The 123,683-nt window shown below is 41.7% G+C and overlaps 2 protein-coding genes and 1 long non-coding RNA gene across 5 annotated transcripts; 2 read left to right on the top strand and 1 right to left on the bottom strand.

Moving 5' to 3' along the window:
• The first annotated feature begins 24,777 nt into the window (after positions 1–24,777).
• LOC147237955 (uncharacterized) lies at positions 24,778–77,752 on the top strand. Its single transcript, XR_015106913.1, has 3 exons — positions 24,778–25,295; positions 67,690–67,784; positions 77,622–77,752. It is a non-coding gene; the product is annotated as an uncharacterized LOC147237955 (long non-coding RNA).
• A 7,442-nt stretch (positions 77,753–85,194) lies between these two features.
• Positions 85,195–89,744, top strand: cldn11a (claudin 11a). The gene is made up of 3 exons (XM_086156352.1): positions 85,195–85,706; positions 86,043–86,207; positions 88,256–89,744. The coding sequence occupies exons 1-3, from the start codon at positions 85,481–85,483 to the stop codon at positions 88,519–88,521; spliced, it is 657 nt and encodes a 218-aa protein (XP_086012478.1). The 5' UTR covers positions 85,195–85,480; the 3' UTR covers positions 88,522–89,744.
• A 3,552-nt stretch (positions 89,745–93,296) lies between these two features.
• Positions 93,297–121,059, bottom strand: slc7a14a (solute carrier family 7 member 14a). 3 transcript variants are annotated; one of them, XM_086156537.1, is made up of 11 exons: positions 120,971–121,041; positions 119,939–120,190; positions 109,467–109,987; positions 108,106–108,342; positions 104,683–104,900; positions 104,406–104,552; positions 102,747–102,955; positions 102,491–102,638; positions 99,763–100,255; positions 99,428–99,664; positions 93,297–98,627 (listed from the first exon to the last, which is right to left on the bottom strand). In XM_086156537.1, the coding sequence occupies exons 3-11, from the start codon at positions 109,771–109,773 to the stop codon at positions 98,329–98,331; spliced, it is 2,295 nt and encodes a 764-aa protein (XP_086012663.1). In that variant the 5' UTR covers positions 109,774–109,987; positions 119,939–120,190; positions 120,971–121,041; the 3' UTR covers positions 93,297–98,328. The 3 variants fall into 3 exon arrangements, with proteins under 3 accessions (XP_086012663.1, XP_086012670.1, XP_086012654.1); XM_086156544.1 differs by lacking the exon at positions 119,939–120,190 and having other exon boundaries at positions 120,971–121,059; XM_086156528.1 differs by lacking the exons at positions 119,939–120,190; positions 120,971–121,041 and adding an exon at positions 120,458–120,625.
• Positions 121,060–123,683: the final 2,624 nt, after the last annotated feature.

Genomic DNA, 123,683 nt, shown 5'->3' with positions numbered 1-123,683 from the left:
GTGTGTGTGTGTTCATTTGTTCAACGCGTTACTTCTTTGTTTTGAGCGTAGCTCGCAGGTACAATCCGATGCAGTCCATTAAATGGCAGCATTTATGTTTAAAATGTGCGTCGTCCCTCATGAATGTGTAAAAGAATGAACTAATGAGCAAATGAATAAATAAACACCCGCGTCTCCCGTTCCGAAAAAGGGTTTTCAAAAATGACCGATTGCACGTGCCAGAGAGAGAGAGAGAGGTGTTTTTAAATGCCATAATACCTCCGCATGTAACTATCTCATTCATCAAAGTTGCGATCATGACATGAGAATTTATGCCCGAGTGAAATTCTGGAGGTGAGGATTTACAAGCCTGTTAGAAGGTGGCGGGCAAATAAAAATAGTCCTGCATCTCATAAACGGGACCGAAGAACACAAAGGGGAAATTAAAAGGAAAACGCACACACAACCGAGCGGTGATTTCATTTCCCTACCTGCCAAAGTGTAGCTAAATAACTCTGGTCAGGGTATTACAAGCGCCGGGGTTCGGGCGGCAATCTCATACAGGTGTGAAATGAGCAAGAGGGAAGTGATAAGCGGGGAGGGGAAAAAAGGAGAGGGAGGTAAAACAAAAACTAAATAACAGCGGAGATGGATGGACCGGGACGGGAACGGCAACAAGAGATGTGAGGAAAACAAAACGGTAGAGACACAGTGGTAAGTGAGGAGAAACGGACACGGAGAAATGGGAGATGGGACGATAGATGGGACGGGGCAAGAGAGCCGAATGGCCGGGTGAGGAACGGCTGGGAAAGTAAATCGAAAAGTATAACTTTTTTTTTTTTTTTTCTCCCCCAGAAAAGTCAGGAAAACCTTTTTTCATTTGTGAATTCATTACCTGCGCTGCATATTACGCACAGTGGCTTTTTGGGGGAGCCAATATCTCTGCTGTCATTGGCCGAGAGGTGGGGTACATCCCGCTCTCCCCGGTCGATCAAACGGCTGAACTTATTCACGATTGTTCACACACACACACACACACACATTCGCTCGGTTCGGTCTTCGGCACGCAGGCCGCACACGGAAAGACCCGCAAACTACAACGCACTTCCATTTTCTCATCCGGTCGGAATCCCTGTCTCGGAAAGCCTCGGGTCGTGAAGTCGACATCGTTCACACTTTCCCTTTGACTGTCATAACAGCAAGACTGTGAACTTTATCTAATCCTCAAAAACCTGCAGCGGCCATCTTGGCCTTTACAAATTTTAATCAAAGAACTTCAGTCACCTTTTATTAAAACGTCGCCGCGGTTAAAGATCACGTGGAGCGATGACCGCTCGCCACCGGCACGTTCTACACGCTTACATGTAACTATTGCGCCTGCCTTATAATAGCACACACTCACACACACACGCACTCACGCAGAGATCTGATGCAAAGATAGACAAAAATCTAAATACAGTACTGTCTCAGAAAATTAGTATATTGTGAAAAAGTTCTTTATCTTACATATATATATATATAGAGTTGCTAAAAAAATTTGTAAACTGAGAGCATAATGTATCAAGAGAAATGGAAAACGTCAATTGTCTCTATGGAAATATAGGACTGTCTCAGAAAATTTGAATATTGTGATGAAGTTCTTTATCTTCTGTAATGCAATTAAAAAAAAAAAAAAAAGACTTTTTCATGATATTCGAATATTTTGAGATAGGATTTTTGAGTTTTCTTAAGGTGTAAGCCATAATCAGCAATATTAAAATAGTAAAAGGCTTGCAATATTTCAATTTATTCTTAATGAATCCGGAATGTATGACATTTTTGTTTTTGTAATTGCATTACAGAGGATAAAGAACTTTATCATGATATTCTAATTTTCTGAGACAGTCCTGCATTATTTTAGCGGTTCCAAACGACCATATTGCACAGCTTGTGACAAACTGCTGTGGTGTCCTGCCAAAGGACTCGCACAGGGAGAGAGAGGGAGAGGAAGTGAGTGACACAGCGAGAAGGAATGACCAAGCGAAAGAAAATGAAGGGGAAATGTTAAGGGTTTTTTGTATTTGTGCCAAAGGAGAGCTAATAGACAAGAGCAATAATGTGACAGTCATTATATGTGTGAACACAGAGGATTCAGAGGCGCGCGCAGGTATTACACTTAAATGTGTCGCAGCTTCCAGCCGGGATAAGTGTGGATGATCTGAGTAAATTTAGGCTTCAAGGACACTTGATGGAAGTCATAAAAATGAAAAATGACTTATTGGAACAGAGTCACTGCGGAATCTCTTTCTCAACTTCTCATCCCTTCCTCTCTTCCCTCCTCTTCCTCTCTCCTTTTCCCTCTCCCTCTCTCCTCTGCGGACTGTTTATCCTGCCAAAACTGTGCCTTCATCCCTAACCCTCAGAGGTGGAGGCAGGGATAATTGAAAAAGTTCTCCCACCGAGAGTTAAGTAAGGAGATAAGGGAGGGAGGGAGGAAGGGGGGGGTTGTGAGTGAGTGAGTGTGTTTTTCTGCACAGGAAATGTACAGAATGAATTTTTGTTTGGCTGGTCAGAGTGTTTTCAGCCTCGGAAGTCTAAAACAGAGGAAGGGGCGGTGGGGTTCCGAGTGATCGAGAGAACAAAAGAGAGAAAGCCATAAATACAGCCAGCTTCTGTGTGGTAAGGGTAGAGGAGAGAGGGAAAGAATGAGGGCTTTATCCTATCTACTTCAGCCATCGCCGCTGACCAACGGCTCAGAGTATAATATCCACTTATGCAAATGCATCCTCTCTGTTCCCTCGATACAGTGCAAATCAAAACAGCCCTCTAACAAAGTGTGTTATTCTGGCTTGTGTGCACACATGTAAGTGTTTTGTTTATGTACTAAGCCTGAGTCGTCTCTCGGGTCAGTGAGTGTGTGTGTGTGTGTGTTGAAAAGTGCAGTGCCAGGGAAGAAACTACCCGCCAGTTCATTGCTCTCCCCATCCTTGCAGCTGTCAACCCGCGGCCTGCCGCTCTTCATCCTTTGTTTTCCCTCACCTTCCCTTTCTTTTTTTTTTTTTTTAAAGGCAGTAAAGCCAAAAGGAATTATTGATTGATGATTTTAATCATCCATTATCAGCTTCCACCCATTCATTATTATCGTAAATAAATGTTGGCTGATCTGAAAATTCATTTCTTTTTATGGATGTTAAATTTCTGCCCTGGCCGCTCAGCCGGGCAAGATGATTGGACGTTGGTATTTGCGGTCACCTAATGCCATATTCTGGATTTTGAAAAGTGATCACGACTGACATTTGTATCGTGTGGTTTGCTTATAAAAAGTTTTACCAGCTTGGATTTTGACAGATTGTTCGTTCCCGTACGATTTTTAATAAGAACCAGATTAACATTCCTGACTTTTGTACATGTGATATTAATATATAGAGTGCCTGTTAATTTTGATCATACGGCTGTGGAGGGAGAGCAGATTTTAAGGTGTGTCTCCAGACCATATATTAACTGTATATGGCATTTTGCGCACTAACATTATGCAACGGTTTGCCTGTTAACATCAGGCAGACTCGCTCCGTTGACGTCTTCAAAGCAAAGCTGGAAACCCTCTTGTTTGCCTCTGCATATAATCCCTGAGTGGTGTTTTGTAAAATTTTTATTGCGTTATGTCATCCATTCATTCATTCATTCTTAGCGGTGCTTAGTGTTCCACTCCCACCGGTCAAAAATGCGCAGCCCCTCCAACATCCCTGGTTGCAGGATAGTCGGAATAAATGAATTAAACGTGTGACGTTTATGTCACCTGTCTCTTCTCATTTGCACAGCCCTTTGATTAAAAAATGCTTTGCAAATATATCTATTATAATGATATTATTATTACCAAATGCCGTTTTCAGTGAAATTATAGCTGTGTTTATCATAGCCGCGTTAAGCGTTTGAATATTCATTTTCCTGAGTATGTAACAGTTATACTGTATATTAGCCAATAATCTAATCTCTTGCATGCTACGGAATATATGATACATGGTGGCTGTTGATCTTTGAATATGTAAAATTTTGACAGGCCACGTATTTTAAGATTATGGATACGCTTCCACGCCGGTCAGGATATACGACCCGCCGCAGACAGATTTACTGCAGCTCCGCCGTTCATTGTTAACCCGAAAAACTTGCGTCGTCTCGACGGGGAACCGGCGTGAGGTTTGATCGCAGCTTCCTCACATCTGTACTGATAAACCTCCAACGTTGCCAACGCCACATTTTTGCAGCTCCCCCCGAAGTCTACTCCTGTCTCAGGCTCCTCTCGGTTTTTTCCTACCGTCGTCACTCCTCCCAATTTTTCTCTCCCGTTAAATCCCCAACCGTCCTTTCGGCGCCACCTTTGTCTTTTCTCTGCCTCTTCAAATAGATCTGCAGATCAATCAGGCGCACTCAACGGACTTTGTTAGTTAGCTACTGTTGTCGGAGATGGAAGCCCCGCACTCAGGGGTCTGCCGCTCTCATAATTAAATAGCCCGAGAACTGAATGCTTTCCTTCCCGGGATCTCCTGCACTCTCCACCGACAATCTAGCTCAGAGCTGTATGTGTCACCGTGAAACTAATCACTTAGGCTTCTGCAATCTCAGGTATACTATTGAGAGAAAACCAACGGCATTATTAGCTTTTGGAAAATATCCACTGTTAATAAATGCTTTCGAAGAAGAAGTAGCCGCCGCTGATTTGAAAGCATCCCTTCCTTCCCCCCCCTCGGAAAGGAGGTATGTATCGTTGTATGCTGATGAAATCAACAGTCAATGGAATAGACAGCTCCAGGTCCGGGACCTGTCAATCCCAAACTGATTTACGTAAAGCGGGAAAATAAGTTGTGCGTACGGGGATCAATATCTCATCCTTTAAGTGGCAGCAAAGGAATTACAATTGGGCGGCACGGTAGCATGTGGAACCACGTTTAAGGATCCTTCCCGTTAACAGCTGTAATAAGGAGAAGAAAAACGAAAAAAAAACGTATCAATTTAATGATCATTAAATACCTAAAGAACTCCTGACATAGTTTCAATCACTTTAAGAAGTTTCACTGTTTTTACTGTTTCTTTTTTCTACCGGTGAATGTGAAAGACATCCATCACGGTGACAAGCCTACCGATCATTATCATCTATCTTATCAATTCCCCACAGCTCTGCTGATCTTTTTCGAGCTTTTCCCTACCCTATAGGTTTGATCCTACAGGCAAAAAAAAAAAAAACAACCCAATCCCATTGACCTTGGACTCAGAAGTAGCTGGCAGCTGTTTTCAGCAATGAATGTCAGTTTAAAAACCCTTTTTAAACAAGTCTGGTACCATATGGTGGACAGGATCCAGTTAGTAAACTTAATCGGTTGTATCGCAAACCAACGAGCCAAACATTTTCCGAAGGAGCTGATGATGGGGAGAAAAACTGAAATCGCATCAACCAGTTGGCGGGGCAACTGGTATTTATTCTGATTATCCCAAAAATGTATACTGTAAGCAAGAGTGAGCAGATCTGGCACAAGTAATTGTAGTGGAAACGCCACCGAGGCATTTTTAAAAATACACAACAGTCACCTTTGTTGAAGTGGAAACGCCGGTATATCGAATTTCACAACCCAAAATTTTATATGTTTTGGGGCAATAAGAATAATTCCAACCTCGCTGTAATAGAGGGGGGAAAAGATATTTGTGTTGGATGTCTGACAGACTTTGGTCAGGGACGTACAGTCTTTGACACTTTTACGAGTCTCAGCACTAAGTCACGGTTGCCATTACACTCGGTTTATCGTGTCCAGAGGAGAGCCTGTGGCTGAAGCTTCCGCCCCTCGGAAATCCGAAATCACCCGACGGAAGCAGCAGCAGCAGCAGCAGCAGGAGGAGGCTCGTAAATGACTAGCAAGTCAGAGGCATGACATGATGCCGGACGCCTGATATCATCATTTAATCAAGTAGCCGTCCTCTATGATGTGTTAAAAGTATCATATTTCAACTTAACAATTTATTTTTATTTTTTTTTTTAGTAGAATGATCAGATCATTTTCAAGATCAAACAAACAAACACAGATTTGCATTAAATCACTGGAATGAATTCAGTGAAAAAGATTCTAAGTAGATATCAAATCAGATGTGTTCAGGACTGTCTCAGAAAATTAGAATATTGTGATAAAGTTAATTATCTTCTGTAATGCAATCACAAAAACAAAAATGTCATACATTCTGGATTCATTACAAATCAACTGAAATATTGCAAGCCTTTTATTATTTTAATATTGCTGATTATGGCTTACAACTTAAGAAAACTCAAAAATCCTATCTCAAAATAGTAGAATATCATGAAAAAGTATTTTTTGTTTTTTAAATTGCATTACAGAAGATAAAGAACTTTATCACGATATTCTAATTTTCTGAGACAGTCCTGTATTTCTATAGAGACAATTGACATTTTCCATTTCTCTTGGTACATTATGCTCTCAGTTTACGAATTTTTTTAGCAACTCTCTATATATATACATACACACACACACACACACACACACACACACACACATATATATATATATATATATATATATATATCCTTTAGCAAGTCACTCTAATTCTTAATTTGATTTAATCAGTTTTATTTTGATTTGTTTGCGCATTTGTGTATCCTCCCTCTGTTTTTCTTCTAGTGATAAGTTTCCCTAAGTCCCTGTTCTCCGTCCCTTCTGACAATCTTCACCAATATATTGACTGTAAGCATAGCACGGTCTGCGGTGGTATCGGAGGATTTTATTCTTGAACCGATGTTTTTTCTTGGATTCCAAGCAAAGCACCACGAGTTAAGTTCTCCATGGCTTAAACCTCGGGTCGCCCCTTGCTCTTTAATATTGCACACTACAGAACGCACAAGATGTATTACTAGCAGTAATGCATTCGGCGCACATACATTGTTTGCTATACGGTTCATGCATTCATACGTATCAATAATTTCTCATTTGCAGTCTTGTTTTTCAGTACCTCCCCATCTTGAAGTGTCTAAAACCAATTAACATGGAAGTCAAGAACTCAGAAAGATATTTTTGAGCCTTTGTAATTTTGTATCAACTAGAGAATTCGCGAAGCGTTGCGCTGCATCGCTGAACACCGAATCACTCTCCCCCACATGTACACAACACATGGAATATATTTTTTCCCACCATGCATTATGATAATAGCACACATGCACACAAACAGCAACATTGGCAAGGCGTCACGCTCTCTGCTGGGAAAGCCTTGGCAGTCAACCAGCGGGGCAGAACTGCTCCAGTCGGAGCGGTCTGATTGAGACTGACAAAGAATGGATGGAGAATTGAAATGGGCAGACTGGGATCTTCCCGGTCCGTTGGGCGTCCTCTAACCAGAGCCGACAAGGCTGACAACCAATCCCGCAGCTGTAATACATTGCCTTTTTAAGAATTAGCACCGTCAAACAAAGTGCGGGGATGACTGCTACAACAATGCCCCAATATAATGATTGCTTAGCTGAGTCATAAGCTTTTCTTTCTTTCTTCTGCCAAAACCAACAAACAAACAAGAAATATCTTTCCATTACGGAATCACCATGTACAACTGTGGCCAAACGAGAGGACGCCATGACTCCCCCGCTAACTCGTAGCGCATTTAGAGCCTGACGCTACTGCAGACTTCTGTGTCATTCTGCACATTTATACTGGATCGTACGGGCCTATCGTGTTGCATTATGTTTTAAGTATTTCTGCAAATTCAAGGCTGAGGTATTCATCAAGTAAAAAAATGTAAACACTCTATAATAATAGACAACAATGGTGGCGTTCATTCATCTTCTGAGGGAATTTCATGCCATCCCCAACAGCAGAAACTCTAAGTCAGGGACTTAAAGTGCATGTATTTATTGATTTTGATTTTAATCAACTATAAGAATGAAACAGATCTGCTGTTTTTTTTCATTTTTTATTCATAGTTTTTTTATGAATGATCTTTCTTGAATTTCCCTGAAGGCGTTAAAGTGGTTTCCTTCAAACCTGCACAAGAGGGAGACTTAATAAAGCATCCAGTCCTGCATCCTAACTCTTAACTCTGTGTTAAGCAGTAAAGTTTATTTGTATTTATTTGCCTCAGTAATTTTTAAAGCTCCGATACTTTTATTTATATATTGACTTAATTGGAAGGTAAATAAGAAATATACTGCCTTAAATGTGCTAACATTTTTTTCCCCTTTTTCACGCTTTAATTTGGAAAAAAAAAAGTAAATGTTTTTTTGTCGTTTGTATAATAATATGATTGCGTACGTCAGACTTGTTTTGCATCCAGAGATTCGCCTGACACTATAAGCTTTGACAGCATAACATAATGTTTTAAACCCATCTCTCCATTTTATAATTTGTGGCCACTTTGTAATCACCATGATTGTATATTCCCAGATTTTGATAGTGTTTTGTGGATTCACAACCAGAATAGAGATGCTTCTTCCCTCGACCTTATCTTTACCTGACAAATCTCCGCAGCGGTCTTCGCTGGTGAGCCACCTGGAAAAAAATATCTCTATCCAGCCAGCTGGCCCAGCTGACTCTATCTCGGTATTTCCATCAGACCTTTCCATGTGAATGCCCGGGTGTCGGCTCACATTTGGGTGATCCCTGTCACAAGTGACTCTTTTCAGCATCAAACATACTGTTTCTGTTTTGCATCCAATATAAACAGACAAGAGAGGAGAAAAGAAAAAAAAAAAAAAAAAAAAAAAAAATCAGTTACAGTATGTCGTGAAATAACCGTAAACCGATGAGATTAGCTTTTTTGAAATGACATGGCATCGCGCCACGGAACGGTCGCGGTAATTCAATTTGTTTTTGTTTTTGCGGCGTCGTGTCATTTATTGGAGCCGAGTGTTTAATTTCAAATCTCTCGAAAATGTGTCCTACATAAAATAAAAGTGGGGGTGGGAGTTGTGGAGTTTCCTCTGAAAATAATGGATAGATGGTAAATTGATGAGATATAAACATGCTACTGACTTGAATTACAGTGAAATATGACTCTGCTCTGGAGCATGACTTGGCATGAGGCAAGTGCAATAGGGATGCTGTCTGGAAGACGGCCTGTCCTCTGTTATGAAGGGCAATGAGGAAGGAAAATTGATCCCATCCTTTTTCTCCTCTCTCTCTCGCTCTCTCTCTCTCTCAATGCTTTACAGGCGTAACTTCGCTTGTATCTTCTTTTCCTTTTTTTTATCTTCATCCCCTCTTATGCTGTCATTTAATATCGCCATGCCTCATTCACCAGTGCATTGCCTTCGATACTCTTCCTTCTGAATATACATTTTTTGCCCGGCACTCGGTGTCTTGTAGTGACTTTCTTTTTATCTGCCGTACCGTGTCTCCACTCGGCCCATAAATACCGTGTTAGATGTTACGCGTATGAATATCAGATCGTCTTGACTGCACCAGCAGATTTATCTGTCGTTCCGCTCTGCTCTGCTTTATGGGGGCGGCTTAAACGCAGAGGTCAAACAGAAAGACGGTGGCAACGAGAGGGGACGTAAACCAGGCTTCCCAACATATGACAACTGCTTGCTTGCATGATGAATGCTACGCAGGCAATACGTCCTTTTAAGCGTGTGTGTGTGTGTGTGTGTGTGTGTGGAGGGCAGGACGGTGCCCGCCACGTTGGCTACACTTGTGTATTTTACCTGGTCTTATTTAAAGACACCAGTGCGTGTGTTTAAACTAACGGATCGCCGGTCGTAGGTCTTTGTGTCAAAGGATATTTTACTTAACCGCGGTGTTGTGGCTGACAGATGGGAAACGGGAAGAATGTGTTCCTCCCCTTCACCTTGCCTTTTTTTTAAAAGCAAGTTATGGGACTTAAATTCAAATAAAAGTGCTTCTTGAATTTTATGAAATTTGAGCAGACGAGATGAGTTTTTGCACGCTATTTTCCTTAATATTTGGAGCTTTCGATCATGTTGAAGGTTGGCACTGTATCATTTAAACTGGGATGTTTAGATCTTGGATTCTTCTTTGACATTGGCTGCTTTCACTCTGTGGGAACGTTTTGCAGAACCTTTTTTCAGGAAGCCATTTTTTTTTTACACATTCTGACAGCACAGGAACCAGGAACCAGGAACCATGGTCGTCAGCTTCTAGGACAGACTTGGGCATTTTACAGCCCGCGGGCCACATCCTGCCCATTTGCTTTTTTTATCAGGCCCGCTAAACTATTTTCTTTGAATATTTTCAATTCAATCAATATTGAATTTAGAAACTTATTTTTTCCTTGTGTTTCATCATCAATAATGTCGATCGGTACACACACACACACACACATATATATATATATATATATATATATTTATATATACACACTGCTCAAAAAAATAAAGGGAACACTTAAAAAACACATCCCAGATCTAAATGAACAAAATATTCTTAAGAAATACTTTGCTCTTTACACAGTTGAATGTGCTGACAACAAAATCACACAAAAATGATCAATGGAAATCAAATGTATTAACCCATGGAGGTCTGGATTAGGAATCACACTCAAAATTAAAGTGTAAAAACACACTCCAGGCTGATCCAACTTTGATGTAATGTCCTTAAAACAAGTCAAAATGAATCTGTGTCGCTTCCTCAGTGGACACTATGATTTCACAGAAGTGTGATTGACTTGGAGTTACATTGTGTTGTTCAAGTGTTCCCTTTATTTTTTTGAGCAGTATATCATTAATGATTGTAAAATTGAAATAGAATGCCAAAAAAATTAAATATTTAAATTAGAATTTTTATTTTGTTCACCTCGTTGGCTCGCGCCGAAAAATTAAGTAAGAAATGTGGCCCGGCAGCCAAAATAATCGCCCACCCCTGTTCCAGGACCATCTGAGTTCTTCCTCCCAGGCAGGGTCATTGTACGGTTCCATAGGAAATACGCCACGTACAGTAGGTGCTTGGTGATTAGTAGACCTCATAAGCCGTGCCCAGATAGTTTTTGCGGACCAGTGAGCCTCATTTAGATTTAATTTTACATGTAACATCATTTATAATTTAAAATTATCATGGCCAGCTGTTTTTCTTGTGACTTGCAAGAAAAAAAAAAAAAAAGCTCCTCTTGCTTATTTTTGCCAAAATAAGGATGGCAAAAAACAAACAAACAGTGCGGTTTTTCACAGTGTCACAGACACTTGCGTCACACCGGTTCCTACCGCGGTCCCTTGCCGCCAGTGCGAATGCAAAACAAAGTAATTCCCCTGGAGGAGGCCAGAAGAAAATTAGATACTGGATAGTTCTTGAACTGTTCTGTTCTATAGCATCTATATTTGGACGGGTGGACGCCGCTGTTGGGTCCGTCCGAGACTTTGTGAAAGGTCCGCGTTGCCGCACAGACACCGGCGTTTTTTGGAAGGTCAAGCTTCCTAGAAGGTAATGGTGTCTCTTTAATGCGATAAAGTATAACTAAGTCTTTCGAATGGATCTTCATTATGTTCACCCTAAAAGCAAGAGCCTGGTGTAACAGTAAAATGTCTCTATACGTGCAGGCTATACAGCCATAATTGTCGACTTGACTTCAGTGTCAGTTTTTATGCTGCCATTTTGCGGCGTCCCTAAGTGTTCCAAAAAAAAAAAAAAAAAAAAGATTCATACCTCCAGCTCTTTCATCTTCACGCTCTGGAGGTGGTGGAATAAGTGCTCAGCATTTCTGGCATATCTTCCGCACACTATTTTAGCAATTCCTTCCACATCGATGCAGCTTCCACTGCAGCCAGACCGGGGCGTCTCAGAACAAACTCTTCAAGTGCTTCGTCGCCGGCGACCTTGAACATAGAGCTTTTGAAATTAAAACGCCCTTAATGATCTTCTCGGCACACTTGTGCACATTTTTGCTCGGTTTAAATATGACTGAGCCCATGTATTGGTTGAGTGATGCAACGCTTGACACAGAGCCCCCTCGCTGTGTCTCCATCGCCGGGGTCTTTTTATTCTTTTTCCCAATTTTGACATCCATTCCCACCCCAGTCACAACTTCTTCTTCTTCTTCTCGACCGTCTCTCCCCACTTTCACCCATTTAATTTCGCTGCATGGTCCTCGAGGCTGAGCGACACGGTAAAAGAAAAAGAATGCTGGGATTTTTCTTTTAGAATCCTTGTCTTCTATATGGGTATATATCACAGCGAGTGTTTTCACAGAATCACATATCAGGCACACTTCACCGGGAAATAGTGTCCCTTCCCAGCGTAATGAGTCGTCGTTTTGTATTTGAAAACTGCTTTCACAAGCCTTCCATAAGCACGTAAGTCATATCATCTGACACACAAGTCACTGAGCTCGACTTTAAATGTACAATTTGGCTCATTAGACGTTTTCTAACATTGCTTTCCTTCTAATTTTCTTCTAATTCCAGTCATGTTCTTCACACTGCTTACTAACTTCAAGACACATTCTCAAAGTCATTTGTGTCTGGGTTCAGGTTTTATTGGCTCATTTTAATGTTTCTTTTCCTTTTCTTTCTCTCCGAGACGAGCTTTGAAAGACATGATTAAAATGGTTACTTAAGAACTTTCCCGGTAAGAACTTGATTATTTTTTCAAGTGATCGATGCCCATTTTAAAAATGAAAACGTCAAAGTTTTTATTTCATTTTCATTAAATCATCCTGATTTAAAAAAGAAAAAGAAAATAAAGATATATATAGATATATATCTATATTTTTTTTCAAGCGATCGATGCCCATTTTTAAAAATGAAAATATCATTTTCATTCAATTTTCCTGATTTAAAAAAAGAAAAAATTATAAATATATATGTATGTATATATATATATATATATATATATATATATATATATATATATATATATAGATATTTCCTGATTTAAAAAAAGAAAAAAAAATATTTTTTTTTTTTTCAAGTGATCGATGCGCATTTTTAAAATGAATTCGTCTGAGTTTTTTTTTCATTTTCATTCATCCTGATTTAAAAAAGAAAAAATAAAATAAAAAGAAAAAAGAAATATATAGAGATATATAAACACAAAATGTTAGTTGATTATCAGAGAACTGTCAAAAACAGAATGTCTAAAAAAAAAAAAAGAAATCCCAATAATGATCTCTATTCGGAAGTTAATTAGAGGAATTGATAAATTTATGGATCAACGCTGCCGCGTTCTCGCTTAATGTTCAGATGCAAATAATGAGCAGCCAGTGAGTGCAGTCAGGAACCCGCAGACATCTGATGTCACATCTGCTCCCACTGTGCCGCAGCCATCATTCTGCACATTTCACGGTCCCATCCTTTTTCTGCGGCGAGTTAAACACACGCTGATTTGGATTCGGGGCAGCGGACTCACTCGGGTGGGGGTGGTGATGGTGGACGGGGGGGGTTCGAGCAAAAACCGATGTTTTAAAGCCGGCCAAAGTTGGCTTTTCGGTTTGTTTCGAACGACCTCACCGCTGCATTTGATAGGGAAAAACAGACCTTGTTAGAGATTGTTCAACCTTAGATCCAACAAGCTGGAGGAGAGCCAACGCGGGGAAATGGCTGCGGGTGTAATTGATGTAACAATAAGTGTTTATGTGTCGATGCGAGTGCCATTGGTGCACTGCGCCGCTACAGTATGTCTCCTCGCAGACAGGTTCCCCTCTGTGGGAGGGTGGGCTCCAGATGGGCTTTAAATCATCCCAGTTGTCTTGCCAACTTCCCCCTACATAAATATCCCAGAAGGAACACAGACGTTGCTTTGGGTTCCGCCGTCTTTCAATCTCCCGACTGCATCTCGGCCGCTTTTGAAATAACCTCCAGTCTGGTATACTTTGCCCCGCGTTTCTTTTCCCTCCTGTTTTTATGTCGTTGCTATTTCGCCCATCACAACCCGGAATAGTCGACGTCGGTGCTCGTTCTTTCCTCTTTCTCGTGCTCATTCCTTCATCCTTCCGGAAATTTGTCCTCCCACTTTCTGGATGTTTACCCCGATTTCTTGTTCAACACCCTCGGGTGGTTGGCTAACCTGTCGCTTTGGCACTCGCTCAACCGTGTCCCATAGCCATCTGTCAGCATCTGTTTAATCTCACATCGGCGTACGTCCCCTACCTTCTCTCGCTTCTTTTAGCCTCCCGTCTGCCTCTCGCGTCCACGCGTCTTTCACCTGTGAACCGGGGATGTGTCGGCAGGAGGACCTCGTGTGTGTCCTCTTCTCCAAGGCTACCCTTATCATAGAAGCCCACCTGGCTTAGATTTCTGGTACCGTGCCTTTATGTCCACCTGCTGTAACTCAATGGTGCATGTGTATGTGTGTGTGTGTGTGTGTGTTTGCAGGGCAAAGATGACTGTGACAAAGGTTGTCTTCTCATTTTCTGCTTTTTTTTATTTTTTCTCCCCGCCAATATTTGCATATTCTCTGTATGTATGTGCATGTGTGTGTGTGTGCACGTGTTTTGCACCGAGATACTTCACCAGAAGTTATCACTCACTAATCCTTTAATGAACAGGCATGGTTTAAGATAAAACAGCCTCCATCAAACTTCTCAGCGGAAGAGAAAACACAAAGCCCAGACCTCCTGTCATCCTCCCCTGCTTCCCATCTCCTCCCACCCCATCATGCCTTCAGTAAGCCCTCCGCTCCCCCCCCCCCCCCCCCCCCCATGCCTCCTTCTCCCAACTGTCCTCCACCCTGCGTCCCCTTTCAATTCTTCAACCGCTCTCTCTGATTTACACGCCTCTTTCAAAATTGAGACCGTCGGTTATCATCCAAACAATCTGTCCCCTTTCACCTGCCATTGTTTGAAGTGCAGAAAGAAGCTCAACGGCGTGGCGCAAGAGCGCCGTCACCCCACGCGGCGTAATAAGCGCAGGCTCAACACAAGTGCTTAAAATGTCACAGGCTCTGATGAACTGACGCTGGAAGTCCGTATACAGCAATATTTTATGCAGACTCTATTTGCAAGATAATCCAATAAAAACAAAAATCAATGCTGAGACGCCTATTAGCAATAATTTTATTTGGGAAAACTGCTTTTATGTACAAAATTCCCTTTTGAAATTTTGATGAGTTGTTTATTGCGCCTGTTTGTGTTGGAGACGAGCATTATCGCACATTATTAGACCTCGACCCAGTATTTGTGATGTGACCTTGCAATGAACAAAGACACCAACTCTTTTATTTACAACACAAGTACACAAGTAATCCCGACTGTCTGATGCATGCATTCAGATATTGCTCGCAAAGTAGTGTGTAAAACAAGGGAAAGCCAGTAGTTTTACAGTCTAACTAGGCTTCTATTTAATTAAAGTAGCTCTTTGTGTCTCCCAGAGTTGTAGCATTACCATAGGCGGGTTTGCTACCGCTGGAACGGAGGCGCTCTTTTTGTTTTCCTTGCGTCACGCTCGCCGGATGAACCAGGTTTGGATAGTTTTATAAAATATGGTCCTTGGGGCTCTGAGCAGCTGAGGTACTGTAAAACAGTGCGCATGAACTTTATAAAGCGGCCTGTGTGGGTTTGGCCCTCTGGTTTATTACGTGGTTGGGCTGCTTGAGAATGCTGACCGACATTAGCTTGCAGCGTTACGGATTACGGGCGCAATCGGGACAGAGTCGGAGGACTCGGGCTACTCAGGTATGCGTCAACATTTTTTTTTTTGTGTGTATTTACTTGTTTATCTAAAGTGAATTAGCTTACTCCAAGGCAGCAGGTAATTTTGCAATTCAAGTGTTGTAGTGGAATGGATCGTTTCTTTTCTGTCTCATTTCACTCCCCCTGATTCCTCCAGTATCATGCAGTATCATGCCTCCCCCATGCCTGTTTTCTCATTTTCTTAAATCGCCATGTCTTTAGTCATTTCCTATCTAATCCATGCATGCCATTCACTCATTCTTATCATCCCTTCTATACCCGATTCCCCTTTTCTTTCCTTTATCATTATTTTACCTGATGTGCACTCTACTGCATGGTTTACCTGATCCTTCCTTTTCATGCTGCCTACAACCCAAATCGTTTTCTCTCCATGACACCTCGTTTCCTTTCCTCAATTTCCGAGTTGATCCTTTCCTCCCCTCGCCGTGCGGCGTTCCCCGTGGCCAGATTTTGCTTTTCATTTTAGATTCCTCCGTCCCTCATCCTCTAAATTCCCCTCATCTGCCACGACCCTTCCTTCTCTAATTTGCTCATCCGTAATTCCACCCTTTCGTCATTGATCCCTCCTTTCCGGTTCACCTGGTTCCCTGTTTTCTCCTTGATCTCTCCTTCCAAGTGACTCCGTAACTCTGTCTGCAAATCTCCATCATCCCTCAATTAAATCATTTTAATGAGATTCTTCTACCCTCTCAAAACCATGTATCCTTCTTGTTCCCTATCCAACACTGCTCCACTTAATATGTGTTTGTCTCGTATCTTTACTACTGGCGTGGAGTAACTGGTGACATTTTGGTGTTTTTTTTCCTGCGGCAAAAGCGCAAAACAGGAGAAAAACATGAAAACGCTATCTCGACTGGCGCGTGGAGCTACTCGAACAGTCCGACGGTCCCGTTAGTCATATATGGTCGGCCGTTTCTGCTCCGCTCAATTAATCTGGCTCAGTCAAGACGAAGCAGATCTGTCATCATAACAATAATAAAGAAAAAGCTTTGAGCTGTTTGCATTAAGTGGCCTGCTTGTCTCAGACTGTCAGTTAGCCTGCGGCTCTGGCTCAGCGCAAGTTTTGTCCCTCTCTTTGCACTCATTTATTCCACAGTGGTCGGGGCACAAATCCCCTCATCATCTCAAAGGAAATACTAAAGACAGCATAGCCTTGTAAAGCCTCATTAGGCTTAATAACCTTTAGTGAGCACAGAGCGCATTCACTGTATGCATGTGTGCGCGTGACTCATATATGCAGGTATGTATTCCTCGTGGCTCTGTGCGTGTGTGTGTGTGTGTGGTGCTCTGTGCATGCATGCGTGGATTTGTGTGTGTGTTTTGCGTGCGTGAAAGAACGCATTGTGCGAGTCCTGGGAGAGCGGGGCTAGCTCCGAGCGACAATGCGTTGTATTCAGCAGGGTCTCTGGATTAAAATGTAATTTCATTCAATGTCGCAAATTGGTTTTTTTTTTTTTTTTTACTGTACTAATCTTCATTTTACTTTGCTGAATGAGGTACGTCATTAAAGAGAAGTAACTTAATGAAAGTACTGCGGATGGATAGATTGCAGGGAGAAAGTAGTTCCCCAACAGAATGAAAAAGGTCATTCTGAATGTACAGTGAAATGTGTGAATAATATACGACATCGCCGTTTTTGTAATGTTCCGTGGCGTTATCAGTGATAATGATACCGCCGAGGTGAACGATCACATTTTCGACGCTGAACCGTTCTGTGGGATTTCGATTAAAGATACAAAACAAATGAAAATTCCTAATTAGGGACAAATGACGGCAGCGACATATACCCACAGTGCCAAAATCACTTGCTGTTAAAGACTTAATGACAAACATGAATCGCCAATTATGTTTTTGGGATTAGGGTGAGATTCCTCTTCTGTTCCAGCAGTGCACTTAAAAAATAAGTCCTTCTGGATGAAGAACCGCGCTGCACTAGAATTTCAGCTAACACTGCACATTTTAATGAAGACCCTAAACTTGAAGCCACAATGTTGGTTAAAAGTGTGTTGGATATTTGTGTAAAAAAAATCTCTTTTTTTTGTGACTCGGTGGTGTGGATCTGCTTCTCGGAGTAATCCTAGCACTGATTATATACCGTTATAGTTTGGGAAATCCAGATCTGGATAATATCTTTTGCACAAATAAACTTGGGCGCCTCGATATGATCCACCTCACCTCCAATCTTGCCAGTGTTTGTTAATATTCATCCAATCTCCTCTTTGTCATCTTCTCCTTCATGGCTTAAGTTAAAGGAGTTTATATATGCTAGGAGAGGGAATTAATTGTCGGGGATGGTTCGTTTGACTGCGCTCTATACATATCTAAGTAAAATGTTTTGCAGAGTTGATCAATTTTATATGTAATGCCAACGTCGTCACCTTGGGATGCCGGTAGGAGATTACCGGTCGTCTTTTGCTGAATTGTCGTTTGGACTGGGACTCTTACTTTTTCATGTCCGAATGAATGAATCGTCTTTGAAAAGCTCACGGACGACACGTGTAGACTGCGCGCTATTATTGAAAAATATGTGCATTTAATATGGGAATAATGGAGGTAGCAAAGAGAGAGACACAAATATGAATGGGATTAAGAATTAGTCTGTGAAATAAAGTCCTGTAAATTGCACTTTACGGATGACTTTCAAGATGTATTTCAAAAGCATTAGATGCTGCGGGGGAGTAGAGTGACAGTAACAGAGCGGCAAAAACATGGCTTCCACTGGGAAGACTGACAATAATGAATTCCCACCCTGCTACCCCTCTCCCCTAATCACATTCAGAAATCAGCAAAACCATTTCCTCTTGCTTTCCCCGACTAATACATTTCTGGAATAGAAGCCATGATCCACAAAATAATTTCAGCAATGTTATCAGTGGATCTAGAACTGTTGGGTAAGACAACCCTTTAAAACGGCCGGCTGCATTAGAAATGAACTCAGATGGCAGAGATATTCTTTTTCAATTAAAGCTGTTGGCAATTGCCTCCATTCCTCCAGTATTTACCAACACACACTAGTTTGATTCTGAAAATACCAATTTTTAAGCCAGTTTAATTCGTTTTGGCGGGTTAATTAGGGTTACGTTCGGATTTCTCAGCTTCGGCATCAACACACCCCGCTATTTCATACTCTCATTTCATGAAAGGCTACCACAGAACAAATCACCTGCCCGAATGCCCATAATGGCACTGATGGGGATTAGAGGACCATTTTCTTTCTCTTTTCTCCCCCCCAGCCGGCCTCCTCCTCATCCACAGCGTCCCTTCTCCTCTCCCCCACCAATCCTCGGTCACAGATGGACAGGGAGATTTACAGTCAGGGGTCACACAGTGATTCTAATTAGCTTAAGTAGGTTTTGGAGGAAGAGGCACTTCCTTGCTTGAGACACATCATCGGGTCCCACGGCTCCGTCCGACGAAGCGACCGACCTCCGCGGCGACCCGGACATCCGGCGATTCCGTCTGTGTCCTTTTCTGACTCCGTCCTAGCCGGCGCCGCCATGTTTTTAAATATTAATTTATTTATTCCATCAATATTTCAGCAATGGAATACTTTTGGGGAAAAAAATGAAATTAAAAACAAAAACAAAAAAAAAAAATCCAGGGAAATGCAAAAGTAGTTACTTGCGCTTGGTAAGGAGCGGTTAATTTATCGTCGTATTCTCGGTTAAACTTCAAACGCGTTGTTTTTACAGTCCGGTCATGACAGCGATTGCTCCCTCTCATGACGATGAGGATTAATAATAAAAGAAATAATACACTACAAAATACTAATTCATTTTGCAAAAGCACCCTGTTTCTTTTATCTTTGGCTCCCTTTGCCTCAGAGGAAGTTAGTCGGGATCAGTCAACCAACGGTGAAGCAGCGCGAGCGGACTCATTTTGCAAATTTCAAAAATGTACTTATTCGCTAATGATTTTCCTTTTTTAATTAAATTTCCTTACAGTTCAAAACAATTACGCCTGTCTTGAGTTTTTGTCCATCTTCCTCTTTATAATATTCAGCAGGGGGATCTGTTTAACGAAAAAAAAAATTGGACCGAATTCCCAACAATCTGCTGCGAAATCTCAGCAATTTCAAAAATAGCGTGGGAGAAAAGACACCCCTCCTAGGGATAGCCAAAAAAATAAAATAAAAATAAAAACACCCTCCTTGTTATGGATGAGTCTGTGACAGGCAGGGTTTCTTTTTGTGTGCTACTCAAACCCTCCCATGAGCACCTCTCCTCCTTCTTCTTGCTAAAATGTAAATATCATTTCAATCAGGCGCGCATCCGCGTGTGTGTGTGTGTGTGTGTAATGCTATCTGCATAGAAACCAGTCCACGATTCCCTGTTTGTCGAGGATAACGATCAGACTCCCGGTTGACTCCCGAGCTGCTCATCACCGCCCGATGTTTCGGTCCTAGAACCCGACTCACCTCCGACCGGCCTTCCTTCGCCCTCGTTTCTCAAGTTGTTATATCCTGCGCGGGAATTCTCAGGAGCGCCAGACAATGGACCGTCACAATCCCGCTCTCGCAGCTCACCATCCCAACCATTTTCAAGACAGTAGGTAGTGTTTTTGGAGTCTTCCAAGAGCAAAATGACATACGACGTAATGGGAAATTCATAATGTAAGTAAGAGGAAAACGAGAATGTTTGTAATTTTTCATGATAAATGACGGGAAAAGCAAAGTGACGTTTTTCATCAATTGCCGGATTGATTGATAATAATGCGTACGGCAGCAAGAACCGAGGTGCGACAACAGGAAACTAAGTACTGATGTTTTTGTTTTTGTGATTGACTGTGATTTTTCTTCATTTGGGAATCTCAGCGATCCATTCATGCATTTGACTAAGTGATTAATTTGGGGGATTTGTGTTTCTGGCTTGACCTGTTTATCAGGCTTCTGAAAAGACACCAAAAAAAAAAAAAAAAAATACAGATAATTGAGACTTTGAACAAAAATGATGAATCATTTCATATTCTTGATATATGAAGCTAGACAGTACACTGCAAATTGTGTGATAGAAACTACTTTTCTGGAAGATATCAAGTGCTATACAGGACTGTCTCAGAAAATGAGAATATTGTGATAAAGTTCTTTATCTTCTGTAATGCAATTACAAAAACAAAAATTTCATACATTCTGGATTCATTACAAATCAACTGAAATACTGCAAGCCTGATTATGGCTTACATCTTAAGAAAACGCAAAAATTCTATCACAAAATTTTAGAATATCATGGGAAAAGTAATTTTTGTTTTTTTTAATTGCATTACAGAAGATAAAGAACTTTATCACAATATTCTAATTCTGAGACAGTCCCTTACATCCTCGTCCAGATAGGCAAGTCAACCCATCATCTAATACCATAAAACAGCCAACAAATATATAAAATACATGTTGACGAACACTGCAAACATCACATTAATCATTTTAACAATAGTGACAGAGCAGCCATGTCGTAATTTCGTGACAATACGACATTTATCCACACCATCTCAAGACTGTTTGTTCAACGCTTTACGCAGAATTTGCAAAAACAAATGTCAATATATTAACCGAATGGCAGTCGAAAGTGTGTTGGCGTTAGATGGGTTGGGGGGGGGGCAAACTGTAAATTTTATTAAATTAGCTTGTACGATTTCTCGGACGCGTATGGAGTCTTTGGTTGTGATAGACGATGTTGTGTTTGAGGAGCCTTCTGGAAGATGTAGGGTCTGCCTGTCTCACCCGCACCGAGTCTTAACTCCATGCATTTACAAGATTAATCTCTCTGCACTTCTCTGGATTTCCACCAACTTTTCGGTAAACACAGGCTGTAGCCCTCTAAATCTTCTCTCGAAAGCTGAACTTTAATTCATGCGCCGTGTAACCTTCACCGTTGGTCAACTTTTGAGTTAATGACAATTTGAGAAAAAGGCAGCCAAAGGTGGAATTCTTAAGTTTGTGCGAGGTAGTCATCCGTCTCAAAGGGAGCGAGCGGTGTTGGCAAAGAAAAAGAAGGACATTGTCTATTTGATAATAAAGAATAAAAAGAACGCGATTCATATCGAGAGTTGCCGGGATTCTAAGGGCGCCATCGATTTGTCCTTGATTCACTTTCAGCCTTGTACCAGTAAAGGTATGAATCGATTAAAAGACACTTGTTCGTGTTGAAAAGTTGGTTACGGCCTTCTTTGGTCACAAACAGCCGCGCTCTGAGTCAATTTAATGTCCGCAAGGCGTCAATTTAACGTCCGAAATTAGTCAATTCAACATTCGGGAGACTGATTTAACGACAGAAAAGCGGTAATTTAACATCGGATCGGTGCCGAACTTTACATCTTAAACGAGAATGAAAAAACCAGGGTGATGTTGGAAGAGCACGTCCGGTCGAACAAAGTCCCAATGTCAGCAGACGATAAAATGCCATGTTGGATGGCCACTTCCATTTGGATGATTAGAAATCTTTGGATATTGATTAGCTTGCGACACAATTAAAAAAGCGTTACCTGCAGCCGCTGCCGTCCGTCAATGAATTCAGTGGATGCTATTAAAAAGCTCGGACACCGACGTAACAACCTGCGTTTAATTGAATACCAAGAAACTTTCTGGGCCCTGCTGGGACTATTTTCTAATCATACATTGCATGTGTAAAATATTGATACAGAGATTTTCCACATCATTTCCACATCAAACGCCTTACTTAGAAATCACAGCACATCAACATGGAGCTTTGAAATGGTTTGTTTTAATTAAACAGTCATAAACTCTTCCTCTTTGCCGGTTCTAAGCTAACGGCTAGGCGATAACCGGGTCAACCCAAGAGTGGCTGTCCAGTAATTGGAAGGTTTGATCCCGAGATCCTCGCGAGACTCTTCGCAAATGTCCTTGAGCAAGATACTAAAACCCGAACTGTTGAAGATGCCATCACCTTCACACGAGCGTGCGCGAATGTGTCGCGCAGCTCTCCCTGTCGCCATCACGTTAATGTGTGCGGGAATGTGTGAAAGTGACAGTGCTATAAAAGGGTATTAGAGGTCGGTAGACTAGAAAAGGGTTACATAAATGCAGCCCATTTAACATTTGCCATTCATTTTCCGATAAATCACCGCAGACCTTCTAACTCTTCTATCAGGGATTCGCCAATGTCAATTAAATTAGAGTTTTTGGCACCTGCCATTTCATTTTCTGGTGGCTCGCATTATAATAACTCTGCTTATTCAACAAATCCTGAGGCACAGTCCCATGTCGCCGCTGCCAGATTTTTATCCATGCACCTCCACAAAAAAAAAAAAAAAAAGACTACCCTGGCTCGAGGACACCGACTCATTTGTTTTTGATATAACGGGTTGTGTTGCCTTAACATAAAGCTCAACACAACTGCAACCCCTTTATTTGAAAATGGTGCTTGACACAGACACAGGAAAGAGTGATGGTTGTTTTTCTTGCCCAGTGACTGCTTGGAACAGAAGTGAAAGGCGTCCCACAGCTCCAAAACCCTCTCTCACAGTCCTGGCCCACCCCTCTCTCCCTTATTCCTTCCCTCATCCCTTCTCTCTCTCTCTCTCTCACAGTCTCCTTCTGCTCTCCACTGCTTATCGCCTTGCATTGCCAACAAATCCGTCAAGAAGTCTTCTCATTCAAGCATTGTTTATTGAAATCGAATAAGCCACTCCTCGTTGACAAAAAGATGCGTCAGGACAAAGGTTTCAGGCTTCAACCCCCGTATCTCCCCCAATGATGTCTTTCGTCTCTTTCCTCTCACCATCTTGCTCGTGCTCTATCCCTCGCTCACTCAGTGCATGTGTGTGTGTGTGTGTGTGTGTGTGTGTTCAAAGGAGTACTGAACCCATACATAAGTTGAAAGTCTCCGTTTGTTCACATTATCATTTGTTTGTGGTGTTTTGGTTGCTCCCCCGAACATACAAGTGTCTCTGTGTATATACTGGTTCTCCATTTCGTGCACGTGCGTGTGTGCATGTGTGCATGCATGACACGGAGCTGCAGTTCACGGCTCAGTTGGAACGGGGTGAATCTGAGCAGAGCAGACAAGCAGCTCCACCGGGAATATTAACATGATGACACAGGTTTGTTTCCAACCTACAAATTTGTATTAGTATACACGCGTATGTGTACAAACACACACACACACGAACAAACACACACAGACAAAAAATATTTTTGAGCCATTACCGCGTGCGAGTGTGTGCGTGCACGCCAACTGGCACCACACCTCTCTCTACCATCAATACCTCAACAGTTTGAATGATTCACTCTGAAAGGTGCCAAAGCACAACCGTCATCAATCATACATACACACACTTTCAGGCACACACGTACATCAGACTCCGTTAGCACCCCCCCCCCCCCCCACACACACACACACACACTCTGGCGAGAACAGAGCTTAAAGAAAAAAAAAAAAGAAATCTTAGGCATCACTTTAAACCTACTGCTGGAGGGCTTGAGGCTTCAGTCCAATACGGAGGCAGAGCTACCAGATATTAAACATGCATGCGAAGGGCCTGCAGGCTCCCCAGTAAAGCTGTGAGCTGTGATCAGCCTGAACCTCAGTCTTGACCGCCGAACCCGACTTTAAGTTCAACCTAAGGCTGTTAAATGCCTTCGCCGACACCGGATATCAATACCGTTAATTGAGGTTTTTATTATTTATTTTTCTATATTTTATTCGACGGACGATTTGTTCATACCACCCATGCAACAGTTACATGCTCTTGCACGAACCCTTCGCCCCCCCAAGGCGACACTTAACAGCTGCACTTGCACCGGGTCAAACGCCGAAAATCCTTGTTAAAGCCCGACGTTTCAATCAACGCATGCAAACACTCATTAGATATCGTAAATTAAATTTTTGGCTGACGGTTGATGTTTTGCGAAGAAAAAGTTACCCCCCCCACCCCCATCACACACACATATGCGATATATCCAGATCATCCTCAATAATGAATGGTTTATCACAATCCTTACTACAGGTAAACGGGGAGCCCGCAAACACACACACACACGCACACACACACTCACTCACACACCACCCTTGCATACCTTGGTCACAAGAGGTTCAGTGTCCTCTAGGATGGAGATGAAGGGGATCTCCATGAAAGAGGAGAGGAACTCCACCTGGATCAGTTCCTCCCTGGAGCGAGGGAAGGCCAGCATCGCGGAAACCCCCCTGACCACCAGGTCCTGACAGGCGCTACGGGACAAAGACTCCGGGTCCCATCCTGCCGGCGACCGAGCCACCATCTCCAGGCTCAGGTTGTAGGGCAGCAGGGGGGTCGTCTGGGACGGAGTCGTGGCGGAATCCCCCCCTCCGCTGAGGTGCCGGAGGCTGGCCAGGGCGCGGTTGAGCGCGTTTTGTATCCGTGCCGGCTGGCGGGTCGGCAAGAGCGCGCCGAGGCGCACGGTGTGTCCGATCCGGGAGAGGATGTGGCAAGGCTGCGGGTGAAGGAAGCAGGGCTCCGGGGACGAGAGGACGGCGGAGAGGAGAAGCAGAAGCAGCGGTCGGGCGGAGAGGAAGGGGAGACGAGGTCTCCCGGGGGCGAAGCGGTGGGTCCAGAGTCCGGAGAGAGACACCATGCTGCAGCTCCGACACGCAACAGAGGAGGACTGGGCTCTGCTCGGCGGGAGATGGCATAGCTCCCTCTTTTCTCCCGGCTCCGCTGCTTCCACCTCGGACTTGATGCTCCTTCTTTCCTCCCGCTTCTGAGGACGCGCACCGTGCACGTAGGTTTGTGCGTTCCTCAAAGTTTTTTTTTTTTTTTTTTTCTCCTGTCAACAGTGAAAGACGCGCATCGGAGGGGAGGAGGAGAGATGAGCGCTCGGAGCGGGTCGCACCGCGTCTGGCGCTCTTTGCTGGGGGAAAGGCGCACCAGCTGTGTGTGTGTGTGTGTGTGTGTGTGTGTGTGTGTGTGTGTGTGCAACCGCCCGCCAATAATCCAACCTCTCACGGAGACTGCCTCCTGTTGAATTTTAATGAAAAACTCGTCGGGTAACATTTTCCTTCCCGCCTCTCCGGGGTCCCGGGGACTCTTCGCACGTAAATGTTTTCATTTCTTAGATGAGACCGGAAGCAATCACAGGATGTTTTCTTGTCCTCATAAAACGAAAGATTGACTATGCAAAACCCCGAAATGAGTTCTAAGCAGCGTTGAATGTCTTCATTTTTGTCGGAATATAGAGTTACCGTGCTCTGAATGAAATGCCAAGAAGTTTAAAAAAAAAAAAAAAAAAAAAAAAAAAAAAGACAATTGAATGCGTCACCCAAAATCGAATCATCTTATTCATAATACTCATTTTGAGAGAGAGTGCCCAGCTTTTAAACCGCCTTTCTGATGCCCCTCCTAGGTTGGCCGGCGTGAAGCCTAATGGCTCGCTGAAATCTCAATTTTCTGCCGAGATTTATCCCCACTTTTCTTCCTGGCGTCCAAGTAGAACATTATCCTTTGTGTAACCACATCTTTTCAGCACCACGGACAGAGCCAATGCAATAAAAAGAGATCTACTGTGCATACTAATTTGGTTTGATGCAAACGACAGGACTCAGTTCTCCCCTTCATTCGTTTTGCAGTCACTTCTCTGATGTAATTTCTTAACATTAGACCAGAATCTTCCGTAAATCTCTGTCCACCTTCTGAAGTGAGTCGTTGTTCCTCGCACCCCCCACCCAAAAATACTCTTATCCCCTGCTAATTTATTATAAGTCCAACTCCGGCATTGGTTGAAATGTGTACCCTTCTTCTGTTTCTCCCTCTCTCGGCTGTTTTAATACCAAAAAAAAAAAAAAAAAACAGTAGGCCATATCTGGCTTGACATGAAAAGGTTTAACAGGCGACACACACACACTCTCACACACACAGTTGTCACCACCCCCAACACACACACATTCTAGGGAACGTGTCATTTCACAGCCTGCTGAGTGACCTGGTGTGATACTGGTATGGTTTACTGAAAAAAACGGAGTCAGTCAGACCTAACATGTTTTCTTGCCTTTCCTCCTTCTCCACATGCTCCACTTGCTCGATATAGTGAGCAGATAAAGGGGGTGGAGGGAAGAACGCCAGGACAAAATGATAGAATAACAACGGCAGAGTTCTGAGTGTGTCCACGCGTGCGTGTTTGGCTTGTTCTGCTACAAATCCAGCAATATTAATCTTGCATAGCTCACAAGGCACATCTACTGTTAGAAGCTGGAGACGGATAAACTGTTTTTGAAAATATTCTACATGATGTTGAAGTGGGGGAAGCAAAGCGGCGCAGCGGTTAGCGCGTCCCACTCGCCGCAGGAGGCTCCACGTTCACCCCCGTGTCCGCGTGGGTTAAGTCCAGGTTGTTCGGATTCCTCCCATTGTCTGAAAACATGGCGCGGGATAAGCGGAGACGTCCGCGGAGGTTCTCAGTCATTCAGCTCGTGGTGATTTCCGGTCGAAATCTTCTCGTCTCGGCAGAAGGACTGGAGTTTCTTCACTTGAAGGCGTTTCACCCGTCGTCCGAGAGGCCGATTCGGATGAGGAACCGAAGAAGCCTCTCAGATGAGGGGTGAAATGTCTTCAAGTCCGGCTGCCGAGAAAAGAAGATTTCGACGATAACTGAGGACCCTAAAGTGTCAACGCGTGTGAGTGAACGTTTGCGTTTTTCTGTATGTAGCCAAGTGATCAACTGGTGACTGGTCCGAGAAGCTACATCCTGCATGTTACCCTGAGTGCAGAACAAGCGGTATAGATAATGAATACACAAATGAATGAATGCATTTTTTTTTTATTCCCTTTTTCGGTCATAGAAGCGACACCGTGTTTTGTAAAATCCACATTTGGGGTCATACCAGAATGCAGCGCCACGGGTGTATTTACTCCGTCACACATTTTATCCACGGAGAACAGGAATCCCATAATTCCTACATTATCCTCCCTTGAGTTGTATTTCAACACAAAAATTACCGGCAAAAAGGGTTTGTTGATGATGTTTAGTTACTGCCACGATAATGGTGGTTGCTGTTGTTGACTAGTGTGTATCTCACCATGTAGCAAGATTAGATGGTAAGTATAATTTCTGCAGTGAGTCTGCGTTGTATGATATCGAAGCACATCAGTGAGGTAGCTCAAAGTGCTGGAAACCAAATAACACAGCATTAGAGAGCAATCAGAATAAAACAATCGAAAGGCTGCAGGGTAAAAACAGTCAGAGCGGCACAGTTAAATAGGTTTGTTGTCGGCTTTCTTTGAATAAGACTGTTTTGAGTCTCGACCCCTCTGATAGCGTCTCCCACGAGTTTTGCAGGAGCAATTCCGTTTCATCATATTCAATTTTGATTTAACAAACTGCCAGAAGTCCAGTGGCGCCTGGAGTTGGACCTCTACAAGATTTCCGGTAGAAAATCGAACAGGTATCTCTGTTGACCGATGTGACTGAATTCTGAAGTTGATTTAGAGAGACCCCGTGACTAACGTTCTTATCCCCAAACTGGACGTGATGTACTTTTTCACACCCAGTCAAAATCCTGGCAAGAGATTTCTGGTTCCGGCGATTGCTATCTCAGACCTTTGAACTCGCGACAACCCCGCCGACATGAAATAAAAGCATTATTCTGTTTTTCCAGTTCTGACATTAATCTGGCCGAGGTGATATTTTCTTTGTGGCTCGTCCGATGCAGCCGCTGATATGTGGATCTGACTCCCGGATTACTCTTGTCATTTGATCTTTGATTGTAAAACCATAAAGTCTATTCACCGGCACCGCAAATGAGAAACTCGAAAAAAATAAAATAACCAACTCGTACAATATTTTGTCACCTAAATGATATTATCATCCGTTCCATACGAAGAGCCGGCGGAAGTAGTGATATTACCTGAATGTCAGAGGAAGCGCGGTGTGAAGAAACATACATGAGTCTACCTTTCATGCTTGAAGCTGCAGGTGAGCAAGTTTGCTCCGACTCTGCAGCCCCAGCATATGGATTCTGCAGATGAAATTCTCTATTTCACTGATTTTCTCCATATTTTGTATTAACGGTCCACAACAGCAGCGGCAGCATTTTATGTGCTTTTTTTAAAAAAAAAAGAAAAAAACCACCCTTAAGTTATTTGACAACTGTATTTAAAAGGTTATAATTCAATTTAAAACAGTGGATAGAAATCACAGCCTAAACATCCTCTGTATTGTGTAAGTCCTCAATCAAAGTAAAATACACCATCTGAGTTGAAAAAGCATGGTGTTCGTTTAGAATTACAAACTCAAGCCCACTTGGCAACCCATATTAGCTATTAGCAACGGGTCTAATGTCAGCCCGGTTTAGTTAATGACTCCTTAAATGCAATGAAAGGCTCAGCCCACTCTCTTTGCCAAGACATTCACGCTCCTCATTTAAATTGCTTTACAACACTCTTCTTCCTCAAGCATAATGCATATTTTTTGGGATAAAGCTGCCATTCGCCTGCTATTTCAGACCCACCCCAAACCCTCCCACGACACCCACCTCTGCGTATTGTAGTTTTCAAGGTCTGCATCAATACAGAAGAGGAAAACAAAAAGCTCTGTGGCATAATTAACTTTGTTTAATCAGCAGTTAAAGGACTTTCTAACTGACTTCACTACAGTTGAAGGACCACAACAATTTGCAAACCTATCTCTAAAGAAGCCCAGAGTTTCTCTCCAGGGATTTGAATGCCCAGAGTTGATCTGCATACTTGCGTAGGCATTGCTGTTGAAATGTATATGTGTATATATATAATATATATAAATGTATGTGTATAATGTATATATATATATATATATATATATATATATATATATATATATATATATATATATATATGGTTCGGTAGCGGTATGAATGGTACAGAAGTAATGCCATGGACTTAATCAAGTCACAGGTCTGCTGTACTTTGAACCAGCTCTTGGGACATGAGTTTAATAGCTTTCCAACAGAGCTGCTTGCATTAAATTGTTTATTGTTTTGAGAATTCGGGTTCCCCCCGCTGCAACTTTCCAAGGTCAACAGCATTAGCTTACTAGCCTGAAGTGTGACTGTGGACAGTGGTGATTTCTTAAAATGAAATCCCAGAAATGACAACGGTTGAATGACAATGCCAATGGCATATTAATATGGCTTAGCCGTGGGACGCTAACCGCCTTACATCCAGCCAGCCCCCCTGCTTCTACTCTACATGCTGCGTTTGACTTCATCAATGTCACTTTTGCTGTCATTGTTGCCAATTCTATTCAGTACCCTATGGGGGAGGCTTCCCTTTATGCCGCTCCTGCTTTTAGCTTTCCATATGCTTTCATGAAAGGGCAGAAAAGTTCTTGAATGCAACCTCGCCGCCAAGTTCATCTCTATCACTATAGCGGCGATGAAGTTTTTTTTATTTTTAACTTAAATAATTGGTGGGGCTGGGATACATCTTCATGCATATATGAAGGCTTGATGAATCAGACGATTTGGGAATTGACAGAAACCGGTGATGACAGAACTGACAGAAGACGTGTGGAAATGTAATTCATTTTTAGCACCATATCAAGCCACATTTTAATGGTACAATTACACCTAACAGCAGTATTTTCTGCACTATTTCAGCAGTTTGGAGCTCACTCAGGTTTGCATATGTTTGCAGACCCCCCAAATAACACGGGACATGTCCTTAGTTTGTCCCCAAAGGTTGTGTACAGGTGTCCCACATGCACACTTGATCAGTATTACCGTTTCCTATTAACAGTTTCTCCCCCATGGCCGTATTTGTTTTGATTATGTACATTGTAGGGGATTAATATGGAGAATAGGATTAAGCAGGCATCAGAAACCCAATTACAGTAGCCCTTCATCTGTGCTAGTGGGCCGTGTCTCTCTTCCGCTGTATGAGATCCCTTCTCTTGTTCGCTCATCACCTCCCGCCCTCTGTTCGTTCAACCCCTTCTTCTACCTGACCCCTATCTTTGCATTACAAACGTCCACGCTCCTACTCTTCCCCCTCCATCCTCTCCACTCCACTTGCTTTGTTTTGGTTCCTCCTGTTCCCGTTTTTGCAGATATTTTTTATTTTCTTTTCCCCAAATCCTACTCTCGCGCTCTTCTCGTATTTTCTGCCGCTCTTCGAGGTAAACAGCAAATTTGCTACGAGCCCCAAAATTCTGTATCCCATTAAAACCACATCAGTGATTCATCCCTGAACCAAAAATGCAATTACACTGCTAAAAGACCGCTGTAGAACACGGTGGTTCGGCCGCTGGGTGAGCCAACAACAACTGCCAGTTTTAGCGGGGGTGAACGCTCTGCTGTAGGGTTGGGGGTTGGATGCTCCAAGTCAGCGTCTACGCAGGTGTGCATCTCATTGTGAATCTGTATCCGTATGTGCGCAAATGTAATCCAAAATAATCTGGCAGTGCACACCATAGTAGCAGACAGAGGCTGCTCAAATGCCAGGGATCTGTGCGTTAGTATTCCTGGCACAGCTCAAAAAGGCACTAATATCACCTTTTAGCACAATGCTCAATAACAAGGAACAAGACAGCTGGGGAAAGACGGGGGGGATGAGAGGAGAAAAGAGAAAAAAAAGCAAGGAAAGGCAACTTGTCAAGTGTAGCATTGCTGGAAAGGCTTGTGAGGAACAAGAGGTGGTGGAGGAGTGCGGAGAAGTCGGACTGTTTATTGGAGATTTGGTGTCGGCATGGGCTGTGTCTTTAGCGTTAGAACAAATTAACAACATGAGTTCATTCCTCTCAATTCCTTTCACCCTCTGATGTACAAACACACTGGCCTGGAGAAAGAGAGGGACAGAGAGAGAGAGGAGAGAGAGAGAGACAACAAGGGAGACTTATCTGGGAGCAGCAGCAGCGCTAGCCGACGCGTGTGTCTTTGTGTCTTATAAGTGGGTATGTGTGTTTAAGTGTGCTATAGTGAGTGTGCGTGTGTGTCCAAATCACACGCTTCCACGAGTGTGTGTCTGTGTCACATCGTGCCGAGGCTTCCTTTTAGTGGATTGCAGCCACAGCGCTGGGAGACTTTATTGTTATCGGTATTCAAACATTAAAAAGATAAGTCAGTAAATAAATTGTTGGCTAAATGTGCACTTGATGAGCACATCACTCCGAGGTTGACAGTTCAGGTCTTAAAAAATGGAAGATGCGGCGCCGCTTTACGACTTTAATAAATTCAACTAATCCCCCATTTAATTTTTTGCCTGGTGGCATCATCACTTCATGATTTTAATTGTTGCTTTAGTGGTTCAGTTACGGCAATGCAAAAATATCCCTTCAGCCGGACTTCTATTTTTTTCATTTTGATTTTTTTTTTTTATTTGGCTTTTCATTTAGTTCATTTACTTATTCATCATCTCTTCAGCTTATCCTGGAGCCTATCCCATCTGTTATTGGGTGGGAGGCCAGTTCATCACGGGATATAGAAGCAAACTTTTTGCTCAATTCTTTCTATTAGCCTAGCCATTAGCCAAGCTATTAATCTGTGTGCAAAGATTTGGCAGAGGCACCTGTAGATTTTATCAGTCTTTTTTTTGATTCACATAAGAGAGTTTTCTTTTTAGCCCTAATTAACAGACTTTCTCAATGATACTGCTCAGCGGATCAGGAGCCGTGCTGTTTTTATACATTCGGCGTTGATGCTTAGCAGCCTAACCACCCTCTCTTGCCGCATGATGTAACTGTCTTGTTTTCTGCACGAAACTGCAGAGCTTGCTTTATTTTTTCAGTTACTTTGAGCAAAACGTGCTAACTTGTGCATCACGATATCGCAGTATCTGTATGATCGATTTATATATTTTTATGAACTGTTCTACGATCATATAAATAAACGGCAGGGCCAAAGCTAAAGAGACTTTCAGCACTCTTTTCACCGATCAAACTGCGGAGGGTTGAATTATTGTGTGTTTGAAACTTGGAAGCGTTCTCGAGATGGAGGTTTTTGTATTTGGAGATTATGAAAAATCGCCTTTGAGAAGTTTATGGGTAACGACTGCTCTATTAACTATGTCTCATTTTATAATGGTTATTTTTCTGTACAAAACAATAAAAAACAATAAAAAACAGTAGGCTTAATTGCAGACCTTAGAAATTAAATTCTAATTAAAATTGCTGCATTTTATTGGAAGAAGGAAAAAAAAACCCAACACCAATGGATTGTAGGATGATAACAAGCTCTAGTCACAAAAACAACTCGGGCAATGCTTTTCAGAATTCAAAAAAGTCACGAGGAAGGGTTTTTAACTATTGATTGTACAAATGAAATATTTTAAGTTAAGGAGACTAAAGTTTGGCGTCATGATTTCTTACCGATTTGTTTTTCAAATTAGGGTAAATGTTTCATGTTAATTGAGAACACATATACTGTCTTTCTGTTGACCTGACTGACCCATTGTGGTTTTTCCGGTGTTTCCGGAGAGAACCGCAGCAGATAAAGGAAATTAAGTTACATCGGTGTCCTTAGAAGACCTTGGGCACTCTAGAAAAAAAAAAAAAAAAGGACCAGAAAAACCCCACTCTGCTCTGCACAGACAGCTGTTGGCCGGAAAAAAAAAAAAAAGTCATTAAATACCTGAAACTAATCAAATTTTATTGATTTTATTCAACACCCATAAAGCTTAAGCTGTCAACTGCGCACCGTTAATTCTTCAAAACAAAAGTATCACTGCTAGCACGTCTCATTAGCGTCGTACCTGAGTGGAACAAAAAACCAACAACTTTCCCTCGGCAGTCCTGCGAACACGCAAGTGATATTTTTCATGATTGAATTCACAATCCCATTAAAATCCAAACTGCCAAGGTAGGTTTCGGGTAGAATATGAATTTGCGTTGCATGAATAGATATCAGCAGCAGAGAAGATGAATGGCGAGGTAGTAGTAGATTCAGTCGAGGACCATCTGTGTTGAGGGTCCGACCAAATACCGAGAGAGAGGAAAAAGAAAGAACCTTTCTCGCGGCATGGAGATTAAAACAACAGCGATCCGGTATGTGTGTGTTTCCATGCAACGCAGTGGGGGTCTCTATGCATATGGCAAAATTTTTTGCATGCGCATAAAAAACATGTTTGTGTATGTGTATCCGCTCCATCACCTCCCAATGAGACACTGAGGGGTTGCGCGGGTGACCGAGGTGAAGTGTTAATAATGACCTCCAGCGATCGTTCTGTTCAGCACGTCGGTGTGAAAACGAGGGGATGTACAGTCAAAACCCGAGCGAATAGCTATTTGCGTGGTTGCATGTTTGCACATGACTAATTAATATGCGCATTGACTGTACATAGCATGCATATTTGTATGGATTTCTTTCCATAACAACCTCATTTCTGGTTAAAAAAAAAGAAAAGTCGGCCCGGTAATGGTCTTTACTGTAAATCACACTGATCTTGTTAAAAACAACAGTCTCCTTTCAGAGGATTAGAAGGGCCTAATTTGCCTGCACTTTTTTACTCAAAGGGTCTCAATTGACATTCAGAGAGAAGGGACTCTGCTCTAATTAGGTTGGCTCACACATTCCAAGATCCAACCAATCAATGGTCCACTAATGGGCTGTCAGTCAAACGACAAGTCCTGGGACAGGTCAGGGTCACTGGAGGAATGCCTTAATTTCTCAACAGAATGGGACAAAATAGGCCAGATAGGAGTCTGGCCAATGGGGGTAATTATAGAAAATGATTATGTCCAATAGTTGGACACAATGCATAATGAGAACGATAGTGGGGAGGTCAAGCTGTGAGCTTTTTAATCATTTAAACTTTCCCAAGGTGGAAGTTAGAGTCTGCCCGCCGGCTCTATTTCTGTGTCTCATGCTTCTCGTAGTCCCTCTTGTTCTTCGGTTGTGACAGGATGTCCAAACAAAGGCTTGACACACTCGGCCAGCTTGTTCTCATCATAGGAAACGCTCAATATTAAGCGAATTTGAAGTCCTCTTTAAAGATTTTTAGCGTCTTGGAAAGTATGTCAGGGCATAGTAGCTGTCGCACACGGCAGAACAGGCAAATGCAGTTCTGTGAGAGCTTAATACATTAACGTCTTGAGGTTTGGCTCTGAAGACATTGCCAAATATATATTGCAAATTGATTAGAATGTCATGTTCCATTGCTATGTAAGAAGTTTTGCTCACTCAGCCTCATGTTTTGGTTCGTCAGTAATTCAACGCAGAGGTATGGGTACAAAAGTGACCTCGGGGCTGTTGACATTTCTCCCCACTTACTCAGTCACATGTTTACATCTCGAAATTCTCCTGATGATTCCGGTCATTGACGATCACGTGCTGTTCTGTTCAGAAAAAAAAATGGCTCATTACAAATCAAATATAAGATTCAATCGTGACATCTACGATGGAGATTGAATTACAATATCGATTAGCGCACAAATGTCAGAACTCCAGGTATTTGACTTTTCACGATTGCGTTTTTTTTTCGTCTGATGCGCCTTTGTAACGAATGACTTGTTCGGCGCGTCTCTTGACCCTAATCCTGACGTCAGGGCTTTCATTCCCCCGGTGAATAAACAGGGCGGTATGAGGAAACATAGGGCAGGCAAAACTATCAACAACTTTGTGCGATGCATCAATCCAGCACGAAAAATCAAATAAAGTCTGCATCAGGCCAGTAGAGGATTTAGAGAATCAAAGCAGCGGGGACTTTTTAATGGATTCTGACAGAGGGGCAATATAATTCTGATGCCACTTAATGACCTACATAAGCTAATGAAATCATCAACCAGCATGTTTGCCATTTCTGTGTCGTACATTTAAAACCGTGTGCTCGTGCCGGCTTCCTTGGAGTATCAGATAATATGAAATTATGCTCAGGCGGAGACCAGGGCTCAACTAATAGCCTTGTGTATAAAACAACATTTGCTATTTATACCACTGCATGTTTCATACGGCCATAAGTTATCAACCGACAGCCGCAGACACAACTGCTTCGATTGGTGCGCAAACGCAGCGGTTGGATTTATCAGAGAACAGCGTGCACAAAAGCGTGGATAGAGTCAATACCAAATGAAACTGAGTGCACAAGCTGATCTTCCAACAGTTTACCCTGAGGATTGTCTTTCAAATGAGCACAAAAACATGCCTGGACCGTTAAGTACATTTGCCTCAATGAACACGCAATACAGGGCGTTTCTATTCTCATGTGCATGATCCTTAACAGGGAAAATGCAAATCCGTTCATTTAGCGCACATATCGGGAGCCACGAAAACCTTTAAGAAATTACGATGCTTGTGACCGCGTGTGTTTGGAACACAACATTTAAAATGAAACACGGTAGCGGTGCAGATGGCGCATCTTGGTAAGGAGATATTAACATGGCGCGAGAACAAACACAGTAAAAAGAAAAAAAAATGTTTTACTCAATAATAAACCTGTCATTTTTGACCATATCTTAGCATGTCTTTCCTCATCATATAAATAGCATCAGTACGTGTGGCTCCCCCATAACATTGACATCAATTTGCATATTTCCATATTCCATTAACTCTTCAAGTGCCATAGGATTGAATTTCATTTGCTGCTGTTGGTCAAATTAGAGTTGGGACCTCACCGTCCATGGCTGACAACAACCGTGCAAAACACAACTCACATTTGAATACTGCAGGCTTAACCATGTTTGCACCTGTTGGCACTTCCATAATTTGAAGTGAGCATGCAATTTTCTATTTTTCTATATTGGATCTGAGTAAATCAGACCTTATAATGAACTGTAGCCAGCAGCTAAAGCGCTGTGCTGTGGGTAAACCTCATTCCCTGAGATGTGCCGGTGACAGATGTTTGCGCTCGTGATTTTTTTTTTTTTTTTTTTTTGCTTCCGTGCCAGCACATCAGCCTCACATCATCTGGACCCCGCAGTGTTTATATCGCAGGTTAGGTAGATACGTCACCTCTGTCTCTCTCTCTCGCCCTCACCTCCCGATACGAATGTGACGCTGAGATCCTTGAGGTGTAAGGTGATGCTTTTCACTTCAAATCGTAGTCGTCCTCCTGGTTTCCAGCGAGACTGGGTAAGCCAAAACACAAACATTTGTAATTTATTTGAAAAATTGCGTATTTCAGTTCAGGGGGATGTTGGAGCCAAAATGTAGAAATAAATGTAGAAAAAATAAAAATGACTGCTGCACTCAAAGCATTTCATTTCCATTTATCTGTTTCTCCCTGCATAGCAGTGAGGAGAAACAAATGCATGACTTTAGGGGGAAAAGTAAGTGACAAGTTGGTTGTTTAGCCAAAATGCTCATTGTTACAAATGCAAAGACACTATTTGAGAAAACTGTGATCCCTTATCTCCTCTTTTTAACTCAATTGAAACTTTTGGAGTCACATGTTGCGGCAGATGATATATAAAGCTTACATTTCACTACTGTGCATTTATCCTCTTAAGCGCAAAATGTGAGAACAAGATACAGACAGAGCAGCCACGGGAAAGAGGAGTGACAAGCCACTTTACCCCGGTACTTGCATAATGAGGTTCATGAGAAATGCGATCTTAATTCAGAGTAGCTCAAAAGCTGCAGGACTATCAGCATGACGTGGAAATGGCCGATTCACTTAGCCAGGTTTAATTTACGTCTGATAATTACAGCGGGGTTTTAAAAAATGAAATGCTATGATGGATGCTTCTCAGCTATCATGCAGAATTGATGAAATAAACAGAGAAAACTTACGGGATATCAATTTCCACTTGCTCCGCTTGAATACTTTGGGTCTAAAGTTCCAAGCATATTAAAAAAAAAGATTAAAAAAAAAAAGTTTGAATTTTTCGCATTATGTGTCTTAATGTGAGGCTAATTCGTCTGTTATCGCCATGTTACTGGTTGCATCATCACGCTCAAGTCTTTGATCCGCGATATTTGCCCATTTCAAAACAATCTGCACTGATTGATCGAACTAATAGTTAAGCTTTGACCGTGGAGGATTCGGCTATTTGGATCCTTGGGATTAAAATGAAGACAAAAATCAGGCAAATTCTTGATCACTGAGGTAATCTTTGTGCGAGTGTGTTCGTGATGTTTTTTTTTTTAGTGCATTTTAGCATTGAAAAACAAGAGTTAAACTGTGGGGTGAGTTGTTCTTTGCTCACAGGCTGAGTTTTAGAACTTTGCTTGTTATGACGCAGGTCGGAGTCAAATCCTGACTAGGCATTCGGTCGTAATTCCCGGGGTCGGGAGCTACAATGCAAATAAATACAAGTCTTTGGCGGGTCGCCGCAAGTGTAGCGACATCCTGTCTGTTTATATATACAGTATGTGTGCGTGTTGACTCGTTTACATTTCATGCTCAAGGGGTGTGTGGGTTAATGACATTTATTGTTAATTTCCATGGGTAAAAGATTAACAGTACAACCCATCTGCTTTTTCTTCCTCTGCAGTTTTCATAGCCGCAGAGAAATTATCGTTTCCAATACCTTCCCTCCGAGATAGAAAATCGGGCAGAGCGGCGCTACGGATGCAGCCGGCGTCGAACGACGCCAGATCGGTTTCTCCACGCTCTCCTCGGAAGGGAGGAGGTGCAGGATCTGGTTACAGTAGACTGTCATGGTGAAGAAGATGTACATGTTGAGTTCCACAGGTTAATGTCCCCCTGGCTAACGGTGAGCTGTGATAATAGGAAGGAGCAGTAGCCATTACTCCCATTGTCATAGGGAAGGCTGCCCCGTGCTGAGCTTGCAGGGGCTATATGCAAGGGATTACATTAATATATATAGGCCACTATGCCTTTGCCAAGTGCTCTCAGCGTGTCTGGAGTGGGAGAGAGGAAGAGGAGAAAAGGGCAAAGCAGGAGCACCGGGCCAGCTGGGTAATAATGAGACAACCACTATGAGGCTAATATAAGCTAATCTGTGTCTTCTATGATCTATTCCAATCTAATCAGCCTCTTTCCCATGTAGGCCATTTATCACTGTATTAACATGGGACCGGCTAATGAAGTTGGTGACAGAAAGGCTACCGTTCTAACTAAGACTGGTCGAATGTAATTATGTGTTCAGAAACACCCGCTCCGTCCACCTCTACCTTTCCATTACCTCATTTAACCTCCTTCTCCTCCTTTGTCCCCTCCTCGACGTTCGACATTCATCCGTACCTGCGATTCCTTCTGGTCCACGTTCATATTTTATTGTTATTTTATTGTACAGCTATACATGCTATAGAGAATTGTCTCACACTGTTGCCCCCAATCACAGTTTCTCATGTTTTAATTGAGATGAATTGATTTTTTGGGACGCTTGTGAGCCATACCGCGCTGGCGTATTATTACAAAGGGATGCATCAAGCATGTTGTTAAAGAGCGGGGTAAATTAGCGCAAATCTTTTTTTCTGTCGTGCGCATCTAAAACCAGATCGCGGCTCCCTGCTGAGCTGTTTGAATGCAAGCCTATGAATAAATGGCAGGTTGTGTTTATTCATATAAAAATAAAGAAAAATATTAGAGTGTCAGCACACAGAGGGACGTGTGCATACGCAGCGTTAGCACCAGTGATATGAATGGACGGGATGAGATACATTGTTCAAATACAAAAACAGTCTTTTCCACTTACATGGACATGGCGACTTACAATGCAATGCTCGTTTTAAAAAAAACTTTTTATCTCAGATTTCATGAATTCAAAGTGTTTTAGCAAAGTTATGCCCACGGTTGTGATATAAAAGGTGTAGCTTTGTTATTGCTCACTCTCATCGCTGCCTAAATAACAATCTTGCCTTTATGAGTTTCCAGACGGTGGGTTGTGTGATTTCAGATTCGAGACCGCGAGTAGAGCGATGATGACGATTGTTGCGGGGACTCGGAGCAGAGCGGCGTTTAGTGCTTCTGCCTCGCAGCAAGAAGGTCTCTGGTTTGATCACGACTGCGTGGAGTCTCCATGTTCTCCTCACCGCAGTCCAAAAACAAGCAGTGGGTACACTGGGGACCCTTTATTGCCCAAACCTGTGAGTGATGAAGCGAATGTTTCATGTCTACTTGACGTGTGAATGAAAGAGTGAACGGATGTATGTCTCTATATCAGGGTCGGGCAAACTTTTTGACTTGTGTGCTGAAATGGTTTCTAGAATTTGAGAAACAGATGGATGGGGTTTTTGTGTGAACTAATATAAGTGATATAGATAGAATGGAAGTACATGTAAAATCCAACGAGTGGAAGGATTTGGATGTTTTTCCATAGTTTTGTTGTGGCTATTTTCAGGATGGATCCAAGGATATTGATCAGTTAAACTGGATCTGCGACCACCTTTGCTGGTGTTTGTTGGTTGAACCAAACACGGTTATGTGCCATCCTGTGGAAGCTTACAAACATGGCTAATCACTAATTTGACGGTCAGCATAAAACTTGTTTCAATACTCGACTCTTTAATCGTGGTTTGTTGTGAAAAAATTTTGCAGCCTGCAAACTAGTTCTGGTGTTGACCGCGCACTAGCATGGTTTGCGTGCTTTGTGGCAAAGTGACGGCTGACATTGTATTCTTTGAAAATATCAGTTTCTTGCCTTATCAGATATACACCCGTTGATCAAACTTCAATTAAAAAAAATAAATAAATTGTCTAGTCCTCATTAAACACTCGGCACCCACTGTCCTCTCTCTGCTTCCTTGATCCGCTCATTTTTACAGAAGGATTAAAAGAGCAAAGCTAAAACAAATATCAGTGTGTGTGAGGAATGCGAGCATCCTGTAAAATGTCAAGTTTGTTGGGCCGGGTTAAAAAGCCTAACGGGCCATATATGGCCCACGGGCCATAGTTTGCCCATTCCTGCCCTATATGATGTGTAAATGAGGAGGTGAATAGCTGGCTGTCTATATTATGTGTGATTCTTTCCATTTGTGGCTCTGTGATCAACTGGAAACCAGTAAAGGATGAACCCCTATTATTGCTCGGTGAAAGCTGGGATTGGCTTCAGGCTCCGTGCAACCCTGAGAGCAGGACGTGCATTAAGGATATTGAAAGAACTTAATGTAAACTGTTGTTTATATAAAAACCGTGGGGTGGTGCATACTTAAATCTCTCCTTCCACAAATCCCAATGGGATACAAGAAAGAATACTTCAAGTCAGGGGTGTCAAACTCATTTTCAGGGAGGGCCACATCAGCATAATAGTTGCTCTCAAAGGGCTACATGTAACAGTAATATTATAAATGTAACCAAATGTAATGTAAAATAACTACTCTTAAAAGTTACATAACTGAATGTATTACTCATTCAAATCCAAAAGTGTTACGTGTGCTTTTGTATAGATGTAAAAAAAAAAAAAAAACGTTTAGTCCATCACTCAATGATCAAACTATCCGAGTGAATGAAGAAAAATATCATTTTATATGAATATCATTGTGTTGTTTTTTCTGGAAGGCTAACTTTAGGATATTTAGTTCTGTGTTTGGGGTGAAAAATGCCAACATAGATTGTACTCTTTGACAACTGACGCTGCCTCATAACACAAAAGACATACCGTTTTTTTTTCTCCTTGAAGCACAAACACATATACGCCTTCCCATCTTTCTTGAATCCGCCCTCCATCTGCATCAACTTTTCTCTTCCTGGTCATTTAGGGATCATTTGTATTTGCAACCATAAAAACCTATCTTTAACCTAAAAAAAAAAAACCAAAAACTGTGCAATATTTCATTTCACTGTGCAATATTCAGAAACTGCAATATTTCATCTCATAACAGCTACACTGTGCAATATTTCATCTCATCTCATAAGAGCTACACTACAATTTTCACTACAATTTTTCCCTTCTATCATACTATTGTGCATTCCTTACCTCACTTGTTACTAAGACACTTATAGTTTTATCACTGTTTACTAAGACACTTTATAGTTTCACTGAGACAGTTTATAGTTTATTTTTATTTCTAATTCTGCCTTTTCTTTTATTATTTATTACTGTTATATTTTCTGTAACTCTGGCACAGCAATTCCCTTCGGGATTAATAAAGTTGTTCTTATTCTTATTCTTATTTCTCAATTCCACATGTTGAGAATCAAATTGATGCGAATACACTGCAATCTGATGGCGGGGTGCCGCAACTTTACGGGTAATGTGATTGGTATAAGTTGTGGGAAATGTAGTGTATGTAGTGTATGTAATGCACACGTTTGACTTTTATTTTAAGACAATCAGACGTTTTAAGATGTTCTCACGGGCCACATTAAATAAATGTGGCGGGCCACATTTGGCCCGCGGGCCTTGAGTTTGACACTTGCTCTAAGTTAAGTTGTTGCGGTTGCTTTTCCTGAATCGCCTCTATCCCGTTTGTGAATGCGGGTTGAAGAGTCCATCAAAAGTCAGAAACACGGGTTGTCCTTTGTTAATTTTTAATCAGCTGCCAATGAAAAAAAAAAAAGAAAAGAACCTAGCAGGCCTCACCTGAAAGGAGTCTCTGAGACGGGGGCTGGTAGAGAGTTTCACAGTGCGTGAGCAAGCACTTATTTTTTAACCGTGATGGACAAGGAGCAGGCTGGAGCACATGGTCGGCGCTCGCCGCGCTGCAGGGGACGACCGAGGCAACGAAGTGTGTCAAGGTCAACGATCTTCGGAGTTTAACCTTTCTTGTCAGTGAAATCTTAGCAAGTGCTGTGACCAAGAGGCAGTCGGTTAACCCTCCGAGCTAATCCAACCAAATCCCCTTCATAACATCGATAAACCTTTTTTTTCCACGGCGATTCTTTGGACAATTCATTTTGCCGTCACCCGCAGGAGGAATTTGTAGTTGTTTTACTTTGGATATTATCGCGTGACATTTTCCTGTCGCTTTAGCCGAAGTCCTCGCTCGCTTCAGCCGCGCTGACACGGGCAATTACGCCGTAAAGCTTGATTGCCGGGTCACTCTTTGTCTCGTTTAATCACCCACTCGCTCAAACGCTTACTCTCTATCTTTGTCACTTCTTTTCCTCATCCTCTCCCACCTCGTTCCTTCTTTCAACGGCTCACATGGCCATTCTAACCTTTTTCCCTCAGTTTCTTTGCTTAACTTTCTTCATTTGTAATCCCCCTGGCCAATCCTCTTTTAGCGCATGGCCCCCCCCACACACACACTCCTTTTCTTTTTTAATAGAATCGCACAATTGACTGGACTTTGCGTCTCCTCTCTCCTCACCTTGCCTCCTCTTCCCTATTCTCCACCAATTTCCTCTATATTCATCCTCCATCTGCGCTTTTTTTTTTTTTTTTTTCCCGCCTCGCCTTCACCCGGGACCGTCTCTGGCTTCTGTTTGAACTTCTTTCTTTGCCTCAAACGCTCTCTCCAGCTCTTCCCTCCACACTTCCTTTTGTCCCTCTGTGATGCTGTTACGACTCACTTCCTCTAATGATACACTATTTCGTTCACTTCGCCATCTTTTATTTTTTTTTCTTTCCTTTCCCGTCTTTTCCACCGGCTCGCTCCCCCTACAGCCTCCCTTCGCCTCGCATCCATTATTTTCCCCTCTACCACCATCTCTCTGTACGTCCCCCTCTCTCTCCTCCTTTTATATTTCTCAATGTCTCTCGTCTTCAGCCGTTCAATCTGAGCGAGGGCTCTATTGATTCCTTCAGTGATGATATTACCCAAGGACAACCACAGGGCAGAAAAATCTCTTTAACTTACCTATGTGCATGCGTGTGTGTGTTTGCATACGCGTGCTTGTGTGAAATCTCAAAGTCTTTGCTTTAATTCTCTCCTCGTGTGAAAAATTTAATTCATCCAATTAAAATCCTTGTTTTATCCGCCTTAAAAATCCCATCATGTGTGTATCGTTTCATCCCGAGTGCACCGCGGGCTTGCGCTGTGCGGGTTATATGTTTTCGTTTTCACCGGCCGCCCGGAACGAGTGCACGGAGAGAAAAAACATTGTCGGCGGGTTTTGTGAGATGTGGCCATATTCGGCCCTCGCCGGCTTCATGGAGAGACATCAGAAGCAGCCGGTATGGGTTTGTGATAATTCCATGTTTTTCTCCAGGAGCCTGGAAAGCCTTCCAAACCGCAGGTTTCCACAACAGGTGGTCCACTGTTGTCAGATATGCAGATGCTTCTTAAGTTGCCAGATTTCAAGCGTGAGCTTCCTACCACCAGGCAACTTGCAAAATTTGAAATGACACAACTATAGCAACACACAACCATTCACTCACACCATCAGCACACTTGTTTTTTCTGTGTGTGTGTGTGTGTGTGTGTGTGTGTGTGTACATTTATTTCACTTCCTTGACATTTTGAGCCGCATAGCAGATCATTTAATTTACTGAAAATGTACCTTCGCCCGTGGAAACGCCGTGCCTGCAGCTATCTCACACTGGATAGCTACGAGGAAGTAATTTGTTTTGGTTACAGTATTTCCTGTAAGTACAGCGGTGGTGCAGAGAGCATCATAAATATGTCTCCCCCCATTCATCTGTATCCATTCCCATGGGCTGTGTCAGTTATTCTCAGTCAGTTATTCAAGGGGGAGCTGGAGAATATCTCTCCGTAAACCTCCGAACACTCCGATAACACTCGGCTAATACGCCGCACGAGCCCGAATGAATTCATTTAAAATCTAAACACAACAAACCGAACAACGTAGAACATAAAGTACTGTGATTTGTGATACAAAGTGGGAATAATTATTCGCATGAGCGGCCCGGTGATCGGTGCTAGCTACCAAATATCTCACGTTACCTTTCAAAACGCCACCCTGCACCGCGATCATTTCATTTTCTGACCCAAATCGACCGCCTCAAATGATAACAATTGTATCCATAGTCGATCAGCCGGGAACGACCACACACACCCACACACACACATGCACGCGCGGTTTCCTCCATGACACGGGGTGTGCTTTTCATTTGTTTTTCAAAGCAGCTGGGTGAAAGTGAAGTCAGGATCACTGCGAGGATCACCAAGCAGTTCATTCGATACGGCTGCCTCACTTGTGCGGTCATGTAGTGACGGGAAACAAGACAGGCCCTACATCACAATTAAGTCAGTTCCTCTCCCTGCTAAGAAAGCCAGACAGTTTCAAGCAGAAATGCTATATTTCATTCTTATTGTGGGGATTGCTTAAAAAAAAAACACTTCTGAAGTTTCGATCTTTCTTTCTTTTCAACCAACTTGAGATGTACTTATTGTTGATCGTCTTTAAAATCCTTTCATTTGTGCTGTTGCATCTCTACATGATGAGGTGCAATTGTTTCTAATTGAAAATGTCTGATTAGCATAGTCAGCTAACGGATTCAAATGCTTTTCACTTGGACTGGTAATAGAGCAGCATTAAAAAAAAAGCAAATGTTACTGACCGAGTTAGTTAGTGCGCTCAAGTACCGACAGCGGTGCTGAAATGGTAATGACTCCGCTAGCAACGATTTCACTGGATTATTATCTGACAGTCTTCCTGCTCGGCCGCGGCTGTGGAGTCCCCATCAATAAAAGAAGTCAGCGGTGCGCCCCAGATCCTGCAGTCGCAGACGGATCCTGCTGCTCTGCAGCTTCTCTCTTTCCGTCAGCTGGCAGGAGAAACCGAGGAACAGCGGCAGAGGCTGGTGCAGCAATGAAGCAAAATTCTCCTCGTTGCCTGCCAATGAGCCGCTGGTCCTGAGCAGACTGCAACATTGGACAGCTAGCGAGCCACAAAAAAACACGACTGCCCCAATCACCTCTGTGCTTCTGCAGAAAGCCGCCTTCTGCCAGCATGTCGCTGTTTGACACAGTGGGAGTAGCCTGTTTTTTGGGTTGGTTGTTTTTTTTTTTTTTGCAAGGTTGACACAGCACCCTGACCACCTGGTGCATAATTTTAAGGCTTACATGGAGGTTCACGCTCTTGTTGTCATGTCTTGTTGATTTAATGAATTGCGTCTTACACACAAGTTTCATAACCATCCACCCCTCATCAGTGTGCATTCTTGAATACATAACAAACAAGAAACACAGTGCTACCAACACCCAGGATCGCCTCCCACAGGTAAACAAGCACAGAGCGCTTCACTGCCAGCCAGCCAAACATAAATCATTCACCAAAAAATAATTATGACTTAATTAAAATGTAATAGTATCAAGCTGGTGGCTGTGCAAGGTTGATTCTGCAGACATCGGCTTTTCAACATTGTCACAATAGGTGGTATGTAATATCAAAATATAAACATGCTGACTGTTATATCATGATATATCTATTATATAAATGCAGAGCGATTTTGTACCAACAATTTGCAAAATGTTGTAAATTGATTTTATATATATATATATATGTAAACTTAAAAAAAATCAAATAAACTTCAAATAAAATTCAAAAACTTAGAGAAAAATTAGAAAAATTAAATAAAACAGAGAATTACATATATAATATATGTAAAATTCTCTCTCTCTCTCTGTCTCTCTCTCTCTCTCTCTCTCTCTCTCTCTATATATATATATATATATATATATATATGTGTGTAATTCTCTTTTTTTCTTTAATTTTTCTGATTTTTCTTTTTAAGTTTTTGAATTTTTTGTTTATTTATTTATTTTTTTTCAATTTTACTCCTGATATTCACACGTTCACACGTTCACAACTTTGACACTCCCACCCCATGTGCCCCACAATTGCTCGGGGGACAAATAAAGTTTTTCTGATCGTGATTTGGTTTTTAAATGGACTTTTCATTCCCTGTCATTCCTCACAAAACCATAAGAACATCTGTTTGTATACCGTTAAGTCAAATGGACACGACCCGAGCCATGTTCAATTTGTAACCCCTCCCAGGAGCTGGGATGTGTGGTAATTGCACTCCTCCACAGGTTGCTCGGTTATTTCTACCAGATAAGATAACATAGTACAGGTTCTAATGGAGTTCTGTTGGAGATCATAGGGGACGACTCTGAAAAGTGAGAGAGGGGGAAAAAGGAAGGGAGCCACTAAGATTGTGTGTGATGAACGGAAAAACCCCTACTATCTCGACCGCGTTCACGCTGTGCCTGGCACGCCTCCGCACATATGCCCGAATGTTCATTCATACACACAGTTATCCTCGGGTGCACGCGTCACCGTGCGCACTCACACACACACACACACACACACACACACGGCCTCACCGAACTAAGCCAATAATACAAAGTGAGAGCATGCATAAATTCTTGTCAGTTGTAGCAGCTTGCGCTGTGAAGGTCAGAGCACTGTTTCTCAGCGTGCCTGCCGTTTGACAGATCCGTGCTTCTTGCATTTACATCTGCACGCAGCCTTTGTCTTTCTCCTCCCGTTCTCCAAAATTTGTATTTCTCATTCTACTTTTTCAATGCCACTTTTCTTTCAGTCATTCATCTTCATCCTCTCGCTTGTCCTCTTTTGTTCCCGGCCCGTGTTACAACTGCTTTGAACTAAAGCTTTGACTTTTTTCTCTCCTCTCTTGGCTCCGCGTTCCCTCCTCGTGTCACTTTGCTACTGTCTTTACAGCTTTTCTTTCATCCGGCCCGACATTTACTCGTGCTTTTGTTTTGTCGTCGTGTGTCGATAGACTCCTCGTTAGATCCTCCATCTCTTTTTTTTTTGGCCGACAGACGGCGAGGCCGGGGAAGCCCTCTGTTGACAGAGAAAATGAGAAATTGCGCTCCAACCTCCAATCCCGTCTTCGCCGTTTATTTGTACACGCATCTGTGCGCGTGATCTGCCGATTTGCCGTTTGTCTCTATTAGACACAGAACTAATTGAGGTCACTGGTTGTGCACATGCTGAAGGAGACAGCGTGAAGGAAGGAAAAAAAAAAAAAAAAAAAAAAAAAAAAAAAAAAATCCCATCGCTTTGAACCTTCTTGCTGCTCAGCATACTGCCAAAAATCCCTCTCTCATCACACTCTAATAACACACACTCTCGCAGGCACACGGAATGGCACACACATTTAATTTGTGACCAAACAGAAGCTTTTAATCCTCGGATTTCAGCGAGGCTCTGCATATGTGTTTACGGTGTGTGTGTGTGTGTGTGTGTGTGTGTGTAAGAGAGGCTGTCTTTGTATATAAGTGTCGAGAGAATATTCCTATGAGGTATCTTCCTGAAAGAAGAATGCTTCATCCCCCTTTTTTTAACCTGGGGCTGTTTCTAACTCGCTCTCATCGGTAACCACACACATGCACACACACAAAGATATCAACGCGTAGACTCTCCTCGCCCACCCCAACCCCCACCCCCGTGCCGGAGGGGCTACTAATACTATCTAATATTCCGTCTCAAGCAGGAGGGTTTGGAACGATTCCCCGTCGCCCAAATTTCAGAATTCATTCATTCATCCATTCATCCGGGTAACAGTCCCTCATCCCTCATCCGTTCACGAGGCACGAATAGACGTACAAGGTTTCGCTCTTTTCATTCACGCCTCACAAAGGCATACAAATATTCATCCTCTCGTTCGTAGGTCATATAGAGCAGGGGTCAGGAACTATTTTCACCGGGAGAGCCATAAAAGCCAAATATTTCTAAATATAATTCATTGAGAGCCATATCGTATTTTAACGGAGAACAAATTAAATATGTCTTGCTTTTAACACGACCTCGGGTACAGCGTGGTTTTCTTCGTCGTGCCGCTTTATATTTATCAATGCAATTTTATCATTGCATATTAGACGTACCGCAGATCCTGCTTTCTTCACAAATGCAAATTCCTCCGCAGCCAGAGATGCACGGTAATCATCGCTTTTTTTTTTTTTTTTCTTTTCTCGCCATCTTTTTCGTTACAGGGGTTTAAGCGGATAAACTAGTTGGCTGTTCGATAAAATTGATTTCTTCACCTTTACAATGACCCGGAACCGGTCGTGAGCCACTGGTTCTCAACCCCGACCAACGGGTGACCCGTGAAATTTATCTTCAAAACTAATTTCTGTTTACTTTAAAATGACACAGTGTTATGAAGAAATATCACAAGTATTTTAAAATCAGTTCCAAACTGATTTTTTTTTTTCCTCTCCAAACTCAAAATTGTCTGAAAGCCATACGCCGTCACATTAAAAAATACAGCTTTTTTTTTTATATGCGCGCATACAAGGGGAGAATTTGAAAACTCCACATAAAAAGGATGTCCTGTTGGAATTGAATCAGGGACTTTTTTTTTTCCCTCTAAGCAGAAGCACTAACCACTGGGCCTCTGTGCGGTCTGAAATTTTTCATAATAATAAATTTTACTCACAAAAATTACAATGATAAACTTGATTTATTATAAATGCAGAGTTCACAGAGCTGCAAACCAAAGAAAATCATCAAATTAATTATACAGAAAACAAAAGCCATGTCAATTTAGAAGGACAGACCTCTCATACTCCTGGTAAAATGGAGGTAAAAAGAAAGTAATAAAACTTATTCAATATTAAAAACAAAAATAATAAGAAAAAAATCAATTATCTAGAGGTAGTGTGTTCCAAAGTTTTGGGGGTAATTGGCAAAAACTGCCAATGTTTTGCTCTTTCCGTGCACGTCTTGGCTTCCTCCCAAACCTTATGTCAAACTAAGTAAGAAAAGCAAACAATCGTGGGTCTCCTTGGCGGCGGCGACAGCGGATATTTCATCGTTTACTGACTTACATCCAAGCGTGCACACAAAGCCGTCGAGGTTTCCCCACAGCGGGAAACATTTTCCGGGGGATTTCCATTCACGTTCCAATTATTTCCATATCTTGAAAAGGAAATTTGATCGTGACAACCTGACGGTTATCAAAGCGAAATCTCAGGCGTCTGCCCAGCGGTTGGTTTCCTCCTCTTCCCTTCAGGGATTCAAACCATTAAATGTTCACTTCAGTTATTCATTGATTTACTATCTGTAGGTGTTCATTCACAAAACACCTTTTCATATTATCATTACAACCCCCAAAGTAGTTTTGAATTCCTGACTGGCATTTTTGTATTTTTTTTTTTTTTTTTTTTTTCCACCAACGTCTTGGTCATGTGATCAGTGAAATCAGAGAAGTCTCTTTACCATTTCTTCCCTGGAAAATTCTTTGCACGATCTCGTTTCTATCATTACAGAGCATCGTCGCCTTCCCCTCTGCAAATTGAATCCGAATCTTCACCCATAACCCGGGGTCGTATTTTTTAAAATATCCATCGGAAATGCAACGTTTGACCGTTAGCGCCGGAAACATTTCAACAGATGCAGACGCCTGTTTTGACAAGAAAAAAAAAAAACACACATTGTACCGATGATTTAACAAGGAGGCTTTCATGTGCAACCAAGCTTTGAAAGTCCTCCAAAAGCCAGCAGAACCCCTCCTTCTCCTTAATAAGGCGCCGAACAAAATCGGGGGGATGTTTGAAATAGGTTCTAAGCTTTTCGGTGCAAAACGCATTGCCTGCGGGTGCTGCCCGGTCATTCCTTATGTATAAGACAATTTAGGCCATTGATTAACAGCCAGTACTCAATGGCAGAAAATGCATGGGGAGCCCAGGATCTCGGGGTATGTTTGCAGCAAAGGCCTCGGAGGACAAAAGGGATTGTGAGCTGCGGTCGCCGCTGGCAACCGGCGCCACCCATCCCAACAATGATGACCATTCATCACAGCAGCGGGGCATTAATTACAACCATTCATAATTCACCCCTTAAACTGACAAGGAATTAAAATTGATCCGACCGGAGGAATAATAGTAAACACTTTCCATCCGTGACCAACGTATAAACTCCTGTTTTTTTTTTTTCCGAGATCAATGACTTGTGTCATCATTAAACCAAGATCCAGTGTCTTCTGATGCACAAGTCAAGGTCAACCTTTGGAAATCACAGGTAAAGATTATGTTGTCAGAGGTCCTTCACGCTTGTGCATCATTGCCGACGTTATGACATGCAACAGCGAGTCTCATTAAAGTCATAATCAATTTCCAGGAATAAGGCCAGTCGCACGACATTTTGCAAAGTATTTTAACCATCAGGCTGAGGGACAGAATCGTTGTCATCTGGGTGTGTTTGTCTCACCAAGGCCTACAGTAAACAAAACTGTTTATCGATCCGTTGATGAGAACTCACTCCGTCAGAATGAGGTGAGGAATTCACGTCGCCTGGAGACTAAAAAAAAAAAAAGAAGATGATATCGAATGAGAAACGTGATTCAAACTCTGCATATCCAATTTCGGAATCCCTCTCCACATTGATAACAGTTGTTTCCTCAGTTGCAGGTCTCAGTGGGGTTCGTGAGGAATTGGATATTTTCACAAATTACATCGTGTGTCACTAAAATATTGGAATAACTGGGGAAGGTTTGCCTTTTTTGACAGAAAGCTCTTTTGGTGAACCGGTCCCGATGGCAGCCACGTGCGCACGAATCACCGTTTCACAGCGTTTCGGCCAGATGAGGTTTGGACCCTCAGGGCGGGAGGTTACGCCTCGTATCCTACTTTTCTCTTCCCGTGAATTCCGTGCGAGTTCAGCTGGGTTCCTTATCACAAAGAGTGCTTTGCCCTGGAGGTGGAGAGGTTTTTCCATAAATGTTCCGTCATTTCCGGACTACAAGCCGCTACTTTTTTCACACGCTTTGAACAGCGCTGCTTGAAAAAAAATGATGCGGCTAATTCACGGAGTTTTAGGGGGCTAACGAGCTTCACGCCAACAAAATATTTAGCCTCATCACATCGGACCGATGAAATTACTGTGAAATTCTGAGGCTTTTCAATTCCGATCCTGAAGAAGATGAATTTATGGTTTTTGTGGGAAGGAGTAAAACAAAGATAGCGATCAGCTGGAGTGGGACAAAGCGGGGATAGAAAATGGATGGATGGATGGACTTCCTTTTCTCTTTCCTGTTATTTATTATTATTCTTTTTCATCAGCCTTGTTACGGGCACGTCTTCTCCTTTCGACTTTTTCCCTTCAGGGGTCACCACAGCGAATCAACCTTCTCCATCCAACCCCATTCTCTGGATCCTCCTCTGTCACGTCAACTACCATCATATCTTCTCTCACTATGTCCATAAATCTTCTCCTTGGTCTTCCTCTAGACCGCCAATTCCAGCATCCGTCCACCAATATATTCACTTTCCCTCCTCTGCACATGACCCAACCATCTCAGTCTGGCTTCTCTGACTTTCTCTCCAAAACATCTAACATGTGCTGTTCCTCTGATAGCCTCATTCTTGATCCCATCCATCCTGGTCACTCCCAAAGAGAACCTCAACATCTTCATCTCTGCCTGCTGTCTTTTGGTCATTGTAACAGTTTCTAGGTCATGCAGCATCGCCGGTCTTACCACTGTCTTGTATATCTTTCCTTTCAGCCTTGTTACAGGCAGTGTTTGGAAAAAAAAAGCATTTCCAGTACATATTTGTGGATGCTACTGCTACTTAATGTATATAATGAATAGCAAAAAGAAAAATATTTGTGTAAATATCTCATATTACAATGTGGACACCTGCTACTTATTTTTAGCCGGTGCGGTTTACTGTATATTCAGGTGCGCTTATTAGTACGGAAATTATAATATTCACCGAGTCCAATGTGACTTTCCTGCTCTTGAACCGAAAGGCTGGTTTATGTTGTGTACGTAAATAGGCACGTCCATTTCAAACGTCGTCAAACATCACTGCCCAAATACTTCCAACGCATACTTTATCCCTACGTGGTTCGAAGGCGATATCTCCACTAGAGCGAGCGCGGGGTTCACTTCCAAGTTCCACGTTTCGTTTTTGTCCGAGTACGAAGAGACACAAAAAGAAGCGACACGGTCGACGGTGGCGGTCTGTGCGGCCATTAAAATACACAGCTGCAGAATTCTTCTCCCTGGTTACCACTGCCATGTTGGCATCTGGTCTTCTTTTGATCCTGTGGTTGATTGGTCCAAATTTTTGTGGCGCTGTTTAGCAAACAAGAAGGACTACTCCCTGGCTTTCGGCGTACGACAAATCCCTAATTAACCTATTTTCATGTTTTCTTCCGACGGTTCCATTTTTGTTTTTATCAACCCCACAAACCTCAGGGGTTAAAGTTCAAGTACAAATTTTACATTGGAACCGTCCCTTTTTTTAATAGAAAAGGCCACAGCTGGCCGTGAGAGTGCTTGTCTGTCAATTGTCCAATTACTCATGAGCCTCCAGGAGAGATAGACTACTTGTAAACCCTCCCACTAATATTAAAAGCAGAATATTCAATCTGAAACATCTTGAATGTTTATCTATAATCCATTCTGACGGTGTGTGGAGGGGAAATCACTAAAGATTGGTACTAATAGAACAGACTGTAAACGCGTAGAAGCGCGTGATGTAACCGAGTGCTGGATTGAGATGTTTGAATCTCGGAGCCCTTCGTGTTTCATTCACAGCGGTTCCTCGGCTCGGACGAAAAATCTCAGCATGACTTAAAGGGAATCGGCGATCCTGCAGTGGAAAATCTGACATCAAAGAGACGGATGGCTCCAACTGTAAAGAATATCAAGTAGATTCATGGCTGGCGTGCACAGCCGCAGCGGTCAAATTCAAGTTTTCAGTTCAGACATCATCATCATCATCACCAGGCTTTGATTTATCAAACACAGGCGTACATTTACAAATATCAAACTTTCATATCTGATCCGCATCAATCTCAGAGGTTTTGTTCAGTCCTCTTTGAGTCTTAGTTTTATTTGAATGGTAGAGAGACCAGAAAATACAAGATTTACTCACGTCGTGTAAACCGTTTTTTACGCAAGGATCCATTTGTGCTGAAATATCATAAAAGCGAAACTCTAAATCAACTAAAAGCCATATAATTTCCTTACTGTCTGCCGCTTCTCTTGGCAGTGCTTGGCAGCCTCTGCTCTCCATTACATTATGAATACCTGACCTCCTCTCCTCTCTTCCACCGCCCACGCTTCTGTTCTGTTCCATTCACCCGCTCTTAGTATGTGAGAAAGTGTTGCATTTCCATGTATCTAATAATAATTGGGCGATATTTATTCATTCATTCATTCATTCATTCATTCATTCACTATCACTTATTCTGTTGTTGGGCCAGAGGTTGTGTTCACATAACTCTCTCCTTCACACATCCAGGCTATTTCACACCCTCATTCGCACGTCATACGCAGGCACAAAATCATTCACTAGCTCATCATGCACACGCTTGTGCAATTTCCTATTTACATGTCCTAATGAGCAAAAACATCCACTACTTCATTCACACATCATAAGATAAGATAAACTTTATTGATCCCCATAGGAGAAATTCTTTTGTCACAGCAGCTTTAATAGATATTAGAGGGATATTTAGAGAGACAATTAGAAGACAATTAGAAAATAGCAAAATACATCCACAAATAAATAGACAGCGGAGAGATCAATAACATCATCAAGGACAGGTATGGACAACAGAATGGGGGAGGGGGAGGCAGTAAGGCTGAAAAGAGACAACCAAAACGACAACATAAGCAGAGTGACAATAGCATCGACAAAAATGAAATAAATAAAAACAAAAACATGCAGGATGCGAATGGGCTGAGACCAACGAGGATAAAATAAATAACAGAGTAAGGGCATGACATGTGGGAACTGGTGAGGTAGTGGAAATGTGGAAACATGCAACCATTCACTCTCCTATTCACACATTCAGGACCCTAAAAAGAACCAACTGCATGATTTGGACTGTGGGAGGAAACCGGAGAATAAATTCCACAAAGAGGCCCCCCTGTCAGAATTGAACCAGGGACCTCCTTGCTGTGAGGCTGAAGCGCTAGCTAGCCACTGCACCGAAAAAGCGGAATTTTATTCAGTGGATTCAATGTCAGCTTAGCAGATAAGCTCACAGCTTTGTGTCTTTTTACTCTTTTAAAGCAACATCAACTGTGCTTAAGGGCCCTGTGGTGGAGCTCAGCATCTTTTAAGGCTCTCTGGAACAAAACTCACTATTCCTATTCCTTTTCACGGTATATACTGTATGCATTTCCGGTTGAAATGCAAAAACTGCAATGAGGCTTGTTGCAGACCAATAACCTATGCTGCACCGGTAATTGGCAGAACTAGTCAAAATCAGAAAAGACACTCAAGCTTGATTATGGAAAAAAAAAAAGGAAAATTAAAAAACAAAAGAAAAACAGTTATCCTGGATTAAAATTTATCAATTTGTCTGAGTACAGGCAGAGCAATCGAAGCCTTTAGACATATATATGTGTATATATATATCTACAGAGAGAGAGAGAGATAAATACAAGAGAAAAGATGGATTTTGCTTTGGAAGTACTCAAAATCCAGACAGATAAAGAGGACAGATAAATTACAATTTAATACAAGGGCACAGAAGTGAAGCCAGGAATTTTTTTTTCTTTATTTCTCGGGGCCCCAAAAATATGGTCTCAAGTTCAAAGTGTTGCTTTCATTTCACACGTGTTAAAGACAAAAGATATATCATCTTTAATTTTCGGGACTGTGAAGACGGATTGTCTAAAAACTTTGAAAGCTCGAAGAAAACAATCATGGCAAAGCAATTTTATACAGTTTATACAGTTCAAAGTTATATGACTTGGAAAAATGTATGAGGCTAAGATTTGCATTAGACCTGATGAAAACACATCTAATAAACAGCCATCTGTTACACAGCTATAACAAATCAGTCATAGTCATAAGACGCACACAAACATAAACATCTAATATTATCTTGAAAGACACAACAGGCCATTTCAAATATATGTAGTTGATAAATAGTGACTTTTGTTCTGGGCACATGCTTTTGAATATATTTACATTTTGATAAATCAGACCAAACAAAACGAATTTGAGCAAAGTTAAAAGGTTATCCGATTGCTTTTTATTTGCTCCCCCGGAATACAAATTTTAATTTACTCGTGAATGGCCGTGAACTATGAGGTTGTTGCAAGGAAGTTTTGATTGAGGAAACTAAAACAGCAGAAATTACTTACTGTGATGAGTTTATAAAATGAAGCATTTTACCTCCGTTTATTTTTGTTTTCTTTGGCTGCTTATTTTCACTTTTTTTTCTTTTTACACATAACTAATCAGGCTTTGTTAAAAAGCAAATCTTTGCAGTTGGAATGTGCTTTGCTGCATCCAAAGAGGAAAAGGAGGCTACTGATTTGTGCAAAGTCATGGCGTTGACATGGTAACACACAAAGGTTTGCTCACATTTCTCTTGGGTCTGCGATGGAGAACGGTTGCTGGTTTCACCCCGACGCCGTGACTTAACGTGGAACATGTCCAGATTTATAATTCTGATTTTGAATCAGGAAACGGTAGCACTTGCATTTTGCCCCTGAGCTCCAAAGACCTTGTCTTACATCGTTTGCCTGCACATATTTCTCCTGCGTTTCCAGAACTGTAAGTTAGCTTGTGATTCTCTCGCCGCTTTAAGAACTCCAATGGCAAACGTAGGTAGAAAGACGAATAACATGGGCCACTGCGGGACGAACTGATCAATATCAAGGACAGTCTAATTACTATATACAATTTTAATCATAGGGATTTTTTTTTTTCTTGTAAATATGGTTTTACAGCAAATCATAGATACCTTTCTCGTTACTATGTAATATTCGGTCAATATCTTTGTCGCCTTTCCTGCACTCAGGGTCGCCTACCCGAGCTGTCATTGGGTGAGACGGAGGAGACCCTGGACCGGTTGCCAATATATCACAAGGCCGCATACGGAGGCATACAAGCAGTCACTCTCGTTCACATGTCAGATGAGGACAAACAAACACTCACTCTGGCATTCATACGTCTGGACAGAGCATCCTCCGTTCAAAAAAGAAAAAGGAAAGACAAGCCAACATGTGTCCAAGTGTAAAAAATAAGTGGTATGGATGGAGAGTGAACGAATGCAGATTTTTAATTTTTTTTTTTGCAAATTTTTAAGCAATGTTGCCCATCCCCCCCCAGGTCGTGATGGTTATAGTGATTTTGTGAGGATTTTTTTGTCCAGATTTATTAATTCTGATTTTGGATTAGGAAACAATAACACTTGCATTTTGCCCCTGAGCTCGAAAAACCTTGTCTTACATCGTTTGCCTGCACATATTTCTCCTGCATTTCCAAAACTGTAAATTAAGGCAAGCCAACATGTGACCAAGTGTAAGGAATGAGCGATATGGAGAGTGAATGAATGCAGATTTTTTTTTTTTTTTTGCAATTTTTCAAGCAATGTATGCCTTCTTCCCCCGAGGTCATAATTGTTATAGTGATTTTGTGAGGATTTTTTTTTAAGCAATGTCGGCCTTCTCCCCCCGCCCCCCAGGTTGTAATGATTATAGTGATTTTGTGAGCATTTTTGGATCAACGTTGACATGCATTGTTATTGAAAAAGCAGCTTTTTCCTGATATTCAACTCCCTCTACGTCAGGGGCGCCCAAAACGTCGATCCCTTCTGGTCGATCAAAAAGGCGACACGGGTCGATAGCGGAGCCCTGCCTTTCAAAATAAACTCTACTGCACAACGTAAAAAACGACTCAACCGCGAGTCACGGAAAATGCGACAGTGTGGATAGATCGCATGTCATTAAAAATAGCTGTTAGGCCATCATCCATCCCCATTGCTGCATTGACGCTCTTGATTGACATACAGTACAGCCAATCCGAGGTCTCGATACGAAAACCGTTCCACCATGACTGAGTCCATTCTGTGCAGGACGTCATCAGAGTAAGGTCAAAAAATTGGGGTCATGTAAGGTAAGGTAATGGCCAAAAATGTACAAAATTATATTGTAACATATATGTTTATGCTGTTATGGAAGAGAAATAATACACACACACACACACACACACATATATATGTTGCTGGTAGATCATTTGGGCTTTTTATATGTCATTTTCAGACTAGCTTGCAAGCCAAAAAAGTATGGGCACCCGTGCTCTACGTGGAAACACATTTGAATACACTTGCGTTTTCCATTTTCCTATAAGGCCCTTCTATTAATAGGTCCATTAATAAATGTCTGAGTTAGTACTAGCCATTGCTAAGCAGTCATATAATGTACCTGTGAGTATACGCCATTCCGCTTGCAGATATAAAAATTGGCCCCAAATTGGACATGAAAGAATATTCACTGAAAGCGAATTTAAATAGAACTGCTATCAAACCTTACAGATCACATCAGCTCAGGTGGAACCAGCAGCTCAGCTGGAAACAGCAACAATACTGCTGATATATATATATATATATGGTAATGCACTCAGCCAAACAAGCACCTTCCATAGCATATTAGAATGCAGAGATGCACACATCCATATATCACATATATCACCACACATACACACACACACATGGGCTAAGCAGCTGATGACCCTTGGCTAGCTCCTCTTATCAGTGGAAGCTGGACCTGGCTTATGGATAAGCAAAGGAAAACCACTGGAACTGACACTTCTGATTTGTAAAGGAAACTTAGATCTTCACCCATAAATGATTAACTCTGCTATTTTCACAAAGGCAAAGGTGTTTCACAATGAACTGCGAAATCCCCTACAGAGTGTTAAAATTTGTGATCCAGAACCTCAGGTGGGCTGTGTGGTTGATGACCCACAAATATATTGTAAATTGTATCTGCTGGGCTATGCAGAGTGTTTTTCTTAACAATGATTTTTTTTATTGCATCCCTCTGACAGAGAAGTGGTCCGCTCTCACCCCTGAGGTTTTATAAACTCAGATTTGTCTAATAAATTTGCAGAAGACAGTGGCTTGAATGAGGGGAATGAAAACTGCCCTCGCATTTCTCAGCCACTTAAATCCCACATGAGCGCAACTCACCAACGCATCCCAGTCATTTCAGCAGCCTGTGGTGAACTCGCACAAATCCCCCTTTCTCCTGCATCTTGCGGCTTAGGGCTGCGGAGCGAACGGGGTGGCAGGCTACAGAATGAGTCTTTTAGGTTTTCGCACACACACACACACACACACACACATGACTGAACAGATGGGAAAAAAAAAAAAATCTTTGGAGGTGTCCACGAGCAGGTAGGGCCATACCAATGTGAGCGATGGGTGGTGCGTACGCAATCGTGTTCATGTGTGTGAACATACGTGTGTGTGTGTGTGTGTGTGCGCCTGTGATTGCAAGTGACTATGTATATGTGCTTTTGTGAGCGAATCCGTCCTCGCGCCTGGCTCGGAGCTGATAAGGCTGCGATTCTCTCAAGACTTAAAGCACTGCAAATTGAAGAAAATTGAAGAGACAATTAGTGTTCTGTTGTTTAAGCTGTGCTGCAACACCATTATTGATTGTAAAACAGAGACTATTGAATTAGTATGATGTTAGGTCACTCGTCGTCGCTCTGACCACGCATTGAAAGGCCTTCCGAAACAGATGTGCGAAGCGACAACTGACTTGTTTATAATAGTGTATTTCACACTATTGTGGAACACATAGACACCTAGTTATTCAGAGCAGTTAATTTTCTTGTTAGACCGTCCCCAAATCATCAATAATCAATGAGAATATTTATGAAACTCCATTTTAAAATAAAATTATACTTACATAATATAATAATAATGATAATAATAATAATAATAATATAGTAAAGATTGCATTATTATTTTTAATCCGCAATTTTATTATCATTTGTGATAATAACAACAGCAGCACAAATACTTTTGATTAGTATATGAATAAAAAAATAAAAAGGTGTTATTATTACTATTATTATTGCCATTATTTTTGTTTTCATTGTCATTTATCCTTTTTTTTAAGACAAATACCAATACTTATTAACAGTATTGAGAGCGGTAGTTTAGATTTTCGTTTCATATTATATTTCAAAATATCACAATCTTACTTAGCAGGACATATGATATATAATAATTATATCAAATCACATAAGAATCATATGAGTAATACTGCGCAGAAATGAGTCCATATTAAAAAATAGAGCATTGTTAAATGGGCATGTTGCGTTTTTAAAAAGACTTATTACGGAGAATTTTTAAACTAGGACTCTGCTGATACCTGGCCTGATTCTGTTTTTGCCCATTTCTGTTACATTTCAAACTGGATCCTGGCATCTCGTGAGGCGACCCATCGGGGGCCCTCACAGCTTTAAAAACTATCACCATAATCTAAAAATCCATCATGAAACACACCCGTAGCTGGTGGAGTGAATACATTTATGTCGCGTGTACAGAATCCTAAAGAGACCGGCAGAGATGTTTTGAATCACCCTGAAGCCTGGAAAGGTCGCGTTTGCAAATGCAGGAGTAAAGTTAATTACAGTCATCTAAACAGGATGTGCTGAATACTTGAATAACAATTTCCAGATTTGTGGACGAGAGAACCAAACGAGCGTCGCCGGAACTTTGCAGATGCGTATGACGAGGAATAACCCGTAATATGCCCGTTTTGAAGAAGATTGAGAGCAATTTCGGGGACTGGTTTAGTTTCTGGTGAGATATGATTACGTTGCCTATGATACCAACTTTGCTCTGTATTTAGGTGAAAGTAATTTAAGCAGATTGTAGTTAAGTGAGTGTTAATGATGGGTTCAAAAGAAGTGAGGAGCTGTGGGGGGGGGGACAAATATTGTATCTGTGGATGATGCGTCCTTGCGGTAACATAATTGGCACCACTAGTCTTTCATCAGATACCTCTTTTGTATAGTAGAGGAGCACAAAGTATTACAAAAGCTGCTTTATTCGTTTCTAAAAAACAACAGGGCCCATTTGTCATCTTTGCTGCCCTGCATCAGATCCCAATCCATCATCTCTCATCATCTCTCACTAAAATGCCAGATTGTTCCCAATTTTTCGCACCTCGCAGGAATGTCCTTGCTTCGCGTCTTTCCCTCCTTCCGTCCTTCCTTCCTTGCTTCCGTCCTTCCTCCGACAGCCCCCGCTTTTTTCCCCCCGACTCATCCATCCACGATCCTTTAGTCCAAAATCACACAGCAAATCAGGAGTCCTTGAGAAACCCTGACTCGGGCAATTCTGTATCAGCTCTCCAGCCCTCTGCGACCCTTCATGATCCCTGTCTGTCTATCTAATAGTCCCCGTGAGACAGATCGGACTCTATTTCCCCCCACCCGCTGATCTGATCATAAATGGCGTACATTCATTCATTCATTCATTCATTCATTCATTATCTACCGCTTATCCTGCACTTAGAGTAGCTGGGATGTCGGGGCCGATCCCTGCTGTCATTGGGCGAGAGGCGAGATGCGCCCTGGGCGGTTCCCCGTTCAATTTCAGGCTCGGACATCCCATCCAACTTAAGCCGACCAATGGGAGGAGAGGAACGGAGAAACAAAAAAGAAACAATGTCATTCAAGGTTCACCCAGTGAAAAGGACCGCTCGTGTCAAACTCTCCTGGCTTTTGACATTTTCGCTCAGTTTGGTAAACACCGATCTGTGAACGCATGACGTTTTTGATCACATCATAAAAGATAAACACAGACGCCCGAAATTTACATAAAGCGTGAAGGATTAGCACATTTGGATCTTTATCATTTGAAGCCATTGCAGATGTTATCAGTCCATCCGATGGAGGAGTTTACAATAGCGTTCACCAAATTAGAATAATTCAGGCAGGGTGAACTCCACCTACCAGTGTGTAGCTTCCATCTAAATTTTCTTTTAATTGCCCCCCTGCCGACACACGATAACAGCCTAAAATATATTATATTCCGACACTAAATGAGCTTTCCAAATCATTTCCCGTTCTCGGTTAAGGTCCGGGTATATTCCCATGACTATTTTATTAAAGCGACCTCGTGCGACCTTATTTGGCGTGCAATAATAATGACACCGTTTTGGGACGGATTCCAAATCTCTTGACTTTGCAATGAAAACAATCAGGAGTAGTCAATGCCTAAAGGGTCCTTGGGATAATCGCGAGTGAAATACACGACGGTCGTTGCGCTCCCATCTAGCTCAAATATCTGTGGGATATCGGATGAGGACGATATGAGAATAACGTCGGTATTGCCCCAACGGTGAAAGGCGTTGAAAACCAAACAAAACGAGACATACATGGAAACCCTATTGCCTATGGCCCTTCAGAAATTTCATTAGGGGGAGAAGTGACTTTATAGGGTGTAGGGCAAAGGGATTAGCCCTATGGAATGAAATACAGCCTTGGAATTTGTTTGCAAAAGTGAAAGTGACGGTTGAAAACGCAGGAGCAAATAGGGGTCGAACACCAATCTCTTACAAATTCCACTTTTTTGTATGACCGAGTCCAACCTGCTTCCCAGCGTGGATTTATAATCCCTCGAAGGCATCTCTCGCCAAGAACTACGGCGGGTTCTGACCCCCGTGTCAGATATATGCTCCCACTTACACTTGATAATGGCTATTTAATGAGCTGATAAATTAATTTGTTTTTCGCATGAGTAAAAATGCATGTATAAGCTACGGGAGTGAATCGCATTTGGACAATTATGGCCTGAAACTCGTAAATTCCCCCTATACCGTACGGACATGTATACAAATTGATTGAGTTGTCGGTTTAATTATCTGTTGTTAATACCCCGGCCTGTTCCTTTTTTTTTTTTTTTTTGTGAAATTATTGCGTGACGCACACATTTTAATGTGACAGTTGAGTTATAGAAAAGAAGATAATAAAGAATCCGGTCCTTACCCTTAACCCATCGGGCTTTCACTTATTCTACTTCTCTTTACTTCTCTGCAGTCATGCCCTCTAGAATGGTCTAAAGGTGTCTCGAGATGTGTCATCTGTCATTCCCAGCGGTACCAAACACTCCCTCTCATATTAGATGTTGCTGTGACAAACAGCCCTGGGCGTGCCAGGCAGAGTGGATGAGGGGCTGAGGGAGGGAGGCAGCCCGTTCTAATATTAGTATGATGGACACACTGTGCTGGTTCTCTGCTGAAGTGCCCACAGCCACACTGATTCTTTAAAGAGATGAAGCCCAATGTCCCCCCACAGGAGACAGGAAGTTTACAGAACTAAACAGAATCAGACAGATGCAGGTGGTACCGCTCATACAGAAATGACTGATGAGATGCAAGAACAGGATTTTCCTCTGGCAAATTTATTCAGGCCTGTCCTGAAATTACAGTAGCACATCCCCTCGCCGGATTGTCTGATATTTGCTCGGGGCCCGGTTTGTTTCACAGCAGACCAGTCTGGCAGTCGTGGGTCGGCGTGCGTGTCGAGAGGGGGGAGGGTGTTCGCACCTGTCTTCCAGGTGGCGCGCGTGTTACGACGACACAAATCTGTTTACGCGGAGAGGACGCGGTTCCCCCCGCGGGGTGAGAAAAACAGGTCCACGTGATGTGAATCATCACTTTTCACATTCAAAGCTTGTCTGATCAAACCAATTTGGAATTGGAACAGTGATAAGTTCAGGAATATAATCCCCGGTTCGTCTCGTCCGTCTCCTCCCTTTCGAGCCGACATCCGAATCCAGTGGCTGAACCTTCTTTGCGTGACAGTTTTTTTTTTTTTTGTTTGTTTTTTTCAGATTTCAATCATTGGTGCCTGTTTGCAAATTAGTAACGTGCAGCTCCGACACCATCCAAATCCGCTTGCATCCATTACTCATCCACCCACCGCAATTGAATTCATTTCCCTAATTTATATATATGCACATATTTTGCACCCACATAGACATTTCACTCCAACTCTGTATTGTCTCAGTCATTTTAAATTATTTGAAGCAGCTCAAAAGTTCCATCCGTGTGACTGCTCAATTGTTTTTTGTTTGTTTTTTTCACATCGCAATAGTGAATAATATATATATATTTTCTTTTTTTTTTTGGGGTGGACTTGATTTGAAGGTGCTGTTGTAATTAAACATTTCTCTGGGGTACAGTTTCTTATTTATGTGCGTATGCTGAAGTCCATAATCTTGAATATGCTACAAGTAATTGGGTTTCATTGCTACGGTGGAAACACTGCAGGACAGGCATTTAATGAATTCTAAAATATGTTTACATGAAGAAGTTGCCCGTAACACACCCGTGGATTCGACAGCAACATGCGGCATGTGTCACCACCGCACACATTAATGGTGGCCACAGACCGTGCTAACGTGTAATGGCAGGCAACATTAAGCTGCTAGCAGGATAATTCCAGTCAGCGGGTGCATATCTGGTTGATTACACTTCTATTACTAACATTACAATCATACTTCAAGCACAATATGATCTTTTATAAACCCTATTTTGAAACCTTGGTTTAGGTTTAGTGACGGGGAAAATCTGGAGGAAATAAATGAATGTTATTGGAAAGTAATTTTAAATGATGTGAAATCGGGTTTTACGTTTCGGGGACAATTTCTGGAAGAAATACTTGTTGGGCTCCGGCGTTCCAGCGGGGACATTTTACTGGTCCGAATTCGCCGTAATGTTATTTCTGACGTCTTATTTTAGGTTATGACTGTGAATTCAGATCAGGATAAATTTGGGGTGGAAAAATAAATTGTTTCATTTTTGTTATTGGCTTTCCAAAATGAAGTGCAATGCAATGTTCTGACAAGAATAACTGTGCTATGTCTGCGTTTGTGTGTGTGTTTAGTTATAAAACGTTATCGTTTACATGGTCTGTGAGTTAAATTAGGAGTTGGAAGCTGATAAACAGTGCAAGATTATTTTATGCGGGATGTTTTGCAAAAGCCAAGTATTCACTTTTTCCTTTTTTTGGTCTTTGCTTGTTTACTTCCACTGTTTTGTGTCAGGGTATAAAAATCACGTTTTTTTTTTTTGTGTGTGTGTGTGTGTGTCTTTTGTTTGTTTCTTTTTTTTTTTATTCAACGAGATTCAGAAATTCACACTTTGCAGTCACTTCAGGCCAGGCCTGAAGGGAGCATGCTTCATTGGCTGGAACTCAGTGACAAAGCCAGTCTGATCTTAAAGCTGTGGTGGAAAAAGTCATTAGGATTAGAACCCCAATCAGATGATTGTCACTTGATCTTAGGAGAACAAAACGGTTTGTCGAAAACTTCGTTAATGCATCGGGACGGACTTTGCGGCGTGATTTGCACATATTGTATGCAAACGGAGACACACACATACAAAAAGCATAAGGGGGCAGGTGTACGAGCTGCTCCGCCATGCCTGACTGACTGGCTGACTGGCAAGGTCACAAAGATTTCGGATGAGTATGCTGGGCATCGCTGAACCCAGCAGTGAAAGGGGAAAAGGAAGATGCACTAGCACACTCACGAACACACACACACATATGCCTGTGGGGATCTCGCCCTCCCTATCGCTCCACACATTCACACACAGACACACATAAATACACAGTCACTTCTAGGAACCAACAAGCAGACACGTGCACACGCTGATGCACGGGGGCAAAAAGCATCCATGATTAAATTGGTTTATTTGAGAAGGATAAAGCCAGCTTGGCAGCGAGGCAGATAGGGGTAAATACATTTAAATGCATTTCTTTGGTTAAACATATGGAAGCGGGGTGAGACAACTTCGAGAAATGAAGACATGCAGGTTTGTAAGAGTGGATAACAGAAGCAGGCTAACAGATTACAAAGCGGCATTCGAAAGCACAGATAAGAAGACAGCTAATGAAATAAATATTTGAAAGTAAGTCAACCTAAATAGCTGAGCACATGCACAGGCTAAAATGCTCACGCTTAACGTATGTGAGCCCGCATCCGCACTCAAGTGCGGTAAATCCTTCACCCGATAAGACGCCCGTCGACGTGCACGCACACAAACAAGCATGTATCCGCAGCCGCGGCAGTGAGAGACGAGCCGTTGGTTAAGACTGACGCAGCTCCCCAACTGCCTATTTGACAGGCAGCTAAACCGCATTAGCAGAAACAATGAAGCACTCAATCTCTTCCGAGTTCCCTGGAGAGTTCCAGGGCGGGGTAGCGTGGAGATCCAGCCTTAATATACATGGGGAGGCTGAGGCAGTGCCATGACCCTGTTTCCATGCGCCTGTCTGTCAGCAAGTAATTGAGGAATGGCAAGGTAAAGGCTGAAGCCTGAGTCAGTTGGATAAGTAATGATCTTCTTGGATCATTGACCCCTGTCCATTACAGTTAATCTAATCTAAAAAAAAAAATAAAAAAAAATTAAAGTGATAATGAAATAAATAATTGAACACACCAAAGAGTTGATCCCGGAATGGATCAACACTCGCGTTAAAATGTCAGCAATCATTACAAGACGAGTCGATTACCTCCTTAAAGTGGTTGCAAAGCCAGTTAATTCCCAAGGACCGGCCACAGCTGTTTTTAAAAGCCTGAGCAGGAGATCGCGGCAACGTCCGCACTCATGCATGCCACACTCCCCAATCCCCATCCCCCTGTCCTTTTTTTTTTTTTTTTTTTTTTTTTGATGATTCAGCTTTTACATTTTGAGCTTTAGATATTGACGTGTTATTATACTGTAAAGTGGACGCGGTGCTCTTGTTAGCAAATAGAGTGGCCGCTGCAATATTAATAAGCATTTAGAGCCAAGTGTTTGTGAACACGAGCAAAATAAAGTCCAATTTTAAGCCTCCTGTTGACACAGGCGGCGGTTGCCGGCTAGTTAGGAAAATATGTGACTTTTCAGCTGCTGAATTTATTTGTTTCCTTTGGACAAGGGAGGGTGCCTGAATGTTCTGGAGTATTTGGACTTTTTTTTTTTTTCCCAGAGTGATTCATTGAAAAGGTTTTATTTTCTTTTTTTGATTTCCACAATCAACATAAATGAAGGACCCAAAATTGATTTTAGGTTGAGTCCTGGATGAGCGACCCCCCCCCCAAACCCCATCTCAACCTCCCCTGTGTGTTCGCTGTTTTCGCTTTGAGAGATGCCAACCTGACAAGCAGACACTGATTAAGTCAAGATGAAGGTCAAACAAAATACATAAATAAATGAATGAATTCCCGCTGACAAAATTTAGAGACAAAATAAAACATAAAGAGGACAAAGTAGTTTTGTCATATAAAACAAAATAAATATAACAAAAACCAACCAATGCTCCATATAAACAAAATACAAATAAAAACACTTTATCCCTTCACCGGGAGAGGGACGGCCGCATCCGGCCAGTTTAGCTTTTTTACCCGGCCCGCCAAACTACTTTCTTTGAATATTTTAATAAGCATTTTCAATCAATGTTGAATTTAGAAACTCCTTATTTTCTACTTCTGTTTAATTTTTTATGTATGATTACATACAAAATAATGATATATAAAGTGATCATTCATTATTTTAAAGGTGAAAATAAAATACCAAAAAATAAAATATTTAAATTGCGATTTTCATTTTGTTTACAGTTTACGTGATACCTAGTTGGCCCACACAAAAAATTAAATAAGACATGTGGCCCGCCGGCCAAAATAATCGCCCACCCCTGGTCTCGACGAACTATGTAAGCGAATTGAGCAACGGTGTCCCAAATGTACCTCTTATTTACCTTTCAAAAGTTTTCAAAGACACTTAAAACAGCTCAGACATGCAGAGCAAGGGCAGAAAAAAGCCGAGGAACAACCCGTCTGGTGCGCCTCCTTTGCTGACTGATGATCGGATGGGCTCCCAGTCTTGGGGGAGCAAAACAAGGCCGCGCAGGTGGGCAGCAATCAGTTTGTGAACATCTGGAGAGAACACAGGGGAGGAGGGGGAAGTTAGGCGTAAGAGAAGGAAAACAAAACAAACTTCACCCGACCTGACGTGTAACAACCCTTTGATAGTGACGGGGGCGCCGTGCAAACAAGAGCGCCTGATGGCGAGGGAAAAGGACGAGGTTTTTGCACACTTTGAAAACATTTCTTTAATCAACCATTTCAGAAGAAACCCTTGAGCGTCTCTGATACTTTGCAATCATACATTTTCTCTTAGAAATCCGTTAACTTGAGCTGCCTGTAATTTGCATGTTGATGCAACTGTGTGCCAGCACTTGGTGCTATTAAATTAAGATCTAACAGCAAGGCCACAATGAATATTCAGCTCTTTTTGAGAGCAGATGTGGCGGCAAATCAGATAAGTCGGGTACATCCATTCAGACGGATCTGCGACCGGCGAGACGACGCGGACCGGCCTCCCGATGAAGCCGCGGGAACGGGTCGGATCTCAAATAAAGTGAGCACAAAACTCAGCACCAAATTGCTTTAGCTGGGATTTATTTGATTTACGCTTTGAGTGCTTTAAATGTCACACTGTGCAAATGACTTAAATAAAAAAAGTATATTTCAGAAAATGGCTCAATGGAGAGCCAACATTTATTCTCCTCATGAGCATCAATCAACTAATGAGTGTTTTTTATAATATTATCTCCGAAGCCATTGACACTCGCGGCCAACGCATTTACCAAATCTGACAGACTCGAGTGCGCGGTCTATGCTTCACCGTTACTTTTTGTAAATTTATCAAACATTCTTTTGCAGAACTGCGTGCCCTGACTGATGGATTCTTCTTGTTTGTTTTCGCTGACCATGGGGATGAGCTTAACGGACTGAAGTGCTCGAGACTTACCGGCACAGTAAGTGTTGTGATTTCAAAGCGGGAAGGATCTATAAACCATGACGTTATTTTCACTGAGCTGCAAGATAACCAGAAGAGGATATCTAATCTGAGAGGGTTTTTTTTTTTGTGTGTGTGTGTGTGTGTGTGTGTGTGTGTGTGGGTGTGTGTGTTTTTCCTCAAGACATACAATTTTGTTGTTTTTTTTCTGCACTTTTTTTAAAAGAGGAGAATTTGAAAACAAACAGAAAAATCACTTTTGTTATTCTACATTGGTGCTTTGTCATATGCGTAATATATTCTGGTGCGGTGCACGCTAGGATTCCATTGTATATGTTTGTTTACAAGATGTATGACACTATTTTATTGCAACTTGTTCTGCCCCGAAGCAAAAAACAAACTGGCTTAAAGTATTACTATGTAGTTTATGATTTTTTTTCGGTGTATTCTGAAAACATATGTATTTCTGCCTACTTTATTGATACACACTGCAATTCTTTTCAAGAGTTTTGCAAAAATTGTTTCTTTTTAAAAGTACTGTGCAATCCTTCGCAACAGAAAATAAACAATAACTTTAGTTTCAAATAAAGGGCCTTAGTATTCACAAAAGAAAAACATGCTCTGAAGGTAAACACAAATAGATTATTATTCATACCCCCAAATATATCCACATATTGTAATACAGTCCCCTTTTGTGTCGTTACAAAAACAGATGAATTTCACTGAGCATGTGCAAAGCACATGCCAGAAAAATTTGGGTTCAGCTAAATTCGACTCTGCAATGACTTTTAAACAAAGCTGTTGCAATCTCGGCATCTGAATTCTTGGCGTGCCATCGAGATCAATAGGACAAAAAGTTCACAATATCTGCAAGAGTATTATAAAAGCATTTAAAAGGGAAGTACCTTGAAGGGACAGGGGATTTTCATTTGTACAAACTCAATATAACCTCATAGTGTGGTATTATGAAGGCACAAGATGTAAAAATGAAAAATTCAGAGTCTGACCCCATTGCCTTGACAATCCAGTTGGGATCTCAAACATAGACAGGAGCTACTGTGTGTGTGGAAATAGTAATGGGTCTGGTCTTTGGACAAATATCCACAGCAGTCATCTGAAGTCCCTATCCACATCTGACGGCTCTCTGCTGTGTTTTGGGGTTTCAAAAATTGAAAAGTTTGCCATCCCCGGCACTTCCATTTGCACACCGGTTTCACATTTTCACTTCTTCTGAACGACAGACAGATTTCACCGCGGTAGCTGATATAGGACTGGACTAGGGGATGCTTAAAAGTGTGTACGCTCAGTAAAAATCCACACGGCAGTGCTTCAAACCGCGCTTCCATGACTCACCACTCGAGGCCGGCTTCAGAAGCGAGTCGGTCCCCACAGATTCTCATGTTCATTCAATCATTATCTGCGCCGCTTATCCTGCGCTCGTGGGGCTGGAGCCCAGCTGTTGCTGGGCGAAAGCTGGGGTATCGCCCTGGACTGCTCGCCGGTTGATTACAAGGCCACATATAGGGACATACAACCATTCACTCTTTCATTCAAACAACAAAATAGCATTTCTTTCAGAAAACCTTTTCAGAATGGCTCTTGCTGAGTTTTTGTAGCCGTTAAATTGTCGGGAGTATGACCCTCGCTTTTACAACCATTGGAACATTCTTTTTTGTCGTAACTGCCGCGTGATAGACCGCTAGATAAACAACTGTATGGGTAGCTGATGGTAATTTATGGTACTTCATAGAGGGATAGCATTTTCTTTTAGAGCCCCCCAACCCCCACCAGATGTGGAGAGGAGGGTGGCGGTATGACAACTATAAATGCAATCAGCTCCAAATAAAGTGATATTATCGGATTCTCTGAATACTGAAGCGTTTTAGTCAGGGTTGACACCTGGTTGACGGTAAAACTTACAATAGCTGTTATCGGCCTGCAATAAAACTAACTGTTCCCGCTCAATTCCAGGTAAAAAAAAAAAAAAAAAAATCCTTGCACTTCAAACCACAGCCACAAAATTCCCAGCAACCCAAAAATCACACAGAAAACAAGCATCAACATAAACCCCAATGTTCATGACTCGCTAGAATACTATATATATGTGTTTTTAGAAGTACCTGATGTAATGCACTCAAGCTCGTAACAGTGCATGTACAGTATATTCAACTCCCACTCTTCTTCGTCTCTTCATTGACAGATGAAACCACTGTCAGAAATGCGGATCAACAGTTCTGAAGCCTGCTGGGGTGTTTCTCGAGGTTCTGACATCCTTGTCGGACTCAGGTTAACCGCTAGAGCTTTACTCGCTACAACATTCATTTACAAAGTAAAGGTAATCCTGAACATTTTCAAAGGTAATTTTCCAATAACTATTCTCACCGTGACACGTCCAGCGTGCCATATTTTTAACCGTTTTGTGGACAGCTGTAGTTTAGCAAATTCATGCCAAGATGGCGACAGTCAATAGGTCTATATCCGTGGTTCTTAACCTTGGTGGAGGTACTGAACCCCATGCGCATTCACCAAACCCTTCTTTACTGGAAATAAAATGTGATTATTTCAAATTCAGGACATAGGTATATGTTCACGGAATAAGAACTTCTTCTTCTTCTTTCGGCTTTTCCCGTCAGGGGTCGCCACAGCGAGTCAACTTTCTCCATCTAACCCTATTCTCTGTATCCTCCTCTCTCACACCAACTACCTTCATATCCTCTCTCACTACGTCCATAAATCTTCTCTTTGGTCTTCCTCGAGACCTCTTGCCTGGCAGCTCCAATTCCAGAATCCGTCTACCAATATATTCTCTATCCCTCCTCTGCACATGACACAACCATCTCAGTCTGGCTTCTCTGACCTTCTCTCCAAAACATCGAACATGTGCTGTTCCTCTGATAGCCTCATTCCTGTTCCTATCCATCCTGGTCACTCCCAAAGAGAACCTCAACATCTTCATCTCTGCAACCTCTAGTTCTGCCTGCTGTCTTTTGGTCATTGGAACAGTTTCTAGTCCATACATCATCGTTTACAGTAAAAGAACAAAACCAGCAAAACATGATTTTGACACTAAAACAAAAATAGTTAGGGTGCTCCCTCCCATCATGTTCTGTTATACATGTGAATCCATATTGTACATATTGCTTGACATAATTAGTATGAAGGGATTCATATATTAAGAAAGAAATCACACAACGCCATCATGACAGTCACAAGTTAGCTTCACAGATAAGTCAAGCTATGCAGCGTGATCACCTGCGGCCAGTGATGGCCCGGCGTGGCACGTCATCACGAATTATTTGCGTCGGGTGTGTGTTTCGACCTCCGCCGAACCCCTGAGACCGACTCGCCAAACCCCCTGGGTTCGATGGAACCCGGGTTAAGAACGGCTGGTCTATGTGATATTTGTCACGGTTCCTGTCCCCGTTACCTGGATCTGCTCCACTGATGATAAAACAAAATAGTTGTGCGTTTCTGTAAATGTACATATTCCATAGATATAAAGTCAGGTCAAACATATCTTCGAATCGAATCAACATATTCAAGGGTGGCATAGATAAATTGACTTTGACCTGAGAGGAAATAGAGACATATATTTATCGAACTACTTCTTTCAATAATGCATGGTCCTTCCGTGGTCCACATACACCCCAACTTAAATTCAGCCCAGGATGACATCAAGGTTATATCAAGGTGATATGAATCATAAGGTCTCTCTCTCTCTCTCTCTCTCCCTCTCTTGCTCTCTCTGTGTCTCCAAGCCACATACATTCCCATCTCCTATATTAGATAAAGCACGCCCCGCCATGTAAAGAGCACTACATTATTCTATTCCTGGTGACAACAGGAGAAAGTGGGGGAGGGGAGAAAGATTATGAGAAGCAGAATGATGAGAAAGCTAATTCGAGCGGTTCTAAAATGCCGGGGACAGAGGGGACTGAAGCGAAGAGGGAGTTCGGGCTTAATGGAAAGTAAGTTTATGTGGTAAGGGGCCAGCTGTCAAGGAGGTTTAAAATATGTTTATATATGAGTTTCAGATCATGTAGTTTGGAAAACAAAATGTCCATTTGTTAATCCACTTTCCTCTATCCTGCAGCCTGCGTAAATCTCCTCTCAGCATTAATGAACTATTATGGTATATATCAAAGCGTACCTCTGTCGACAGAGATTGTGCACCGCGGTCCCCCGAGGCCAGAAAGAGTTACACCAACCGCTCGTCATATTTTTTTTTTTTTGTCGGCCCCGCTTTTATGTTTCCTGATAGTTCCAACACTCTCGCCAATATCATGTGCGGATTGACAAATGGGTGTCCTGCGCTTTCCTACCGGGCGTAGCGGCTGTGCGGCAGCGCTTGGTCGTGTGCGGTACATAGTTAGCAGAGCCTCTCGTGATGTATTGAGTGTAATGGCTGACAGAGTTTGATGCGATTAATTGATACTAATGGCTAACACAGTTTGGGGTGAGTGATGGTTGCCGCACCGCACACACACATCGGAGGATTAGACACAAATCAAGTTGCATCTTGGCTCCCGCCGCAGCAATATGCTCCGTCTGCTCCATCATCTACACCGAAGTCCGGAACAAAAGAGGTCTGCGCGGGACCATAAAGTAGCACTTCAGCCGCGTGCCGGGTACAGCTTTTACTGGAGGGTTTTCTCAGATTTACAGATGTCAGCAAAAGCTATGCCAGAAATCGAACTATGATGAAAAGATTGAGAGTGCGTGCTCTTCGCTTTCTTGACAACCGTTCATTCATGTGCTTCAGATTTGGCAGAAAAAAAAAAAAAAAGGCTCGACTTAGAAATTCTTCGGATGACTTTGGATCGTCTTTACGGGTCGGCTTTCGCAACGCTACCGTTTGAATGACACCCTCAGCGGGTCCCGGTTGTTTCACAACAGTTTTCAATTACGCCGTGCGCGGGCCTTTACAGCCCGCAGCTCATTGACTGCAGCTCATTCAATCATGTGCCCATAAATTGTGAGCTTTTGCGCCCAAATGAAGTGCAGACTACAGCATTGCTAGCGGATGCAACCCTGCCGTGGCAGACATTATAGACGGGGGAGAAAGTGTTGAGGGTTGCGAAGTTGTTTAGGGGAAAGAAATATTTCTTCTTGTGCAGCAATTCTGTACACCAATAATCCTTCATTTTCCAATAACTCAGTTCAGCAGTACTGCCAGAAGGGAAATGTTTTACCAAAGACTGAGATGTTTGTATTTTGGAAAGAATCAACATACACAAATCGCAATCCAACAAACGATTAGTCAACCGAGAGTAAAAGAACATTTCAGGCAAAGTATTCAATCTGGTTATAATGCATGGAAGCAGGTTTTTCTATTCAAGACCAACCAAAATAAAAGGTGATCTTGCTTTTAAAGTCAAATGTGTTCAATAAACCGGTGGCCCTGACAGGCAGCTCACAATGTTGCAGGGGAAATCTATCCTGTTTACATTGTTTACTGACAGTCTATGGCCCCTTGTTCAATCATTCATGTGTTCAAAACTCCCACGGCCTGACGGGCCAACTTTATAGATGTCAAAAAAAAAACAAAAAAACTTCATTTCATTTCTATCTCACAACAGCAGCTGGCATTCCTGCAAAACAGACACGAGTCCAGGAAGTATAAAGTCATTGACCTTCCTGTTAATTTTTCACTTCGGATCAGGAAATCTCCTATCAGGTTTCTGCAGCTTTTCTGAGACCGAGACTGCTAATCAGCCAATCACGCAATGATGAATACACATCGATACGCTCATCAACACAAACAGGTTTGATCGACTCACGCGGTACCTCCTGGTAATTAATGCACGAGAGGAGCAAACAATCGAAACCGATGCAAGTACCACAGATCGGACAAGTGAGCAGATATTTTTGGATTTTGCATTGTTGAAACAGGAATATTATCACACCAATATGATCTCCAAGGCAACTGCGTGCTAGGGTTTCTGCTGGGAGATGAGTTTGCCTGCTAGCTCAGATGGTCAAGGCTTTGCTACGGGGGCGGTCGTCAGATTGGCAGTTCGGCCCTTCATGCCAAACATTACATTACATTACTGTCATTTGGCAGACACTTTTATCCAAAGCGACTTACAAGAAGTGCAGTTCAGTCACCGAAGATCCAAAGAACCAGAAGTCAGAAGTGACCACTCAACCAAATAGCCATCTTAGAACCATATACATACACACATTCATTTCATCCTTTTTAAAAAAATGTATTAATTTTTTGCGGGGGTGTTGGGGGCTAAGTGCAATTAGTAGGGTAGTGCTTGGTGAAGAGGTATGCTTTCTGTTCACGGCGAAAGATGGGCAGCGACCCCGCTGCACTGACCTTTTTCGGGAGTTCGTCCCACCACCGAGGAGTGATGGGGTAACAGTCGCCCAGAGGTGGCAGATCGGAGGGGACGGGTAGGTACTTGTGGCTTGACCTTATCCTGGAGATAAGATGGGGCGGTCCCATTCACCTCCCGGTAGGCGGGCGCCAGGGACTTGAACTTGGGTGGCAACCGGGAGGCAGTGTAGGGACATAAGAAGGTGAGTTCTGTGGGAGAATTTGGGACGGTTGGACGCCAGGCGGGCTGCCGCTTTCTGAATAAGCTCCAGAGGTCTGATGACCCAAGCGTCCTCGGGCGAGCTGTAACAACCCCGGTTGCTTCCGAGGGTCCGGTTAGCATCTTGCGTGGCAGCTCTGCTGCCATCGGCGTGTGTGAATGGGTGAATGTAATCCAGTGTAAGGCGGTTTTGAAACCACAGGGTGATGCGAGCGCCAGCTGAGTGGGCGCCAGGCACTTTGTGCATCTTTTTTATACTCTTGTAATGGTAAATGTGTTTTATTTTCTTTTTACAGATTGTTTTCTTTCTCTCTTTTTTTATCTTAATTGCACAACAGCACTCCAAACTCTGCAGTCCCCCGGACTATGACAAAAAAATAAAGTGTTCTTATCTAATCACACCATTAAATGACCATCAAAGCGGCAAAAGCCCATTTGAGGCAACCTTTGAGGAAAGAAGAAATCAGGGTCCACGAATTGAATTGATTTTTCCCGTTACAGTTTATTAGAAACGTTCATTTAGAGAGTGTCAGTGCACTTAAGTTCAAGAGATGTGAAAACTTTCAAAAAATAAACCGTGTTGAAAGTCAACCGAAGCCGCCCATCAGTCAAACAGCTGAGGGTTTTTTTTCAATTCCTTTGTTGACATTAATAAGAAGCTGCGGGGTTTAGCAATCGTCCCGTAAACCAATAACTGTACCAGCTTGAGGTGATATACAACAAACAGGATCATCAGCTATGAGAGACTGCTTAAAATATTGTTTGATTAAGATTGTCCTCACTGCTTCCTAAGTTGCATCTGTATTTGTGTGGAAATTAGAGTGCACCGCATGCAGACGGAGAGGCGACAGATGGAAATTAACATCGCGCTGCGTCTGCCACCATGCATTTATTGTACACTGTTCCTGTATAAAGGAACCAATAAATGAAATGAATCACAGAATGTGACTTAACAACGATTTGAAAAAGTACCCTTTATTTCCACCACACCAGGATGACTCATCCAATGTGGCCGCCTCTCAATCAACATGGGCTATTGTGTCGAAAAAAAAAAAAAAATCCTGTCTCTTCCTCCCATCAGTCCATCATTGCTCTCCATGGCCTCATTGCTCATCAGTCTTTCTGTACGATCGCACCTCTCCTCCGAGCTGGGCCGCTCGTCTTGTTTCTGCAAAGGCCGTGTCATTGCGGCCCCTTGACTGACAGAGATACCCGGCGACAAGGAGGAGTGGCGGCCGTACTTCCCATCCTATCTGCTTCGCTATCTTCTTTCAACTTTCCTCTCTGTGTTCACCACATGCCTCATCCTCACCCGCAGGGTCTACATGCACCGCCGCCGCTTCTTCTCCCTCCCCGGGAGGCCTGAAATCCCTTCATCCCCCCCATGTCAGCGTCTCTGTTGCAATCCTCACACATTAGCATAATATTCCCATTCCCTTGCCACCTCACTCCTCCCGTATCAGACAAACAGCTCTGGGAATCACAGGATTTAACTTATTCGGTCTCTCTCGCCCTCTCTATTCGCTTTGCTCGCGCACTTCCACGCGCTCGCTCTCGAGTTTTTTCTGTCTGGAGAGATATATGATTGAGATATAGAATAATGGTGGGAGAGATGAAGTGTAACACTGCCTGTTTACATGGCTGACTGACTCAGACTGCTTACCTCCATGATCTATAATGTGGTCATATCTTGCCACATCATGACTCGTGTCATACGTTTTCATCTTCATCTGATATATTTAATAATGAAGATTATTGTATTTCCCACTCAACGGCGGCTACATCTAGAGTCAGAGCTGGAATATCTGAGCAGAACAGGGGTTTGAGGCTTGCAGTATGTGTGTGTGTGTGTGTGTGTGTGTGTGTCATTTCTCCTGTTGTAATCATCTTAAACTGCCTGCAGCTCTTCATCTGAGCAAATGACAAGTGCGAAACTTATCTGTCATCTTCAAAAGTGTGGGACAGCTTATTTAAAAAAGTCGAAAAATAATTACCATTTTCAAAAAAGAAATCCCTGAGTGAGTATAACTCAATGCCTCTTATAGAAGATGCACAATAAAAACCTAAATTGATTATCATCAGTGGAAGGCATTTACTTGGCAGCAGCTGTTGGAAATATTTGGCTTGCAGTAACGTGATGGTATTGTCTTACATTTGCTGTCTGAAACTCTTTTGCTTTTCATCTGCCTGCTTTTTGATTAAGCTCTCATTACTCTCGTATTTCTCATTTCTAATCTGGGCAGCTGGTTGATTTGGGACGCCGGATTCTGACAGGTACGAGTTGATATTGTTGGAAGAATCGACCAAATTGAAATGTTGTATTCCAAACACGTTGAAATCTGCCAAAGATTTCTCGGTACGTTCAGAATATTTGTTTTTTTCAAGTTGGACCATGGGTGGCAAGTTGGCGCAGTGGTGAGCGCATCTGCCTCACAGGAAGGAGGGCCCTGGTTTGCTTCTCTGGTTTCCTCCAAAAACATGCAGGAGGTTCTTTGGAATTCATTGAAAATTAACCAGACATATGGATGAGAGAAAGTTTGGCTGTTGCATGCCGATCTGTGGTCCGGGGACTGACTGGCGACCAACCCCGTCTCTTGCAGGACAGCTGGAATAGGCTTCACCATCCCTGTAACCCTGAATGCAGGATAAGCACTTTAGGAAATGAATGAATGAATAATCAGAAATCATGAAGTTCTTAAATGGGTCTCATGTGATAATAATCTGTGTAATAATCTACTCCAAATGTCTTTTGGCTGTGATTTGATCTAATGCATTTTACATAAATAATTATTTGAAACATCCTTGCTACTGTTATTATTGTCACATTTACCATTATCATTGTCATTTTTAATAAGACTATCAATATAATGTCAATAGTGCCAATCAAGACAAAAGTAACCATAATTATTATCAACCAGCTGACAGATAATTATTTTACTATATTATTATTGTTATTATCACCATTAAGTGATAATAATAATAATTGTTTAAATAATATATATAATAATTGACAGTATTAAAATTATTTTCAATAATACTATTATTATAATTATTATCATCATTATTAGTGTTATCATCTTAATTTTTATTTTTATTGGTAAAATTCCCATCTATTTACCACACAAAATTAAGTGCCAACAAAATCAGGTTTAGAGATTTTAGTCAAGATTATTAGCTTGGAAATATTAAACACATTTAAAGATGTCTTATGACAAATGACAATACATAAATATCCATAGCTGAACAAAGTGCACTACTGTAATTTCTAACCTTGTGACATTATGTGTGTTCCCCCCGTATCCTCCTCTCAGAGAGATCGGCATTTGCTGCCACTTCAGTGGACTGATGAGGAGCGATGGAGGACCTACTTCACTTCACAAGGCAAGGACAAAAGGAAGGAAACCCCTCATCTCACCGCACATGAACCGCTCCAGCTGACGCCTGAGCTCTGTTGCCCTCTGTTGGTGACGTGGGGTTTAGTATGAGGGCAAAAATCTTATCAAGTCATTTTTGCTGCAAACCCCTTGTGGGGGGAGGGTGGGACCCTAGGGGTCGGAGCTGCTGTGGTGTGCTTTGACACAAACACACACAATCTGCTAAAGGATGGTTTGGAGATACCGTGTATGGGGGGAAGGGTGGGGTGGGGTGGGGTGTTATCACAAGTATGTGTGCGTGAGACCGAGCCAAGGGATTCACAGAGGGATAACAGAAAAAAACAGCTGGACTTTTTTGCTAGAAATCAGCATATAAGTGTATTTTTTAATTTTTTCAATTAATTTTAATTAATTATTTCGATTAATTAAATATAACATATATATATATATATATGATTTTATAATTTTTACTATATATACCCATATGTCTATAGAATAAAAGTATTACATATATATATTATACTATATGTATCTATCTGTATATTGATAGATAGATAGATATGTATATATAGAGAGTAGAATTTATATAGTATTAATATAAAATGTAAACATATAGTGTAATTTTTTATACTACACAGGGTTTACACTATATATATATATATATATATATATATATAGTATAAAATTGTGCTTTTCTTGGTCTGACCTGTGACACAATAAAATGATCAGACAATAACTGAGGATCTATTAGACAGATTAATTCCTGTGGAAATCTTCTTGCTGTGGCAACTGGACTTGAATTTCTTCACTATAAGACATTTCATTCCTCCTCTCGGAGGCTCCTTCAGTTCTAATGACTTGTGGGGAGTTTACAAATATATGTGCCAGGGTTTTGGGTTGGTCTGGGTTTTGGTGGATTGTTATGTAAATGATAGAGTTGATCGGCAGAAACTAGGTCTAAGGGAGTTGTTATGCAAATGGAATGTCATTCATTGCGACAAAAGAGCAAGTTTTGTGGGATACCTGGATTGGAATGTGAAAAGGTAAAGCTAACAAAGGAGTGACACCTGTTGGATCACATGAACTGAGGCTCAGGTGGAAGTTTCCGGCGGTTCTGGTGGTGATTCTTTCCCGGAGGGTTCAGATGGGCTTAGTCCGTCTTGGTATTGATCCAGTATTACTGATCCAGAACAGTATTATACATTTGCAAAAGGTTGTGTCTGAGGGCTGTTCTGTTTCTGTGTCTGTTCAGAGATGTTTTTTCTGTTTTGACAAAGATGGCGTCTTCGACTCCTCTCTCAAACCATCTGTCTTCTCTGGCCAGATTACGGAAATTGCAACTTTCATAAGCAGCCCCCCTTGTCCTTCAGGGGGAGCTGGATCTCGGAGTTCTGTCCTGGAATAGTGGCTCTCCTGTGTTGGGTCATCCGTTTGTGCAGAGGTTGTTTGGTCTCTCCAATGTAGATGTCGACACAATCCTCAGCACAAACGGCAGCACACACCACATTCTGCATCTTCTGCCAGGGTGTTTCGTCCTTCAGGTGAACCAGTTTTTGTCTCATGGTGTTGTGAGGTTTGAAATGTGCCAGTATATGGTGTTTGTCGAACACCCATCGGAGTTTTTCCGAAACGCCGGCAACATACGGTATGACCATGTTCTTCCGTTTCTTCCTCCCGTTCTATGTTCCTGCTTCTGGTGGTTTCTGATTTGGCCCAATAAGAGTAGCCTAAGGATCTCAGGGTTTTCCTATTTTGCTGTACCTCGGTCCTGCTGCCTTCGGCGGTTGATGGGATGTACTTGGCCCGGTGGTGTTGAGTTCCTATTCCCACCAGTTTGTTCTCAAGGGGGTGGTGTGAGTCGAAATGTAAATACTGGTCGATGTGTGTTGGTTTCCTGTAAATCTTTTGTCCTTTTGGATGCGAACGCAAAAGTCCAAGAAGGGGAGTTGGTCAGAAACGACGTCCTCCCTTGTGAATGTGGGTGTCGATCATCTTGAGGCCAGCGGTGAACGCTTGTACCTCATTCTTCTTGATCTTGGCCCATGTGTCGACTACATACCTGAACCAATGTTTTGGCGGTGTTCCCCTGAACGAAGCGAGTGCCTTGCCCTCAACTGGAACTAGGTGGTTTGTAGACAAAGGTCCAGTAGGGTACAGATGTGATACATAATGAGTTTTGTTGTCCTTCACAAGGTCTTACCTCACTGCTGCGATCGTAACCGATGTGGGGATACATGTGAACAGTAAGGTTACACCGAACTATCAAATCTTTACATGTAAGTTCAGCCTCAGTTCATGTGATCCAACAAGTGTCACTCCTTGGTTTAGATTTACCTTTTCACATTCCAATCCAGGTAATCCCACAAAAGTTGAGGGGTGAAACGCCTTCAAGAGAAGCATTAAAAGTCCAATTGCCACGACTAGAAGACATCAACAGGAATATAAGATCTACTGTTTGTTAATTACAGAGGACATTTTCCAACCTATGTTTTTCACTGGGTGCACAAAGAAAATGAATACCCTCGCTCCAAGACTTAAATATTTCATTGTGGTATTATTTAGGGACCACATTTCAGGGGCAAAAGGTGTTCTTAACACCTCATTATATTCAGCTTAAGGGTATAGCTTTTAATTACAAAGTTTTCTGTGTTGGCTCTGATAAATTAAATGTTTTTGGAATCCTCTTTCCTGACCCGCCCCCGACTGCTTTACATTATTACACCCACGGATAATTAAAACTTGTTGGCTATTTCTCGGCTTCAAGACTGATGTCTAGTATTTATTCGTGCTGCCAACCTGCTCCTCCCTGATGGTTTAGAATAAATGTCTCTGTCTCTCCGTTTGCTTCATTAGCCATTGATCACTTCCTACCGGTTAATTACAGCTGCATAAAGTCAGTTTGTACCTTTGCCCTGGTCAAGATGCAGCACAAACCAACCCCCCCCCCCTTGTGTCATTCACTTCAACAATTAGCCCAGATTAAACCTCTCCACAGCTTTATTATAGATTGAATGTATCTTATTGAAACTGGGAAATTGTACTTATAATTATCTTCTGGAGTGGACTGCATTATTTCAGAATACTTTATTGATTCCCAAGGGGGAAATTGCTTTTTGTTGAAAGCAGCTCCTGCTCACAGAATAAAGCGGAGAAAAATCCAAACAGAACTCTGTATAAAAATAAACAATAAAACTGCAAATAATAAAAATGAAAAACGGCAAAGATTTAATGTAATATATAAAACTACAGTTAAAGGCATGTTAAAATATATGTGACGCATATACACACATACACGTGTGTATTTACAAGTACATGTATTTATGTGAATAAACCGTGGTGTTTGCTTAGGAAACACCAAAATATAATGGAATTATCACACATACGGACCGACAGCCAACTGACGCCGAGTGTGTTACACTCAGAGTGGGGAGTTATACAGTCTGATGGTTGCCGGCAGGGAGGATTTCCGGCGGTGCACTCTGGTGGGATCTGTCTGGTGCTGAAAGAACTCCTGTGCGTTACCGGCACGTCGTGGAGTGGGTTCGTCACCTTGTTGGTTCATCTTGTGAAGCATTCTCCGATCCGACACCACCCCTAGATACGTGTGGTCAACCACAACGTCGACACCGACCCCCTTGATGAAAACAGGGGTCGCCGGCCCAGACGACCACTGGTGAGTTTATCTGAATATGTTACCGTTGCAGTTTTTTCTCCCGTTTTCTCAAACTGCTTTCTTTTATTTCTGTTCTCATAGTCTCCGCTCCGTACGCCGAAATCATTTTCTGTTCGTCCGAGACTTTTTGTTCATTCCGCTTTTGTGACTTGGAAGTGAGTCTTTTATTCAAGTCTATCAGTAATTACGTTTATCCAGATTTTGGAGATAAACAGCAGTATTAAAAGATATTGCAAGCATTTATAGACAACATCTCCACCCAAAATGAAAACACAAAATGTGAATAATAGCTCTAGATTATATCATCCTGTATCAAAATTGCTTTACATTTGATACCTCCTTAAGTAAACCGTGCTGACACAAGTCACATAATACACATTGTTTTTGTGTCGATGTGGGGCGTTACGATATTTGTTTATTGCTATGAGTGTTTGTTCATATACTGTATTAATTTCAGCTGATGCATTTGTTCTCTGGGCAGAAAACTTTGACTAAAGTTTGATAAATCATAAATGAAATTAGTCGTAAGTTGGAAGCATTCAGACGCCTCAGCCGCTGGGATGCTCGCATTTCTGTTGAGACGCTCTTCAGACGCTTCTTAATTTTATATTGTTTTTCAGGGACGGATTATCTATATATGGAGTCAGGTGGGGACCCAGGGACGTCCAGCCAACAGGGGACACTAAATGAGTAAGACAACAACTAGACTCTTTAAATACTTCAGGAGTTTATCAAAAGTTGCAAGGGAGTGCTTCATTTAAAGTTTAACAGACACATGCTGGAATTTCATTAAACACCCCCAACCCGTTTAAGATATTAAATATTTTATCATGTTACTTTCTTTTCTTAGCATAGATATGGTTGCCAATGTGTGGATAACTATTCTTTAACATTTCAATCACATTGAATTTTCCACTGTATGTTAGCTGATGCTGATAAGTGTTGTAACGTCACCGAAATTTAATCAAGTAAGAGAACAGTGTAATCAGACAAACAAATGTTGCGTTTGCGTCCGACGGAATATATTCCGGGAGATGGAATAGTAGTATATGGTAGTGTGATTGACAGGTCCAGGGTGGTACCCAGTGACCCGCCTCTCACCCCAATGACAGTTCTGATTGGCTGCGGCCTCACAATGTTCCTGAATGGAGGATAAGACAGTGGATAGATAGATAGATAGATAGATAGATAGATAGATAGATAGATAGATAGATAGATAGATAGATAGATAGATAGATAGATAGATAGATAGAAATGAACCATAATTACAACAGCAAGACACACACACAAACTATGTGGCCATTAGTATTCACTCGCCTGCCTTGGCCTGCATATGAACTTAAACGACATCCCAGTCCTAATCCATAGGCTTCAATGTCGGTCCACTCTTTGCCACTATAACAGCTCAACTCTTCTGGGAAGGCTGTCCTCAAGGTTCAAGAGTGTGTTAATGGGAATTTTTGGTAATTCTTCCAGAAGTGCATTTGTGAAATCACACACTGATGTTGGATGAGAAGCCCTGGCTCTCGGTCTCGGCTCTAAAATCATCCCAAAGGTGTTCTACGGAGTTGAGGTCAGGACTCTGTGCAGGCCAGTCAAGTTCATCCGATCCCCACACTATAATTCCCCCTCCATCAAACTTCACACTTGGCAGTCAGACAAGTGCCGTTCTTCTGGCAACCACCAAAGCCAGACTCGTCCATCAGATTGCCAGATGGAGCAGTGCGATTCGTCACTCAAAAGAACGCGTCTCTACTGATCTAAAGTCCGGTGACGGCGTGCTTTACACCGCTGCATCTGACGCTTTGCATTGCACTTGGCGATGCATTTGGTAGCTTGGATGCAGCTGCTCGGCCATGGAAACCCATTCTATGAAGCTCTCTGTGAACAGTTCTTGAGCTAATCTGAATGCTACATGAAGATTTGAGGTCTGTAGTGATTGACAGAAAGTTGGCGACCTCTTCAAACAATGACCCTCAGTATCCGCTGACCTCGCTCCATCAGTCTACCTTGCCTACCACTTCATGGCTGAATTGCTGTCGTTCCCCAACTCTTCCATGTTCTCATAATATAGCTGACAGCTGACTGTGGTATATTTAGGAGCGAGGAAATTTCACAACAGGATTTGTTGCACAGGTGGCATCTTATCACACTTCCACACTGGAATTCACTGAGATCCTGAAAGCGACCCATTCTTTCACAAATGTTTGTAAAAACAGCCTGCATGCTAGGGTGCTTGATTTTATACACCTGTGGCCATGGAAGTGATTGGAACACTTGATTCCAATCATTTGGATGGGTGAGCAAATACTTTTGGCCATATAGTGCATATATGTGTTCATATTTGTGTGTGTATATATATATATATATATATATATATATGTGTGTGTGTGTTTGTGTGTATATAAATATATAAAGGTGTGTGTGTATATACAGGACTGTCTAAGAAAATTTGAATATTGTGATAAAGTTCTTTATCTTCTGTAATGCAATTACAAAAACAAAATGTCATACATTTTAGATTCATTACAAATCAACTAAAATATTGCAAGCCTTTTATTATTTTAATATTGCTGATTAATGCTTACATCTTAAGAAAACTTAAATCCTATCTCAAAATGTTAGAATATTATGATTTTTTTATTTTTTTTTAATTGCATTACGGGAGATAAAGAACTTTATCACAGTATTTGAATTTTCTGAGACAGTCCTGTATGTCTATATATGTGTGGTTGTATATATATGTATATACGTATGTATATATATATGTGTGTGTGTGTGCGTATCCTGTATAAGTATATATACACCGCAGCTTATATACAAATATAGACATATGTTTAAGATAAGATAAACTTTATTGGGAAATGTCACAGCAGTGTAAAAGTTATATTATCAATGAATATTAATATAAACATAAATAGAGAGACAATTAGAAGACAATTAGAAGATAGCAGAAGACATCTACAAATAAATCGGCTGCAGAGAGAACAACAAGAACGACATCAGGGATAAGGATCGGAAAAAACAGCAAGGGTGAAAATAGGCAACCAAAACAACAACTTCAAGGTCAGGACCATAAACACAGTAAGGTAGCAATGACAAAAATAACAAAAATAAGCAGGATGTGAATGGGCTGAGACCAACAAGATAAAAATAATCAACACAGAATGGATGGGGTAGTGAGGATGTGTGCCGACCAGACTGCCCTGGGCACAAAGGAGCATCTGTGTGTGTGTGTGTGTGTGTGTATATATGTATGTGTATTTATACTTAAAATATATGTACTGTATATATGCTTGTTTGTGTGTTTGTATATTTATGTATATATCGATGTAAATATGAATATCTATATTTAAATACAGCATTTGATGGCTATAATACATATACACAGGTTGTGATGTTAACTTTGCAAAAAAAAAACTCAGACATACGAGATATGTGTATGAAGCACTTGCATGACAATAATATTTGAATATGTGGGCTCAGAATGAATGGCTTAATTTATAATGGACCACAGTAGTAGTTTCCACAATAGATATGCTGGCTGGGTGATTTCAAACGTGGACACACGCACACACACACACACACACACACACACACACACACACACACACACACACACACACACACACACATACATACATATATAAACACGCAAATGAAATAATGAAACAAAGAGAAATATGACCCCAAATGAGCAGTAGATGGCAGCAAAGTGATGTAATTTGCAGAGAGGGAGAGCAAATCAATGTTGTTGCTCTCGCTTTTTTCATCCATGATCTGATTGGTCTAAAATTTCGAGGCTCTTTTTTTTCTAGTCTCTCTCTCCGGACTTTCCTCTATAAAATCAATAATGAAGCAGAAGCTTGATGTTTTTTTGAAGTGAGTAACTGACTTTCATGAATGGGATTACTGACCGCTGGAGGAAAGTAACTCTGGATTAACTTTTTGTTTTTTGTTTTGTTGTTTTTTTCGTGGAATATTACATCCGAATTGTGATTTCTGTGCGTTTTTTTTTTTCTTTTTTTTTAATTCTTGTTACCACTTCTTTTTTTTTTTTTTTTTGGCTTTCCGTCAGCGTTTTAACGATTTCAGAGTAATTTTTCTTTTTTTCTTGTGCGCCATGGCAAACCCTTGTCTCCAGCTGGGCGGCTTCCTCCTCGGCTGCGTCGGATGGCTGGGCATCGTGATCGCCACTTCCACCAACGAGTGGGTCTTTACCTGCAAGTACGGCTTGAACACCTGCAAGAAGATGGACGAGCTGGGTGGCAAGGGACCGTGGGCGTCCTGTGTCATTTCCACGGGACTTTACCACTGCCTCACCCTGACTCAGATCCTGGAGCTCCCAGGTAAGGACCCTCCTCATCCTCACACATTCATGGCCCGTTTCCATCCCCTCTTTTCTCACCTGATACTTTCACACCAAACCACTGAAAATCAACCACAATTTTCCAAACAGACTATTTTGTTTAAAGATATTGGTATTTTTTAAAATATTTTCTTTTTTAAAGTATCTGCTTATTGCCGAGCCATCTAAATCACATTGCAAATCACACTGGGTTTTATCCTGTTAGTTTAAAAAAATAAGGAGACGTGAGTGTTTTAAGAATAATAATTTGCTGTTTTCAAGTGAATTATGGATAGAATTATGAACAATTTTCTATTCATAATGCATATTTTTTCAGCCTACATCCAGACAACCCGGGCGCTGATGATCATCGGGTCCATCCTGGGCCTCCCGGCTGTGGGGATGGTGCTGATGTCCATGCCGTGCATCAGCCTCGGCAACGAACCGCAGAGCTCCAAGAACAAACGTGCAATCTTGGGAGGAGTCTTAATACTCATCGTTGGTAAGCGGTTTACTTCCTTGTCATTCCAAAACAGCGAGTTTACAAGTGACAACACCTTAAAGTGACCCGAAGAGGCAGATCTGATGCTATATAAATGTGAATCAGTTGTTATTTTCAAGTGTTAATTATGATTGTATGATTGTATGATTGTTATTTTCAAGTGTTAATTACGTTTATGATGCGTGTACGGTATGTTTTAACCGTCATCCATGCCACGCTGCTCTAAGTTGCCTTAAATTGGCTCTCGTAAAATCCATATCTGTCGCATGAACCGATTTACCTGGTAAGAATAAGAGGGACATAGCATGATGTTGTGTAATATGTCACATTTAACAAAGTGCTGACCGGTGCATCACTATTTATTATCATCTAAAAAATACAGTTTTTATCTTGCACAAATAGGATATTTGTTATAGCGTAATTGCTAATAACAAACATAATAAACACCATTAAAATCAACTAAAAATAAGCAGAGATGTCATACGCCGAGTAGGTGCTCTGGGCATTTTGGAAAAAATCTACTTATTTTTGTACATATTCACAGATGGTATATGGATAATATCAAAATATATCTGATAGTGTTTTACTAACCATCTATTCACCATTCATCAAACGTGGCTATTACAGAATGCAATATAACCCAGGCCTGTCAGTCTGTTTAGTGCTCAGATGTTCACTCCCACCTCGTCTGACATCTGGTTACCCCACCTAAACAGTTCATGAGTAAAAGGATGTTGAATATGATGGTCTTCCTCTCAAAGGACACACACACACACACACACACACACACATCTTTATGTTTCTGTCCCCCCCCCCCCCCATCATCACATTCCTCTTGCCCACCTACTCCTCTCCACACCCTGCTTTGTCCTGAACCACATGGAAACACACTCCCCGAAATGTCCAGTTTATTGGATGGGCGTTGCGCTATTTTCCAAAGCTGGCCGGACGATATTTCTGCACCTGCAACCGCAACTTGAACTTCCCCCCCCCCCGCCTCCACTTTGATCCTGGATATTTTCTTTTGTCGTCATGTTACCATTTCTGGCTCCCAACTGGTAGCAACAACATCCCGGCGTCAACAGTTTGCGAGGATATTGAAGTTTTGTGTGTTCACTGAAATTTAAACTCTGTGTCCGCTTGAGACATTAAATGCAGCTCTTTCTGGAAAAAATATTGCTAGAATGATTTTTTGGCCGCTCTTTTACCGATTATCTCTGTATTCTCTGAGTCAGAAAGGCTTTTTGTCATATGTGGGTACTCTTAAGAACCCAACAAATGAGAGATCTACGTGTTTGGCTCCAGGCTAGTCTAAGGAACTTTTCAACTTCTAGTACGCAGCATTTCTTTTTTGTTTTCACCAGTTACAAAAATGTCTTTTTCTGTGTCATTCTGCCGCCCCTCGCCGTGATAATGATATCCGAAGACAATGTCTTTTACACCGTTGTGCCTCCCCGGTTGAATTTTCTCAAAAAAAGAATGGCGTCCCCCGCTGCGAATGTTCTATTTTGCCGCTTTGCGTTTCCCTTTTATCAATAACGTCCGCAGTTCGTAGGCTATGATTTAGCTCAGCTGGATGTCATCGGAGGTTGTCGAACACAGGTTCCATGTAGACTATGGCATTGATTAAACTGTACTTTTTACAGTTATAATAAATATTTCATGTTGACTCATGCAGAATTTTGAAAAAGGTAAAGATCCCAATGGCCGAGCGTGATAAGAGTCCACATTGAATACTCGGTAGGCATACAGAAAATCTGTAATCTGAAAATATGGCAAAAGTGAAAAGAACTAGGGGAGTTAATGTTTGTTAAAAGTACAGGATTTCAGAGTGTGACGAGTCATGTGATCTTAAAATGAACTCTACTATTGCCATTCAAGAGATTCAAGGGACTTTAAAATACTTCAATTCGCATGTTATCAGGTTTGCAGCTGTCAGATGCTCCACCGGGAATACGACTGTATTTTGGATCTGGCATATTTGCGGGTGAATCCTCCCGTACCCCTTGCAGGCGGACGTAACAGTCGTTCTTTCTGTTTTTCCTCAGCGCTGTGTGGAATAGTGTCCACAGTGTGGTTTCCCATCGGGGTGCACCAGGAGACGGGCCTGATGTCCTTTGGTTTCTCTCTCTACACCGGCTGGGTCGGCGCCGTCTTCTCCTTGCTGGGCGGGTCCATTCTCACCTGTTGTTCGTCGGAGTCCGAGTCCCAATCCTACCAGGACGGCAACCGATTCTACTATTCCAAACAGGGAGGCGGCAACAACCCGCCGGCCCCGGCCTCCGTCAACCATGCCAAGAGCGCCCACGTCTGATATGGGAGAGGCTTTGAATCTCCTGTGCGATAAATACAGTTTGTACATGGAGACACACACGCTCAACACATGCTTATACAACCACACTAACAAGCGGGTCTTTACCGAAACAGAAACGACACACAAATATCCCGGATACGAATGAAAAAATGTATGAATTTGTGAATGAGGGGGAAAAAAAAGCAAAAAACAGACTAAATGTCGTTTTTTGCATTCGAAACACACAGATTGTTTTTGTTGGACCTTCGGTTTAGCCGAGGGATTTATTTTTGCATCCGAGAGTTCAACCTTCTATGTCATCGTGCTGGGTGTGTGTGCACACACCCTATTTTCAATTAGCTCCCGAGGAAGAGCCGGGAGAAACAGGAGGCGGAGGTCCCTCATCGATACAGCCTTGTGGACTGCGATCATTTTTTTTTTATATCACGTTTATTTTTCTATGCAAATGCGCATTGTTAAAACTCAAGTTACGACGGTTTGTGTATTCAAATGAAATGTTTGCTCTTTTAGGGACACTGATTTTATTCTAACAGTATTGTTTAAATCTTTGGTGTACTGTTTTTTTTTTTTTTTAATGTTTTGTTATAGTTTTGATTTAAGAGAAACAAAATACAGCACCTTTTGAAGCCACGGCATGATGATGGCGGACAAAAATTAGAGAGCTGGCGATGTTGGAGAATATATATCATCTGAGGGAGGAAGTTTCATTTATACTTTGTAATAAATTTTCTTGCTTTCGTGCTGACTCACACAAGTCATGATTTGGAGAATGCGGAAGCTTTCGTAGCCAAAAAATGGTTTCATTTAATCTAATTACCTTCTTAGATTTTCTGTTATTAGCATTATACATCTGAAAAACCAGTAGCTTTAATAGTAAGTAATAGTTTATACCATTTATAACGTTTAAACTTAACCGAGTGATTATGAATCTCCATTTAACATCGTACTAAACCTCCTTTTTATACACAAACTCTATGAACAAAACTTTTCCTCACAAAAATGTGCAAGAAAGCTGTGTTATTTAGATTGGTTTGTCTTGAAAAGAAAAATAATGAAATTATGATAGACGGATAGAACATGATGTGACATTCCCAAGCGGAAAGTATCCGATATTTGCAGCTCAAGTTTTTATTTTAGCGGAAACAGCATGAGCTCCGGGTTATTTATTGTTCTACTGATGTGCTATTGTTTTATTTTCTATAATAAAGACAAAGTGATTCAAAGCGCCCTTGTCTTCAGCCATCCCTGTATACGTCCTACCTCTTGCGCCGTATTCAAATTTCGCAAGACGCAGCTGACAAAAATGCCGTACTGCAAAGGAAGTCTCTGCGTGTCATTTTCAAAAATAATTGCCACGGAACAAGATGTTTTTCTCACTTGACTTGTTATTATGTATAAAGTCTGCGCTGGGTTTTCATCATGACCTTGAGAGAGATAAGCTCACAGCACAGAAGCACCTGTTCCTAAGACACTCAGACGGCAAAACTGCCATCTCACACAAACACACACACACACACACACACACACACACACTAATGATTCCTTGTGCATATCACGGTCACTGAGTCATTTCACAGATATGACAGGATACTTTTCATGCTGAGCTTCTCACTTTCTGTCGCTTATCAGCAGGCCTGTATGTATTTCCTGGCATGCCGGGGTGTGCAGGTGTTTGTCTCTGCGTGATCACGCGTGTGGCGTGTTTCCTGAAATGTGATGCTATTCCGGGCACAGGGTTGAGCTACCAGCCCAGACCCAAAGAACATTGTGATGTATTAGACCAGGGGTGCCCACACTTTTTTTGCCTTGTGAGCTACTTTTCAAATGAAATTGTGAAAATGATCTACCTCCACTAAAAATGCTGAATATATATTCATATATATGTATATCTACTGAGTATACTCAACACAATTAATGTTTGTGGATCTTGCATAACAGCATGGATCCTTATGGCACTCTACGACAGAGTACTTTTTGGTAAATATCTTATTCTTATGACTTGAATGGAGTCAGAAGCATAGTTGAAGTTAGCTGTGAGAAAAATGACTGCTGTCCCGACAGCTGGGATTTTAGTTCCTTCACCTTTCTCCTTCTCGGCTCGCTTTTCGGAGGGAAGACGGTGTCGTAGTTTTTATGAACGGTCTGAGAATGCCGCTCCACATTTCCCTTTTTGGGTATAGCGATAGCAGACCGGCAGATGAGGCAAACGCACTTTGAAAATGACATAGTGAAAAAAAGTCCGCCTCCCATTCCGAATGGAAGTGATACGTTTTTCTCTTTTTACTTGGTCCACTCATTTTTATACCCATAATTTTAGAAGACATAAATTGGAGGCTAACTCGTTAGCTTGCTAGAACGCGCCGTTATGCTCACGTGCGCAGTGACGCCTGTGTCAGAAAAGGTCAGATTGGACAGACCGACCGTCAGTCAAGTGACTAATTTCATAGTGAGGATGATCGGCTGACGTCTACGTTTTAATGCCACACTAGCTTTGCAATCGACCGACTGATCGCGATCGACGTATTGGGCCCACCTGTATTAGACAGTAGCCAAATGTTTTCCCAAAGGCCACTGCTATGAAGGCGGTTTCTTGATCACCATCTGGTCAGTCTGTTTTTAATCAAACGTTCCCATTATTCCCTCTGATATGTTTTGAACAACACCCAAAGAACAACCATTAACATCTTCCCTGTAGGCATGCAGATCTGTGTGGGAGTTGATGATTGCGTAAATCATAACAATGCAGCGAACACAATGACTTTGCGAGTGGCTAAGATTCCCCGCAGCTGATTTGTCCTCCGGTGTGCTGATGTGGGAGGGAGAAGTGGGATTTGAGCTTTCTGTAATTTCCATATGTTGATGTTTGTTAAAAAAAAAAAGAGCTTTCCATATTGATTCTCAAATGTTAAGACAAGCAGCAAACGATAACCTACGACATCACGGTCCGTTTTAGGTAGACCGAACCAGAGCGAATATCCGGGAGGAGGAAAACCAGTGAGCTTCACACATGGAGGGAGATGCAACCTCCTTTCAGGTAAAATCGCTGTGATCGACAATGTACTTCCATCCCACGCACGATTTATCCATTCCACTTGTGTTCCCTTTCTGATACAGATGGTGGAGGTTACTGTCTTGGGAGTGGATTTTAGCTTGTAGTTTTCCGCCATGAGGACGGTGTCCTGCTTAATATCTCTTCTTCAGAACCCTTCCACTCTTCAGGAGCTGCGTACAAATGCCCACAAGTAAAAAAATATCAATAACAGTGCATCACTGATGAAACATAGAACTGTTCAGTTTGTTTTCTGTCTCTTATTGTATTTATACCATCAATATGTCACCTGGCTTTGTGTTGTTCTGGCCGGTGAAAACTTGGCCGGTAACTTTTTGGACAATCAAACACAATCTCCAAAATGTCCCGTCTATTTAAAGGTTTCAGTATAAACTGAGCATCTGATATTGAGTGTTAAAGGTTGTAAGGATGCACTGCTTAGAATCGGGATGATGTGCAAGACGCAGCTCATGTTCTTGTTATTCGAGAGCAGGGCTCGGCAACCTTTATCACTCAAAGACCCGTTTGAAGCCGTTTCCCCAAAGTGAAGAAAACACCGGGAGCCACACAGGCCTAATTTGAAATTTAAAATGAATTGATACGGCATAAAGTTTTTTTTCTTTTTTTTTCCTTTATGCTATGTATAAACAAAATGTGCAGCATTTTTTTTAAACCAACAAACAACTGCAGATTAAACGAAATTACATTTCTGTTTGCAACAAAACATTTTGAATTCTGAAAAAGAAATGCTGTGTTGAAAGTTTCTTTTTAGCAAAATAATCTATTTGAATCCTTCTTGTATTTATGAAAAAAACAAAAAACAAAACTTGAATTACCCACCGGCAGCAAACCAAAAATGCCATTGTCTTTCTGTGTGCTCTCTTCCTTTTACTGGCGCGTGCAGTCGCTAATTTTTCTTGATACATTTTATTTAGATGTTACAAGATCAGCATAATTTTCGAATTTAAAGTTACATTTTAATCGTATTATTATATCGTATTCCATCATAGGGATCGGCATCTGGAGCCGCGAGCTGCCGACTCTTGGTCTAGACCTTGATGCTACATGAGATTCTCTGATTGTTTACCGTAGTTTTAATGTCTTAAAATGTGTGTTTGTATCTCCATTGTGAAACTAATTTTCCTTTCATTGCAAGCCACTGTCGTTCCTATGCCGATGACACACTGGTCTATATCCGTTTTGACCCCAGTGATTCTAAGCAAGAGAAAAACAAGGCCAGGTATCTCTGGACTCCAGCCTTTATATTGTTCTTTTCAGGAGGTTCACACCACATACGTTTGAGGACCTGAGATCCTCAGCGAAAGTGAAATGATCCCTGGTTTTGGACCAAAGTGACCCGTCCTCTCTCCGATGATCTCCCGTCTCTGGAGCAGTCTCATTGCGGATACCAGCCTGGTGAGCTCAAACTTTATCTTAAATCCTGATTGGAAAGGATCCTTTTAGAAACATGCTTTTACCAGGTCTGCACCAGGGTCTGCCTTCCAGCTCATCTCAAAAGGTATTCTCAAGTGTTTATTTTGTTTTACAGAAGAATGCTCTTCCTTCCATCATTATCATATCCGCTCTGTTTGTTTCTATTTTGAACCCTCTTTTTTCCTTCAATTATGACACGTATCTAAAAGCTTCTCAACACTGTCACGATTCCAAGTGTATGAATGTGACTGGGGAGGGAAAAGTAAGTAAATAAATAAACGACCGAGCCTGGTTTTGGTATTTGCAATAGATAACTTTCATTGTTGCATGGAAACAATATCAACAACTCAGCAAAAAACGGTGCACCCCGAAGCAAAATACCACATATATGGAAGAAAGTAATAAAAAATAAGAAAAAATCCCAATATTATACAGCTTTGTGCCAAAATATACAGAAGATAAAAGGAATATCTAGTTGTTGCAAGAGAAGCAATCTCAACAAGTCCCACGCACACTGGACACTTGGCCACAGCAAACACACAGCACAGGAAGAACACGCCTTCTCTGAGACAAAACCAACAAATAGCTGACCTTAAAAGCGGTAGTTGTCATACTTCCTTATAACTGGTTTTCCCATATTAGAATGTATCAAAACAGTTTTCCGCTCGGTTTCTCGTTTGAACTTTGCACCGCTATTCCTACATCGTCCAATAACCTATCGTCAGTTAATGCGACGATGTCAGAATCCGTCAAAGAAAAGGACCGGGGTTTATAAATTAGCTTTGTCGAGATTTTTGTCGCTGTTTAAAAATATACATTTTGAAGTGTCACACAGGCCTCCGTGTGATTTAAGAAGAGCACAAAGTGAAGGCCGATACCCAACCCCTCCCCCAAGAGCTCATATGTGCACACCTACCCGAGGAGGACCTGCGGATGGGAAACAGCTGTAGAAAAATACTTCCTATAATACTTATTTTCCTGTGTCCATGCCAGATGAATGCATTTGCTGTGTCTCTAAGTATCTAGGCTGACAACACTTCGCATATTTTAAACCAAATATTAGATTTAATTTTTCTTTCAAAACAACTAGCACTATAGTGACAGTGGAGGAAAGGAAATTGGTATGAGCTTATTTGCAAAAGTCTCCAAGACAAAAAAATAATTAAAAAAAAAATTTGCTAGCTCTATTGTAAGTGTTCTTTTTGGAGATAAACAGCAGTCTTTTCTGTGTAAAAAGTAGACAAATACAGTGGACTTTGGCTTGCAGAGGTTGTGATCAAGGGGAGGGATATCAGAATCGGGGACGCTGTAGGCGGCCGAGGGACGAGCGGATTCACCCTCACAACCATTGCTACATGTTTCCAGTCTGTTTTTCAAACGGAGCCTGAGTTGCCATACCTGGGTCGGGACTTCTGACGAACCGTTTTAATTAACTTTAGCCGAAAAGTAACGTTTTGAATCCGAGTGCAAAACACGTCGCGGTCGAATCCTAACGATCCACTCGGAGAGAATCCCGCATGGTGCTTTCAAAGTAACGTTTTTTTCTGATAAGAAGGTTGATTTGCCTGCAGAGGTTTTCAGATCCCCAGGTATAAAAACTGAGACCGCATTCGGTTTGTTTCTGCTTCGTGTTCAGCCACCACATGCAAGTACGACATTTACGGTCCGGGCCTCGTGCATCGGAGCATGCTTCACGTTCACCGGACATTTACGCCGAGGCCACGAACGTACACGCACACACACAAACACACACATTGTGCATGCGGTCACACACACTGATGCACACATGGAGTAGATACTATCGTTGGCTGTACAATCTAGTGTCAGAGGCATGTTAATGTCTTGTTTTGGTGGAGCTATCTTTTGGCTGTGTTGGGTGCAGATATAAACTGGTCATGCGTGAGTCTGGATAAGGCCAGTTAAGAAGCAAAAATTCAAGAGGGGTTGGGGAGGGGGGGGGATTACAACCGTCAAGGTCAACGCAAGCAGCTAGGGAATCACCATGTATGAAATAACAAACCCTCATCTGTATTCAGCAAAGTATACCGACAGAATGACTTGCAGCACATGTTTGGGCTAAAGCGGGAGCTCGAGAGCTTCGGAGTGCAAATGCTTTCGGTAGAGCCAAACAGATGTATCAGCTGGCCAACGTCATCATCTGAGATCTGCCTTCGACAGATGCATCGCATTGGTTTTAATTTGGTTGGATTTAGACGGCGGTAATGTCTGACATCAACCATTTGGCTTCTATTCAATGTTTTTTTTCCCAATGTTTCATTGAATATGGATACGTATCGCCCTGATGTTATTTAACTTCCTCTTAGGTAAAGTACCATGCATCATTTTTATGTTATTCTGTCACAAAAGTTGGAAATTGATGGGATTGATATAATAATAACTAATGGGCAGCTGCTCCAAAATTTGTATTTGTTCTTTCAGTCCCTTTAATTTATATCCCTTTCAGTTCTGATGATTTGGGTATGTAAACAATACAAGCTGATTGTTTTTTGAGTAATTTAAGCCTTTCTTCTTTTTTTTTTTTTTTGGCTCCCTGATAATGGGATTTGGTCCAAAAGGGCAGCATTAGCTGGGCTGCAATCATTTTTATTCATTTTTTTCACCTTAGCTCCACAATGCTCATACCAGAGGATTAACTGCCTGTGATTGATAATAAAAAAAAATTATTTGTTTTCGCTTCAGTGTAATTTGAAAGAAAATGTGCTTTGGGTTATTATCATTATTCCCTACCTCCTGTTGCAATGAGCTTAGCTTCCATGAAAGGAGCGGCAAGGTGAGCCTTGGGTGCGGAAACATCAGTCTACTGATTATGTTCTGTAATTCCTTGCACTTGAATTGTCTGGATAGACAATAGTGAGAGCAGACGATAAAGCATTCGACTGAAGATACTCAGTCGTCCAGGTCTTGGTGCGCAGCCAGAGATCTTATCGTGGCAACTGAACATATTTCATATTTTCAAGGTGGTTTGCCTCACAAGAGGCTTCTTCGGTTCCCCGGTTCTAACGGAGCATCTTGAATTAGAGGAGAAACATCAAGTCCAGATGCCATGATATGATACATATCATGAGAAACCTCATGGTTACACTTAAAAACAATGACAATAATAAAATAAAAATGGAGATATGGTTATTTTACAGTTTGTCAGCAAACACGCCTTTTAATGGCTCCTCTCTTTGTTTTGGGTTTTTTAAAAATCGTTCATATGTTCGTTTGTGTGTGTGTGTGTGTGTGTGTGTGTGTGTGATGATGTGCATGATGTGAGCAGAGGTAGGGTCAGGGTTCAGCGTGGCATCTTTAGATTTAGTGCATTAGACAAATAAGGCTTCCCTGGAAGGGAGTGATGCAGCAACAGGGCCACAAGGGATAGACGGGGAGGACGACCAGGGCAAACAGCAGCATCAACTGTTGGAGTTTCCCCCCCACCCTCCATCTAATCACATGACAAACCCCCTTTTTTTTTGGCATATGCCACATTCCTTACAGTGCCACAAGTTCAAACGTTCACGTTGTGGATTGTTACCCCTGACCTTGGCAGCATTAGCTTAAATGTCCTGTGTATTTAGCTTTACAGGACCGTATTTGATTTGATTAGTTTTCACGATACCTCCTCAGGTGTGCTGTGTAGGTGCCCTTGAAAGAGACTGCAGCGGGAACGCACGTCACACAAAGAGGTAAGGGCGTCTAGGAAGGTCCGTTCAGACTGGTATGGACCTGGAGCTGCACAAAACGGAGCGGTGGACATTAGGGAGAAAGCAGACACCCAGAGGTGAATAGGAGCTGAAACCTCAGGACCTAATTGCTGTTCTAAATTCCAACAAAATAAACTAGTCGTGGCTCCGGTTTTTCTTTGAAATGGTAATTTCCAGCTGACATGGCCCTCTGCGATTTAAGTGAGAAGTGTGCAGGCAAAGTAGGTAAAGGAAGAATTCAACTGGAAGAGCCAACCAATAGTGGCGTTGAAGGATGAAATGTATGCAGGAAGATAAGGTATATATATATATATATATATATATATATATATATACATAGAAGAAATATTAGAAGGTTATATTAATCTTAACAAACCCAAATGGGGAAAACAACAACGTACTGGTACGACTGAAATGGAAATTTTTTTCTTCTTAGTGAACACCAGTAACCGCATCAGTCTAGAGATATGCATACGAAGGAGACAAAGGGATGAAAATTCACCAACCATGTCGGCTGTTAAATCGGATTTCAGCTTCCCTCTCTCTTTGTACACTCTGTCACAGGAGCCGTGTCGTTATCGCGCCACAAACTGTTTCGCCGGAGGTGGACATTTGTGAACTTCATGCCGCGCCACAGAATGGAACGGACGAACGAAACGAGACAAATAACTGCACGTGGACGTTCAAGCAACCGGGGAGGAAACACAGGTTCTACATAGACACGGGGTATGTGGAGTCATGTAAAAGGTGGATTTTGATTGTACACACATCCTCACTTGTACATCGACGACATTGAAATAGAAAACAGACGCGATCCAAACTCATACACATACAGAAGACGAAGGCACTGTTGCAAGCAAGTCCGAGTCCTATTTGTAACAGAAAACATCATAACCCTTTTCCCATTCCAATCTTTAGTTCGTTGGGCTAGATGTCAAGGGAAACACGGGTCAAGAAAGCACATTTTAGGCTTTTTTTTTTCTTTCCACCCCCCCAGAGCATATGTAACTCTTTTCCTGTCCGTTGAAAACTTCGTATGGGAAAAATACTTGGGCTTGGCATGCTGTCATTTGACTTTCCTGTCTGTTTAAGCTAAAGCAGGAAGAGAGGTGCTGATTCATCACTCCCTCGCTCATCACCTTCTCCCTTTCTGTATGCATACGGGATAACTCCCATATAATGTGGTATAAACAGATAAGTGACTGCTACACAGTGTTTAATGGCTCTATGAACCACAAAAAAAAAAGTGTTATCTCTTGCTATGTCTGCACATTTTTGTCTGGCCTTTCATTGTGCGGGATGTTGGTTCCAGTAAGTGAATAACAAGGTGACTAAGACGTGAAACTCGTGACCTCGACGTCTTCATCACTGCATGAGTGAGGGATCAAGGCATGGTAGAAGAAGGTGAACGGAAAAGCAAAAAAACAAAAAAAAAACAAAACTAGTCCAAGAAGTAGACACACAAACAACTATTCACACACATGCAGGCATGCACACACACACACACACACACACACACACACGCGCACACATACGACCACTCATGCGCATGTTTCCCCTCCCCTTTCCCAGGCAGCAGACGAGGCAGTACATTCAGGGCATCGTAGAGTCCGTCCTTCAGAAATCCATCGGATCTTCTTCTGCGAGGCAGCTATTGGCAACGGTCCTGCCCCCCCCTTTCGATGACAGCCCGTCACTGCCCGGCTTTGCGTCTTGGGGCGGGGTGAGTCCCGATTCCCCCTCTGGGGCCCCCCAGGAGTCACCGGTGGGCGGATAGAAATCGTCTTCAAACCCGCAGAAGCCTTCATCCACGCCTTGATCGTAACGCTGGTAGGTGGAGGCGTGCACCTCGTTCTCTCTGGCCGTGATCTCCAACGTGCTGTTCCACATGCCATAGCCAAAGTAAATCAACACACCTGAAGAAACACATGTTGGAAATTTAGCGACAACAGCAAAAGACCAGATTCCTACTCGGGCGATGAAACTTCGCACACTCGTGTTTGTTTTCTACTTTAAAAGAAGTATGGGACCTCACACAAAACGAGTCAAATTCAAAAGTTTGGAAAATAACATGCGTGATATAGACACAGCTCTTATCAAGACTTGATATGCATTTTTTTTTTTTTTTTTAATCAGCGGTTGTTATGGCGGAAAATTCCAAATGAACTGTGGACGACAAGACCATTTCATAACAAAAGTCTGGCAATACAGAGCCATTCATTCTTTCATTCAAACGTCTGGACTATTTAGGTTCTCCAATGAACCTCCTGCATATTTTTGGATCAGAAACAGAATAAGTTTATTGATCCCCAAGGAGGGGAATTTCTTTTTGTTGAAAGCAGCTCCTACTAAAGAATCAAGATGGGAAGAATCAACTTAATATCTATTAAAATAAATCTGTATAATATGATCTATATAAAATAAGAATTAACAAGAGCGAATATTAAAAATTATATAAAAAGATCTGTAAATATCAACAGAAATAAATAAAAAAATAGATAAATAAAAATAAAGCTGTTACATAAAGGTATGTAAAAATATATACATGTGTATTTAGAAGTACATGTATATGATTAAGTGTAGTAATTTTGTGTCATTTGGATTGTGGGAGAACGCTTGTAGGATGCTGTGGGAAGCAAACCGGGGACCCTCTTGATAGTGAAAATATGGATATATATTTATTAAAATAAAAGTTATTCAGATATAAACGGCTCACCTACGAAACACCAGACTGAAAACCGTATCCAGGTGATAACTGAAAGCTTAAGCATGAGGTAGATGTTGACCAGCATGGCAGCAGCAGGGACGAAGGGCACACAGGGCGCCATGTACGGCAGCCGCTTCGGGTTCTCCGGCTGCTGCAGAATGACGACGATGAGCAGGGCGATGAAGACGATGAAAAAGGTTAGCAGCAGTAAAGCCCACCAGCGACCGTCTCCGATGCAACCTTCCCCTGGAAGGGGCAAAATTTAAAAAAGAATAAAACAGAAAAGAGGTTAAAGATCCCAGTGTGGTGCTTATATGTACGTTTTTGTCTGTTTGTGTGCTCACCAAATATGATAAAAGAGCAGAAGGCAAAGATGGAGATGAAAAGGAGCAGCGTGCAGACGGTGACAGTCTTCCCCGTGGCCGGAGTTGGTCTGTCCATCTTTCCCGGAAGGCCCAAGCGAATTCTGAGCGTGTAGTATCGCGGCCCGATAAGTTTCTTCAACCGTCGGGACATCCCGCCTTCCGACTCCTCCGACTCGATGCCGGTGCTTATATCGACCGTGCCGTAGTTGGGATGGCTGGCAGAGTAAGTGGTTTTATCCGGTTTGCCGATCAGCATCTCGTTGTCACCCAGTGACGGGAGGTTTTTGGCTCCGCAGGTGTTCGTGGGCGGACCTCCGTACTCTGCTTCGTTAGTTGGCGAGCACGCATCTTTCTCGCACTCGGCCAGGACGCCTTCTTTCTTCTTGTTGTTCTGCTCCTCTGAGAGGAAGTTCACAAAGCCATGGATGTCTCCTTCAGGTTGGTAACGCAACAGAAGCACACACAGACTCACCTGCAAGCCAGCATGCAATGATTAGTGATTCCATCAAATGCTTCGCTCTCATAAATTCACTGTTTGGTTCCCTTCCTTTAAAAATTTAATTTCTTTACATTCATCGAGGAGGGTTTAGAATCATATCACCTGCCCCATTCTGTCTCTTTGGACGTCAGCGGGATCATGCAAAAAAAAAAAAAAAAAAAAAAGAAACCAGTGTTCCTTTGATAAGGATCTTGTAATTCTTTTAGACTGACATTTCAATTCCTTGAATATTCACAAGGAAGATGTTCCCCAAAAGTGCAGAGTGTGCATAATACTGTTTCTGGAAATGCTACAATCATCCTCTGGGCCATAAGTGTGATTTTCTCCAGTCACAAATCATTTGTCCTCATTAATCCGGTGTAACTATCCGAGCAAGAAGTTCCACTCAGTTTTCTCCCTTAGATTAATCTGGAATATGTTGTTCCAAGTTATGAGGTCACTGTTTGCATGAATCCTAATTTTTAATTGAAATTTTGTCCCTCAGGCTGAAAGATTTATTGAGGTCACTGCTTGGTGCCCTTTAGGTTGCTCATTCTAGAAAATGTGTCTAGACTAAGGATTTTATAATTGTTAATGTCAAGGCGCAAGTCACGTGGGCTTTGGTCACCATGGTAACTCTCAGCCTCCTATGGTAATGATTGTCGGCGTCGGCTCGATTCGTCAAAAGGAGAAGTTGTCAGCAGAGCAAACAAACAAAAATAACTCGAGGACTCTTGTTGTATAACCAATTATGGACGAGACGAAGAAATAATGACACTATTACTGCAACGAGGGGACAATGAACAACCAGATAAATATTTTTTGCCTGCAGAACCACTGACGAGGCACGATTCTTGCTACTTTGACCTTTAAGGACCAATTTAAATATCATGTACAGGCCCAGGCAGATGGTTATTAATGTACTCTGCCACAAGTTCCACCCTGTCAATGGCATCCAATAGGCTGCCCCTGAAAAATGTCTTTTCTCACCATAAAAAAAGGGGTTATTAACAGCTCCGTGCTTCAGCTTGAAGAGACAGTCGCTCGTCCTTGAAAACATATGAATGCGGGCCGAGAGCCTCTCTGTGCCGGATGATGAAAGCGAGGATTGTGCATGATTTGTATTGTTTGCAATTGTTTTTTCCCACTCCCTGCGGTATCATTGAGTTTTGGCCCCTCATCCGTCTGTCTGTGTTTTGTCTGTCCTCGCTGAGGCTGCCCCGTGGCTCGATCTCTCTGTCTCTGCTGGTGAAACCTGTTTCTCATCAAGTCAATCGATGTGCAGTATATCAACTTTGTCTCTTCCCGTTCATTCATCCGGTCACGGGCTCGCTAACAGTAGTTTGGCTTCAGACGCTCTTTTATGACATTTGTTCTTATGTAATTGCTGGCCTTCCTCTGTGCTCTTTTTATTTATCTTTTTATCATATTTATTTTTTCATGTGGTTTTATCGCTTTCTGCTGAAACGATAAATGGTCTTGAGAAGGGGTCGGCAACCTTTACCGCTCAAAGAGCCATTCGGACCGGTTTTCCCACGGTAAAGAAAACACCGGGATGCACACAACCTTTTTAAAATTTAAAAATGAATTAACACGGGATATAATGCTATTTCTCTTTTTTGCATTTATGATATGTATTAACAAAATATGTGCTGCATTTTTTTAAATCGATGAACAACTGCAGAGAAAACAAAATTACATTTCTGCATGCAACAAAACATTTTGAACTCTGAAAAATAGACATAAGTTGAAGGTTACTTTCAAGCAAAATACGCAATATCTATTTGAGTTGTTCTTGTATTTCTGAAAAAAAAAGCAGAACTTAAATCATCCACCGGGCAGCAAACCAAAAATGCCGTCATCTCAGCCACCCTGTTACCGGCGTATGCAGTCGCTTATTGAAAGCGACAAAAATATCTAAAAATGATTTTGATGTTACAAGATAAGCATGATCTTCAAATTAAAAATTGAATTTTAAAAATAAAATTAATTAAATACATCTCATTATTTTCAAAAGCCACAGGTTGGCAACCCATGCTCTTGAATTATAAGGTTCTCTGCACGAGATTGGATCGAACCTCCCGCCGTCCAAGTGGAGGGACGCCGGCTCTAACAACCAAGCCACGCAAACCGGCAGCTGGAGAGGTAGACTAAGATTGCAGACATCACAACTAGACGAGCAAAGAAGAGCCAAGAGCTGGATATGAGAGTTCAGTTATTATTACTCACCAAAGTATAGGCCAGCAGGGTTCCTATGGACATCATTTCTATAAGGTCTCTGAGACTAACCAGCAGTGACAGCAGGGCAGCCAGAAAGCCAGACACCACACAAGCAACAGCTGGAGTCTCAGTGTAGGAAGACACGTTGGCCAGGAACCTACATTTGCAAAAAGGCAGTTGATTTCAGGAAAAACAGCAAAAAAAAAAAATAGCACAAATCAACCTGGAAAATCAACAATTATAAATAACTTTATGGTGGACTGACTTGAACAGCAGGCCGTCCCCAGCCATGGCGTAGATGACGCGGGGCATGGGGAACAGGGAGCCCAGGAGGGAGACGGTGAGGCCGGCTATTGAGCCGACAGCCACGATGTACTTTGCGAACATACAGCCGTGCACGGCAAACATCTCCATGAGAGGTGCGTCTGCATCGATCTCATTGTACGGTACCATGAGGGTCAGGATTACAGAAACCTGGATTGGATTTGATTAACCAACAGTGAGATTAGGATGCACCTAATCTAAACAAATTTGAAGAACAACAACACTGAATATTTCCTTACAACAAATGAAATCGAAACGTGCTTTTGCTTTCGATCACATTTTTTTAATTACTTTTTTCTAAAAGTCCACCAACATCGGTTATGTAACAAGTACCGTCTGCGGGTTTTTTTTAAAGATGATGAATATGGAAACCATCAAGTCCTGACTTTGGCTTCACCAAGAGGGAGAAATATATCCTGCCAGTGCCTTATTTGAAAGCTGCTAGTCTACTTAATATTAGATGCCACAGCCTCGTAAAATGAGCCTTAATGCATTTGATTCAAAACCTGAATTCCTCTTCATTCCAACTTTCCAACAATTTGACTTTTTGCAGTAATTGTGATATTCCACACTCCTGTGTGTGTGTCTGTGTGTGTGTGTGTGTGTGTATATTGCCTCTGATGTGTGAAATCAGCCAGAGCCGTCTGTCAAAGACAGTGGGCTACAAAAGAGATGGGTTTCCCTGAACTGATCAAAAGAGAAATAATAAGAGGGAACGATGGAAAAGCAATGTGAAATAATAAAAGACTGACCCTCACAGGGGGAGACCCCATGGATCCCTTTACGTTTTACCCTTTGACCCTTTGTCTAATCTTAGAACCAAGCTAAGGCAAGCTACAGTACACTAATCTGAAGGGAATTATGCGAACAATCTTTCTGACAGAGCAAAGCTGATCTCAAGCTGCACATCACACCCACTTCCATCCTCAGTTTGATGTGAATCTTCAACGTTAATAATTCATTCTTTTGTTTGTAATCAAATATATTTGTATAACAACACACACCTCTACATTAAGGATGCCCCTTTACATGCTGAGCTCTAAAGAAGCTTTAAGGAGAAGAATGTTTATTTCACAAAGCAAGCTATAACACATGGGGCATAGATGGAGAAGATGAAGAGGAGTAAAAAATAGATTTTGTTGCCTGAGGCGAGAGGCAGATTTCTGTGAAGAAGAGAATGAGGTACTTAAGGTTTGAGTTCTAATTTAATAAAATCCTTTCCTTTGGCGATTGCAAAACCTCTTCTTCTTAGTATAAGCCCATAGCAAATCCGAAAATAAATTTAGCAACCAATGCATTAATAAATATTCAGTAATATCTGCATCTAAATGAATGCAAAAGTCAGAAAAGCAGTATGTTAAACGTAAAAAGTTTCTTTTCAGTTTCTTCAATTCTTTTTTCAAAAACAAAAATGTTCCAAAACGTGTAAATAAAACACGTTTTGGATGACTACTGGGGCCCATTGGGGTTTTGTGCAGATTCCTCAACTACGCAAAAAAAATAACACATTTCTTCCGTGTCCTTGGATGCTCCGCAAGTCCGATATGTCTTATCCAATCCTATCAAATCTAGTATGAACAGAATCTCCATGGTAACTTACAGAGACATATGCAGTGAGACACGTGATGAGAGAGGCGGTGATGGCATAGGGGATGGAGGTGTTGGGACTCTTGGCCTCTTCTCCTGTCGTAGCAATGATGTCGAATCCAATAAAAGCATAGAAACATGTGGCAGCTCCTTGCATCACCTGGATCAAAACACAAGCATCAGGTATGACATCTTGATAAAGGCAACAACCAAGGTATGCACCCTGTTACCTAAAGTGCAAAGGTGCACGGTATGTCTGTCTGCATTTGTACGTCTGTGCGCGTGCATACCCCCGACCATCCAAAGGGAAGGAATCTGCCTTCGTCCCAGTTCTCTCCGTTGACGAAGAACAGCCCGGCGATCATCATGAACACCCACACTATGAGGTTGATGACGTTCAGCACATTGTTGAAGCCCACAGAGTTTTTAACTCCCAAAGCCACTATCACCGTCACCAGCAGCGCTATCAGCAGCGCCAACAAGTCTGGGTACGACTGCTCCCCTTTGCCTGGGATACAAACATGGAGGTAAACGTCAAACTTCTCAGACAGCGTACCAAAAATTAGGAAAGTAATAGACCATTACCGTCTTGACAATGAGACAAGAAAAAGTGTAGTGTAGTCAAGCAGCTCACCATCAAGGAAACAAAGAAATAGTACATTTTATTTTCTTCATTCCTTATTTATATGTTTAGGTGTATGAAATGGCCATCATTATTTAGCATTCGATTACATTTTTACATAACAAATGAGTCAGGAGTTGGGTGCATGATTTAACCCGACCTTTCAGCTGTATGAATAAGGAAATATTAGCGTTCCATCGTGGTACAGAGGCGATTGTCATGTGCTTTGTCAGGGGCTAAACGGGAAGTCACTGATAGGGTATTGTCAACCAGATAAATACAGCTGGCATACACAAGGTCTGTAGTATGACACCGGGTATTCCCCTCTCGGTATAGTTTATACCCAGGAAACGTTCGCATGAGTCATTTCTTTCCAAAACCTTTTCCAAGTTAAACAGATATTTATTTTCCCAGAATAAAAAAAAAAAAAAAAAAAAAGTTCATCGGTTGTGTAACAGCAAGAGACGTTGCAAGTAAGATAAAAGTAATTTTATTTGGTCAGTTAGCAGGGGAAAAAAAAAGGCAGAATCAGGCGAGCGAGGCTAAATTCTGATAGAGCACGCAAAAATATGCAAGCTAAGCACGGAAACGGCAGGGTGTTAAGGTCAGTGCAAAAAGGCTATCTGGCGAGAGGTGAGGCCTGGGGACTGTGCTGAGGAACTAATGAGTGTTGAGGGGAAGGTATGTGGTTACAAGGTGACAAGAAAAAGTGGGGACTGGAAGCGCTGCCTGTCAGGTGAGGACTGATAGCAGATACAAAGAGACGGGAGTTAATACAGAGATGGCTTTTATGGCATTAAAAAGCAAACGCATGAATTATGAGAAGAATAAACTTGTGACAGACTGGACTTGTAAGTTCAGAATGTCTGTTTTTTTTATTTTGATTTGAAAAATCAGCTTTTTTTTTGTATATATATATGTATTTTTCAATATATTTTTAGTTGCCTGGCAACTGGTCTATTTCTTCTTCTTCTTTTCCTTCGGGCTTTTCACTTCAGGGGTCACCGCAGCCAACCGACCTTCTCCATCTGACCCTATCCTCTGTATCCTCCTCTCTCACACCAACTACCTTAATATCCTCTCTCACTACGTCCATAAATCTTTTTTTTTTGGTCTTCTTCTAGATCTTCTGCCAGGCAGCTCCAACTCCTGCATCTGTCTACCAATATATTCACTCTGCCTTTTTTGTAAATGACTGAACCATCTGAGTCTGGCTTCTCTGACCTTCTCTTCAAAACAAACATGTGCTGTTCTTCTGATGGACTTCATTCTGGCTGATATTTTTTTCTCACATATTACCCCTGACACTTTTCTCTTCCTAAACCCGTAAAATTCCTGTGATTGAACCAATGCTATGATTGGTTAGGATTAGGGATTAATGCTATATGATAAAAATGATTGAGATCGATGACAAAACAGTACAACCTACTGGCATTATTAAACCTAAAATCAGACCCTACAACAATACTGCTTACACTAGGGGTGAGCAATTATTTTGGCTGGTGGGCTACTTTTAATTTTCTAGGTATCATGGAAAGTGAACGAATTAAAATTTAAATTTACATTTTTTGCCATATTATTTCAACTTTAAAATTGTTAATGATCATATAAATTTACCAACATTATTTTGTATGTAACCATCCATATAAAATTAAACAAAAGGAAAAAATAAGGAGTTTCTAAATTCAATATTGATTGGAAATATTTATTAAAATATTCAAAGGAAATAGTTTGGCGGGCCGGATAAAAAAACAAAACGGGTCCGCGGGCATAAAATGCCCGGGTCTGGCTTATACTCCATTTTTTTTTGTTGAAATCTGGAAATACAGCTCACATCTGATATGGTCAAACATAATGTCATTACAGATACGGATGAAAAATATGTTGATGTTTATAGTACGGCACTTGTAGCTGCGCATCACAGTTTCATCTCACATGTGGTGTTCCACAAGTTCTGATTCAAAGGCCTTCGAAACAAAATCAAACGGCCATCAGATGTACGCAGATACTGCAGATACATGTAGCTCTGTCTTGAAACTAGTAAAGGTTTTTTTTCTGGTTTGTAGCACTCAAGAATAAAATTAAACTGGATATTTTAAAATTACTGCTAATTTTCTGTGATTTAATGGACATTTTTTATACCACAGAGAATATCAAAACGTATAATCTCTATTTTTTTAATCCTTGTCAATCCATTCCATCAAATTTTTCCCTCTTTTTTTCATTCTGTTACCTATTTTTATCCCTGCGGTTGTTTTTGTCATTTGTTTCTTCTATTTACATGTCTCTTCTATTATATTTATATTCACATTTATTGATAAGATTATTGTTGCGCTGCTATGACAACAAATTTCCCCTATGGAGATCAATATAGTACTAGCGAAGCTTAGTTTAGCTTAGCTTTGCTTAGCTTAGCTTAGCTTAGCTTAATTACTGAACATTTTATTTTCCCTGAGGGTCAGCTATCAAAGATTACTGGTGGTAACAAGTTATCACACTTTATGTACAGCAGTAAAATCTAACTCAGTGATTAAATAGGCCTTTTACCACAAAGATCAGAAATGCTATGCCCCCAAAAATATTTCGATAAACTTGATAAATATTGAGACTTTCTATGTTAGTCCAAGACGAGGAATAGACAGTTTCAGCTGGTCCAGAAACTGGTGCCAGCAGACATATACAGACCTCATTTGTATCCTGGTGACCTGCTTCTCAGAAATAAACAGGCCAATGTTAAAGGTCACATTCACAGTATGTTTGGCTCAAAAAACCCACAAGCCTCGATCTGAATTTATATGAAAAAGGTGCCCGCAACCTTTAAAATGTGATAAATGTAAGAAACTGCTCAGAATGAGGCTGCCCACATCTGAAATCAGCTGTGTCAAGCCGACACGTCCTGTCTTTGTCATTTGTATCATTCATGCGTCTCCTTTTCAACCCGAGCCTGGCGCCCTCCGGGGCACAGTTTTTATCAAAATATTTGGAGTTGATTTTATGTTGATTTTCTGTAAGTTTCGGTTCAAGATAACACAGCTTGCACAAGGACACACACACACACGCACGCACGCACGCTTGCTCGCCTCCCACTTACCAAATCCGTGGAGGGTTCCGATATGTGAAATCATAAAATTACTGATGCTGTGATTGGCTAGCGAGTCCGCCATGCTGCTGAGAGCAGACGCTCCCGCTGCCGTACCAATAAGATACTCCAGAATCAAATTCCAGCCGATGAAGAATGCCACGCACTCGCCCACAGTCACGTAACTGTACGTGTAGGCCGAACCTGTGGTCTTAGGCACACGTACACCAAACTCTGCATAACATACTCCTGCAGGACAAAGAGGAGGCCGTGGTTAATGACAGTATTTCAGATGAGGTTACATGGTGTTTGTCTAAATTAGGGGTGTCAAACTCATTTTGGTCTGGGGGTCACATAATGCCTAATTTGATGTCAAGGGGGCCGGACCAGTAAAATCATCACCTAGAAGTCCAAACTAAGTCCAAATTTTACTTTGTTTTAGTGTAAGGGAGCTAAACAAGTTAATTATAAAAAAATATATATGTACTGAACTGTTCCTCTAAAAAAATACAATACAATGATGAATTAATATCAAAAATAAATATTAATAAAGAATTGATGAAATTACACCCTAAAAATGTTGTTGAGTTGAAAGAGAAAATCTTCTCACTGTGGGAAAATTTGCCACTAGAATTTATTTGAAAATGGATTGTTAGCATGTATAAGAGGAGGTATAATGTTTACAAGGCTAATGGTGGCTATTCTGGTTATTAAATCAATCTTTTTAATATTGCCCGTTTTTTATATCTGCTATTGTTTTTGTGGTTTTCATAGAAATAAGAAAAGAAAACAGCATTTTAAGACTGTCACTAGATGTTTTTTCATCAAAAAATTATTTTGTTCTCAAATTTTGAAGCAAAAAATACATTGCAAAGTTCCTTTTTCAGTTTTTCCTTCCCCGTTTTTTTTTTTTAAACCTGCTGTATAAAACCCCCAGATGCATGTGAGAAAAAAAAACACGCGGGCCGCACGAACACAAAGATTTGATTTTAGGCAGGGGGGCCACAAAATATTGCCGCAAGTCTGTGCACATGCCACATAGGTATTTAATGCATGTGTAACAGGCGTGACTATTTAAGAGCCAACTGAAAATATATTCGTTATACTAGTATACCACACAAGGGGGCGGGTGGGGCGGTTAAAGACGCTCAGACAGGGTTAAAAGTATCCACTGGAGCTTAATGATATCCTCTGATCCCTCTTAATATCATGGCGTGCCTTTTTTAAATCTTCTTTTCCTTGTTATAATTGCATAGTGCACGCTAATCTTATCAATGTCACATGTCGTAGGTTTGCGTGTGTATGTGTGCGTGCGTGTGTGTGTGTGTGTGGTGGCGGGTAGTATTAAAGAGTAATATTAGCTCCAGCCTCACCTGACAGTATGGAGGCCACAGCGGCAATAATGAAAGACACAATGACCCCTGGACCAGCCATCTCCTTGGCGACCAGCCCAGACACCACATACATCCCTGTCCCGACGCAGCTGCCCACACCCAGTGAAACCAAATCCACGGTGGAGAGAACGCGGGCCAGTCTGGTGCCGTGCGCGCCAGTGCCCGACATTGTTGAGTCCAACATGGACTCCACAGGTTTGGTCCTCAGGACACGGGAAGTGAAGGTGTTCCATGTTGAGGCCCACTGTATCCTGCGAGGGTCCAGCTTCCCTACCAGGCCGCTCATACTGCTGGCTAAGTTTTGGTGGATGTCTCAGCAGGTGGGAAGATGTCTGGTTGATTTTTTTTTTTTTCCTCTTTGCCCTCACCACACGTGGGTGTCGAGCGCTTTTTAAGAACGTCTATCCAAATTAGATCCTCTTCTCCCGCTTCCCTTCTCTTCTTTTGGTGTGGTGGAATGCGCACTCGGTTTTTCCTCACATGCTGGGAGATAAATTTACCTGGGAAAAAAAAAAAAAAAAAAGGAAAACGATTTCTATTAGCGGCTTTTTACAGCACATTAGCTCCTATCACACCAGCTTATTTGTGAGTACACATGGCAAGACATAGGAGCCGGGCAGCACTCCTATCACACATTGTTGCACAATGAGCCGCGCCTGAAGGACCCAGCTAATTAGCTACCCTCTCCCTTTAGCCCTGTTGCTATAGTAACCAAACTCATTAGCGATGCCAATGGATGCTAGACCGTTCCGATTTGTTTACGGGCAGAAAGAGACAGTACTTTGTGTGATTATATGCGTGCAATCTTGTCCAACCAAAACACATGGGGTGAAATGTGGTTGTCATTGATAATATGATGTCAATGTGTCAGTAGAAGCTATCTGCTGTAGTTAAAGACAGGACAACTCTAGAATTAGTGAGCTATTTCAGTTGTTTGTCTCGGAAATTGGATAGGACAGCGGCGCTGTGGATATCCCTTACGCTTCACAGCGAGTAGGTCCTTGGTTCTATTCCCAAGGGAACCATTCTGTGTGGAGTTTGCATGTTCTCCACCTGTCTGCGTGGGTTTCTTCCAGGTTCTCCGGCTTCAATCCCCAAAATACGTTGTTCGTTCGTCGGACACCTTAAATTGCCAGGAGGTGTGAATTAGATGGTGAATGGTGGTTAGTCTGCATATCTGGCCTTGTGTTGGACTGGCGAGCGGTTCAGGGTGCACTCTTGCCTCCAGCGACCCCAACAACCTTGAGTGCAGGACGAGCATAGATTATGAAAAATGAATGAATGTTGGTGAAATTCATTTTAAATTCATCCAACTAAATGAGAACCACACTAATTTTCATCACGAGTGCCAAGGAGCAGAATATATGGAGATATGCAACAGGTACTACTGATATATCTATGTATATATATATATATATATATATATATATATATATCTTTATTTTTCTCTCTGGTGCTATTGCATTTTTGACATTTTTTGTTTAAATGTCAGTATTTATCCGGTACTATATCATAAGGACCTATTAATTACTAGAGCTTTCATAGTTATGGAGCACTCCACCGCTCTCTCCCTCTCCCCCTCTCTCTCTTACTCGCTCTCTGTACTTTCAACTGCACTATAAAAGTGACATTCAATTTCAGACTCTAAGTACAGGTTACTGAATGAACACATTCAAACACAGTGTACCCTCAAAGTCACTCAACTATAATATAAGCAATTCAAAAGATAACCTTAATTATAGTTATTTAGCCAGAGAAGGGCATGGTTACTATTCACGACATAGCAGGCGGACAAGCCTTTCCTTTTGTATAAAATGCACAATATGTAATTTTGGGGTGGACTTTCTATCTGTGCCTGTCCCAGAGGTCTATTGATTTCACACCAAAATTCAGATTTGATTTCAGTGAAAGGAGGCATTTGGACTTTTGTATCCATACTAAGGGAAAAGGAGCCTTCTGTTAAATACATTGTGTGTTTGCGTGTGTGTGTGTGTGTGTGTGTGTGTTACTTGTCTTGAAAATCCAGCGTCATATATCACAGAAAATGTGAAGCTCATGTAACATGAACACCCCATAGACTAAGGATTCCATGATGTCCTGAAAAAATTAACGTTATCAGTATCACTTCATAAAAATCACTTTTGCTGCAAATCCAGCTCCTTGGAAATCACTTTTTAGAGGAAGGGTGCTGGTATCTGTTGATGGCGGAAACACGGTTTTTGGTTTTTTTTTGCTTTTATTTCTTCTAAACTGCCTATCAACCGTGCACTTGTCTCAGCCTTACCTTACTCAACGAACCAGGTGCAGCTTTTTTGTTTTCCAAAAATCCCCTCCCTGGGAAGCCAACACTCCTGTTTATTTAATCAGCATAATTTCACTATGATAAAATGTTACCTCGTGTCGAACGGGTCCTTTTTGCCAAAGTTAGATGTAAACTGCATTTCCAACTGGATGCAGTGCTTTGACACCAAACCCAACAGTAATCACACGTTAGCATAACCAAAAATATGTGTTATTATAAGCATGCACCCCCATTCCACCCCAGCCTCTGAAAATAAGCAAATTGAATGCGCACAGGAGGTGAATGCACGTTTAAATTCCTCATGTAACACTCTTCACATTATAAAGTCCAATTTCATATAAATTCTTGGTTTTCAATTAAGCTAGATCTTTACTTTATTTAACAGGGGGCAATAAAACAGCATGATTTTCTCCTGCAGTTACTATATATCTATATATGTATATATACATATAAATATATATATATATATATATATAGATAGATGGATGGATAGATAGATGGATGGATGGATGGATGGATGGATGGATGGATGGATGGATGGATGGATGGATGGATGGATGGATGGATGGATGGATGGATGGATAGATAGATAGATAGATAGATGGATGGATGGATGGATGGATGGATGGATGGATGGATGGATGGATGGATGGATGGATGGATGGATGGATGGATGGATGGATGGATAGATAGATAGATAGATAGATAGATAGATAGATAGATAGATAGATAGATAGATAGATAGATAGATAGATAGATAGATAGATAGATAGATAGATAGATAGATAGATAGATAGATAGATAGATAGATAGATTTTTCTATAATTCTTTATTTTAGTTCATACAAAAGTTTTAAAACACTGAAGCCGAGGAGGGAGTGTATTTAGATAAATGCTTGCACGTGATAAAGGGAACATTACTCAAGAGGGAAAAGCGGTGCAGTAAGTGCAGATAAAGGTCAAGCTAGTATAGATTATTATTTTTGGTTGGGTCTCGGGGAAGCAGAAAGTGTATTTAAGGTCCTCTAAATAGATGGGAATAGATGTGATTTGTAGAGAGCGGGAAAGAAAATGAATGAGGCAGATAACCAGCTAAAAAAATAAAATAAAATAAAGCAGAATCTGTTTTATTTATTATGGCAGATAGAGGAGGTCATGTGCTGTATGTGTGTGTGTGTGTGTGTTTGAAAACTTGAATTACAAATATCAATCAGAGATACGCATGTACTAAAGGTACCAAATCATTGAGTATTAAAGGTGAAATGCAGGACATCCTTTGCATTTTGCCATTGTCCGGGTTGTTTGGGTGATAGCGACCGCTAACAACCACCTGTCTTGAATCAAGCGCGCTCTATTTGAACAGTTGTAGATCAACAAAACGGTGTCGCACAAAGGATCATGTCAGCAGGTGCTTAATCCGCACAAAAGCATGTCAATTTTTTTTTTTACATATTTGCCCCTCCAGTCAGTTTAATAGTGTCCCTCACTCTAAACTAATACGTGATGCTTGAAAGTTAGAGAATTGCTTTTATTGCTGTTTGAAAAGTGTATTTCTAGGATGTAAACTGCATGGAACACATAACAGCAAACTTACGACTTCAGACAGACCTATAACTTGACAAATGGGCACCCATTAAAAAATATTTGGAGAGTTGAAGATATTATCTCTATTTGACTGAGTTAGATGGGTTTTTTTTTGTTTGTTTTTGTGTTGTTTTTTTTTAAATTTTATTTTATTTTTCGCTTACTAGTGAGGAAATAAGAGACCTATAAAGAATATTGTATAATGTGTATCTTGTTATGAGGTTTTGTAAGAATGTGTGTGACTCTGTTAAGGAACCTGCTCTAATAAATGTTCAAAAAAAAAAAAAAAGTGTATTTCTGCCAAAAAAATGGCAACAGATTGACTGAGGTGAAGAGGGTGACAGAGAATTGCACGGGACGGGAATAAAAACAGCAATCAAACACAATTATGGCATGATTATAACTGATTACAATTTTTATAATGTCGATTAAGCGCTGACAAAGAGCAGTTTCTGAGATCTTCCAACATGTGTATGATTTTGTGTTTACGCGACAGCGACGCCGCCTCACAGACACAAACAGCGTAATCTAATTACAAAAAAAAAAGACCCGCGGGAAGATTTATGTCCCTATTGAGCTAAACAAACACATCATTTGTTCTGCCAGCGGGTTGCTAAAAACGTCCGTTTTTAAACACAGTCGTCGATGCCGCCTTTATCATGTGAGCGTGAGTGCGGCCCTCCCTCCAGATGAACAAGCCGTCGGAGTATCCGTCCTAATGTCTAATCAGCCATGACTAAGCCCGTCTCTGCGCTCCCGCGTCTGAATTACCGTGTGAATAACCTGATTGGGCTTTCATTGCCTTTACAGCAAGAGCTGCATCGGCTTAATAAAGCTGAGAGCCCTTCTGGATCACTTGAAGCCAACCTGGCAACCGGCTGGCCCTTCGTGGCCTCGATCCCGATGAAACACGGCCAGAATCCCCCCAACTATTTTGGCAGCTCAGAGACAAAAAAAAAAAAAAAAAATCAGCTTACTCATCATTGTTCAGAACAATACCTAAGTCAGGGAAAACCTTAGTGCTCAATGTCTTCTCTCTCCTTACAAACCCTTATCTAAACACCTCAATTAGGATTTTTTTTTTTTTTTCAGGTGATACCTGTTATTTGGAAACACCTCATATTGCATATTTCTTAAAGCAAAGTAAAATAAAATGAAAATTAAAGCTGAGCTTATGTTACCATGGTCATTGCACAATGACATAAACACACATCAGGCCGGACAAATACACGCTGATTCATTCAATGGGCCTGATATCAAACGCAGTCAAGTGTGTGTTCCTATCGGGAAAGTCCTCGCAACACAACTGCAATTTTACAAAACAAAACAGCCTCGTGTGTATTTTATTGATTGACTATAGACTTAAATTTGAAATTCAATTTTGAAAGTGAAAGGTGGAAATACAATCCATCGAAGGATAAATGCTGTTCGGGAAACTGACATATCGCGAGCATTTACTATGTTATTAAGTAGATGAGTTCTGGAATCAGTGCTTCGGCCGATTTCACCAGCACGTATCTGACTGCTCACAGTATCCTGATCTGACAGGCCTAATGAATCCGATTTCTCATTTAACAAAAAAAAAAAAAAAAAGAGAATTTGCTTCCTGCCAGGTCAATTTTCCATTGCCTCCCTAATCAGACACGCTGCAATGATTCCCGCGGTCTGAAGCGTTCGCAGACCCACTTAAAACAAGAACTGCGATTTTTATATCAGTGAAATTTCACTGACAGAAAAGTCCAGATATATTTCCAGAGTCTAATTCAGAGTCTAATTCTTGAATGCGTATCTGGGCTCCCAGCATGCACCGGTGGCTTGTCTGTGCACAAATGGATAGTAAAAGTCAAACAAAGACCACGGGTGTGTTGTTGAAGACATCAGGCTCCATATCTACCCACCCTATTATCGCGAGTAGCCGATGTATTATTCGTGTGACTTTAATCAAATTTTTCTCTTTAACAAATGAAGTAAAAAAGTAAGTTTTGCTGCTGTTATTCGGGTTCTTTTCGAAATCATCAATCGGTACTCAGGAATCCAAAAAGTGCGTAAACTCGGCTGGGAGAGTATATCGCTTTCCATTCGTTCCAGACGTTATTCCATCTCAGCTAAAGTGTTTAAGGTGTTTAAAACCCGGGTTTCCAAATGTTCTGTGTAACTGACCTGTCAGGAGCCAAATGCACCCATACTTTGGCCTGCAACATCCCTATCCATCTTTCCCCTAATACAGCACAGCGGGTGCCAGGAGCTTTTTACTGTATCCGATCTGGACCCAGACAGCAAGATAAATAGAAACAGCAGTGACACACCCTCTAGCTCTGTGACTAACCAGCCATATCAATGACATCTCTGTCTGAGTGGCTTCAAGCTTCCACAACAACGTGGCAGCTCTGCAAGCGTATGAGGCCCAGCTGCAGACTTCCATTTCAATTTATTAGCCTTAATCCAGCTAATGGATCTACAAAAAGGCATGATGGTAGAACACTTTATGTGTATTTTGCTGGTTTCCCAACACAGATCCCTAAACGTCTTAAAGTACTCGGATCGCTTAAAGGTAATGGAAATCGGAAATATCGGCATTAGTTGTGAAAACAATATTCCGTCTCTGTCTTCTGTATTGATCACATTTGATAATGCCCTTATGCAAGCAACATTGTCATTCTGTGGTAACTAGAAGCATTTCTATTTCGCAGCACGCAACTAAAAAAACCCTTTAACATCTGATCCGTGCCTTTTATTGTTATCAATACAACCTACAATTCTCTTATTTTATCTTTTCTGGTTTGGGTCCCTGACAAAAAAATACAACATGACCCACATGCATTGTTCAGGTTTACACAACACATTGCAATTGAATCAAATCCCATTTCCTCCGTATCCACTGGAGAATCAAAAACTGGTTTATTTTATCTTATTTTATTTTTTTATTTATTTATTTATTTTTTGACATTTATCGCATCCGTATCTGTTGGACTATGATTCCCACTGAGTGTAATAACCTGTGGATAACTGAAATTTGTCTACAAGCTGAACATTGGCTCAGTGCGCCGTCCGGCAGCCGGTTCAGCCAAACAATCCCAATGGAGGGGAGGCAAAAGGCAAAATCAAACACCAAACCAGCAGAGGCCATATTCTCGAGAGATTTCAATGCTATGAGAATTGCTTAAAGGTTGCAAACATGAACTGGCACAGAAACAGGGAAACGCACTGGTTCAAAACATTAGGAGAGGAAGAATAATGAGACAGGCAGAGCACAGGTGGAATCAGGTCGGAGGCAAGAAATCACATTAGGTGGGATATTCTGAAAGCAGACATTTGCCTCGAAACCTTTCTACCGGAAAGGTTTCTTTGTAAAAAAGCCCTAAGGAAATTAGGCAACAAGGTACAATTTGCTACAAAGTACGCTGTTAACTGTATAAATGGTAGCAAGTGAATGCTTTTTCAACAAACTTCCTGTTTAAGTTCATGCAATAAAATCCCCACATTGAGTTAAATGCAAAAAAATAAATGTTGGTTAGAAGTTGAGCTCACATCGGCGCTTGTGAAATTACATCAACGGTGTCTTACTAAGACATCTGTATGATGGATATGACCAGATCACGATTTATAAATCAGAAATGTTGTAACAAGTCACAATGTTTATTACAGAAGGAACCTGCATGTTTCTTTAATTTCACTTGCAGTTTTGTGAACTAGCCAACAGCTGCGGATATACACACTATACACAGTAAGATATATTTCTATGCACACACACAACAAATAGCTTGCAGTTCGGCCAGTCAACTCTGCTGCCGCATTGTTAGCCTGATGCTTACGTGATTTACAAGAGGGTTTTTTTTTCATGATTGTACCAGCAGGTATCTGGCATCATTCTACTCACAACTGTTTAGAGTAGCTGTTGAGCAAAGCAATAAAAGATGAGGATATTGGAAAGAATCCAGACAGCAAAGATATGTAGGATGGCTTCCAATAGGCCGGCAGCAACATGTGATGTTTAAAGAGACGTCCAGGTCATCCACAAACCGCATACTATTCACCTAAGGCCTGCACTCATTCAAGAATTCAAATAACCATAATAAACTTTCATTTGTTTTACACTTGGAATATTGCCTTCTCTGATAAATGTTCAGCCCGCAAGTAATACATGGTAGTGTAAAGTACATCTCTGGAGCAGAATCATTTGAATGCTCCTCTATTTCTGTTTTGATGGGCCGTGACTTTGGAAAGCAGAGTTTTGTTCCAACTGCAAATTCACTAGATGGGTTTAGATTTTGATTTTGGTCAATAAAGTAACCGAAAGGTTAGGAAGGCAGGTGACAAAGGAGTAAGAGTTGATCGAAAAATGTGATTGCAGATACTAATATCATGAAAGCCCACCTTCAATGCCTGCTGAGCCTCAGTTTCATTATGTGTGTGTCTGTGTGTGTGTGTGTGTGTGTGTGTGTGCAGTTGTGTTGCTAACATAGACAAAGAGAAGAATGCAATATTTGTCTGTTAGTGCGACGGTCTGATTACATTAGTCTTTATATGCAGGCAGGTTTACTGACGTCAATGCTGAGGATCTGACGGAGAATAGCTCCTGGAGAGAGCCAGCAAGCCATTCATAAAGCCCTATTTGAGTTTGTGTGTGTGTGTGTGTGTATGTGTGTGTTTGTGAGATAGAGAGAGAAAATGAGAGATTTTCCTGCATGAGTCACATCGACTTTTTACAGTAAGCGTCATAAATTCACACGCATTATCGTTTCATTTTAGATGAATACATAAAGATCACCGTCACCGAGAGGAAACCTGCTGCTGGACAAAAAACATTTTAAGCCGTAATTCTCTCATGAGCTCATTTCTTGAACTGATAAAATTACATTTTGAAAGTTTTGAAAGAAAAAAAATGTTACATAGTGTACCTTTTGTATCTATACGACTCATTTCCATATAGGTAGAATAGATAGCTAAGTTGCGCAGACATCCATGTATCCTTATAACAAACAACAACCTGTTATATACACACTTTAAAATGCCAGTCACTATGCAATGTATTTTTGCGAAAGAACGAAAGGATGTTTTCTAACTTTTGACTACAATACCCTTCTGCATAAATCCATTTAGATTTCTCTTTGCCCTGCGTCAACTTCAACAGCCGCAACATATATAGAGTTGCGACGGAGAGAAAACATAATCGGTGTTCTAGATCGCTTCTTCCATCACACTCGGAATTTGCTGCCATTCTTAATGAGAAAGTGGAAAAACCCACATGGCGCACCGGGTGTGCCGTCTGACTTCTGATCTCTCTCTGAATCAAATCCCTCTGCCCGTTTCGGTGTCGGGAGATCCCGAATATTATATATTCTTACAAACCACGTGATCATTCACACTCTGACTGTTATGACTTTTCATGTCGTCCACCGTCACGGCACCTCGAGCTGCTCCGGAAGTGTGGCCCTCCATGTGACTTAGTCCTCTGCTGCCAGACCTGGTTGTCTTGGGTACTCTGTGTGTGTGTGTGTGTGTGTGTGTGTGTGTGTGTGTGTGTGTGTTTGAGGGATATTCAGACAAGCAGCCGTTGCTAAATTTGCTAGTTATGTAATCTCTGTTTTTTTTTTTTTTTTTTGACTTCACATTTTTGTTGCTTTCTCGTCTTTGTTATGAACCAGTGTGCGTTCTTGTATAACACCCAGTATCAGCATGTCCTGTATCTGCATCAGTGGATTGTATATATATATATATGCTATTATTATCTTTTGTAGGAGCTGGTATAATTTGCCATTCAGCACAACAATGGGTAATTCTTCTCCCTGCACACAGACTCAGTGATTTAAAAAAACTGAGTGGACAAGAGCATATGAGATGACCTCTGCTATAAATATTTCTTAACTGAATTATGGAGATTAAATTCAATTATAGATGTGGGCCACAGTTTAATGCCTATTCTATGCCTCTCAAAATGCACAGGGAAATTGACCGGTGCATAAAGCTTTTGCCGCTGGAATTAGACGTGAAAATGATATTGGATCCGGTTGGTTTTCAAAATGAAGCCACCTGACAGACTGACTGATTATACATCAGATTGTGTGTTACAACAGCTGGCGCCAGGCGACGGCTCAACCGGTCGGAAGGGCTTTTTTTTTTTTTTTTTTTTTTTTTTTAACAAACTGAAAGGTTTGTCTGGTAAACAGCGAGTAAAAAAGCTCCTGGTGGGATCTGATGCCACGTGGAGACGAGAACGAATCCGCGTCACAACTGCAACGTGTCGGAACAAACCACGACAACAGCCGACTTTGAATATCTCATTCTGTGTGACGTAGGATCCCCGTTTCTGAGCCGTGACCTAAGATAACTGCACGAAAACTCATCTTCCAGCTGGGATCCATCACTCCACCACTATGCGGGCTTAGAGACACATCCATTGCCACGCTGTAAAAACATTAGCAATAGAAAAAAAAACACTCTATTGTCATTTTCTGCCTTGCTTTAACTGGATTTTTTTTTTTTAAATAACACAAAAGTTTCCGCACTCCATCATAAAGCGGTTTGCGACGAAGATTTACCAACAGTAATTTGTGTTGACTACTTACATAACATTTATAAGATGCAGTGCAGTGCACTATTCCTCCAATGCACCGCCATGGCTTTTCATAAAAGAAAGAAACAAAGGAAATGACAAAAGCCCCGCATTTAAAAGTGAGAGAATTAACCGACATCCACTTCTTTGCAGCTGTCACGAATGTCAACCAACGGGAACCAGTTGAACGCAGAGAGGGCTTTGTCAAGCTTGAGAGTATCAGCTGATGACTGTTTTCAGCACCATGGACAGCACGTCATCATTGCTAAGCAGGAATGAAGGGGGGGTGGAAAGGGGGAAAAAAAAAAAAGAGTGAAGACCTTATGGCACATAGAGGGAGAGAAAGGGATGACAGATCTGGGCATGTCATTAGGGATTAGCCCACTTCCGGAGCTTCAGGCTTTCAGAGACTGAACACACACATTTACCCTCTAATACAGTCTCCCTGCAGTGTATGGATGGATGGATGGGGGGATGGATGGATGAAAGGGTAGATAGATGGACAGATAGATCTAAACACCTATGCTCTCACCTGCAAAATCAGTCAGTTAAATGTCCCACCCTCCTTTCAGGCGCCTCTTCCTCCTGCACTCTCCTCTCTCTGCGCTCCCCGGCGTATCCTGCTGCAGCCCCGGTCCGGCGGAGGAACCGACACGCCCGCCTTTACGCGGTCGCCTCCCCCCACCCCCACCCCCCTTCCTTCCTCCCCCCAATCCCCCCCCCCCCCCCCCGCACCGCTTCTCAATCACGCAAAGAACCACGCAGCGGATGAAGTAAAGGCGCAGGACGTCCCCAACCTCCTCCCCCTCCCGTTCCCTCTCTGCGGAGTCCCCACCTTTTCGTGCCGGAGCGCAGGATTTTACGACGCGTCCTGCGCCATCTCTCTCTCTCTCTCTCTCTCTCTCTCTCTCTCTCTCTCTCTCTCTCTCTCTCTCCCGAGGAAAAAAAAAGACGTGAAACAAAGGAGGGGGGAGAAGCTGTGAGATGGTGGAGTTAAAGGGGTGAAGGGAGATGGAGGGAGGAAAAAAAAAAAAAAAACACTCACTGTGGTACAGCTGGATTAAAGATGCCCTGTGTTGTGTGAGTGTGTGTGAGTGTGTGTGATGCTGCAGTCGGTCACCAGCATCAGCAGCAGCATCTCCTGGCTGCGTCGGGAGGAGGGGAGGGATGGAGGGAGGAGAGAGAGAGAGAGAGAAAAAGAGGGAGGGAGGGAGAGGCCGATGATGTAAAAAGCTTTAAATCATTCAGGAGCCCCCCCTGCACGACATGTGACCGCCGACATGGTGTGTGTTTTTTATCCGGTTTGTTTCCTCGTTCAACTCAGTGGAAGAGGTTTCATTTTTATCAGGATATCCATCTGATTTTCCTTCACTCTGCGACGCATTGATAGCAAACTAGTATCCGCAAGTTGCAAAATGCAATAAATCCCAACCCACTTTTGCCAGTATTTGAAAATCCCCTTAATTCCACAAAAGTGGATAGAAGCTAGCGCTGCACTTTTAGCGACGACAAAGCAACACACACAGGCCACAAAAGACAAAACAAGAGACAACACAGTGAAACTAAACATGCATAATTGTAGATAAATAGAAAAAATAGTGCAATTCAATGTCCAATATCATTTTCGAGTCTTCTAAAATAAACATTACAATAAATATTACTGCTGTGAAAGCCTTAGTATTTTTCAAAGCCGAAAATAATTCCAAATATTTGAGAAAATAAATGAAAAAAGGATTAAATAGATAAACAAATTAATCTGTTTTTCTAAAAAAAAAAAAAAAGAAGAAGAAGAAGATAACACAGTGTAAGATTGTTTATGCAACACTGCCAATTGTATGAAAAATATGCATGCGTGTGTGTTTTCCCACGATATTATGACTGCAAATGCATTCAAATAAGAAGCTAAAGAGAAAAACTCAATAAAGTTCGCACCCCAAATGATTCAGCCCACCATGTCTGGCAGCGTCCTGCCGCCCCGCTGACCAAACAAACAATTGAGTGTGTGAGGCTCGTAGCTGGGCTCACTCCAACCGTGACGTCGGGAAAGACGTAGGATACAAGAGACTGCTATCTATATATGTCTTCCAATTTTAGTAGAATATTAAACTATAGGTAGCGAGAGAAAACTGATTGGAATGAAGCCCAAGAGCTTGACCAGAAAATTAAATAACAGAGGCAAAGAGATGCAGAAGCTGGGAGGGTCAGGACAATCATTTGCAGTAATGACGGTTGTTGTGACAAGTGAGGGTTTTTGTATATATACAGGACTGTCTCGGGAAATTAGAATACTGTGATAAAGTTCTTTATCTTCTTAAATGCATAAAAAAACAAAAAATACTTTTTCATGAAATTCTAATATTTTGAGATAGGATTTTTGATTTTTCTTAGGATGTAAGCCATAATCAGCAATATTAAAATAATAAAAGGCTTGCAATATTTCAGTTGATTTGTAATGAATCCAGATTGTATGATATTTTTGTTTTTGTAATTGCATTACAGAAGATAAAGAACTTTATCACAATATTGTAATTTTCGGGGACACTCCTGTGTTTGGATGCGATTAGGGGTGTTCAGCAAAGTGATTCGAAAGGCCTTTGATTTTTATGGCAAATCAATCAGTAAATCCGATATACCGTCAATTAATTCAATCGTGCACCATTCATCCGTGACGATCATGTTTGCCGATGACATTGTGATCTGTATTGAGAGCAGGGATCAGGCGGAGGAAAATCTCCAGAGCTGAAGTTATGCTCTGGAAAGGAGAGGAATGATGGTTGGTCGGAATAACACCGAATATATGTGTGTGAATGAGAGGAACCAGAGTGGAACCATGAGGCTGCGGGGAGTGGAGATAAAGAGGGTGGTGATTTCAACGGAAAGTGTGGAAAAGAGGTTAAGAAATGGGTTCAAGCAGGTTGGAACTGGTGGAGAAAAGAGTCATGGGAAATGTGTGATGAAACAGTGTCAACTCGACTGAAGAGAGAGGGAGAAAAGGCCAGACTGAGATGGTTGGGTCATGTGCAGAGGAGGGATAGCCAATATATTGCAGGAACTGCCAGGTAGGAGATTTTGAGGAAGACCAAACAGAAGATTTCTGGATCTAGTGAAGAAAACGTGGATGCGGTTAATGTAAGATTGACGAGGTTGATTTGCTGTGGCGACCCCTGAAGCGAACACCCGAGAGGAAAAGTAGAAGATGCCCCGTTCACAACTGTTTGTTTGGCTGCACAGCATCTGGACTGAAGTAAAGATGGTCCGTTGATCGTTTCATCTGGAAATAAAAAGGTGCAAAGGAATAAGTCACATAAGACCCGTCCAGAAAGCATGCAGCAGTGACGTTTTTCCACAGCGGCTCGAGGGTGTCGTCGGATGGGTTTTTTTTAACGTTACGTGACGAGAATACATCCGTCGTCCGTGAAAGTCACGTGACAGCATCTGGATACATCAGGGAGTCCGTCTTCAGCGCCGCCCCCGCTTTACACTTTGATGTCTCTTACCATCAGTGCTGCAGCTCTCGTCGTTTTTATTCTCCGCTAAATGTCAGCTACCCCGCTGTCCGGCGACTCGGCGAGTTCCGGTGCATTTGTGTGTGTGTGTGTGTATGTGTGTGTGTGTGTGAGATATGACTCACCGTTCCTGCGCCCAGAGCAGAGAGACAGCTGCGAGACCTAAGTGCCACTATCCATTAATCCAACACTGTCAGATGAGGTCACGAGGCTACAGGGCCGAACTCACCATTCATGTCTGTGAGATCCGAA

Source organism: Fistularia commersonii, chromosome 1 (assembly GCF_037954325.1).
Source record: "Fistularia commersonii isolate RoL2024-O1a breed Wild chromosome 1, RoL_Fcom_v1.0, whole genome shotgun sequence".
Classification (NCBI taxonomy): domain Eukaryota; kingdom Metazoa; phylum Chordata; class Actinopteri; order Syngnathiformes; family Fistulariidae; genus Fistularia; species Fistularia commersonii.
Note: the sequence above shows the minus strand (reverse complement) of the source record. Positions and strands in the feature narration are given on the sequence as shown.

Coding starts and splice junctions, on each gene's coding strand:
- cldn11a (XM_086156352.1), top strand. CDS start 85,481: ATGGCAAACCCTTGTCTCCAGCTGGGCGGCTTCCTCCTCGGCTGCGTC. Junction 85,707..86,042: donor TCAGATCCTGGAGCTCCCAG/GTAAGGACCCTC, acceptor ATATTTTTTCAG/CCTACATCCAGACAACCCGG. Junction 86,208..88,255: donor AGTCTTAATACTCATCGTTG/GTAAGCGGTTTA, acceptor GTTTTTCCTCAG/CGCTGTGTGGAATAGTGTCC.
- slc7a14a (XM_086156544.1), bottom strand. CDS start 109,773: ATGAGCGGCCTGGTAGGGAAGCTGGACCCTCGCAGGATACAGTGGGCC. Junction 104,901..108,105: donor CGGAACCCTCCACGGATTTG/GTAAGTGGGAGG, acceptor TTTGTATCCCAG/GCAAAGGGGAGCAGTCGTAC. Junction 100,256..102,490: donor CCCTGCTGGCCTATACTTTG/GTGAGTAATAAT, acceptor GCTGGCTTGCAG/GTGAGTCTGTGTGTGCTTCT.